The following is a 107,260-nucleotide window of genomic DNA, read 5'->3' as shown; positions in this document are numbered from 1 at the left end:
TGGACGGGTTGAGGACCATAGACCCGAGACCGCTAGCAGCCGGAAGGTCCCCTCTAGCGCCGCCCAGCAGGGAGTCGTAACAAAATGTAACAGCCAAAGAAGCAATTGATAAGAAAGCATACCGAAGTTACAGTGAAAGGAAACTTTAGCTGATAAGGGGCCTAATTACGGATTTCGATTCGATCGAGTATTTGCCCGTGAATGAAAAAATTGAACTATGAAAACTTATTCGCGCCACCAACCGTACATATACTAGAAGGTAGTTTACACTAGCTATCAATGTCATATGAAAAAAAGCATTCCATATCTACCCACGCAGGCAATGTAGAGACGTAATTTCACTGCATTTTTTCTGGTGTGGACGCAAAAAGTAAATTCCGTAAGAAAAATCTCCAATATTGCACACATTAGCGACTGATAGATAGTGTAAACAACCTCTAAGGTAGATGCATTAGCAACCCAGCAAAATTAAATGGAAGTGGTTCCATGTGAGATCATGTAAAAACTGCTATTAAAACAGTATGAATTTCAATATAGAATAGGAATTTTCTATTATTAATGGGTCTATCTTGTATTGCCACTAAACTTGAGTTGCGTTGTCAGTTGTCTGCGCGACTGAGACGAAATGTTGTACCATTAATGTCAACTCAACTGGGTGGTCGATAAACATGTTATCGATCAGTGTTTTTTCAAACTTGTGACCTCTATTCGCCAAAAAAAAAAAACATTTTAAAAATAATTGCGCTTTGGATAACTCTTTTGTGTATTCTGGACAATATTTTAATATTTTGGCTGAGTTTTCGAGCAAGTTTGGAAAACAACCCAAGATTGGAATATAACCTGCCCATTGAATCTTCGGATCGTCAAGTTTTATTTGCTGTCCCAAAAAATGATAAGTTCGGTGGAATTATTTTTTGATGATGAAGAAAATGTAAAGGACATTGCATCAATTAGAAGAAATTTGAGGGACAAGTCGAATCGATTGGAATTGCCATCTGCACTGTAAGCTGATGATCATGTGGAAGGATCTGTATAATCAGTAAATTATTTCAGGTTTAAGGCGTATTTTGGATTGCCAAAGGATGCCGTAGTTTACGTTGTGAAAACGTTAAAGAGTGACTTCAAAGAAAGTTACAGATCAACAAGAATACCCCCACTTTTAAAAGTGTGCGCAGCGTTGCGATTCTTGGAGGACGGAAGTTTCCAAAAGTCCCACGGCAATGATTTCAACAATTGCATGGCTCAATCTACATTGTCGAGAGTATTGAAGGAAGTTGTCCACTTGATAGAGGACAAATTGTGCCAAAATTGGATCGTTTCGAAGTTGACAGAGGAGGAAAAAAAAGGCAAAATAAAAACCATTTTTTTGTTTTGCCTTATTAAGGCCAAGGTCATTTTTAGAGTGATATTTGAAATAATTCTCTTTAGAGTTGAGCTATTTAGACCTAATAGGTACATTGAAAAATTAGGAATCCACCGAAGTCCCACACATTCAACCACTATGCTACGTTTCACGGGTGGTTAGACCGATCATCAGGCATATTGAATGGTGTTTTTTAGTGGGTGGACGAAGGCTAAGCTTGGAGACTAGCATTTATATCACAAATCATTCGAAATTTGTATATTCGAATTATTTATTTATTTTAATGTTAGTCATTTAATTCCAAACCTTTCCTATAGTCCGACTTGGCTGGTAACCCTATTTTTCAATGCTTTATTACAAATACTAAGGCAGCTTTTTTCCACCTTTATTTTATTTGTTCTTCTGTATCAGAAGATTTTTTGATCATCAATATTTGTCATCGGAATCTTTGACAAGTTGATGGTGGCTTAGAACGCTAAGACGCCTGCAACCGTGTTACTTGGTTGTTGGGGTCCCAGGTTCGAATCCCAGCCTGGCTCATGCTGAAATCATTTTTTTTTTGTTTTGCCTTATTAAGGCCAAGGTCATTTTTAGAGTGATATTTGAATTAATTCTCTTTAGAGTTGAGCTATTTAGACCTAATAGGTACATTGAAAAATTAGGAATCCACCGAAGTCCCACACATTCAACCACTATGCTACGTTTCACGGGTGGTTAGACCGATCATCAGGCATATTGAATGGTGTTTTTTAGTGGGTGGACGAAGGCTAAGCTTGGAGACTAGCATTTATATCACAAATCATTCGAAATTTGTATATTCGAATTATTTATTTATTTTAATGTTAGTCATTTAATTCCAAACCTTTCCTATAGTCCGACTTGGCTGGTAACCCTGTTTTTCAATGCTTTATTACAAATACTAAGGCAGCTTTTTTCCACCTTTATTTTATTTGTTCTTCTGTATCAGAAGATTTTTTGATCATCAATATTTGTCATCGGAATCTTTGACAAGTTGATGGTGGCTTAGAACGCTAAGACGCCTGCAACCGTGTTACTTGGTTGTTGGGGTCCCAGGTTCGAATCCCAGCCTGGCTCATGCTGAAATCATTTTTTTTTGTTTTGCCTTATTAAGGCCAAGGTCATTTTTAGAGTGATATTTGAATTAATTCTCTTTAGAGTTGAGCTATTTAGACCTAATAGGTACATTGAAAAATTAGGAATCCACCGAAGTCCCACACATTCAACCACTATGCTACGTTTCACGGGTGGTTAGACCGATCATCAGGCATATTGAATGGTGTTTTTTAGTGGGTGGACGAAGGCTAAGCTTGGAGACTAGCATTTATATCACAAATCATTCGAAATTTGTATATTCGAATTATTTATTTATTTTAATGTTAGTCATTTAATTCCAAACCTTTCCTATAGTCCGACTTGGCTGGTAACCCTGTTTTTCAATGCTTTATTACAAATACTAAGGCAGCTTTTTTCCACCTTTATTTTATTTGTTCTTCTGTATCAGAAGATTTTTTGATCATCAATATTTGTCATCGGAATCTTTGACAAGTTGATGGTGGCTTAGAACGCTAAGACGCCTGCAACCGTGTTACTTGGTTGTTGGGGTCCCAGGTTCGAATCCCAGCCTGGCTCATGCTGAAATCATTTTTTTTTGTTTTGCCTTATTAAGGCCAAGGTCATTTTTAGAGTGATATTTGAATTAATTCTCTTTAGAGTTGAGCTATTTAGACCTAATAGGTACATTGAAAAATTAGGAATCCACCGAAGTCCCACACATTCAACCACTATGCTACGTTTCACGGGTGGTTAGACCGATCATCAGGCATATTGAATGGTGTTTTTTAGTGGGTGGACGAAGGCTAAGCTTGGAGACTAGCATTTATATCACAAATCATTCGAAATTTGTATATTCGAATTATTTATTTATTTTAATGTTAGTCATTTAATTCCAAACCTTTCCTATAGTCCGACTTGGCTGGTAACCCTGTTTTTCAATGCTTTATTACAAATACTAAGGCAGCTTTTTTCCACCTTTATTTTATTTGTTCTTCTGTATCAGAAGATTTTTTGATCATCAATATTTGTCATCGGAATCTTTGACAAGTTGATGGTGGCTTAGAACGCTAAGACGCCTGCAACCGTGTTACTTGGTTGTTGGGGTCCCAGGTTCGAATCCCAGCCTGGCTCATGCTGAAATCATTTTTTAGTTTTGCCTTATTAAGGCCAAGGTCATTTTTAGAGTGATATTTGAATTAATTCTCTTTAGAGTTGAGCTATTTAGACCTAATAGGTACATTGACAAATTAGGAATCCACCGAAGTCCCACACATTCAACCACTATGCTACGTTTCACGGGTGGTTAGACCGATCATCAGGCATATTGAATGGTGTTTTTTAGTGGGTGGACGAAGGCTAAGCTTGGAGACTAGCATTTATATCATTTATATATATATTTTTATTCAAAAACGAAATTCCCTGGTGTAGTTGGCTATATAGATGGAGGATGTTCGTCATTTGTACTTAAACTGAACCAACTGTATTTGTCACCAAATTCATTTGCAAAAGATTTGCTGCTGTCCGCTCCAAAGGCGATAAATTCACTTATTGTGTCGTTGAAGTTTATTTTATTTTGAGGCATTTTCTTTTTCACTCTTCAGGTGTTTGTGTTGGAGGTTCATGGCTGTTTAAACTGTCCGAAATTGACCTCCACGCTTCATCCGCTGTGGCTTTGGTTTCACCAAAACTCCCGAACTCCTCAGGCTAAGTTTGGATTTTCACTCAGTTTATCAATTAATATTTCGAACTGCTGCTTTGTCGTTATTTTCACCATATTCATACACAAAATTAATTAATGATGCAAAGAATCAATAATTGTTAACAAAATGTTTATTTTTCCTTCTATTTTACTTCTTGTTTCTTCGAAAATGTTCACTGCAACTGAAAATTGGTGGTTGCTGAAAAACAGCCGCTTCGTCAACTGAGATTCGCAACTTCAGTTGAGAGTTGCCATACGTGGATCAATTTTGACAACTGGCAACGCCACTCAACGATAATTGTTATCGATGATCGACCCCTAAATTTGTTGTCGACAACGCAACTGGAGTTGGGTTGCCATCCATAATCGACCCCAAAATGAAAATAAGAGTCAGAATAAAGTGACAAAATTTACATATTTTAATAAAAAATACTTTGTAAATTGTTATAAAACAAAAAGAAAAGTATATGCTCTGATCCAGAACCTGCAACTGAAGTTGCGTTGCCAGAAGTGTAAATCGCACAATAAAAATAAGTGAAACGACATATATTTTTGTCAAATTCATTCACTATAAGTGTTTTGAATTTGAGCCTTCTGCTATTAGTTTAATTGTAAAACAGTATGAATTTCAATACAGAAATGGAATTTTCTATTATTAAATTTGTTGTCGGCAACGCAACTGGAGTTGGGTTGCCATCCATAATCGACCCCAAAATGAAAATAAGAGTCAGAATAAAGTGACAAAATTTACATATATTAATAAAAAATACTTTGTAAATTGTTATAAAACAAAAAGAAAAGTATATGCTCTGATCCCAGAACCTACAAGAAGCTTCTAATTTTTACTACGATAACATTTGTTCCTTTATGTTATCGAAAAAAAATAGTAAAAATTAGTAGATTATTGCAGTACTGGAACAGACCAATATTTTGTGTTTGGAAACCTGTTTACTTTTTGTGGAATTAAAAATACATAAGTATAAAAGAGACCCGCTCTATAAACTATGAGCTGTACCTGCCGAGCGACACCGATATAGTAAAACGTATCGAGCTGCAACTATCGTGTTGGCTGGGCCATGTCAAGAGGATGAATATATCCACCGGCATATGAATACGAGCCATTTTACGACAAAACTCCAATGAAAAGACCAAGTTGAATATGATGTCACAAAACATGGCATCCAAAATTGGAGAAGCATAGTAGAAGATCGGTGCGTTGAAAATATATTCTTAGTTCGGCTTATGTAACAATTGGTCTGTACGATAACCCAAAAAATTTGTACAAATTCGTACAAATTTTTACTGAATGCTGTTCGATAACAAAATTATTCAGCAAAAGAGAGAGTTAGGAGAGATTTGTGATTGAGAACTTTGTATGTTCGGCCAGCTGACTTTTAATCAGCTGTTAAACGTAAACAACTTGGAAGTCTCTCACACAATATGCCAGATACTATCTTATATACAATAGGGATCAGACGTATGCCCCTGTAATTGGAGCACACAGTCTTATCTCCCTTCCTGTGGACTGGATTTTCACGTTCCAATCGTCGGGTACGCGTTCTTCCTGCCAGATGGTGCTAACTAGCTGATGCATACACCTTATCAGTGTGTCGCCTCCCGTTTTGAACAGCTCGGCTGGCAAGTATTGTATTCAACAAATTACATATTTGGTCCGCAAATTTTATTTCTGATTGTTGGAAGTCCAGATCTAATGCATTGGTGCAAAATTCCATGACAAAAACTGGTGCAAGATACCATGACAATGAACTGGTGCAAGATGCCATGACAATGAACTGGTGCAAAATGTCATGACAATGAACTGGTGCAAAATTCAATGACAATGATTTCGTGAAAGCTTGTGTCACTCCCTTATAAATTTCATCGGTGATTCACCCGAATTTTCATCGATGCCATGTCACTTGCACCTATGATTCAACTCATGATTTGTCATCGAACATTTTACTGGGAATGTTAAAAAGTTTAACGAAAATAAATCATTTGGTACACTTTTCTAGCACAACTTCATTCCGAAATTATTACACAAAGTATTGTTTAACAAATTCAACAAATATTAACATTTTTTTAATTATTAATTTTTTTTTTAGTTTTTGCTTTTAAATGAACACATTTTTACCATCTACCTTCTTAATGTTCTTTGAAGAACACATAGGTTTTAATAGTTCGATTTTTTCATTCACGAGCATATACTCGATCGAATCGAAATCCGTAATTAGGGCCAAGACCAAACCTCATGTTTGTGGAGAAGTTCGAGAAGAAGAAACATTCTATCTACGACAATTACACTTCAAGTACAGACGGAACTCCCTATCGATCATCTACCCATCATCAGCGTCAAATAGTTCAATTCAATCAATCCAAAATCAAAGAGCCCATGAAACAGCCACCTGCCGCGAAGAAGTTGACACTGTCATAGCAGGTCCATTCTCCTGCGTCATATACCTCGGTGACGAAGAAAGATACTGAGAAGATCAATACTGGAGAGACCAAAATTTCTTCAGTCAGTATTCATCGAAACTTTGTACGTCTGCGAAAGCAAGTCCAGACAACGCGAAGCTCAGCTCTTCGCAGAAACCATACTCGTCCAACTCGAAGTATGTTGATATCTCGTTACGAATTGTCCGAATGGGGAGAGTCAGCGATTGTCATTGGTTGCTGGTGGAAGTCATTTTAGGGACATTCTCATATCAGATGTGGTAGACCAGAGCTCTATACAAGGGAGTCGAGGTAATTAGCTGCGAGAATAACGTATCAGTAGAATTTCATGTGCCGTTTGTTAAGGCTAACTTTGGGAAGACAGCAAACTGATAGCTGTACCTGTCACTGAGATACCTTGTGGGATGATAACTTCAGTATGGGTTCCTCCTCATTCAATATGGAGTTGGAAAGAATATTGATGTCAGTCGAGAAAACACAGAACGTCGACCTGCAGTTGGGAAAGTGGAGAATTGTTAACTGCTTTGAGAAGAACGATCACCATTGATCATTGAAAAAATTCATTGAAGTTTTCTCTTGAAACCTGGATGCAGAACATCCAAAGCAATCTGTCTGTGGTCTCTCAACCTAGAACGACCTTTCTTCTATCACCCGACAAGTTAGGGATGAAAATCATCGTGGGACTTATTACGAGTAACTGTAGGGTTAGATTTCTAACGTGACACTGACGATGACTATTTTAGATTATGTGGAGATGCAGAAGAGATGGAGATTGTCCAACATCTACTTTGTAGGTGCAAACAAGAAGACACCCGACTACTAGGTAGATATGAGATAGATACTCTCCTCCTATCTAATATATGCAGTAGTAACCGATTTGGTCCATACCTCGCACATCGTAATATTTCTACCAGATATATATGAGCTTGTATGTATGGCCTCTATCGGTCCACTCTTTCGGGACTTACCACACAAAATTTCAGAAAAGTGCAGTTTAAGGTCTGCTCTCATCAAGGCGATTAATTCTTTTTGTAACAACTTCTATTCGCTGCCCCCTTAACGAAAGTACAAGTTTCTTCAGGGGCAAGTCCATACATCCCGAAAAAATGGGTGCGATAACTGTCAAAGGCAGTAACCGATTTGGTCCATACTTTGCACATGGTAATATTTCTACCAGAAATATATGAGCTTGCAGTATGGCCTCTATCGGCCCACTCTACCACACAAAATTTCGGAAAAGTGCAGTTTAAGGTTTGCTTTCGAATCGCCTTGCTTCTTTTTGCAACAAATTCTATTCGCTGCCCTCTTAACGAAGTTACAAGTTTCTTCAGAGGCAAGTCCATACTTCTCGAGAAAATGAGCCGAAAGCTGTAAAGAAAGTTCAAGAAAGTACAAGTTTCTTCAGTTCAAGTCCATACTTCCCGGAAAATGGACCGAAAGCTGTAAAAACCCTTATGGCACCATGTGTAGTGGTTGGAACTCACGATAACCCTCAAACGGATCAGCCGATTCTGTCCAAAATTTGGATTCGTAATCTCTTGGAAGATTTATTTGACGTTTACGCTATGGAATTGAAATTTGAAACCGGTCCAAAATTTGGTATTAGTAATATTTAGTTTAAACTTAGTTTAAGTTCGAAGATGGGGTATATCGGTCCACTGCTTCCTGTACCTTCCCCACAAAAGTTCGAAAATGTTCGGAAAATGTGTGTTCGAAGCTTCTTCGGAAATGTATACCGATGCTGTTCGTTGTGGTTCTGTTTACAGCGATATTATGTTTTCCGTGGACAAGCCCATGCTTAATGGCATACTGGTCCAAAGTTATACGATGACCCACTGAAATGACTAGTGGGCGCGATATCGACCGAAAGATATGACTCCTAAAATAAGATCCTGATCCTCCTGGCTTTAACATGGCAAAGCCCAGGATTTATCTTGGTCCCTCTTTCATCTCAATTGGACACTGACCTCCCCATGGTGTCACCTGAGAACTGCCTTTAACACCCGTTAGAGGTAGTGAGCTAACATGTGCCGCGTGTTCACCCATAAGAACGTTAAAAACTTGTTTTGGGTCTTGTTAGTAACCCTCCCCTAGAAAAAACAGCCTACTATGAAAAAACCAAAGACAAGAAAAACAAATCCCCCAAAAGTTGACGACCCCCGCAAACGTTTTAAGGACCATGATCTGCGAATCTGCACCTGGAATGTTCGCACCCTTTATAGAGAAGGTGCAGTTTACGCATTGACAGATGTACTTGAAAAGTACAAGGCCGACATTACTTCCATACAGGAAATACGATGGAACGGGAAAGGCGTCACAACAACACCTAAATGTGACGCACTGTATTATAGCTGCCATGACACAAAGCATGCGTTTGGTTGCGGTTTTGTAGTTGGTCGGAGGTTAAAACATCTTGTCTCCAGCTTCACCCCAGTGAATGAAAGACTTGCTGCAATTCGATTAAAAGCAAAATTCTTCAACATCAGCTTTATCTGCGCTCATGCTCCCACTGAAGACAAGGACGAACAGACCAAAGATATATTTTACGAGCGCTTAGAATAAACTTATGACCGTTGCCCTGCCCATGACATTAAAATTATACTAGGCGATTTTAATGCCAAAATTGGAAAGGAGAATATCTTTGGCCCAAAATTCGGGAAATTCAGTCTACATAGTGAAACATCAGACAATGGAATGAGGCTGATAGACTTTGCAGCTGCAAAAAACATGATAGTTAGCAGTACCAAATTTAAACATCTCGATATTCATAAGGGCACCTGGATGTGTCCAGATCAAAGAACAAGTAATCAAATTGATCATGTTGTGATAGATGGAAGACATTCATCGAGCGTGTTGGATGTACGATCGTTCCGAGGCGAAAACATTGATTCGGACCACTACCATGTTGCAGCAAAGGTACGTACCAGTCTAAACGTTGCAAATAAAGCACGAACAGACACAACGCGGAAGTTGGACATCGATAGGCTGCAAACACAACAGATAGCCACAGCATATTCCACTCAACTAGCCCAATTGCTTAATGAGAGCACTCCTTGTTCCGATAACATAACAACACAATGGCAAAATATTGCCCACTTCATGCAAACAGCCGCAAAATCCATACTTGGATACCAGAGACAACCACCAAGGAATCCATGGTATGACCAGGAGTGTCGTGCTGCTACCGAAGAGAAAAATGCGGCATATAGGGCTACTTTACAATCAGTAGCAACGCGTAGCGCAAGAGAGAGGTATCGGGAGAAAAGGAGAGAAGAGAAACGTCTTTTCGACGAAGATACCACAGATCCAATCCTAGAAGATGGTATTGAATGTATACCACCCGGCGACACGCTGATAAGGTGTAAGCATCAGCTAGTTAGCTCCATCTGGCAGGAAGAACGCGTACCCGACGATTGGAACCTGAGCATCCTGTGTCCCGTCCATAAGAAAGGAGATAAGACTTTATGCTCCAACTATAGGGGCATAAGTCTTCTCCCTATCGCCTACGAGATAGTGTCAGGGATATTGTGCGAACGACTAAGGCCCATGGTCAACGAAATAATTGGACCATACCAATGCGGCTTTAGACCTGGCAAGTCCACCATTGACCAGATATTTACCCTACGGCAAATCCTGGAGAAGACCCAAGAGGTGCAGATCGACACCTACCACCTTTTTGTCGATTATAAAGCAGCCTTCGACAGCCCGCTACGCTCAAAGGTATTCCAAGGCATGTCTGAATTTGGTATCCCCGCAAAGCTCATCCGTCTTTTCAAAATGACTTTAACTGACACGAGGTCCTCAGTTAAAATAGGAAAGAACCTCTCCGAAGAGTTTGGTACCAAAAGAGGTTTCAGGCAAGGAGACAGCCTTTCGTGTGATTTTTCAACATCTTGCTAGAAATGGTTATACGAAGGGCAACGTCAAAAGAAGTGGCACAATCTACACCAATAGCCACATGTTACTTGCTTATGCTGATGATATAGACATCATGGGACGATCAGCAGAAGAAGTAACTGATACCTTTATGAAAGTCGAAGGAGAATCTGCTAAAGTGGGTCTGGTGGTAAACGGCATGAAGACCAAGTTAATGGTGTCGACGCGCAATGCGTCCATTGAGATCGGACCAACTGTTGAAGTTGGTTCCTATAATTTTAAGGTAGTAAAAGACTTCGTATACCTCGGCACCGCCGTAAACACAACAAACGACATCAGTTGTGAAATAAAAAGAATAATTGTATTGGTCAACAGATGCTACTTTGGCTTAAGTAAGCACTTTAAAAACAAAGCCACAACTCGTCAAACAAAAATAACGCTTTACAAAACACTGATACTACCCGTGCTGATGTATGGTTTCGAAGCCTGGGTACTTGCGCAAGCAGATAAGGCAGTGCTTGGCGTGTTTCAGAGAAAATTTCTTCGAAAGATCTACGGACCGATCTGCGTTGACGGTGAATATCGACGTCGTATGAACCACGAGCTGTATCTGCTATACAACGACATCAATATAGTTAAACGTATCGAGATGCAGCGATTGCGTTGGCTAGGCCATATACTAAGAATGAGCGATGATGAACCCGCTAAAGAGGCGTATCGAGCCACATGGCGGTGTACGCAGAATTGGCAGGCCAATGAATAGATGGCGCAAACAAGTGGATGAAGAGATGACAAGGCGCGGTATTCCAAAAAGCGAAGCACAAAACAGAGAGAATTGGAGATCTTTTCTTAGTTCGGTCTATGGAACAAATGTTCTGTAATGGGCCAGCTAAGTAAGTAAGTAACAACTTGTATTCACTGCCTCCCATACGATGGTTTAAGTTTCATCAGGGGCAAGTCCATACTTCTTGAGAAAATAGTCCGAAAGGTTTTAAAAACCACTATGGCACCATGTGTAGTGGTTGGAGGGCACGATAAGTCTCGAACGGATCTGCCGATTCGATCCAAAACTTGACCTTCGTAATATGTTTTCCAAACATAGTTTAAGTTCGAAGATAAGCCATATCGGTCCCCTCCTTCAGGTACTTCCCCCACAAAGGTTCAAAAATTTTTGGAAAAATTGTTCGCACGATAACTCTTGAAGGGAGTAATCGATTTGGTCCATACTTTACACATCCTAATATATCTACCAGATATAGATCAAGTTCAAATATGGACTATATTTGTCCACTTCTTCTATATAAAATACCGGTCCACAACTTCCGGTACTTCCCCCGAATATTTAAAAAAGGTCACTTAAATCTGTGGTTTTCCTACATAACGACATAAGTCTAAAAATCAAAATTTTCAGGAGAGCGAAAACAAAAATTTTTTGTAATATTTTCTACATGCCGATGATTTTGTTTTGGTTTTTTCTTACATACGGATAGAGCATGCCAAAAACAATCGTTATGAATAAAAAAATTTAAATTTTTTTATAAATGTACTTTTTATTAATTTTTTTTAAAAACATATCTTTGCGTGTGCGTCTTATTTTTTCACAAAATGACATATTAATACTTATGTTGTATTCTATGAAAAAGAGCGGAGGAAAATGGATAACACATGTACAATTGTGTTGTTTTTCTCTGAATATTTTTTTACAAATTATTACCCAATCTTAATACAAATAAAACACATTTGTTAAAAATTTGAATTAAAAAATTTTAATTCGAAGTGACGGAAAAAAAAACTAAATAAAACCAGCAAATTCTTCACATTTTAGAAATGGAACGCTATTATAAGTTATTAATTATCGACATATAGTATGCTTTTAGCGTTTTGTGATACTTTAAGACTTTTATAGAAATCATGGAATACATCGGGGATAAGTGGCAGTAAATCCATCAAATCTTTCTTTTTTTCAGTCGAAATAGAAATTTCTTCATAATTTTTCTTCTCTGGATTGTAATCCATTACGGTGTTATATGTGATTTTTACTTTAACATACTTTAACAGGTAAATGAATGACCAGCCTTCTTGCTGTGAGGCTTGCATCTCTGTTTTCATTAAACCTACGTAACGGGACTTATGTTTGAGAGTAAACGACGTAAAAAACAGAAAATGAAGATAAAAGAGCATGCAAACGAGCACATTCAGTTTTACGTGGTTTTCTCTTGAAAGAGAATCAACAAATATTTTAATTATTTTTACATACAAAACGACCTAAGTCACCTTGTGTTCTTTTTTATGAATATGTTTGCGATATACTGCAGCAAATGTCGATATACTACGTTTATTATGACAATTATTTTGTAAAAAGGCCCACTTACGTAGTTTTGCCAAAAAATATATCAGAAACGGTACATTTTTTTCAATTACGTAGTAGTGATATGGAAAGCTCTCAGAAAGTACAACTTCGTGGTGCCAATAACTCAAAATTTACATAACTCGACTTATGTCGTTATGTAGGAAAACCACAGAAATGGTATACACGATATCTCTAGAACAAATTTGGCACACACTTTGGATCTTCTTAGGGTACCTTCCCCACAAAACTTCATCATTTGTGTCTAAGTGCAGTTTAAGATCTGTTCGAAGCTCCTTTGGAAATGTATACCGATGCTGTTCGTTGTGGTTCTGTTTACAGCGATATTATGTTTTCCGTCGACAAGTCCAGGCTTAATGACATACTGGTCCAAAGTTATACGATGACCGAAAGATAAGACACCTAAATAATAAAATAAGTACCTCCTCTGCAACACTTTTGAACGTTAATCCTAATCCACATTTTCGTCGGCAAGTTTATATGTCCAAAAAAGGCCACACAATACTGAAAAAACCCCTAAATACATTCGATCTGACCGTAGATGAAAGTTTTAATTCACATAGGCTGAGGGTATATCTTTGTCGGCAAAGCCGACTGATACTTTTTTACTTGTTCAGTTTTTGTCATGGCACAATTACCAAGGTAGTGGTATCACACCAGCTGTTCTAATATGAAATGTCAAATCCCTTTATAAAAAAATTATTTTTGTTGTAATTTCCCCAACAACATAAAGAAAATTTTGCCATAACATAGGCTCTGTTCCAGAACTAAAAAGTTTTTACAATTTTTACCACTTTTACACATTTTGCGTTCCCGTACACAATATTTATATGAAAATCGTTTACGACTTTTACAACTTTTACGACTTTTACCACTTTATAAAGTACGGGAACAGACCAATATTCAAAATTTTACGATGCCACTACCTGGTAATTTTGTCATGGTTTTTGTTTTAAAATAAACACATGTGGGTTGAAGAACACATAAAGCTGGGTACACATTGTCAGTTTTGAATGTCGATATTTCGCAATTATCGATAACTGTCAAACCGTCCAGCAACCACAAAACATTTTGCGGTTGCATGATGAATGACAAAAATGAACGGCCACACTAGCAAGCAACAACAAAGCTGTCATTCAAAACTGACTCTTTTACTGAACAAGTTTGTTATCGAACAGCGTTTTGTAAAAGTTTGTACAAATTTATCAGTTATCGAACAGACCTATAGTTTTCCATAGTTCGATTATCGGTTGCCATCGATAACATTGCGTGAGCGATTTCGATCGAGTTTTATCATGCCGTTTTTTTGATCAGGTCGAAAACTTATTCTCGATCGAATCGAATCACATAATTAAGCCCCAGCTCGACTGTACTTGCATCATCCTGTGGCAAAAATAAAAAACACTAACAATTTGAATATAAATGCAAATATTTATTGTATTTTATTTAAAACATATTAAATAATAATAATTAACATAAATACATTTGATTCGATTATTTTTACAATAAATAAATGAATTCTATGATATAAACAAAATCGTAAGAAAACAAATATCTTATAATCCGTTTCTGAATGTCAAATGAATCTTTTTGTCGAATCTAAGGCCTCCGTATGTATTATTTCTAAATGGAAAATTGAAGAAGAAAGAAAGTCATTCCAACGAAGAACTATTTTTCGATATTACATATGTGTTGTCACATTGCATATACATTTTGTATATAAAAAGTGACAACCCATATGTAAAAAACATATCGTGTAAAGTACCCATTATTTATAAGAAAGTTACACTGGGTAAAGTGTTTGATTATCGATTCGACATTCAGAAAAAGATATAGACAACAAATCACATTATCACTAGCCTTAAAATTTACAAATGTTTTAAAAAATGTAGATATTGGAAATATACAAGTTAAATGTTAGACATAAATAAATATGAAATATATGGCCTGTTCCAGTACTGCAAGAATCTACTAATTTTTACTATTTTTTTTTTTCGATAACATAAAGGAAAAAATGTTATCGTAGTAAAAAATAGTAGCTTCTTGCAGGTTCTGGAACGGAGCAATAAATATGAAATATGAAATGTTTATCGAAAAAGGTAGAAATGCAAGATTTAATATGGCCTTTTTGTATAATACAGAGCTGTGGAGTCATAACCAATTTACGGTTAAACCAATTGGATTTTGGGTTGGAGTAACGAAACCTGGGATTGTTACTGCATTGTTTGTTTGGATTTCGGAATTGTTTTACTTGTCTCCACAACCCTAATGTAATGCAAATGCGTTGATATGTATGGTGAATATGTGAATAAATAATATTTAAAAAACTAAATCTTTTAAAACTTAAGTTCACTCGCCTGGCCGCTCCCTCGCACAATGTGATGTGTGGGGGGACCTAAGGTAGTCAGAAGTTTAAAAAGTATTTTCAAGGTACAAAACGACGCTCTTTTTCGATTTTTTTTTTGCTGTGAGTGGCAAAAATTTAAAACTTACAACAATTGCGTTTCAACTATATTTACAATAACACAATGTTCGCGTTTTTATTAACAATTAAGACGGTTATTACAAACTTTTAACAGCTAAAAATTACGTTCATTAATTATTTTAATTTTGTGATTGGTGGAATCCCAACATTTTTCGTTATGACCGCATTCGGCAATAGACCTATTACACTTATAAATAAATAAATTAATTTGAGTAAATATACTTTATATAAAACCCTCCCATCACTTTTCAACATTTTCGGTTCCGACTAAAAAATGGAAATAATTTAATTTGCAATATCTTCATAATAAATCAAAGAATTTCATTTAAAATTAAAAAATTACAAATTCGAATTACAAAGGCCGTTTGCACTAAAGGCCTGGGTACATAAGCTGTCTCGCCTGCTCGCCTTGCTTGCTTCAGATAAGAATATGAAAGAAAAGGGCAAGCTATTTCGAAAATTGGCTCGGCCTTCTTTATTCTTTTATCAGAAGCAAGCAAGGCAAACAGGCAAAGCAGCTTATGTACCCAATCAAACATTTTAGTAAAAAACAACAGGAGTTAGTTTGGTAGTAATTCGAACGAAATTGAATTCGAATCGTCTTAGAGAAAAAGGCCATAAATAATTTAAATTTTAAATGGACAAAATCGAAATTCTAAATTATACGAATTACAGATAATTAAATTCGACATTCAATAAATCATCCAACCAAAAATGTTGAAACCCGCCAAGAGAGTTGCACACACAATTTTAACAATTTCCTTTGTTTTTGGACTAGTTTACATAAAAATATTTTAAAAAATCGCATCTAAAAATATAATAATAAAAAAAAAACAAACCATACAAAATGTATAACAACATAAAAAATTAACATCTAACGAGAATCTCAACCCTCCTCTGCTTTTAACCCTCATAAAAATCAAAATCATCCTTTGGTCGATACCAATCTTCGGTGGCATGTTCATAGATGGCATTTTTAACTTGTTCCTCGGCGATTTCTATGGGATGCCGATAATCATCTACACCTCCCTCCGATCGTGGTGATCTTGATGTCGCCCGAAAGTCCAACGGGATATTATAACATTTACATATACAACACGATGGAAATCTAAACCAATCGGAAAATATACCACGACATTCATTGTGAGGATCGTAGGCCAACAGACGATGCAGACGATATTGTTGTTCACAGCGACAACCTTCACGACAATACATTTGTTTGTGTTCATGTGTACATTTCTCCCAATGTACGTACTGTTCGAATGGATAGAGATTGAGCAGAGCCAAGACTTCGCCGCGGGTATTGTTGGCCCAGAAGGGAGCCACAACTTCTTCTTTGACCGGACAGGCATTGCTGAAAAGACAGAAAGGAGAGAAATTATCGGTTAGTGGTGTCTATCGGAATAAATTAGTGTACACCCTAAACATAATAAGTAAAACAAGTAAGAACGGCGTTAAGTTCGGCTGGCCGAACAATTAGTTTCCTTTCGTTTATGAAGAAGACTAAACACCAATACCAAATTCGGTAAAACAATGTGGCTAACCTTCAAAATACCGAAATTCGAGAGGTACCGTTCCATGGGGGCTATATCAAAACGTCGATCTATACCTACATATTTCTGGCGGAAAGTTTTTAGACTCAAACTCCGATGTTTCGGTAAAACCTTCAAAATACCAAAAATTAAGAGGTATATAGGAACCCGCAGACCTATTCTGATAATTCTCTTCTAGAATATTTTATAACCCCATGGAAGGCTAAGTAACAAATTTCAGTCTTTCGGAGGGATATTGACGTCACAACCTTCAGAATTACGAAAATCGAGAGGTCTTTGTTGAAGGCGTGGACCTATACCGACAATTTTCAGCCATTTCGGCGTGATAATGAGGCTAAAACCTTCAAAATACTGAAAATCGGGGAGTACCGTTTCATGGGGGCTTTATGAAGGCGTGGAGCTATAGCGACAAATTTCATATCGAAAGTTTAATACCCCAAATGAAGACCAAATACCAAATTTCGGGAATATTGAGGTCAAAACCTTCAAAATACAGGAAATAGGGAAGTAGCGTTCTATGGGGACTATACTAAGCCGTGGACCAGTACAACCAACGAAGACAAAATACAAAATTTCAGCCATTTCGGAGGAATATTGAGGTCACAACCTTCAAAATATCGAAAATCGGGAGGTACCGTTCTATGGAAGCTATATGAAGGCGTGGACCAATACCGAAAAATTTAGAGGGGAAATAACCCAACGAAGGGTAAATACCAAATTTCTGCAATTTCAATGGAGTATTGTGTGGTTCAAGGAGATACGTTCTATGAGGGCTATATGAAGGCGTGGACTTATACCGAAAAAAATCATATGGAACGTTTAATACCCCAAATGAAGACCATACATCAAATTTCAGCCATTTCGGTGGATTATTGTGGCCACAACCTTCAAAATACCGGGAGGTACCGTTCTATGAGGGCTATATGAAGGCGTGGACCTATACCGACAAATTTCTAAGACTATGTACCAAATTTCAGCCATTTCGGTGTAATATTGAGGCTAAAACGTTCAAAATACGTAAAATCGTGTGGTACCGTTCTATGGGGGCTACATTAAAACGTGGACCGATATAGCCCATTTGCAATACCAAACATCCTAGTGGTTATAGAAACTTCTATTCCAAATTACAAAGCCCTATTTTGAAATATCGAAAATCGGGAGGTACAGTTCTATGGGTGCTATATGAAGGCGTGGACCAATACCGACAAATTTAGAGGGGAAATAACCCAACGAAGGGTAAATACCAAATTTCTGCCATTTCAATGGAGTATTGTGGCCATGACCTTCAAAGTACCGAAAATCGGGAGGTACCGTTCTATGGGGGCTATATAAAGGCGTGGACCTATACCGACAAAATTCATATCGAACATTCAATACCCAAAATGAAGACCAAATACTAAATTTCAGCAATTTCGGTGGAATACTGAGGCCACAACCTTCAAAATACCGGAAATAGGGAGCTAAAGTTCTATGGGGGCTATATGAAGGCGTGAAGGTACCGTTCTATGGGGGCTACATTACAACGTGGACCGATATAGCCCATTTTCAATACCAAACATCCCAGGGGTAATAGAAACTTCTATACCTAGGATGAACACAATGGATCAACGGTCTCCGAATGAAGCAGTCACCTATACTAATAGATGTCTGCGCATCCTTAAACCTAACCTTTCTGACCCCATCGAACCTCAAATGACAAGTCGGTCTGAAAATTTAGCTTAAAACGAGCAAAATACCTGAAATCGGGATGTACCGTTATAAGCGGGCTTTACCAAAACAATGTCCTAGGTCCACTATTTTTATATGAGAAGTTCCCTGACCCCTTAGGACCTTAAATGCCAGTTTATAGCTAAGTTGGTCTGAAAATGTAGCTAAAAACTTCAAAATAAACGAATCGGGAGGTATCGTTAAATGGGGGCCTTTCCATAACGTTGACCTACGCCCACAATTTTTTATTGGAGAAGTCTTTTGACCCCATCGAACCTTGAATGCCAAATTATACTCAAGTCGGTCTGAAAATTTAGCTAAAAACTGCAAAATACCTGAAATCGGGTGGTAACGTTATATGGGGGCTATTCCTTAACATGGACCTGTGTTCGAAATTTTGGATGGAATTTTTTCTGACCTCTGAACCTTAAATGCCAAATTATACCTAAGTCGGTCTGAAAATTTAGTTTAAAACGAACAAATACCTATGTATTTCTTTTTGGGAAGTTTTTTTTGCTCTTTCGAACCTTAAATGTAAAATTATAACTGAGTCGGCCTGATAATGTTGCTAAAAACTTCGAAATACCTGAAATCGGGAGGTACCGTTTTATATGGGACTATTCCAAAACATGGATCTATGTCCGCAAATTTTTGGTGGAGAAGTTTTTTTTTACCTTTTTAAACCTTAAATATCAAATTATAGCTAATTCGGTCTGAAAATGTAGGTGTTTAGTTCAATATACATCGGATGGTTCCAATATATAGGGGGTATTCCAAAACATGGACCTACATATGTCCACAATTTTTGGTGGAGAAGTTTTCGACCCGTTCGAACCTTATATGCCAAACTATGGCTAATTCGGTATGAAAATGTTGCTAAAAACGTCAAAACAAACATACAGTTTATAGCCCTTCTGGAGCTGACGGTGGTTCTGAGTCTCAGCCAGGATGGTGCCTATGTTGGGACAGAGGACAGGTTATCCGATGACTCAGGCAGGGTGGTGCCTATGCTGGGACCGAGGACAGGTAATCCGATGATGAATCGATGCTACAGTCATTCCAGCGAGTTTAGTCGTCGATAAACTGGCCTCAGACACAGTGGAAACGGCAAATCCCTTGAAAACAAGGACCGTCGAACACACGGAACGGCCAATAAACGGCTGAACTCCATACCACAGTCATTCCTGCGACTATTGTCGTCGATAAACTGGCCTCGGCCTCAGTGGAAACGGCAAATCCCTTGAAAACCGTCGAACACACGGAAGGGTTAATAAACGGCTGAACTCCATACCACAGTCATTCCAGCGACTGTAGTCGTCGATAAACTGGCCTCGGTCTCAGTGGAAACAACCAATCCCTTGAAAACAAGGACCGTCCATTGGCTCAACTTGATACCACCATCGTTCCATCGACTTTAGTCCTCGATAAACTGGCCTCGGCCTTTGTGAAAACAGTTAATCCTTTGAAATCAGTACCGTCGGACAAACGGAAGGAATGTCCATTGGCTGAACTCGATATCACAGTCATTCCACCTACTGTAGTCGTCGATAAACTGGTCTCGGCCTCAGTGGAAACAGATAATCCCTTGAAAACAGGACCGTCGAACAGACAGAAGGAAAGGTCCATTGGCTGAAGCCGATAGAACTGGTCCCCCTAGACCGAACGAGGATAAAACCCCAATAACGTTCACATCGCCTCAACTAGCTCTGCAAATCGGTTAGCTGAGGAGAAGAGGGCGTACCATAAGTCGATGTACTTCCTTAGGAAGCACATTGGCAATGAACCCTCATCCATCTCGATAAGAGAGTGCATATTATTCAGGTTAAATCTCAAGGTGGTGGGCAAGATCGAAATAAGTCACCCTAACTTCCCAAGAGAAATCCCGACCTTAATAAGCTCTTTCTTCTACCGCGATGATCAAAGGGACTAAGCAGAGATGTTAACTTCGACTCCCATAGCCCCTTAAAGACCAAACAAGGAGCGATATTGACTTGACCCAACGTCCCATAAATCATTAGCCTCTTTCGACCACAACATACTCTTCAAAGTTGAACGATTCTAATCCAAAGGGGATGTTCCTTTCTCCTCTGTACTCTGCGGATCCCTCGTGGACATAAAATGTATCGCGCTAGTTCCCTTAAAATGTACAACTACGATGGGAAGTAAAACGAAAGGAATAAAGTTGCGGTGCAGGGCCTAAATAACCAAGCGTTAGTGAAACCACAAGCCATGTGTCGTCGAGATCAAGAGATTGTGATGTGGCTGTTTTAGGTGTGGATGCCTTGGTAACTACAGCTGAACTTGCTACAAGTGCACAAAATACCAACGAATGGATTTTTACGAATCGGCGATATTTAAAGACGATGATAATGTCAGGATGTCTGGACCGATTGTGTGGGCGGGGCTGACCTTCACGGACCTCTGAAGACCATTGAAGATAGTTAAGAGAAACAAAATGGAGAACTCCTCGACAAACTAGTTTTGTTCCACAAAAGGAGAACCAAGATATACACCCGCAGGAGATACGATTCCAGAAAATGGTGATTCCAGACAAATCTACTAGACAAGATGAGCGTAACTGGGAGGAAGGGGGTATGGATTCAGATGTTCAACTGACAGTTATCCCAGTTCCAGTTGGTCCTATATCCTATATTCTACAAACGTGCTGTGATGTATATTGGTAAATTCGTAGGACGAGATCTGCATTTTCACATTGAAAAGGAGCTCTTCTTTATCAGAAGCAGGTACTTTGGCAAATTCGAGAGAACTTACCCTCCAGTACCCGGACGCGAACTTCTTCCTTCCAGCCCCTTTAGCTGCTAAGCGAAAGCCTCTCAAGAAGCTGCGGCGACAGACAAAAATTGACAAAAGACCTCAAGCAAAAAGGTCGAGTCAATCTCTCTTCCGAAGTCGAACCCAACCCAGAAGGGAAATGAAGAACGCCAAAGAACATACCCCTAAACCAAACGACATTGGTAAATTCGTAGGACGAGATCTGCATTTTCACATTGAAAAGGAGCTCTTCTTTATCAGAAGCAGGTACTTTGGCAAATTCGAGAGAACTTACCCTCCAGTACCCGGACGCGAACTTCTTCCTTCCAGCCCCTTTAGCTGCTAAGCGAAAGCCTCTCAAGAATCTGCGGCGACAGACAAAAATTGACAAAAGACCTCAAGCAAAAAGGTCCAGTCAATCTCCCTTCCGAAGTCGAACCCAACCCAGAAGGGAAATGAAGAACATCCAAAAAAGATTAATTAACGAAGGAGTCTGCTTCTAAGCCCAACTGCATCCTGAAAGGCAAGGCTGAAGCGGATAGTAAATTGGTTCTAGGAACTTCCACAGACTGCATAGAAGGCGAGCTGCTTGGGCAGTACCGAGAGGTAGTAGTGTCCTCGGGAAAAGCGACCTTCAAGGCACATGGACAAGGTCGCAAAAAAGGCTTACACAAGGCCGGCCCCAATGATGCCTGCTGACTACCTTTGAGCGGCTATCATCGACAGAGCTGACCCCGACGGGAGAATCAGCGAAAGGCACTGACACTCGAAACCAATAAATTGCGAGATTTCTTTGTTCAGACTTGTTATGGCCTTGGTGAACTTTGGGGAGGGCCTAAATTTCCTTCTTCAGGCTATTAATGGTATTGGTGAAAATTGGGAAGGGATTAATCTTGCTGAGGCTTCTGTATCTGAAAAACCACCCAGAATCCAGATCTCCTTAGATCTGGCTGGACCTTATTAATTATTTTAACCCCTTGTAAGGACAGTGGGAGGGTTATTTAAAGAAACGTGAGGGAAATCTGAATTTTGGTTTGGGGTGGATTCGGTTCCCTCTAAATCCAAAATTGGTTCTAGGAACTTCCACAGACTGCATAGAAGGCGAGCTGCTTGGGCAGTACCGAGAGGTAGTAGTGTCCTCGGGAAAAGCGACCTTCAAGGCACATGGACAAGGTCGCAAAAAAGGCTTACACAAGGCCGGCCCCAATGATGCCTGCTGACTACCTTTGAGCGGCTATCATCGACAGAGCTGACCCCGACGGGAGAATCAGCGAAAGGCACTGACACTCGAAACCAATAAATTGCGAGATTTCTTTGTTCAGACTTGTTATGGCCTTGGTGAACTTTGGGGAGGGCCTAAATTTCCTTCTTCAGGCTATTAATGGTATTGGTGAAAATTGGGAAGGGATTAATCTTGCTGAGGCTTCTGTATCTGAAAAACCACCCAGAATCCAGATCTCCTTAGATCTGGCTGGACCTTATTAATTATTTTAACCCCTTGTAAGGACAGTGGGAGGGTTATTTAAAGAAACGTGAGGGAAATCTGAATTTTGGTTTGGGGTGGATTCGGTTCCCTCTAAATCCACCTTAAACAACTCAGGAAGAGAAGGGAAGCGACAACCGCTACGCATCTTGCGGATTAATTTACATTATTGTAAAGATGCTGCCGCTGGTTTGATCTTGTCCCTCACAAATTTAGAAGTACACATTGTCTCAGTTCAGGAGCCTTATACATTTCTCGACTAAGCAATGTCAACTTTGACGACGTCTTTGAGACAAGTTGAGGACTTATCTAGTAGGTAGGAGGAACAACAATTTAACATTTCTATCTAACAACAGTAATGGAGACATGTGGACGGTTAGATTGGAGCATGGTACGGGGGAGGTTAAACTCCTGTCCTCAGTCTAGGTACCTTTTGAAGACACGAACCCACCAAACATGGGTGTCCGCTAGATGTGGAATGAGAAGATCAAAATCGACATCCAGAAAACTGGGCAAGGTACAAAGTGCATTATAACGGGAGCTTTCAGAAATACTTCACATTGAATGCAATTCAGAACCTCTGGCGTTGGAACTAAGGCAGCATGAACTGAATTTTTGTAGCGACAACACCAATGGGCATGGATATCTTCAGGGGGAAAGGATTAGACATTGAAGTGGACCCTCTTGGGAAATTTAGCGACTATTTATCTCTTGATATTTAAAGATGTTGAGGTCGTAATCTCAAATAACAATCGTAGTAACCCTCCTCTAAACGTTCTGGCCTTCTATTCCCACGGCTCCAATATGGATGAAAGTATCGGAGCAAGCGTCTACTGTGAGTCGCTAGGTTTTGAACACTCATACAATTAGACAATCAGGAAGGCAGCAGAATTTATAAAAAGCCTGGATGATGAGATCTTACAACCGGTGACTATCTTTATGGATGAACATTATAGGACTCTATTCTAACCCTTACTTCTTTGGATGATCACAATGGACAGGAAGGTCTCCGAGTGGAGTAGTCGAACAAGTGGCTACACATCTCCTAACCCATGTCTCGTCCACAAGAAAGGGACATTAGTCTGTTCCTTTGGCTATAAGATTCTGTCCGGAATATTATGTGAACGACCAAAACCTAAAGCCAACGAAATAATTGCGGCTGTAAACATAGCATATATTGACCAGATATTAACCTTATTGCAAATCCTGAAAATGATACAAGAGATGCAGATCCACATTTAACATCATTTTGTCGTTTAAAGGTATTCGAAGTCATGTCTGAATTTCCGCAAAGCCCATTCAGGTATTACCAGGTCTTCATTTATAAGACAAGAAGGAGACAGTCATATGATACGTATATGTCCGAAGCATGGGTATTTTCGCAAGCAGATAAGGCAGTACTTTTGTGTATTTTTGGGAGAAACAATTTTGGAAAAATCTACGGGACAATCTATTTTGACGGTAAATATGGACGTCGTCGTGTGAACCACAAGCTATACAACCTATGGAGTTATAACAAGAACTTCGGTTACCTTCGCTGATGTCATTTGTGGAAGGCTGAACTCCTATTTGACTGGAATATGCTCATATCCACCACTAAATCTACGGCCACTCTGATCACCACATGGACTGCAGAAGTGAGCAATGTGTTGAATGTCATGTCATGTCAAAGTTGTCGATTTTCCGCTTTCTAACTGGAGGGCAGGACAAAATATCGCCTCTGGAGGCTTCCCCATATAAACCTCGTTCAAACTGAATACATGGGATTGAAGAAGGAGTCCCAAAGAACATTTCCACATACTAGGAATGTTTGATTTCAGTTTTTTTGTTGAACAAAGTTGCCGATTTTCCGTTTTCCAACTGGAGGTCCGGACAGAATTTCGCCTTTGGAGGATTTTCAATATAAACCTCCGTCCAAACTAAATACATGGAATTCAAGAAGGAGTCCTAAAGAATATTTCCACATACAGTTTTCCAACTGGAGGGCAGAACAGAATATCGAGCAGAATTCCGACCTCTCCCATGATTCTAGGCTTCACATTCGATAGCATGTTCACGTCGTCCGAGCATGCCATAGCTATCTGCTCAAGCTGAGATGTAGGAACAAGGTCCTCAAGTCCTTAGCTGGCAGATCAGTCTATTGTAAGCTATGCAGCGACATTATGGTCTGCGACAGGCTGAGATGTAGGGGTAAGGTATTCAGCGTGATCCGCGAATATAAGTCCAACGTGAAGTATATTAAAATCTCTCAGAATTCCGCTCTGAGTACTCCAACAGTGTGCCGACTCATGTCTAGAGTAGAGAAGGAGAGAGACAAAGATTCTTTCAGTACTGCAACACAATCACATGCTCTCTTGGAGCACTGGCTCGGGTGTTATTAATCACCATATGGTGTAAAGGACAACCCCCCTCCAGGCATTTCAGGAGATATCTTCATTATCTAGAAAGAGAGGTCCAGCGTTACAAGAGAAAATTCCTAGCTGAGCAAACCTATCATAGCATAGCTAGGATCACAAATCCATTAGCTTTGTGGTTACAACCCATAGAAGCAACTACATTCCTAGGACTGGAGATATTATTAAGATCGGCCGGACCGATCTTTTTATGCCATAAACTATTCTGAACTAACATGGAATAGTTTTCATTTCTATGCAGAATTTTAGGTGGAGGCATTTTTTGACCACGGATACCCCATGCCTAAATTAAGTCAAAAAATATATCTAACAAGGAAAAAAATGCGTTAGGTTCGGCGGGGCTGATGGGGCAATACCAAAACATGGATCTATGTTGACAGTTTTTGGTGGAGATGTTTTGTTATCACTAGAAACCTCGACTGTTAAATTACAGGTAGTTCGGTCACAAAATGCAGCAAAAATTCTCAAAATACCGCACATCGGGAGGTACCGTTATTTGGGGACTATACCAAAACATGGACCTATGTTGACAGTTTTTGGTGGAGATGTTTTATGACAACTGGAAACCTCAAATGCCAAATTACAAACTTACTTACTTACTTAGTTGGCCCATTACAGAACATTTGTTCCATAGACCGAACTAAGAAAAGATCTCCATTCCTCTCTGTTTTTCGCTTGACTTTTTGGAATACCGCGCCTTTCCATTTCTTCATCCACTTGTGTGCTCCATCGAAGCTTAGGCCTGCCGATTCTGCGTGCACCGCCATGTGGCATGTATTCATACGCCTTTTTAGCGGGTTCATCATCGCTCATTCTCATGATATGGCCTAGCCAACGCAATCGTTGCATCTCGATACGTTTAACTATATGCATGTCTTTGTATAGCTTATATAGCTCGTGGTTCATACGACGTCGATATTCACCGTCAACGCAAATCGGCCCGTAGATCTTTCGAAGAATTTTCCTCTCAAACACACCAAGCACTGCCTTATCTGCTTGCGCAAGTACCCATGCTTCGGAGCCATACATTAGCACGGGTAGTATCAGCGTTTTGTATAGTGTTATTTTTGTTTGACGAGATGTGGCTTTGTTTTTAAATTGCTTACTTAATCCATAGTAGCATCTGTTGGCCAATACAATTCTTCTTCTTATTTCACAACTGATGTTGTTTGTTGTGTTTATGGCAGTGCCGTAGTAGACGAAGTCTTTAACTACCTCAAAATTGTAGGTACCAACTTCTACGGTTGGTCCGAGCTCTATGGACGCTTTGCGCGTCGACACCATCAATTTGGTCTTTTCGCCGTTTACCGCCAGACCCACTTTCGCAGATTCTGCTTCGACCTTCCTAAAGGTATCAGTTACTTCCTTTACTGATCGTCCCATGATGTCTATGTCATCAGCATAGGCAAGTAACATGTGGCTATTGGTGTAAATTGTGCCATTTCTTTTGACATTTGCATCTCGTATTACCTTTTCCAGCAAAATGTTGAATAGGTCACACGAAAGGCTGTCTCCTTGTCTGAAACCTCTTTTGGTACAAAATTCTTCGGAGAGGTTCTTTCCAATTTTAACTGAGGACCTAGTATCAGTTAGAGTCATCTTACAAAGCCGGATGAGCTTTGCGGGAATACCAAATTCAGACATTGCATGGAATACCTTTGATCGGAGGGGACTGTCGAATGCTGCTTTATAATCGACAAAAAGATGAAATGTGTCGATCTGCATCTCTTGGGTCTTCTCTAGGATTTGCCGCAGGGTAAATATCTGGTCAATGGTGGACTTGCCAGGTCTAAAGCCACATTGGTATGGTCCAATTATCTCGTTGACCATAGGCTTTATTCGTTCGCACAGTATCCCTGACACTATCTTATAGGCAATAGGGAGTAGACTTATGCCCCTATAGTTGGAGCATACAGTCTTATCTCCTTTTTTGTGGACGGGACATAGGATGCTCAGGTTCCAATCGTCGGGTACGCGTTCTTCCTGCCGAATTACAAACAGTTCGGTTAAAAATTGTTACTAAAAGCCTCAAAATACCGAAAATCGGGAGGGAGGAGGGCTATACGAAAACATGGACCTATGTTGACAGTTTTTGGTGGAGTTGTTTTGTTATCACTAGGCACCTCGACTATCAAATAACAGGTAGTTCGGGCAAAAATGTAGCTACAATCCTTAATATACCGGAGATCTGGGGGACCGTTATATGGGGTCGGTACCAAAACGTGGACAAGTAGTTTGGTCAACAAATGTAGCTAAAATCCCCAAAATACCGAAAATCGGGAGGTAAGGGGGTTATACCAAAACGTGGGCCGATTTAGCCCATCTTCGAATTTGAAATGCCTATGGAAAAAAACATTCGGGTGCACAAACCTAGCGCTCTAGCTCAATTATTGCGAACGCTAGAGTGATTACAACAGACGGACATGGTTGGATCGCCTTAGAATTTTATACTGATCAAGAATATACATATATACTTTATATGGTCGCAAATGATTAGTTCGATGTGTTACAAACAGAAAAGGAGGGTATAAAAATGGGGGCCAAAACTTTGACCTATGTTGACAATTTTAGGTGGAGATGTTTTGAGACCACTGGGAACCTCAAGTGTCAAATACTAAACGTGGTCCTTTGTGTAAAAGTTTGTTGACCCCTTCTAACCCCTAATGCCAACTTATAGCTTATTCGGCCTAAAAATGTATCTAAAAACCACAAAATATCTGAAAATAAGCGATACCGTTTTATAGGAGATATTCCGTAACGTGGACCTAATTCCAACCATTATACCAAAACGTGGACCGTGGACGTGGGCTACCCATATTCGAACTTGACCTGCCAGCAGACAAAAGACGCATGTTTCCATAATTTCAGATTCCTATATCAAGAAAATATTCTTTGTGAATCGATGAATCGAATATACCCTCCATAATATGTTGGAGGGTATAAAAATAAAGCAATTTTTTAATTTATCTACTTACACTCCTTTAACATTGAGAATCGGTGCCGGAGGTGCTTCCTGTTTCATGGTATCTTGAAATAGTTGAGCTTCCTTGATGATGGGTTTATTAGAGGCGATCACAGAAGGAGGTGTGATATTTCCAACCGATGGTCTACGTATTTTCTCACCCAATAGAAGTTCCGAATTTGGTTTCATAGGTTGGGCCGGTGGTGTTGCCACTGGCGTTGCAGCTGAGGGTGCCGCATTATATTTGTTATTCTGATGATGTGTTGTTGTATAACGATTATAGTTTTTATTGTAATGACTTTTAAAAGGTGATGTTTTGAGCGATGTGAGAGGAGTTGTTAGAGTTGTAGCATTTAGCGAGGCCTTATCCAAATGTGTAATAGAGGTGGTGCTGGTACCCGCTTTGGTTGGAGTTGCCTGGGTGGGATTTAATTTCAATTTTAATTTGGCAGAAATTGTGGATTCCACTTTTTGTCCCTGTTGTTGCTGCTGCTGCTGTTGAGGTCTTTGATGCAGTCTCGTGGATGAGGGTACAAATGGTTTTCGTTCTTTTTTGGCTGGTGATCGTTCGGCCACTGTTTCGGGTTTTTGTGTTGTGGTTGTGGTAGAAGATGTTGTTGTTGTTGTAGTTTTGCTGCTGGTTGTGGTTCCATCGGTTGTGGAAGTGACTGTGCTTGAGGATATGGGAGCTTGGGTTGTGGTTGTGCTTCCTGCCGTTGTTTTTTCTGTTTTACTGGAACTTGGGGTTGTTGAAGCTTCGTTGGTTATATTTCTCAAGCCTAGCTGAGGTGATGGCACAATTTCAATATTATCCCCAGTCAGCTGGGTGGGAGGGGCATCATCACTGGTCTCTTCGAAAATACTGTTCGCTTCTATATTAACAATGTCCAATTCATCTTCACGATCTGCAGAAGTGGTCAGATCATCACCATCTTCATCATCATCTGGATTGATTTGATTTTCAAATAAATTTGTATCCGATGATTTTGTGGTTTCAATCTCTACATTTGTTATATCATCGCCTTCTTCGCCTCCATTGGTTGTATATATTTCCGAATTTGTAACATCATTTGTCTTCTGGGTTGTTCCTCGAGTAGTGGTTGTTGTTGTGCTGTATGAAGAACTACTGGTCATTGTTGTAGTCTCTTCGTCATTGGCCATTACAGTTGATTCTACATCTTCCGTTGTGCTGGTTGTCGATGTGGTAGCGGGGGGTTCAGTAGTACTTGTCGTTTTCCTGGTAGTACCTCTAGTTGTAGCGGTGGTCGTCGACACCGGCCTAAAATGTGGATCCCTTAAAATATCATTGACACGATCGTTAACTTTGAAATTTTCAAACTCTTCCCTATGATGCATAAGCTTCGAGGCACGACGATTGTAACCATCTCGCGAATATCTTTCGGTGGCTGCTTCAATGTCATCGATGTCGATTTCATTATTCAGGATTTCATCGCGTAACACTGATATGTGGCGAACATCACCATACATCCTCTTCATAAGACCTTGATTTTCATGAACAAAACGCCGCACTGCATGCCAAGGGTAGGCAGAACCTGGTTGAGCACAATAGGCCTGGGTTAGGAGATCACAAGGTATGGCGGCTAACATTTGTGCACGGCCACGACGTGATTGCTTGGTATTCGGACTACATGACGATGATGTCGAATCATAACCGAAGGCCGAACTTTCGTTAATCAGTAGAGCAAATAGCAGGAGGAATATTAAATTTCCCTGAAAGAAGAAATGAAGAAAAGATTAATAGAATTTTAAGAATAAATACTAGTGGCTGTATTCTGAAATATTTAAAGTGTACGACGTCATCTTCTAGTACAGGTTTAAACATAGGTTATTGCACTCTTGACATGGTTAAAACTTATTTTGCTTCCTTTTTTATCTGAAGAAGAATTACAACGACACCTATAGGTAATAGACTATTTTAAAGCTGCGACGAAACTAAGACTAAGTTTAGTTGTGGGTCTGTGGTTATTCGGAAACATTTTCGTCGTCTTCAGAAAACCCCAGGATAAAAATAAATTCTGCGTTCATACAAAACGATCAGACAAAAAAAAATATATTTTAAAATAGCTTGAAGGACAATAAAAATTCTAGCGTGGGTAACAAAGGTCTCCACCGGGAATCCCATGACATAATTAAGAGTGATGTGCTACTTCCACAGAAAAGAAGAACTACCCAGTATAGCAACATGTAGTATAAGGGAGAGATAGTGAGAGGATAAACTTATTTTCCTCTAGAAGAAGAGAGAAGACGAGATGTTTAGGAGTCAGAATGAAGTTTGAAAAGTCTAACAAAGTGTGAAACATGATGAGCTGACGGTTTTGGTGCAGCCACAGTCCCCTGCAACTCGTACACAGAAGATCATGGGTTCGAATCTCCTGCCAAGCAAAATTTTTCAGTGATGGTTATAGCAGTTCCATGTAAAACTTGCCTATATGTGGTTTCGACATATCGTTTAGGTATCCAGTAGTACCGACAAAGATGCAACATTATCAAGATTGTTGTTCCCCGCCTGGGATAACAATTTTGGTGCGATGCGTTGGCTTAAAGCCACAATTTCCTCCACTCAATATTCTGCAAGTGCTGATAGGTGGAAATTGTGACCGACCAAAGCTTATCCCCGTAGCGTTCTTCTATGTATCAGAGATCTTCTAATCGACCACCCTCCGAGGAGGGTGGTCAGAGGTTTCGAACAACCTCCGCCGAACTTCCGATCACCCTCCCCCAAACCTCCGACCACCCTCCACCGACCACGCTCCTCCGAACCAAAGTAACTAAAATACACATTAGTGACAAACATTGCAGTACTATCTTAAATCCGAAATCACCCCGGAGTAGAGCACCTTAAATGTGTCTTCATTCCATCCTTAGTCAGCCTCCTATAGTTTTTGACGGAACTTCCCGCTATTTGGCATATTCACATTTTGAGAAATTGATCTTCATTTCTTTACCGAACTATCCGTAATTTGACAGTTAAGGTTCCCTGCAGCCACAAAATTTCTCCACCAAAAATTGTCAACATAGGTTCATGTTTCGGTATAGACCCTACAAAATGCTACCTTCCGATTTTATATATTTTGAAGGAACCACCCGATTGAAGACATTTTTAGGCCAGCGGAGACTGGTAAGGAGACACCATTTAACACCAAAGTAACTAAGATACACATTAGTGACAAACATTGCGGTACTATCTGAAATCCGAAATCATCCCTGAGTAGAGCACCTTACGTGTGCTTCATTCCATCCTTAGTCACCCTCCTATATTGCATAGTTGTTAAAAAATGCAACTCATACAGACCAAATTCCCTTCTGTAACGGAGACCGAATGCAACCGAAAGTTCCTCGAAGAATGAAACCGAAACTTCTTCGAAGTGGCTCCTGAACTGTTCAAACTCTACCTTTATTAGTCGTCATACACCACACGATCATGGCGTCGAGTTATATCGCTTGTTACATAGATGATATCTGTCTTAGGTACATAAAATACCTGCCGCTAAACCTACCGACGCACTGAACTGCTCAAATAAATCTCCCCCTGAAAATATTGGTCGAAGGTGACATGTTTGTGAGCACCAACTACTCCAAATTATTGGGTGTAATGTTCGACAGCTAATTTAAGTTGTTTCCACAAGTCACTGATATTTGCGAATAAATCTAAAGTAAGAGCAAGGTCCTCAAGTCGCTTGCCGCTCGGGGTGCGGACAAAGAAACCTTGTTCTGCTCTCACAAGCATTGGACGTCCAGTCCATTGTAAACTATAAGGTGTCGGTGTGGTATTCGAATATAATCACAACGTGGTGGCTGAACATTCAAACTTGCCTGAATGTCAAACTGAGGACTGCAACTGGGTGCTAACACCTTTAGAGGGTTTTATGTCTATAGAAGATTTTCAAAAGACTTTCTGTCCATGAAAGACCTTTAAAAAATCTTCTATCTAAAAAATGTTCTGTCTCTCTGACTTTTAGAAGGTCTTCTGTCTATAAAAGACAGTTAGATGTTCTTCTGTCTATAGAGGGTCTTCCGTCTGTATATAAAGATCTTAGACCATTTTTTAGAAAGTCTTCTGTCTAAAATATGTCATAAGAAGGTTTCCTTTCTATAGAATACATTAAAAAGGTATTCTGTTTATAGAAAACCTTTAGAAGTTCTGCTATATATAGAAGACATTTAGAGGGTCTACAAAAGCCCTTTAGGAGGTCTTCTTTCTATAAAAAAGTTTAGAAGGGTCTTCTGTTAATAGAAAACCTTTAGAATTATAGTGTCTATAGAATACTTTTACAGGTTCTTCTGTCTTTTGAAGAACTCTACCTCTACTCTATACCCTCCACCATAGTATGGATGTTATATTAAGTTTGTTTTTGCCTTTGTAACGCATTAAATAATCATTTGCGATAATAATTTTTTTCGGGACCAAGTCCATACTTCCTGAGATAATGGCCTAAAATCTCCAAAAAAAGCTTACCGGCAGGCTTTCTCCAAACATAAAGCCTACCAAATTAACTGGGTAGTACGTAACATAACCCTCGAAGGGAGAAACCGATTTGGTCCAAACGTTGTACATCGTATTATTTTTTACAGCCTCGAATTATGCCTTACTATATCGGACCACTCTTTCTGGTACTTCCCACACAAAGTTTAGAAAGAATGCAGTTTAAGGACTCGTCTGGGATTGTTTTATAAATGTTGGGCAACATGTTTTATATGCGGCCTTGTTAAGACGGTAAAAGTTTTTTTCAGTGGCAAATCCATACTTCCGGGGAAATTGGTCCAAAAACTCAAAAAAAACCTATAGACGTCAGAAGTATTTTGTTTGCTTCTTTTCTTTAGTTTCGAGGCTGGTGTATATCTCTGTCGGCACAGATGACTGATACTTTCTTACTTGTTTTGATATATTTTCTGACATAATTTAAGCAGTTGGTGTATCTATGGTCGAAAAATTTATCCATTTTAGTACAGAATATTTTATGGCCAGGCCGAACTTAACGATTTTTTCTTATTTATGGAATACTTTAACGCTTAGAAGTTATTCTGTCTATAGAATATATTCTCTCTATAAAGCTATACCATTTTTTATCTTGTTTTCTGCCAATGGAAGAAGTTTAGAAGGTAATTTTTTATGGAATACCTTGTTGTTGTTATTGTTGTTGTAGCAGCGTAGATTTGATACTGAATTGGCGTCCGCTGACCGAAGTGCTTTTGGTTTCGGGGCAATTCGGTACAAAGAACCCGCTGTCGTGAGATTGTAATCTTTTGAAGGTTTTCGTTCTATAAAAGGTCTTTAGAGGTCTGTCGTCGGTCTATAGAAGCCCTTTAGAAGACCTTCTGTCTATATAAGACATTCGTAGAGTGTTCTGCCTATATAAGAAATTTAGAAGGTCTTCTTTCTGTAGAAAACTTTTAGTAGGTCTCCTTTTGAGCGTAATGTTGGCGACATTTCCTGAGTATTTCCGTCATGTACAACTTCTATATAAGTGGTGTCTAAAGACACGCTTTTCGGACTCGGATATAAACAGTTGGTGCTCTATCATAGATCTTATTTGAATTTTTATGTCCCTTGTCTCTTTGTTCCTTCGTAGATGTTTATGGGAATGTATTTATGTATGCATACCATTGAGACACAAATACAAATAATGATTAAAATACTAAAATTTTTCGAATAATACTTTTTTTAATTTTCATCTTGGGAAGCAGGTTTTGTACATTTCTTATGCTTCACAATGTTGTGACATTTTCGAATGGAAATCACTTTTATTTTCTTTACAACATTGGACTTTATAGAAGGTGTAATGCGTGAAAGTGAAAATATAAACAAACATGGTATGTAGGTGTTTGTGTCTTAAGTCTTTTGTTTGAAAATTGACACTCCAACAATTGCAAGTAATGGCATTATATTTTCCCAAATGTTGCAGGTCAAGTACACAACAAAAGTATTTAATGTAATCTACTCCCACTTATATCAAATGCAACGCTTACTCTTACCACTTATCTCACACTCCCCACCTCTGGGGATATTTTCAAACTATTACAATAAACGTAAATTACGGAGGTGGGTTCTCTGATCCAATTATAATTGTAATTTAAACAGGAAATTAGAAAACAAAATATGAAATTTCACAAATAACAAAGAGTAAAAGTGAACGGATTAAGTGAGTGAGTCAGACAATTGGGTAATAATGGACACAATGCATGTGGTAAGCCAGCCAGCCTATCTTTCGTAAGCCAATAATCATCATCATCGTCCATTGCCATAGACAATGCAATCGATGTAACCGGTTTTCCCTAAACCCCCAACGAAATGCACATGTCATGCCGTATGCATTTGATTTTGATATGCAGTTTTGTAATCATCGTTTTGGTGCGGTAACAATTTACTTATTTGGAATTTTTGGCTTTACAAGTGTTTGGAAGTTAGTGGAAAATTTGGTGTGCGAATGGTGGCTTTTTTGAATCAATAGCCATGTAAAGCTTGTTAGATTAATTTCTTTTTTTTACCTTTTTTACCCACAATCATAGATTGTTATGGAAACCATTATAAGTTTGTTGTATTGCAAACAAGTAAAAAAGGAATAATATTTTGATTTTGAAAAGGAATAATATATAGATTTCAGCCATATCGTGAAATTTATTTTTGTAGTCAGTTGGAGTGAGTTCAGTGGCGAAATGAAAAATACTAGTATTCTCCCTTTAAATGGGGTTTTATCGGTTTTTTTACATAAATCGGTATAGATTTAGGCAGGCTGGTTGGAGGTTTGGCAGCTGGGGAGTCCGTGGTGAGTCGACGAGTTCTTCTATCGACAATGTAGTTATGTTTGGTCTATCGAAAGAATAAGTGGTTGCTGAACGATTTAAAGATAATCGGGAACTGGATGACGGTTTGTAAATCGAGAACCTGTAGTGCTATTCTCTAATTCTTTTTTTGGGTTACCGACACAAATCGGTAATATTAAGGCGCATACCTAAATATGTCCGTATACCCAAAGCTTGTGTGGTGAAAAAAGTAGAACACATGTATCGTCTGTTCCAGAATTGCAAGAATCTACTAATTTTTACTATTTTTTCCGATAATATAAAGCAAACATTAGTAGATTCTTGCAGGTTCTGGAAGAGAGCAGTATTCTTATGAATACTATTGAAATACGTCGAGCATATTTTATTTCATTTTGAGCAAATTCAACTATGACAGAAGGTGTAATATGTTTTGTATGTATGTGTGTGTTTATATTTTGAAAACAAAAACCCAACAAAACGTAAAATACAGTTTATTGCAAAGGAAAATTATTTATTTTACGAATGAAAACATTTCCATAAGGTTTGGCGGCGGATTTTGTGTCTTAAATGTGATTTTGGACTCAACGTATTTGGGTAATACGGACGCTCAGAGAACGTTGTTGTGGTAGGTAGGTGAATAATTTTTGTACGTCGCGACGTAAATTTGGTATGACTACACAAAATTATGAATGAAAAGTTCAAATAAAAGTTGACAACACTGCTGCTATCGGTAGAACTTTACGACTTTTTCTTGATGGCTAACTTACCAAATAATATCGTATATTATCGAAATTATTATAAGAATTTTGATATTAACAATTTTCGTCGGTAACTCAAAAAATGAGTTAGAAAATCACACTACTGGCGTGTGAATAACGGTTCGTAGATAATCGGAATGATCGTCGATAATTGCAACATGACGATCGGCAGCAAGATCGTGAGGTCATCGTTCGAGGTTACCAGTAGTGAGATTCTCTAACACATTTTTTGAGTTACCGACAAAAGTCGGTAAAATTAAAACGCAAAATTTTGAATGAAAAGTTCAAATAAAAGTTGACAACACTCTGGCTATCGGTAGAACTTTGCGACTCCTTTTTATTCGTCGCTATATTGCCGAAAAACATCGGTAATTACCGAAATTATAAGCATTTGATTTTTACCGACAATTGTCGGTAACTCAAAAAATGAGTTAGAGAATCGCACTACAGGATAGACAAAAACTATGTATTTGGTGTTCGGGTGCAAATAATCGGGCAGGATGTATTCTGTGTTCGGCTGTATATATTCGGGAATACGATGTATTGGGTGTTTGGCTGTATACGATATAAAGCACGATGTATTCGGATTCGGGAATACGGCGTTCGCTACTCATTATACCCTACACAACTATGTGGAGAGGGTATTATAAGTTGGTTTAGGCCAAAAAGTTTGTAACGCATCGAAAGTAAAAAAGGAATAATATTTTGATTTTGAAAAGGAATAATATATAGATTTCAGCCATATCGTGAAATTTATTTTTGTAGTCAGTTGGAGTGAGTTCAGTGGCGAAATGAAAAATACTAGTATTCTCCCTTTAAATGGGGTTTTATCGGTTTTTTTACATAAATCGGTATAGATTTAGGCAGGCTGGTTGGAGGTTTGGCAGCTGGGGAGTCCGTGGTGAGTCGACGAGTTCTTCTATCGACAATGTAGTTATGTTTGGTCTATCGAAAGAATAAGTGGTTGCTGAACGATTTAAAGATAATCGGGAACTGGATGACGGTTTGTAAATCGAGAACCTGTAGTGCTATTCTCTAATTCTTTTTTTGGGTTACCGACACAAATCGGTAATATTAAGGCGCATACCTAAATATGTCCGTATACCCAAAGCTTGTGTGGTGAAAAAAGTAGAACACATGTATCGTCTGTTCCAGAATTGCAAGAATCTACTAATTTTTACTATTTTTTCCGATAATATAAAGCAAACATTAGTAGATTCTTGCAGGTTCTGGAAGAGAGCAGTATTCTTATGAATACTATTGAAATACGTCGAGCATATTTTATTTCATTTTGAGCAAATTCAACTATGACAGAAGGTGTAATATGTTTTGTATGTATGTGTGTGTTTATATTTTGAAAACAAAAACCCAACAAAACGTAAAATACAGTTTATTGCAAAGGAAAATTATTTATTTTACGAATGAAAACATTTCCATAAGGTTTGGCGGCGGATTTTGTGTCTTAAATGTGATTTTGGACTCAACGTATTTGGGTAATACGGACGCTCAGAGAACGTTGTTGTGGTAGGTAGGTGAATAATTTTTGTACGTCGCGACGTAAATTTGGTATGACTACACAAAATTATGAATGAAAAGTTCAAATAAAAGTTGACAACACTGCTGCTATCGGTAGAACTTTACGACTTTTTCTTGATGGCTAACTTACCAAATAATATCGTATATTATCGAAATTATTATAAGAATTTTGATATTAACAATTTTCGTCGGTAACTCAAAAAATGAGTTAGAAAATCACACTACTGGCGTGTGAATAACGGTTCGTAGATAATCGGAATGATCGTCGATAATTGCAACATGACGATCGGCAGCAAGATCGTGAGGTCATCGTTCGAGGTTACCAGTAGTGAGATTCTCTAACACATTTTTTGAGTTACCGACAAAAGTCGGTAAAATTAAAACGCAAAATTTTGAATGAAAAGTTCAAATAAAAGTTGACAACACTCTGGCTATCGGTAGAACTTTGCGACTCCTTTTTATTCGTCGCTATATTGCCGAAAAACATCGGTAATTACCGAAATTATAAGCATTTGATTTTTACCGACAATTGTCGGTAACTCAAAAAATGAGTTAGAGAATCGCACTACAGGATAGACAAAAACTATGTATTTGGTGTTCGGGTGCAAATAATCGGGCAGGATGTATTCTGTGTTCGGCTGTATATATTCGGGAATACGATGTATTGGGTGTTTGGCTGTATACGATATAAAGCACGATGTATTCGGATTCGGGAATACGGCGTTCGCTACTCATTATACCCTACACAACTATGTGGAGAGGGTATTATAAGTTGGTTTAGGCCAAAAAGTTTGTAACGCATCGAAATAATGGTCCTAGACCCATACTTATATATACCAAAATGAATGTCTCGACGAGCTGAGTCGATCTGGCTATGTGTGTCCGTCCGTCAGTCCGTCCGTCTGTCCGTCTGTCCATCTAAACCTTGTAATCACGCTACAGGTCGCAATTTTGATCGGATCGTCACCAAATTTTGGGTGTTGATGGGGGTCCCGGAGGGGAAGAAGGTAATTGATTTTGGTGATGGTCGGATAATATTTAGGGGTCGGAAAGGGCAAAAAACTTAGGTGGATAAAAAGACAACGTTTTTTTCCAAAGCGAATATCTCAGCTTCTATATGGGGTTTACCAAAAGCAAAACCTGACAATGAAAGTACAAAATATAACCTTTTTAATGATGTAAAGTTGGTGCTCGTAGGTGATCAAATAACGAAGATATCACAATACTAGCAAATAGAACCCCAATTTTCATTTTTGCGATTTTAATTATTTTGACAAATATCATAGATTTGGTTGAAAACTTTCCAAAAGCAAAGCATGTCTATGAAAGTAGAAGATCCCGTCTTTACAATGATGCAAACTAGGTCGGCGTAGGTAACCAAATAATGGAGATATCGCAATAGTCGGTAATACATCCCATTTTTCTATTTTTTTGGAAATCACGCTACAGGTCGCAATTTTGATCGGATCGTCACGAAAATTTGAGGGTTGATGGGTGTCTCACAGATGAAGAAGCCTATTGATTTTGGTGATGGTCGGATAATATTTAGGGGTCGGAATGGGCAAACACTTATTTGGAGAAAAGTCAACATTTTATTTCAAAGCCAATATCTCTGTTTCTTTAAGCAAAACCTGGCAATAAAAGTAGAAAATATCACCTTTACAACGATGTAAAGTAGGTTGTCGTAGGTGGTCAAATAGCAGAGATATGGCAATAGACGATAATGCATCGCATTTTCCGATTTTTTTGTAATCACGCTACAGGTCGCAAGCCTATTGATTTTGATGATGGTCGGATAATATTCAGGGGTCGGAATAGGCAAACACTTATTTCGAGAAAGGTCAACGTTTTATTTCAAAGCCAATATCTCTGTTTTTTAAAAGGTATATCTAAAGCAAAACCTGGCAAGGAAAGTAGAAAATATCACCTTTACAACGATGTAAAGTAGGTTGTCGTAGGTGGTCAAATAGCAGATATATGGCAATAGTCGATAATGCATCCAATTTTCCGATTTTTTTGTAACCACGCTACAGGTCGCAATTTTAATCGGATCGTAACGAATTTTTGGGGGTTAATGGGGGTCCCACAGAGGAAGAAGCCTACTGATTTTAATGATTGTCGCATAATATTCAGGTGTCGGAATAGGCAAAAACTTATTTGTAGAAAAGGTCTACGTTTTATTTCAAAGCCAATATCTCTGTTTCTTTAAGAGGTATATCAAAAGCAAAACCTGGCAAGGAAAGTAGAAAATATCACCTTTACAACGATGTAAAGTAGGTTGTCGTAGCTGCTCAAACAACAGAGATATCGCAATAGTCGGTAATCCATCCCATTTTCCGATTTGTTTTTAATCACGCTACAGGTCGGAATTTTGATCGGATCGTCACGAATTTTTTGGGAGTTGATGCGGGTCCCACAGAGGAAGAAGCCTATTTAATTTGGATAATATTCAGGAGTCGGAATAAGCGAAAAGCTTATGTGGAGAAAAGTCGACGTTTTTTCTTATGCGAATATCTCCGCTTCTGGTTGGAGTATTCCAAAAGGAATACCCGTCAATGGAAGAAGAAAATATCTCGTTTATATTGATGCAAAGTATGTTGGCGTAAGTGAGCAAACCGAGATATTGCAAAATTCAGTAATATACACAATTTTCCATTTTTTGTAATCACGATACAGGTTGGAATTTTGATCGGATAGTGACGAACTTTTTGGGGGTAGATGGGGGCGCCACAGAGGAAGAAGCCTATTGATTTTGGTGATAGTCGGATAATATTTAGGGGTCGGAATGGGGAAAAACTCTTTTGGAGACAAATTTAAAGTTTTATTCTTTGTGAATATATCGGTTTCTAGTAGGGGTATTCCAACGGCAAAGCCTGTCAATGGAAGAAGAAAATATTACCTTTACATTGGCGAAGGTGGTCAAAAAAATCGGTAATGCATCCAATTTTTCCATTTTTTGCAATCAAGCTACACGGAATTTGCTTTGCTTATGGGGGTCCCAGAGAGAAAGAGGCATATTATTTTTGGTGGTAGTCGGATTATATTCCCTAAAAGAAATGTTTTCCAGTGAAAAGCATAAGCACAGGGGTAGTGGTGTAGGGTATCACATGGTCGGCTCCGTCCCGGCTATAGCCTTTGCTTACTTGTTACTAAATACACAACAGCTGATCCGCAGGTCCTGACTGCTGACCCGAAGCCCAGTGGTACAGCTGACACGAAGGTCCTGTGGAACTGCTGACCCGAAGCCCCAGGAGAACAGCTGACCCGAAGGCACTGCGGAACAGCTGACACGAAGATCCTCAGTGAAACAACTGACACAAAGATGCTGTGGATCTGCTAACCCGAAAGCCCTGTTTATGTATCAGCCACTATAACTTAATGGGTAACTCGAAAAAATAATTCCCAAATATATGAGACCCGGGTGTAATTGGCGAGTTTAGAACAGCTTTTTGTCCCAACCCGTGTAGTTTACTCCCTGCAGTAGTAAGCCCTCCTTTAGCATCCATTTGTAAAATACTTGATTGACCTGACGTAACTTGATATCTCAATGAGTGCAGGAAGTAATGACGTATGATGTTGTGTTGTTGAAGGAAACTGTTCCTGAGTGTGACTGTAAGGTGTTTCTTGATCGTAGTTGTTGTATTATGTACCTGATCATATTGTTACGTTACATTCGGTGCGATGATGAGGCTGAAAACTTTCAAATACCGAAAATCGGGAGGTTCTGTTCTATGGAGGCTATATAAAAACGTAGACCTGCACTGACAAATTTCTGGTGGAATGTTTTGTAGCTCAAAAAAACTGAATACCAAGTTTCTTATAAATGCCGAAAATCTATTAATTATGTTCTATGTGGGCTATATGAAAACCGATATAGTCAATTTGCAATACCAAATATCCTAGGAGTAATGACAACTTCTGTACCAAATTATCAAGCACTAGGGATTTGGATTACAGCGCAAAAGTGTTGACATTTTGCGGAAGATGTACCTTAAAGAATGAACCAACATACATAGTCCGTTTTGGAAGTGGATTTAATTATTCCCCACACCACAATGTGGAAAGGGTATTATAATTTTGTTTTTCCGATAATTTATGTCACACCGAGAAATTTTCGTCGTAGACAGCAATCATGATTATGTTTGGTTCATATCTTTATCCAAGGGCTTGTAATTTATCTATAAATCGTTTGAATTTGTAAACGTTTAAGGTAACTTTTTGGCGTCAGGGTAAATTTCATTTTGTGATGAATTCCTCTGTATTTCTAATATAACTTACTTATTTTTTTCTTTGAATTTTCCTTATAATTAACTGAATCTTGTACATAATGAATTTTATATGCTACAAATTCTTAAATATAAGTTTATATTATTATTATTCCGAATCTTCTCTAATATTGCACGATTTCAACTGAGTTACAATTGTTTATATATTATTTTGAAAAGAAAGATTTTTTTTAATAAAATAGCGGTATGTTAACCCTGTTGTAATTTGATTTTACGAGTTTGATTCAAAGGGGGTCGGAGTTGTAGTAGGGAGTAACTGAATGTGGGTTTACTGAGGAAAGAGTTGAGAAAACCTCATGGAATTTTACTTGGTAAACTGGATGGGTGGGCTATACATGCGACAACATCATAGCATGGTAATAATGAAGTTGAACTGAATGTTAGGGAAACCTATATTTTTTGTGTTTTTCTTCTGGCTGTAGATTCTCCTACCTGTAGACCTTCCCTTTTCCTACTTTCTTCCAATTATTGCACGCATTTCAAATTAAACTGTTAGTAGCAGAATTGTGGCAGATAGTGGCAAGAACCCACCCTATCGGCGAGTGATAAGGCTGAGGATAGATGCGTGCCAAGTCAAGATACTCTATCTGCAATCAATATTCTTGCATTTCTTATTCACCTAATCGATGCATACTACAACTCCCAACAATTAAATCTGTAGACTCTGTATATATTAGGCTGTAAATCTGTTATCTGACCACGTATGTACATCAACATAATTGGCATCAATGGAAAGGTCAACATAATTGGCATCAATGGAATATAACTTACGTGTGTGGAACATATCTTCCAGTGGAACATATCTTCACACAAAAGTTTTTGTCCATTTAACCATTACCTGATCATCACGTTAAATTGCAAGTTACCTTACATAAAATTTCGCGCCGATCAGACTACCATTGCGACCTACAGAGCCGCTACAAAACTGGAGAAACATTTAGTTTTCGGTCCATTTCACCCCCTAAAAGATCATCGTCAAAAATTAATAGTTTCTATTCTGGTCCGTACCCGACCTCCATACAAAATTTCGTGAAGATTGGCGCATAATTGCGGCCTGTAATTTGATTACATTTTTAATGGACACACATCTCAAAATTGCTTTATCTCGTCGAGATATGAATTTTGGTATACCACATAGGGGGTCTACGATGAATATTTCGCGGTGTTACCGCGAAATGGTATGCACGCGCCTTAAATAACTTTAAATGAAACCCGCTTTCACCTGGGATGTTTTTGCGGATTCTGAAACAGTAATATTCATAGATGAGAAAAATCCAAAAATTCTATGGAAATGGGTCTAAAAAATGTTGTAGCAGTTAAAATTCTCTACAACATTTTCTTTAGTCTTATTTCGATAGGACATGCCTTTCCAAGCAAAATCCTGAAAGCCTAAAAAAAAAACAAAAAATGTGAACTTTGACCGTGATTTATTTAAAACTTTCTCCAGCAATTTTTTTGTTTTTGGATGTTTCTGCAAAACTTCCCAGGTGTAAGCGGTTTTTATTTAAAGTTAGTTAAGGCGCTTGCATGCCATTGTTTTATATTGAGGTGATACGGTCTGTGCATTGTCCCAATTTGAACTTCTATATCTCAAAAAGGTAAAACCTATGAAAATATCATAAACGTCAATCCTTTAGATAATTTTCGCTGCTACAACATTTTCTTCAGTCCCATTTCCATAGAACTCGCGGTTTCCAAAATCGTAAAACCCTAACAAACCTAAACGTGACCGCGATTTTTTGTTTGTTTTTTTAGTTTTTTGTTGTAGATGCAGAATCCGCAAGATCTTCCCAGGTATAAGCACCTTTTATTTAAAGTTAGATCAGGGCCATCGTTGCACGGGGTCCCTGTGCCACGCCTTGCTTACGTCCCTGCATTGAAATCCCAAATATGAGAATAAACTGAATGTGTAAACATTGTTTGAAATATGTTTTGTAGAAGGTATTTGGAAAATTTTGCGAAAGGTTACTTGGTTCAACTTCCAACAGTCTAGCTGCTTATGAGCAAAATTCTAGAAATTATGTAAGCTCTTTTATATTTTAACGATTTTGATGCGCTGTATGACATATTAGATGTATTCAGCCGAATTCCAGGGAATTAGATGTGCTCAATGTTCTAATAACATCATTTAAACTTTTACATAATCACCGATGTATCGGCTTTGCCGATAGAGATTTAGGCTGGCTTCCGTATCGTCAGATGCTTGGAAAATTACTACAAATGCCTGAAGTATTGTGTTTTATAACGTAATACTTAACGCCCCCTCGGGCCTCCCCCCTGGGACGGATATGAACCCACTTCGAAGTTTGACTAAATTTGAACAAAATATTACGAAGTCCAAATTTTGGACCGAATCGGCTGATCCGTTAGAGAGTTATCGTGCGCACCAGCCATTGCTAAATCGACTCCAAATTGTCTGAAACGAATTTCGTCGAAACATACTTGGGGACTAATTGGGGACCATTATTTCGATGAGTCACATTTTTGGTCGTATCGAAGTGCATATACCCCCTTTAGCCTAAAGGCTGAGAGTATAATTATACCCTACACCACTATGTGGGGAGGGTATTATAAGTTGGTTTTGGCCAAAAAGTTTGTAACGCATCGAAATAATGGTCGTAGACCCATACTTATATATATCAAAATGAATGTCTCGACTAGGGATACGCAGTGGAATGTAATAATCGGTTTTTCGATTATACGGTTTTCGTGAAAAACCTAAAACTCGATTTTAGGTTAGTCGATTATTTGAGAGTGTACTAAAAGTCGACTTTCGATTATTCGCTAACCGCCCAAAACCGATTATAATCGAATATAATCGACCATCTTCGTTGATGCGATCCATGATGTGTATATGTATAAAAAAATACCGCCAACTACGCGGTTTTAGCACACTCAATAATCAACTACGACTAATAGTCGTCCACGATTAATAGTCCACTACGAATAATAATAGACTACGACTAATGGTCGAGTACGAATAATAGTTGACTCCGTCTTTCGAAAGTCGATTAACAAAAATCGATTATGCGGTTTTCGTACAGTCAATATTCGACTACGACTTTTAGAAATTTTGCGGCTAATAATCGATTAATCGATTAACCGAAATCGATTTTACGTATCCCTAGTCTCGACGAGTTGAGTCGATCTGGCTATGTGTGTCCATCCGTCAGTCCGTCCGTCTGTCCGTCTGTCCATCTAAACCTTGTAATCACGCTACAGGTCGCAATTTTGATCGGATCGTCACGAAATTTTGTATTTTGATGGGGGCCCCGGAGAGGAAGAAGCCTATTTACATTGGTGATGGTCGGATAATATTTATGGGTCGGAATGGGCAAAAAACTTATGTGGATAAAAAAGACATCGTTTTCTTCCAAAGCAAATATCTCAGCTTCTATACGGGGTATACCAAAAGCAAAACCTGACAATAAAAGTAGAAAATATCACCATTCTAACGATGTAAAGTAGGTTCTCGTAGGTGATCCAACAACGAAGATATCGCAATAGCCGTTAATAGAACCAAACTTTTTATTTTTGCGATTTTAAAATAATGACGAATATCACAGCTTCGTTTGGGGATCTTCCAAAAACAAAGTCTGACTATGAAAGTAAAAAATCCCATCTTTACAGTCATGCAAAGAAGGTTGCCGTAGGTGGTCACATAACGGAGATATCACAATAGTCGGCAATACATCCCATTTTTTCATTTTTTTGTAATCACGCTACAGGTCGCAATTTTGATCGGATCGTCACGAAATTTTGGGGGCTAATGGGGATCCTACCGAGAAAGAAGCCTATTGATCTTGGTGATGGTCGGATAATATTCAGGGGTCGGAATGGGCAAAAAACTCATTTGGAGAAAAAGTCAACGTTTTATTTCATAGCGAATATCTCGCTTCTAAAAGGGGTATATCACTTGCAAAACCTGCTAATGAAAGTAGAAAATATCACCTTTGCAACGATGTGAAGTAGGTTGTCGTAGGTGGTCAAACGACGAAGATATCGCAAAAGCCGCTAATAGAACACAACTTTTAATTTTTGCGATTTTAATAAAAATGGCGAATATCGCAGCTTTGGATCGGGACCTTCCAAAAGCAAAGTCTGACAATGAAAGTAAAAAATCCCATCATTACAATGATGTAAAGCAGGTTGGCGTAGGTATCCAAGTAACGGAGATATCGCAATAGTCGGTAATACATCCCATTTTTCCACTTTTTTGGAAATCACGCTACAGGTCGCAATTTTAATTAGATCGTCACGAAATTTTGGGTGTAATTGGGTTCCCACAGAGGAAAAAACCTTTTGATTTTTGATAATGGTCGGATATTATTCATGGGTCGGAATGTGACAAAAAAAAAAAATATTTGGAAAAAAGACCAACGTTTTATTTCAATGTTAATATCTCCCTTCTGTAGAAGGTATATCGAAAGCAAAGCCTGGCAAGGAAAGTAGAAAATATCACCTTTACAACGATGTGAAGTAGGTTGTCATAGGTGGTCAAACAACATAGATATCGCAATAGTCGGTAATGCATCCCTTTTTCCATTTTTGTGGAATCACACTACGAAATTTTGATCGGATCCTCACAAAATTTTGGGGGTTGATGGTGGTCTTACAGAGAAAGTAGCCTATTGATGGTTGGCATACATCCCACTTTTCCATTTTTTTTATTTGGGTTGTACAGCCGATGCATTTAAATACGTTTCAAAAAATTGACCTGTGTTAATGAAGACATTCAGAGCAAAGGCGATAAGCTATCCCAATTTTAATATTTTGAATTTTATTAGTCAAAAGCTTATGAACAGGGGTAGTGGTGTAGGGTATCACATAGTCGGCCCCGGCCCGACTATAGCCTTGGCTCACTTGTTAATCGTTGAGGAAGATATGTTACTTGCCACTTGCTGTTTTAACGCACAGAGTTCAATACGTTAGAAGACGTGAATTTTGAACTAATTGCGAGAAAACCTTTAAAATCTTCATTAAATAATCGGTATTATATTTTTTGTATGTCATGACAGGTCTGCCGGCAAAACCGGCTGATACTTTTTTACACGTTCCCGAATCTACTGTAATTAATAATTTCATTTTGTAAATTTTTGGATTTATGATAGCTTTATTACTTGAAATTAATCAAAGTTGTGCAATTTAAAACCACCAAAACCACAACAATTTCCATTTAAGGCGCCTAATAACATTGATCGCCTTTATTGTCTTCATTGGTAACTTGTAGGCTTTGTCATGGTATTATCGTATTATCGACATATTTGGGCCGTCTTTCGGACATTTGGTTGAAATGGAAAGTTGTTTTGCTGTCTATGGTAATTTTTTATTGCCTTTGATTTCCTCTTTGCCAATGAAATGAAAAGGGTTTTGCCAGCCAGCCAGCCAGCTGGCTTTCGGTTGATTGCATTTGTTGTGCGGGTTGGATGTCTATAGTAAATCTGCGGTGTGGTGCAGTGCTGTTGTTAAGCCAAGCAAATCCATTGTTGCCCAGTGAATGGATGAATGAATTGGTGGTGGTGGTAGTGGAAAAAGTGAAAGAATGAATAATTTTCTTCATTTTTGTTGTTTGCTTTCAATAAAAAAATTTTGGTCCAAAAATATGACGTTTGATTTGACATATTGAATATTTACGTTTTTCAAAATGCACTTGCATTTGTCGAATTAACTCTAACTTTTACTTTGTCTTTCATGGGTGGTCTGCACACAAAATATGATTGATAGATGACACAATTAATGAGTGATGTTACATTGAGAGTTGTGGGATATATTAAGACGACAATTGACAAAAAAAAATATCAGATCGTTTTGGCACAAGCTTAATTATAGAAAACACAGATTGTTTATGGACGACAACAAAATGTTTCCATGTAGACCTTTTCGAACAACTCCCCCAGATAATAAATATCACAGTTGCCCCACATGTCTTGAAGTTCATGCAAATCACATGCCTTTGATCAATGTGAAAGTAAGCCAAAAACAACAACAACAATCAATAAATTAATATTATTGGCAACGACAAGAAAAGGTGCAGCTCTTGTTTTAGTTCGTGATTTAGAGAATTCACACAATTTTGAAATTTTCACTTTTAATTGCATTGACAAAGTAGCGATGAAGATTATAAAGCTGACGATGACTGCACCGACTTTGCATGGTCAATCTTTAGGCTTAAGAGGGTATATACACTAGGGTTATGACTCTTTTACAACCTCATATCCCTGTATCATAGCGTGATGAGTTTCTACATACGATTACATAAAATCTTAATTATAAAATTTATAACCCTAAGTTTATTAATTCGTGCAACAAGAAATAATTTTAAGGACTTTTTTTCATTTCATATATTTTTTCAAAAAAAAAAAAAAAAAAATATATATATATTTTTTTTTTTTAATCGATTTGTGCGTGAACTTTTTATACATATTTCAATGGAATAAACGTTATTTTAGTGATTAATAGGCAAAACTTCATTCACCCGCTTCTGCAGGAATCATTTTTGAGAAAAAATGTCGAAAAATCGTAACCCTAATATACACTTTGACACGACCAAAAATTTGCCTCATCGAAATAATGGTTTGGGTTTGGTGTCTATGTTTGGGCGATGTCTGTTTCAGACAATTTGGACTCGATTTGGCGATGTCCGTAGTTCTGTTTGTCTGACTGGCTGGCTGGTGCGCACGATAACTTTCGAACGGATCAACATTTCGAATTCAAAACATAGTGTAACATAGTGTAAGTTCAAAGATGGGCCATATCGGTCCACCCTTTCGGGTACCTTCGGATAACTCTCGAAGCAAGTAATCGATTGGGTCTAAACTTTGCACATCGTATTATTCCTTCCAAATATATGTCAGGTTCGAATATGGACAATATCGGTGCACTCCTTCAGGTATCTCCCACACAAACTTCAGAAAAAGTGAAGTATTAACAGTCCTCACGGATCGTTTTGAAAATTTTACGACGTTTTTTTTATTTTTGTTGGGGCTAGTCCATACTTTTCCGGATAATGGTTGGAATATGGATATAGTATATCGGTATCGCCCTTCGGGTACCGCCCACACAAAAATTTGGAAAAGTGGTGTTTGAGGACTCCCCTCAGATCTCGGATTTGCAGAAGGTTGTTTTCACGGTCTTTATTACAACGGTACAATTTTTTCCAGAGTGTGCCTTACTTCATGAGACGGTGCAGCAAAGGCTCAAAAAATAGCTAGTGTGCAAACTTTTTCAAAAATTTCTATTAGGCAATTTTAATTATGGCAATTGTCAGTACAAAGCAGAGAGAGGTGAGGCATATGGTAACCCTTCGCCTCTCAACACCCTCTCTCATCAGCAAACTGACAATTGCCGCAAGGAAAATTGCCTAATGTAAATATAGACTTATCGACGTCGTATAAACCACTACCTGTATCTGCTATACAACGACATCAATATAGTTAAACGTATCGAGATGCAGCGATTGCGTTGGCTAGGCCATATAATAAGAATGAGCGATGATGAACCAGCTAAAAAGGCGTATAAATTCGAGCCATATGGCGGTGCACGCAGAATTGGCTCGGTGTTCTAAAAAGCGAAGCACGAAACAGAGAGAATTTGAGACCTTTTCTAAGTTAGGTCTATAGAACATATGATCTGTAATGGGCCAGCTAAGTAAGTAAATATAGACTTATTATTTTTTTCTATGTCAAATATTTGGTATTGCCCTACAGTACCTGCAGATTTCAACTATTTTGAAGCAAAATCGTGATATATAATCAAGATATTTATATGGTCAGAGGCTGACCAGCACAGCTGACTGATACTTTATTACCTGTTAATTGAATGTTGAATACTGGGCTAGTGATGCAAGTATGTTATGGTAAATTTCAAACTTCTTTGACAATTCTGAACTTTTCAAACCCTCCATGAAATATTCAGCACCAATTTGGAATAATTAGTTTTTATACCCTATACCACATTGTGGTAAGGGGTTTTATGTCTTTGTGCATTTGTGTGTGACATCCACAAGGAAACGAGATAGACCCATAGTTCCTTTTGGGGAGTCAATTTATGCATGTCCGTTGTCCGTCGGTTCGTAACGTACAGGCAGCATTTATTGTCCGATTCAGCTGCAAATGGAGCATGACATTTCTTAGTCATAGAAAGAACGCTATTGCTTTTGGTGAAAATCGGTTCAGATTTGGATATGACTAAAATCGGTCATAACTGTGCCATATTATTTCGAAATCGGTCCAGATTTAGATAGCGCTCCCATATATATTTTTGGCTGATTTGCTGCACCAAACACGCTATATACATATGTTCGATTTCAGTGACATTTGGAATGTGTGGTCTACAAATAACTGTGCCAAACTATATCGAAATCGGTCCAGATTTGGATATAGCTCTCATATATATTTTCGGCCGATTTGAGATATTTGATGCAGCAAACATATTCACAGTGGTGTTGGGTATTATATAGTCAGCCCCGCCCGACTTTGATCGTTTCCCTACATGTTTCTGTTGCGAAAGTACCAAGGCTCACTGGAAACCCAAATAACTTATTATGTAATTCGGTCAGTTAAAACTTTTAAATACCTGAAATCGGGCGGAGCCGTTATATCGAGCCTATACCAAAACTTTGACCTATGTTCACAATTTTTGATGTAGAAGTTTTTTAACGCTAGGAATCATAAATGCCAAATGGCATACAATCTTGTCCGAAAATGTAGATAAAAATGTGCAAAATATCCCTCAATAATGTTGGCGACATTTCCTGAGTATTTCAGCCGCGTAAAACTTCTCTACAAGTGGTGTCTTAAGGCATGCCGTTCGGACTCGGCGATAAACAGTAGGTCCCATATCATTGAGCTAATATGAATCGGGGTGCACTCATTGATGGGGATGGAATGTTTGTGTTATAGGGCCCCAATTGACCAAATATACTGTTGGAGCAATATCAAAATCTTACCCCGATTTTCACAATTTTTGTAGGATTACTTGTTTAGCTACAAAAATGAACCGGTAAATTTTTTTCTTCGATTGGACAATAAATATGGCCTTTGGAGCAATTTCGTCAAAATTCACCTTTGGCCCATACAAATTACTATGGAAACTTTGAGGCCCCAGTTGCACGTGTAAACATATTCCGATTGTGTTCAAACTTTGACAATTATAAAATCTAACAAAACTAAACACCGCATAAAAAATCCGACATCGATTTTTCCCTTGGAATTGAAACCAGGATCGCAAATGATTATTTCAATGCGTTACAAATGGAAAAACAAACATTATATAGGTGAAGGGTATTCAAATATGTAGATAATATAGACAACGTATAGGAAAAAATAAATCCGAAATTATAACTATTGGCATTCTACAGCAACAACAAAAGATTCCAAAGAGAAATTAATTAAAAAGAAAAAAACTTAAGGTTGGAAGTTTTTTAACTATTCCGCATGTAAAACTTCTCTACAACTGGTGTCTTATGACACGGCTTTCGGACTCGGCGATAAACAGTACATTATAGATAGAGTTAATAAAGCGGCTAGGTTTCACAAGATAGTATCCAAGGAACACAAATTAATAGGCAGTATTAAGCGGATCGACGGTGTTTGGACTAACTCTGGTCTACAGACTCTCGATCTGCTATTAAGGGTTCACTTCCCGGTTGGTCGGACGTTGGTGGTGTCCTGCCTACAACAAGTCACAATAAAAACCGAAATGTAGAGGATGAAAAGCTAATATTCAGATTAATTAGCCTCTAGAGACTTCAACGGGCGATTAACAGTTTACAGCCTTATAAATCACGGAGACCGGATGGTATAATAACGGCATTGTTTTAGAACACAGCGGAGTTGGTACTAACGGTCTTAACGGAGATTGTTAAAGCCTACTTGCGTTTCTCGCACATACATTTCCGAAGCGGGAAAGTCGAGTTACACAATATCAAACTTCACCTTGGCGATATAGAGAATAGATTTCAATAATGTGATACTTGAATCTATTCATAACGCTCTCAGCATCACAAGAATTATATTCATCCTAGTGGAATGGATCGATAAGATGCTGAAAAACAGGATTATCGACTTGTGAGGAAAACAGGGGCAACCCAGGATTGGGGGGGGGGGGGGGGGTTGTTCCTCTCACCTCTACTCTGTCTTATGGTCATAAATGAAATTCTTATGGAAGCTTTCAATAATGTGAAGCTTGAATCTATCCATAATGCTCCCAGCAACACTATAATTCCCTCTATCCTAGTGGAATGGATTGTTAATAGAGGTGTGCAGGGAGAGGGTTCTTTCACCTCTGCTCTGGCTTTAGATGTTAAATGAAATTAACGGCTGAAAACCAAGGCCAGATGATGTTGTAGTATTGATAAGTTGCAAATGTTTACCAAGCCTGCCTGGCTTTACGCAAAGAGCTCTGGTATATCAATAGCAATGGTTGGTCTTGGAGTCAACACAGAGAAGACGTAACTTGTACTATTCATAAGCAAATGCAAAATTCCTGATTTCCAGCATCCAGTTTTGGTACTTTCTCCGGAATCAAAATACCTCAATATTATCCCGAACACCGATTGACATGGAAAGGAATAACGAGGAGCGAGCGAAAAAAGGTCTTATTGCACTCTACTCCTTCAAGAACTCTATTAGGATATTTTGGGGACTGATATTACAAGTCACAGGCCGTATGTAACCGGGCTTCTGCCCATCTTTAACTACAGTTGAAACAACAATATATATTTTCAGATTTTTAAAATATACTATTTTGTTCTTAGAATATGATTGTCCCTACAATATCTCATCTCTGCATGAAGGACGGTGATTAAAAACGTCGATAGTCAGACGGTCCTTAAGGCTCTCATGTCATAAATTCTCGAGTTATTCATTATTGCAGAAAGGCTCTGTATGCTGGGTTCCAGATCATAGTAATGTGATGGGAAATGAATTAACGGATGAACTATCTTGAGGTGGCTCTAAGCCTATTGACCTACCAGTTTAAGAATCTGTGCTACTGCATCGGCAAACTTCTTGAGATCTACTTCGAGACAGCACTTCACAGATGGCTCTTGGAATCTGGTGAGGCAGGGTGGTCGAAGGGATGTCGTTCTACGATGAGATACCACAGTCCACATTGCTTTGGATTTCCTGCATCACATCGCAGGTGACTCTTAGAACCTGGTTTTAGGACATCTAAAGCAACCTGGCCGGTTGTCTCTTACCGTAGAACTGCCTCACTCCTCTCACTCGAGGTAGAGAGAAGGGAGTAATTTTAGATATGAGATTTTCTATTTCCCAACTATCAGTATTATCTAATGCTTTATGGTAAGAGAATAAACCTCATCTCTAGATTTACTCCGAGCAAACACACAGTTAGCTTAGTTAGTAAAGTCCAGGTCTCTTCTATCACACTTCCTGCTTAGCAGATTGTATTACTAAATTACAACCACGAGTAGGAAAACTGCATCCGTTCAGTTCAGTGTGCACACTAGACTGGTTTAAATTCAAAGGAAAAAATCGATGTCGGATTTTTTTATGCGTCATCCCCTTAAAGTGTTTATTTTTTTTAGATTTTAAGATTGCCAAAGTTTGAACACAATTAGAATATATTAACACGTTCCACTGGGGCCTCATAGTTTCCATAGTAATTTTTATGGGGCCAAAGGTGAATTTTCACGAAATTGCTCTAAAGATCAAATTAATTGTCCAATCGAAGAGAAAATTTCACCAGTTCTTTGATGTGGCTAAACAAGTAATCCTACAAAGAATTGTTAAAATCGGGTATGATTTTGATATTGCTCCAAAAGTATATTTGGACAATTGGGGCCCTATAATATAGCATTATATTAAAATCCAGCCGATTTTCACAATTTTTTCTGGGATTACTTGTTTAGCCACTTCTCTTCGATTGGACAATAAATGTTGCCTTTAGAGCATTGAAACTTTGAGGACCGATTGTGTATTTCGATATTTTGGTGTTCTTCTTCTTCATTTTCACGCCGGAATGGCTGAAAATTGATATAGTATAGTGTTCGCTGAGGCCACAAAAATTTTCCCCAGAAATTGGTCAGTGCTGATCCTGATTTTGTTTGGTACAGTCCCCATAGAACGGTAGTTCCTGATTTTCGGGTCTTGAATGTTTTAGCTTCATTTTCCCGCAGAAATGGCTGAAAAATTGAATTTAGTATTCTATGAGGCCACACAACTTTACCCCAAAAATTTGTCAGTAGTGATCCTGATTTTGGTATAGCCCCCATAAAACGGTACTTCCTGATTTTCGGTATTTTGAATATTTTATCCACATTATCTAATTTGATATAGTCTTCGACGTGGTAATACAACTTTTCTGCGGAGAATTGTGAGTATAGATACAAGTTTTAATATAGCCCCCATATAAGAGGTACACCCGATCTTCGAATTTTTTTCAGATTTTTTTCTTCTTCTTATAACTTGTTATACGCAGAGTACAATTAAATTTGTCATTCCGTTTATAACGTTTGTTGGAGACCCTATAATGTATATATGGGGATTTCTGAGAGAAATCTGACAGTTTTTTCAAAATGAGAGTTTTGATTTCCTTACGAGCAGCAAATCATCAAAACATTTTAATATATTTCCAGATTTTTTTGACTGACGTTTCCAGAGATGTCGCGCCTTGAAAAAGTCGAATTTTGTAAAAACTGTATGCAAAGAAATACTTATAACTTCTTTATGAAGGAAATCAAAAACCTCATTTTGAAAAAGTGTCCGATTTCACTCAGAAATCCCCATATATTCATGATCAGCATAGATTTCGAAATAGCCATGTCCGTCCGTCTGTTGAACTCAAGATACAGCTTGCAATTTTAAAGATAGAGCTTTGTAATTGGTATAGAAGTTTCTATTACTCCTTGGATGTTTTGATATAGCCCCCATAGAACGGTACCTCCCGATTTTCGGTATTTTCAAGGTTGTGGCAACAATTTCCTACTGACATTACTGAAATTTGGTATTTTGCCTTCATCGGGGGTATAAAGATTTACACCTGGAACTTGTCGGTATAGGCCCATTTTTTTCATATACATACATAGTTCCATAGAACGGTACTTTCCGATTTTCCGTATTTTGAAGGTTGTGGCCTTAACATTCCATCGAAATGGCTAAAATTTGGTACATATGTAGTCTTCGTTGGGGGCATAATACTTTCCACCAGAAATTTGTCGTATAGGAAACATTTTGAAAGTTTTAGCCAGGGGTACAAAACATTATAACAGATACAAAACATTCCTTGAGAAAATTGATTAAGAGGATGATTTTAAGATTTTATTGAAGATTTTAGTCACACTTTCTTACTGAATTGGTAGTTAATTGGAATTTTGTGTTCCCAGAAGACAGAAAACTTACTCGCAAGAAACTATACATATACATGTAGGTTTTAGTCTAACCTCCATGGACCAGTATTGCTCAATTTTATGTGATTCAATGGGTTTTTGAAAATTTTTCGAACCAAGATTGCTGTAATTTGTCATTGTGTTTAGAGGATAGAAAGAACAACGATGAGATCTTTTAAAGATTGTTGCTACATTTCCTTCTGAAGTAGATGTATCTTGGTATTTTGGTATCTCAAGGGTAGAAAACCTCCACACAGAAAATTATCACTATAAAATGATTATCAGCAGTTAAGACATTATTCTCCTTCAAGGAATTACATTTAACGTAGAGAAAGAGCTTAGTAGTTACTAATTTTTCATACATATTTACTTCAATAGGGGTATATACTTGTTTTCAAATGATTTTGTGCGTTTTATCGAATCATCTTATAAATATGATTTTATTGAGGGTATGTATGTATATCACAAAAATTGTCAATTATTTCATATTCCATTTCAAAAAAGGTTACATTTTTTTCGCGCTACATTAAAGATTTTTGGTACATAGGTTAAGAAAAAATTCGCAAGTGCGAATTTGCTCGCGAGCCAATTTTTGGTTGTTGCGGATAAAAGTTATGGCGGTTTTATTTTGGCTTTTAAGAAAAAATAAAATAATACACATCTCAACAAAACTGCCAAAAGTGAATCTAAAAAAAATATTATAAAAATGCTAATTATTTTAATGAGCACACTTGTTACTATAAACATCTCTAGAAGTGACTTCAGCGAGTAGATTGCATAATATATGTAAAATGTTACTCAGAATTCGCGGAATGTACATAAAATGGAGAAATTATTGAATAAAAGTCAACTTTTATAAAGTTAAATGGACCATTATTTAATGGTCATAAAATTACATAAAAATTTGTTGTGGATCAAAACTTCACGGCGAATCAAATGAGACTAAAACTATGCCGATTGTGTATTATAGTGTCGATGTTATAGCCAAAATTTAAACAAATTTTCATCAAAAAAATTATTTTTTGTTTGAAAAAATAATTTTTCACTTGCATTATGTAGTAAAAAATATTGCAAAAAAAATAATTTAAAAAAAAATTAAGTTTCAGTGTTTTATTTATAAATGCACTTAAAACTAAAAAATAATTTGTCGCTTAGCCTCAATATATATATATTCTTTCTCAGGATAGAATCTCTCAAATAAAACGCTTGCATTTAAATTATGAATGGTGGCAAAATTAAACGGCAAGCGTTTTATTTGAGAGATTCTATCATGAGAAAGAATATATATATTGAGGCTAAGCGACAAATTATTTTTTAGTTTTAAGTGCATTTATAAATAAAACACTGAAACTTAATTTTTTTTTAAATTATTTTTTATTTTTAACTTTTTAGTAAATACATTTTTTGACCACTGAGATCGCCAAATGCCGAATTACAGTCCACTTGAGCAGAAAATGTAGATTAAAATGCTTGAAATTGGGTGGTACAGTTATATGGATGCTATATTAAACCTTGACCTACGTCCACAATTTTTAGTGGGGAAGTTCCTGGACTATTGAGAACTCCAAATGCCAAGTTACAGCAAATTCGGGCTAAAAATGAAGACAAAATCCTCAAAATACCAGAAGTCGGGTGGTACCGTTATATGGAGGCTATAGGAAAAAATGGACCCATATTGGTTTTGGTTTCATATTCATGTATTGTCATCTAAATCTGAAAAATGTGCAAAGTGTTAGTTCGATTGGTCAACTGCAACCGTGCTAAAAATCAGTTACCAGATTTCAAAAGGGGGTCAAGTTAGACACCGTAAAAACACTGTAAGAATAGACCAATATTAGTTTTGATTTCATATTCATGTATTGTCATCCAAATCTGAAAAGTGTGCAAAGTTTAAGTACGATTGGTCTCCTGCAACTGCGTGAAAAACGAGTTACCAGATTTGAAAAGCAAAATACCGGAAATCGGGTGGTACCGTTATATGGGGGCTATAGGAAACAATGGACCCATATTTGTTTTGGTTTCATATTCATGTATTGTCATCTTAATCCGAAAAGTGTGCAAAGTTTTAGTTCGATTGGTCAACTGCAACCGTGTTAAAGATCAGTTACCAGATTTGTAAGAATGGACCAATATTAGTTTTGATTTCATATTCATGTATTGTCATCCAAATCTAAAAAGTGTGCAAATTTTAAGTTCGATTGGTAAACTGCAACTATGTGAAAAATGAGTTACCAGATTTGAAAAGCAAATTAGATAAAACACTGTAAAACAGTGTAAAAATGGACCAATATTGGTTTTGATTTCATATTCGTGTATTGTCATCCAAATCTGAGAAGTGTGCAAAGTTTTAGTTCGATTGGTCAACTGCAACCGTGTTAAAAATGAGTTACCAGATTTGAACTAAACACACACCAAGGCAAGTTAAATAAAACACTGTAAAATCTATAGGAATTCTTCCTTCATTTTGCTTAAATCTCCCAAAAAAATAGACCGATTTTGCTTTATAGACATTCATATTAAAGCTTTCCCATTGAAGAAGATTATTGGGTTTGCTGAGGATATATCTTAAGGCTTCTGAAATGGAAATAGAAGTCAAATAACCCATTTTAATTTATATGCATATTAAAATACGTGTAAATCGCGTAATTATCAAAATCATTTTGTCCGCATGTGATTTTCATGTACAGCAAGGCCATATCTTTTAATTTGTATATATTTTTCGAAATTTAATTTGGAGGCTGAGATGTAGAATCGGCTGCATCTTAGCATTAAAAAGCCTATAAAATATCGCTAATGTGCGCAAAGTGCATACAATTTTTGTCCGCATCCGATTTCAATATCCACCATGAAAATCTACATCGATATATATCTATTTCAAGGCGATCCATCAGGGACCGTGGATGTAGCATCGCACACTATGTTTTCTGATAAAATGAATGTAGCTCCCTTATCAGTGAAGTTTTCAAATCTCTGTTTAAGCTAAAACGAAGATGCTGTACTAGTTGTTTCGTTGCAGTGGAAATAAACCGCAGAAAACGCCATAAAATACGCGATATTTTCAAAAACAATTTTAGTTGATTTTTCTACGTTGGAATTTCTTGTAACTCTCGTTTTAGTAGATGGATTTTCACGGGGAATGATTTATTGGATCCGGAACGTAAAAAACTAAAATGTGCAATCAAGTACGAGGACATCGAATGGCAATTATAAAAATTAGGCCTGAAAAATACGATTTTTAGAAAAATTATCGCACAAAATTTCCGCATTTGGATGCAGATTTCTATGAGACTGTGTAGACTACATTCATAGTAGTCGTATAAAATAAATCCGAATAGCAAGTACTACAATACTATATATGATCTTTTGAAAAAAATTTTTTTTTTCTAAAACGCTGTAAATCTGTTTTCAAAATGTCAGCATCATTTAATGTTAGAAGCAGATAAAATTTTTAAAAGTAATACATTAGTGAGATGATCCTTATTTAGTTTGCTTCTACTCTTACTTTGACAAAAAACTCGTGGAAAAGTGGTTTAGTCACAAGTCAAGAGAAAACAAAAAAAAGACAAGTTGGCTTCAACCCATTTTTACCCATTTCTTAACATATGTAAATATAGCCACAGTTTCCACGCAAATTATATTTTAAGGCTAATATTTTTTGCCACGACCAAAAACATTTAATTTTTTCCAAAAGCATTTAACTTGTATAATATACAATCACAAGTCGCCTGTTCTACAATGGTAAACCTTGGCTTCAACTATATTAAATTTTCAAAAATATTGGGCAAAATGTGCCTCATCGAAATAATGGTTTTAGACCCCAAGTAATCCGAAATCCACTCCTTCGGGTAACTCCCACACAAAATTTTGGATAAGTTCACTTTAAGACCAGCTCTCGGATCACTCTGATTTTAATTGAAGCAACTTGCATTCGCTGCTTCAAATACGACGGTAAAGGTTTTTTGAGGGACAAGTCCATACTTCTTGAGAAAACAGCCCGAGAGGTATAGAAACCCCCATGTCCCCATATGTAGTGGCTGGCGAGCAAGAAAACTCTCGAACTGATCAACCGATTAGGTCCAAAATTTGGCCTTTGTCATATGTTGTCGAAACTTAGTTTCAGTTCCGGTTCCCAACTTCCGGTAATTCCCACAATATTTTGAAAAAGTCACTAAAATGGTATGCACGATATCTCTTGAACGGGGCAACCATTTTGGACCAAACTTTGGATCTCCTAACAATTTGTTCTAATTTATTTTAACTTCTAAAATGGCCCATATCGGTCCTCTCCTTAGGGAACTCCACCACAAAAGTTCAACATTTGTTTTTAAGCGCAGGTTAGTGTCTGTTCGAAGATCCTTTTGAAATGTATACCGATGCTGTTCGTTGTGGTCCTGTTTACAGCGATATTAAATGACTAGTGGACTCTATATCTATAGAAAAGATATGACTCCCAAAATAAGATCCACTTCCATAATGGACTATGTCGGTCCATTTCTTTAAGTACCTCCTTCGCAACACTTTTGAATTTTAATCCTAATCCACATTTTTGTCGGTTAGTATGCCCATAATTTTGAAAACCCCTAAATACATACGTTTTTGTTTTGGGAAAAAAGTGTTTCAATTTGCACAGGCTCCATCAAAATATGATACAGGGATAGTTGGTTGTAAACAAGTCGTAACACTAATGAGCATACGTTTGTTCTACACCAGGTGTTGGCATTAATGTCATAAAAATTGTTTGTTTTTTAAAACAAACTCCAATCGTAATAATAATAAGGTACATAATTATAAATAAGGAAAAACACAAAAGACTTAGGAAACAAACTTGATGATTTATTTTACAGTAGCTCACCACCTACTTACGACACATACTGAAAGTTATCAAAATGTTTTATATGTTACGGTTGAAATATCTTCTAATTATAATTAAAAAGATAAAGAGAAAATCCCGTATCCATTTGCATTCTACCATTCTAATGATATTGTGGGTAGTAATTAACTGCTATAATAAATGAAAGTGGAAGAAATTCGTTTCGCCATAATTAAGATATTTCCAAAAATTCAAAATTTTAAAGAAATTTTTGTTCTTAATGGCAAATAACTACTCAATTTCTCTTTGCATGGGTGTAAGAAATTGAGAATGCTGATGTTTGAAGTAAATTCTTTTTAACACTTTCATGGATAATTATAGCATGAAGTTTTCTATTACAGAAATGGGGTCTCTGAAGATATGGAAATTGAATCAAATATGTGGAGAGGGAGAAAGAAAGAGAGTGAGAAAATGTGGTATATAAGGACGACTTGGTAGGTCTGACAGAAATATATACTCATCACACTTCTCCACTTAAAATTGTCAACGTAGGGCCATGTTTTGGTATAGCTCCTATATAACGGCACCTCCCGATTTTCGGTGTTTTGAGGGTTTTAGCTAGTTATTTTGACATAACTATCTGCTATTTAACATTTCACAAAACTTTCCTATCAAAAATTGTCAGCATAGGTTCATGTTTTGTTATACCCCCATATAACGCTACCCCCGATTTTAGTTTTTTTTAGGGTTTTAGCATCATTTTATTACAGAACTATCCGTAATTTCACATTTGATGTTCCCTGCGGTCACAAAATTTTTCAATTAAAAGTTTTCAGCATAGGTTCATGTTTTGAAGTAGCTCAGCATAACGGTACCCCCGATTTTAGGTATTTTGAGGATTTTAATTAAATTGAGATTGTCAAATTCAAAATCACAAAACTTCTTAACAAAAATTGACAATATACGTCTATGTTTTGGTATAGCCCCCATACCAAGATGCCTAGCGATTTTAGCTAAATTTTTCGTTTGCATTTCTTTACATTTGAGGTTCTTAGTGGCCATAAAACTTCCCCAAATTGTCAAAATAGTTCATGCTTTAGTATAACGCTACCTCCCGATTTTCTGTGTTTGGAGGAATTTAGCTGCATTTGTAGACCGAACTATCTATAATTTGGCATTTGAGGTTCCCAGTGGTTACAAAACTTCTCCACCAAAACTTGTCCACATAAATCCCCATTTTGATATAGCCTCCATATAAAGTGGCCGACCGAACGAAAACATTTTTAGATAAATTTTCTGACCTAATTTAGGCATTTGGGGTATCCGTGGTCGAAAAATTGTAGGCAGGAAACGAAACCAACTATTCTATTTTAGTTTAGAATAGTATAAAAAGTTCGATGAATATCTACATACGCCAACTACTCTATTTTAGTATAGAATAGTATAAAAAGTTCGATGATTATCCACATACGCAAACAATAGAGTAGAAGAACAAGAAGCGAACAATTACTTCAAAGCGAGCGGAATTATAAAAGTCACTATCGTTAACCGATCATCATAAATTTTTGTAAAAATGTTTTTTCATTGATTGGTTGCAGGGGTAAGGTTAACCTACGGGAGTAGGCGTTTCAAAAAAATGTGTTCTCATTTTTGCTAGTGGCCATATATTCGTATCGACAGCTGAGAGAAAACAAGGAAGCAATTGCATTAAGCAAAGTTGTGGGAGCGATCCACAAAGAGATAAAAAACAAATGAAAAATAAGCACTCCCAACAGAAAGCTTGATAGCTCCAAACTGCCTCAATTTTAACGGGGAAGGCAATTGTAAACGAAAAGGTACGTATATCTGAGGCAGAAACCAATCAAGCGTCTGTGGAAAATAACGTTCAATAGGAAGAAACAATTAAAAAATTGTTAAGTTCGACCGAACCGAACATTTTATAACCTCCACCCAAAATATTCCTAAATAAAGTGGAATAATTAGTTATCTTTCCTGTCCACAATTTTAGGTTAAGAAGTTTTTTGACCTAGGATACCCAAATTGCATAAATTAGGGCAACTTTTGTGGGGAAGGTACCCTAAGGAGAGGACGAAATATTAGCAGATCCAAAGTTTGGACCAAATTGGTGCATACCATTTTAATGACATTTTTAAATATTAGGGGAAGTACCGGAAGTTAGAATTCTAAATTTTTGACCAAATCGGTTTATTAGTCCGACAGTTATCGGGCTCTCCAGCCACTACTTATGGTTTTTTTTTTACACCTTTCGGGCTGTTTTCTCAAGAAGTATGGACTTGCCCCTGAAAATGCATTTACCGTTGTAATTGAGGCAGCGAATGCAAGTTGCTTCAACAAAAATCAAAGTGATTCGAGAGCAGGCCTTAAAGTAAACTTATCCGAAATTTTGTGGGGGAGGTACCCGAAGGAGTGGACAAATAAAGTCCATATTCGAACCTGATCTATATCTGGTAGATATATTTGGATGTGTAAAGTATGGACCAAATTCAAGAGTTATCGTGCGTACAACTTTTCCGAACATTTTTGAACTTTTGTGGGGGAGGTACCGATATGGCTTATCTTTGAGCTTAAACAAAGTGTGAACAAAATATTACGAAGGCCAAATTTTGGACCGAATCTGCAGATCCTTTTGAGAGTTATCTTGAGCTCCAACCTCTACACACGGTGCCATTGGCTATTTTTTCAGTAAGTATGGACTTGCCCCTGATGAAAATATTACCGTCGTATTGGGGGCAGTGAGTACAAGTTGTTACAACAAAAATAAAAGCGATTCGAGAGCTGGTCCTAAACTAAACTTTTCCGAAATGTTGTATGGGAGGTACCCGAAGGAGTTGACCGATTGAGTACATATTTGAACCTCATCTATGTCTGATAGAAACTTCACGATGTGTAAAGTATGGACCTTTCAAGAGTTATCGTGCGCACACATTTTTTCAAACATTTTCGAACTTTTGTGGGGGAGTTATTGGAAGGAGTGGACCGATATAACCCATCTTCGAACTTAAACTAAGTTTAGACAAAGTATTACGAAAGCCAAATTTTGGACAGAATTGGTTGATCCGTTCGAAAGTATTCGTGCGCTCCAGCCCGCCAGACAGATAGATGGTTGGACATGTCTAAACCAACTCCAAATTGTCTTAAACGGATTTTGCCCAAACATACTTGGGGTTTAAAACCATCATTTCGATGATGCACATTTTGCCCGTATGAAAGTGTATATATGTACCTTCGTTAGCGTAAATGCTGAGGGTATAAAAATGTATCTAAAAGTAACTTCAATCGGGCGGTACCTTTATATGTTGGCTATATCAAAGTGTGAACCTATGTTCTTAATTTTTGGTGGAGAAGTTTTGTGACCACTGGGAACCTCAAATGTCAAATTACAGATAGTTCGGTCAGCAAATGTTGATAAAATCCTCAAAACACCGAAATTAAGGAGGTACAGTTACATGGGGACTATAGCATGGATCTATGTTGACAATTTTTAAAGGAGAAGTTTCGAAGGGCAGTGAGTATCAAATGCCTAAATACGGGTAGTTCATCCCAGAAATGTGGAGCCACCGTTACATGCGAGTATACAGAAATCTGGGATGATATTGCCCATATACGGATTTGATCTGCCTATGGACACTCGGTTCCAAAAATATATTGTGATTACAACTGGCGGACAGACGGACATGGCTGTATCGACGCAGATTTTTTCCTGATCAAGAATATATATACTTTAAAGGGTCGTAAATGATTATTTTAACGCGATACAAACTGAAAAACACATTTTATATACCCTCCAGAAATAGGGTGGAGTGTATAAAAAGAAAACCATTATTAACACAAACATCGGATGAGGGTCTTTTTGGTGTAGGCAAGGACTGATAAATTTTTAATTGTTTGTAAACAATACGATACGATTTTATTCCTATAGTTAAAATTTGGACTTGAATTCTGTTTAACACCACTTCTTACATGTTTTTGAAACAGTCAGCTGGTCGATATAGAATTTTATTCGCTTAGCCGTTGTTGGATCTGTCATTGAAATACTTTTTTAGACCACTTTCCTTTGAGGTTGTGATTGCGATGGAAAAATCCCAAATTTTCCGCTATAAAATTTCGGGACCATTCTCAACCAACCTGCAGCCACATATCACACTTTTCCTAAAAAGATTTGGCGATTTTCGATTCATATCGTCACCATAAATGCCCGTAGTCGTATCTCCAAAAAAGTCAAAATTAGTTTTTTGATTGAATCTTGGATATAAGACTAAAATTATGGCTCTTGCAAAATTTCAAGCTTCTACCTGAAAAAATAACGATCCTATTCAAGAAAAGACATTTCGGAAAAAAGGGACATTTTGCAGATTTTGTTGTAATTGCGGATCCCAAAACCAAGCGTTACCGATAATATCGTTGATTGATAATATCCCATATACTCCCTTTCATAAGATTAATATTCCATAAAACAGTTTTTCATTTTATAACATTTTTTGCTTTTCCTGTAAAATCATTATTTTGTTAGTTACGACTTTTGACACTTATGGTGGCATATCGTCACCACTGTCCAACTAAACAAACCACTAAGCGAATATGAATCGGATGTTCCCATCGATAGGGGAGATATCTCCCTAATCCCTTGTGGTATGTCCGTGGGAAACATATGTATACACATAAAACTGTAAATCAAAACTCTTGGCAATTGGTAAAAAATGTTTGAAAAATGGTAAAATTTTATACTTTTGCAACTTGTATACAACACGTACATACATACATATGGACATATTCCATTTTCACTAATTACATAAAGTTGTTTATATTTGACAATAATACAAAAATATACAAACACACACGAATGTGCGTACATACATACGTCTGACTTGAACATCACAAACGTTTATTCTTCTTGTTTGTATTGCTCTTTCATTTCAATTTTTTTTTTTTGGATTTCATAATCGACCCAGATTTTGTGTTAAAACTTGTCTTAACTAACATCAATGATTAGCATCACTCAGTGTGTGTGTGCAGAAGAAGTAAGAGCAGCAGCACCAGCCGCAAAAAAGAGGACAGAGAAAATAAAAACTGCGTCAAAACACATAATTTTTTTTTAGATTACAACAACAACAGAAGAAAAACCCAAACAAATAATCAAATAACCCAAAGTGGCAATCCGGCAGACAATCAGATAGACAAGTGCGTCTGTGACAAGTTAATGCCAATTAAATTTACAAATACAAAACAAGACTTAGATACTGCAGACATAAGATATCGCACAGCCGACCGAGCGACCGATCAGCCGACCAACCAGTTCCAGTTCTTTCAAAAGAGTTACAACACATATTTATGCATACATATGCATGTAGAGTCTACATTGTAGATAGACACCATTACTCGAAGCCCGTTTGCTGACAATTTTGAACTGTCTGAAAGTGTTATTTATTTCTTTCAAATGTCTTTTCGTCGTTTGGTAGCGTTTGAAAGGCCACCACCACCACCAGTGTGCCAGCCAACTTCAAAGCATAAATAATTTTTGTCAGCAATAACTAATAACATTGCATTTAAGTCAAATCTCATCATCATAAGCATTTGTCAAGCACTTAACAATATTCCATAGAATACGAATTTGTTCGGAACTTATTTTCATTTCGTTGTGGTGATTTTGAATTGTCTTTTCTTTCCTTTCGGAGCGTTGAAAAGAGAAATGTTAACAAGTCAAAACAATGTTACCATTGGATGGAGCGAACTGGTTATACGCTACACTATTGTAGGAAGTTGTGTCAATATTAAAATAATTACAGAAACGTTGTTTAACCCCTGCGCCAAAATTATTTTTTAATTAGGGTCATTGGTTGACATCATACCTTGCACGCTGAATGACAGTGTTCGATTCTCAGATTAGACAACATGAACAATTTTCAACGGAGACAAAAACCCCTCAGAGTTATGTTGACTCGTATTCCCAGCCATGTAAAATGACCTTAACATGGCAAAGCCCAAGACTTTCACTTCTCAAGTGAACACACCTCAACGTGGTGTCATCTGGGGCCTAACCCATAAGAACGGTAAAAACTTGAGTTAGGCGTTGGGCTAGTATCCCACTTCTTTCTCTTTAAAGGGAAGGTGAAGTTTACGCACTGGCAGATGTACCGGCAAAGTACAAGACCGTTATTACTGCAATACAGGAACAACGATGGATTGGGAAAGGCATCACAACAACACCTAAAGGTAACGAGCTTGGTTGCAGAATTGTAGTTAGCTGGATGCTAATACATCTGGTCTCCAGTGTCATTTCAGTAGATTAAATACTTGATACATTTCAAATTTTCAACATCAGGCATATCTGCGTCCATGCCCCCACCGAAGACAAGGACTAACAGACAACAATCCTACAGAGGCGGGTACAAATTCAATGATATTTGTTTGTAAAAAACAAAAAACAAAATTGCATTTGAAAGAAGAAAAGTTCGAGGACATCGAAGCCGCTCCACATCCGATATGTCTGAGGAGACTTTACCAAAGTCGAAACATGCATGTCACATAGTGGTGGGTGTGTGGGTTCGAATCGTCGTCGGCTTCCTTTTTCACTTGCATTATTCATTGATCATCAAGCTCGATTCCAATGAGAAATTCATTAAAAATTGATATTTGAGCTTACTTCCTCCGTTCTCGATTTAATCCAAGCGCATTTGATTTTCTTTCATTATCCTAATGTTTTTTTATGTTGCCTTCACATCACTAGTTCAGCTTTCGACATCGACTCCAACTCCACATTAAAAATTTCCGTCTCGTGAATTACCGCAAAAATGTTCGCAACTTAAGTTGTTATTTCTTTATAATTATAATAAATTCTTCGAAATGTATACACTCTTGTTTATCTTTTGAAGAAATGTGTAGGGATCAACCAACTGCTTTTTTCTATAGGGATCTCTACAGCAACTGCTTATAAAATGTATCGAACGGAGTACATTTGTCATAACTCTGTTGGACTACATCGAAAGATGTTGTGAAATCATAACTCCAATTGCACAACTTCCAAAAATGTTTGCTGGGTAGTTAGTTGGAGGTTAATACATCTGGTCTCCAGTGTCATTCCAATGGATTAAGGACTGGCTAAAATTCGGATAAAAACTAAATTTGTCAACAAGGACGAACAGACCAACAATCCCACAGAGGTGGCTACTTCGATACCGGTTTAGCCCGGAACCACACAACACCTGTATTCCAGCCAGCGGTTGCCTACCTCAGTGTACATATCTGTGTTGGGAGCAGCTTGTCTCGGAATGTCTGCTCTGGATTCAATTAGTCCGTGCCGGGACGGAGGAGAGCCCAGGACCAGTTTGGCACAACATCAGCATCCACACACCCAAACTTCGGTGAGATGCAATAGATGCCTGGAGGGGTTGCTCTGAACACGACCATGTGACGGACTATGGCAGGGACTATGTTGCTGATGACGTCGTCGTCATCAGAATACAAGGCTCCCCTCATCGAATCCCTGAAGATGCATCCTTTTTGCAACTTAATTTTAATGGACTCCAAGGTAAGATCCAGGAAATAGTGGATTTTATGAGTCGGAAGTATATCATTACAACAACAACTGCTGCTTATATCTTTGTGATGGTTACAATGAGCTGAGGAAGGATAGCACCAAAAGTGGAGGTGGGGGATTAGCATTCCCATTGCACCAGTCTATTCAACATAGTCCTATCTCGCTTGAGCTTGACCCGACACGTAATATGTGGGAGTAGCAGTCAGAAAATGAACTGCCGAGGTAGAGTTGCTTAATGTACACATCCCATCGATATATAGATGTACTCCAAGGTATAGGAAAAACATTAGCCCGCTATTGGAAGGTCATAATCGTCTGGTCTTGGGGGACTTTAAAGCTCGTCATAAGTTGTGACATTCTATCCTCGGAAAAGACTAAAATGTTATAGTACTGACTGAGCAGATTGATAGCCCTAAATTTTGTTCGTTCAATGAGGACGCCCCTACCAGAATTAGCGGCCTACCAGTTCGCCAAACATAACCATCGTATCACCTGGTCTGACAAATGACGTCACCTGACAACCCATAGTTTCTATTGGTTCAATATCATCTCCTCATAATTGTCTCCATCAGCAGACGGCCCGATTTCATCACCTTTAAACACCGTAATCATGGAAAAGCTAATTAGCCTAGTTTCATTAGTTTCACTAATCACCACTTCAGAGATCTGCCCAACCCTTCTGATGATCGGGTAAAAAAAAAGGGCGATCCGATACATCATCACTTCTGCAGCAGCTCGTCATATACCTCATAGAGGCTACGGGATTAGCAAATCAGCGTTATGAGCTTCATCGTGCTAACCCCTGTGACCTGAAGAGTTCCAACATTGCAACCGGAATAGTGAATTGTGGGTAACAATTAAGTCACTTTCGAACCCTTCGAAGAAGGAAGATAGGACCTCAGTCGCGTTTGGCGATGTTACGCTGACTGACCAGAAGAGGTGCACATGTTATTTTAATCGACAATTTGTCGAGCACGCCGGAAGTCACAGGGCGAAGAGAAGAGTTGAATTAGATCTCTTCCTGCCGAGGTGGAACAACTACAATTTAAGATGGATGATATTGCTAATGTCATCACGAACGCACAATCGTCCAAAGCGTTTGGTCCTGACGATAACTCCATGCTAAAACAGCTGGATGATGTGGGAGTCGAGAATCTGACTAAAGTTCCCAATCTGTCACTAGCCACCCACATAGTTCCCGAAGTCTTGATAATGGTCCCACCATTGAATACAGGTAAAAATGCCAGCAAAGGTGAATTGTTTACACCGATTTCGCTTTTGTCGCCTGTAACAAAGACTCTTGAGGCCTTTCTCCTCACCAGTATCAGAAATAGCTATCAAGTTGCCGACCGACTTATCAAAAACTTTTGATACTGTCAAACACTACACGCTGTTTGAGGACATAGAGCAGACTACCCTTCGGCCAAGTCTGAAACGTTGGATAATAAATTATTTGGGTGGACGCCAATCGTACGTGGAATTTAGGAACATGTGAAACAGAAAATTCCCCAAGGTGGACCTCCAGACGGCACTGAGATCTTAACGAATGCGGATGATTGTACGATCTTGGGGTCAGGTACCTTGCGTGATGGCATTTGTGAAATATTGAACTCATATTTGACTGATATTACCACCTTTTTCACCTGACAACCCATAGTTTCTATTGGTTCAAGATCATCTCCTCATAATTGTCTCCATCAGCAGACGGCCCGATTTCATCACCTTTAAACTCCGTAATCATGGAAAAGCTAATTAGCCTAGTTTCATTAGTTTCACTAATCACCACTTCAGAGATCTGCCCAACCCTTCTGATGATCGGGTAAAAGAAAGGGCGTTCCGATACATCATCACATCTGCAGCAGCTCGTCATATACCTCATGGTCGAATACCCGAAGTGAGACCAAATTTCAAAGCAGAGGGTACGAGATTAGCAAATCAGCGTTATGAGCTTCATCGTGCCAACCCCTGTGACCTGAAGAGTTCCAACATTGCAACCGGAATAGTGAATTGTGGGTAACAATTAAGTTACTTTCGAACCCTTCGAAGATGGAAGATAGGACCTCAGTCGCGTTTGGCGATGTTACGCTGACTGACCAGAAGAGGTGCACATGTTATTTTAATCGACAATTTGTCGAGCACGCCGGAAGTGACAGGGCGAAGAGAAGAGTTGAATTAGATCTCTTCCTGCCGAGGTGGAACAACTACAATTTAAGATGGATGATATTGCTAATGTCATCACGAACGCACAATCGTCCAAAGCGTTTGGTCCTGACGATAACTCCATGCTAAAACAGCTGGATGATGTGGGAGTCGAGAATCTGACTAAAGTTCCCAATCTGTCACTAGCCACCCACATAGTTCCCGAAGTCTTGATAATGGTCCCACCATTGAATACAGGTAAGAATGCCAGCAAAGGTGAATTGTTTACACCGATTTCGCTTTTGTCGCCTGTAGCAAAGACTCTTGAAGCCTTTCTCCTCCCCAGTATCAGAAATAGCTATCAAGTTGCCGATCGACTTATCAAAAACTTTTGATACTGTCAAACACTACACGCTGTGTGAGGACATAGAATTATTTGTGTGGAGCCAATCGTACGTGGAATTTAGGAACAAGTGAAACAGAAAATTCCGCAAGGTGGACCTCCAGACGGCACTGAGATCTTAACGAATGCGGATGATTGTACGATCTTGGGGTCAGTTAACTTGTCTGATGGCATTTGTGAAAGATTGAACTCATATTTAACTGATATTAGGTGTGTTCGTTTACTCAACAATTTGTACGAATTTGTACAAGTCCAGTAACTTCTTGTAATCGACTAAAGTCTTTTGTATTGTACTGTTGAGTAAACGAACAACATCCAGTAACAATTCGTACAAATTTTGAGTAAACGAACACACATATTACCACCTTTTTCCACACTAGGAATATATAAATAACTGCAACTACATGTATGGTCACTCTTTTCAAAATTGAGTTGAAAGTCTTGGTCGATGGTAGCGGAATTCCGACCACCAACTATCGTAAAATTCGAGGGATAACATTCGACAGCATGCTCATGTCGTTCGTACATGTCATAGTTATCGCCGACAAGCTGAGATGTAGGAACAAAGTCCTCAAGTCCCTAGTCGGCAGCACTTGGGGTGCAGGTAAAGAAACATTGTTGATCACATGTAACGCGATAGGTCGGTATGTGGTAAGCTGTGCGGCGTTAGTGTGATCCGCGAATATAAGTGCAATGCGATGAACAAATATTAAAACCTATCAGAATGCCGTCCTGAGAACTGCAACAGGGTGCCTCCTGATGTCTTCAATGGACCATCTAGATGAGGAGACAAAGATTCTTCCAGTACTGAAACACAATGGCATGGTTCCGTTGTAGTACATCATCATCAGGCAAGTCTGGAGGTATCTTCAAGATCTACGGAGAGAGAATTCCAACGCTACAAGAGAGAACCCCTAGTTCAGTAAGCCTTATTGATTTGAATAACATTCACACAGATGCTGTCGCAGATCCCATAAGCAACTATTGTCGGAGTACATCCCCATCTATCTCACTGAGGATCATCAGTTGCCACGACAAACCAGAATAGTTTTGGCTACGCTCAGCATGGTGCAACCATCGAAATTCTTATAGGGGAAGGGTTGATGACACCGTAAAAAAACAACCCATCGAAGCATCCACTTTTCTATATAAGTTGACAATTTTGTCAACTTTTATTGGTACTTTTCATTCATGATTTTGTGTTCTGATCTTCTAAGTAAAAAATACATTTTTATCTCCCATGAGAAGACCTTCTGCCCTTCTATAAAAGAACTTCTGGTCGACTACGAGTATAAGACATCATTCTGGTTTTCAACCCAAATACCTCCTGATCTTCTATGAAGGACTTTCCGGGTTTCCACAGAATTAACATTTGATATTCTAACTGAAAACCTATAGGTCCTTTCGAGACATTCTGGTCCTCTATGCGAAGATATTCTGATCGCCCTCAATAGACCTTAGGTCTTCTATAAGAAGGCCTTCTGGTCTCCTATGGGAAGACTTCTAGTCTTCTATGAGAAGACATTGGGAAATCTTCTACTCTATGACAGGTTCTACTGGTCTTCTACGAATTACCTTCTGAACTCCTAGAGAAAACCTATAGAGGTCCTATGTGAATGACTTCTGAACTTCTATGAAAAGGCCTTCAGATTTTATACGAATAGACCTTATGGTCTTCTAAAATAAGAATATCTTCTGCTTTCTTGTAAGAAGACCTTTTCTTCACATATCAGAAAATGTTCTGCTCTGCTTTGAGGAGATTTTCTTAATTGCTATGGGAAGTTCTTGTGATCTCCTATGAGAAGACTATCAGGTTTTCTATGAAAAGATATTTTGCCCTTCTATGAAAGCCTTTCCGAAAGCAAACGAGTTCAGGCAACGCTATGAAATGCGCCCAATAAAGATATACATATATAACACCAAACCGATGTTTCCCTGTGGCAAAAGTGGATCTTCTAACCCGGTACAGATTAAGCATTTCAACATTTCCCGAGACAGAGAAAATTATGTAATACGAACATATGCAAGTACGCTAGGTTGGCAGCGGCTTGTTTGTCCCGAAAAGCCCGCAGTGGGAATGAGTGCATATATAAATTTATATACATTCAAGCTCCAATTAGTGAGAACGGTATTTGTACAAGCTTTGATTTTCTATGTATTTTAAAATATGGTTCAATTCGCTTATATTCGTTTCCAGGTAAGACAACATCACATTTTTCTGCGATGGCTAAAAACCTCAGTAAAATGCTATCCCCATTTTTAGAGGATTTCGCATATGAAAATCTTGTCTAAAAGCCAATTGAACTAGATGGAACTACCTAGTTCACTAAGTCGTTCTAATCGTCCACATCGTTCGTATGAAAAACACAGGACAGTGAACTAGGAAATAGATTACCCAAATCTACAAAACACCTCCCGTATGTTAGTTAATTCGAAGGTCCCATTACCTTGAGCTAAAAATAGAGTTGGTATACACTTATTGATATGAGTTGCAGATCTCTTTTTATCTCTTAGGAGAAGTCCGTGTGAAATAGTTGTCTTTGTATTTAGTGTCAAATAAAAATTGGATGGGGAAAGTTTTTTCCAAAGAAAAAGTAACAATAGCCAACTTGACATGTAGCGCCCTTGTTTAATTTGATGTGTTTTACCTCATGAAAAATGTCATCTAATGTCACCATCGTCGCCGCAGTTGTCCCATAATGACAACAAGGAGGAGAGAGCTCACATGAAATAGAAATGTGGCGCAACACATGAGTATGTGCTGTTTTTGCTTGTTTGTTTGTTGATCAGTCATGCATCATTTATGATGCTCCTCCAGCATCATACAATGTATGATGCTACAATAACATCTTACCCATCAACTTGTCTACCTCCTACCCACTACAATTCCGCCATTAAGTCAGCAAGACATCCATCCGTTCATCTACACGTTTTTGTTTTTTTTTCAGACAAAACTTTCTATGAAAAATGCAATAACGGCTGCAAACTTTTTTCTTTTCTTGTTTTGTTTCAGAGAAGAAAACAATAATAACATTAAAAGTAAACAAACCTGCAAAGATGGTGGTGGTGACATATGACGGAAGATCAAGAGAAGAGCATTGGGAAAATAGAAAACAACCAAAACAAATGTCTATACAACGGGTATTCTTTTTGGTTTTTCTTCTTTATTTCCCTCACTACGTGATAGAAAATTTGCCAAGGAAAATGTTTTTCTTATAGGAATATGAGTGATTTCATATGAAAATAACTGCAAATGTTATGGGGTTCTTGGAAATCATACATGCATACATATTTCCGATTAATTCAATGAGGCCACAAACTATTAAGGAGGTAAAAAAGCATGCCCCTAAGTGTCATTGTGATTAATAATATATCTGAGAGTTTTATACATACAAGCTTCTAATAACAGTGCAGTGAACTATTAGCATCTTATTTGTTACTATCAGTTCTCACGATTATCGAGCAAGGCCCTGAGGATTTAAATATCCATAAATTAATTCATCTCAAAAGCAGCAGCAATCATCCGCGCCTATTTCATATCAAATATTAAAAATGAAAGTGATAACACAATAGTTAAAATGTTTGGATGGTGGAAGGAGACATATGGAAAGATATATGTATGTATAGTATACCCAGCAGCAGTGTTTATTACTCATTCGCCCATTATTGTAAGTTTTCTGTTGCCATTGCTTGAATGTTTTGAAGAGTTTTATAGTCTGCTGGTTTATCATAAAGTTAAAAGTGATCATTAAATTAATAGCAGGAACTTCCTACCATAAACTTTTAATGTGTAGTTTAAGTTTTTAAAGTCTCCAAATTTGTTTATTATGACTTTTAAAATCCCATAAAGAACAAATAATAAGTTATAATAATGACTCTCAGTTTGACAAAGTTATAGGTAGCAAGCTGACATGTGGCGCACAAAACTTTCACCTAATCAAACCCTAATAAAAAAGAAGGAGATTTACAAGTTCCCCTAATGTTGAAAACCTCCTCATACATTTTAAGACACATTATATGCACCTGCAATGCAGTACCGGCAAAATGAACACAAACGATTTCCCTTTTATTTATCAATAACAATGCCCTTGAAGCTTTACTCCTCCCCAACATCCCAGCTATTTCAGTTAGTTGAACAATGTTGGATGATCAATTAAATGTGATTACATCACTGAAAACCATGGTAGAACAAAACAGGTAAAGTAAATACTACAACAATGTAATGTAAACAAAATAAGGAAATGTCTATAAATTATTGGAATTTGAAAACACTAATATTTTTTCACATTTTCAATTTTAATGTTTCCATATCATTCCACTAAATGCATAATTTCTCACAGAAAGTAGAATTCTTGCAAAAATGTTTGAGTTTGCTGGTTATTCATAGAAAAAGGAGAAGCTGCTTCAATCTTTCGTTTTTGAAATAAAAACAGCACACGCCTATTAGGGCTTTATTCTTTTCAAGTTTAACAAAATATCACACATATTAACAAATATTGTACCGCCTCTATAAGCGGTATTTTAGTGTGCGGCACGTCGTTCGGAGGAGGTTACATGTCAATGATGTGAATAAGTCTTTATGGGAAATAATTTTTTTCTGATAAATAAATTTGTTCTTCAAAAAATATATATCCCTAATATACATCGAACATAGAAATAAATATATAAAATGTCGTATGGAATTTGACATTAACATTACATCCCAGTTCAGTCAGCTGGGTATTGCTGTTACCTTATCTGATAGAAATCAGAAAAAAAGCTTCGTACAGTACAGGATTTCCCCAGTATTCTACACATAAAAGAAGTCATAAATGGTTACACACCATCATGTTTTCGATTCCTACGTTTCACAGTGGATCCAGCCATAGGCCAAAATAAAAAACTGAATGTAAAATTTTTGGTACAACATCTGGCAACCCTGATAGTTATGATATGGACCTTTTTAAAAATATATTTGTTTTTGTTTCATTCGAACGCGTTCTTATCCATTATTTCATTAAAAATTTGAAACAAAATATTTCGAATTACAAATGAAATGTTTCGAATTACAAATGGAATAATTTGAATTATAAATGGAATAATTCGATTTACAAAGAAAACAATTCGAATTGCAAATAAAATAATTCGAATTACAAATGGAATAATTCGAATTACAAATAGAATAATTCTAATTACAAATGGAATAATTCGAATTACAAATGGAATAATTCGAACTACAAATGGATAAATTCGAATTAAAAATGGAATAATTCGAATTACAATTGAAATGTTACGAATTCTCGAATTACAACTAAAAGAAGTAAAAAGGTGTCAGTCGGCTTTGCCGACTGAGATATACCCTCAGCTAATGTGAATTGAAACTTTCATCTACGGACAGGTTGAATGTGTTTAGGGTATCTTCAGAATTTTGTGGCCCTTTTTAAACATTTGAACTTGCCGACAAAAATGTGGATTAGGAATTAACGCAAATGTTGAACTTTCGTGGGGGAGGTACCCTTAGGGAGGACCGATATGGGCCATTTTAGAAGTTAAACTAAATTTTGACAAAATATAAAGAGATCCAAAGTTTGTTGCACCATTCACCATATCGTTCACCATATCGTTCTAACATTTTAGTGAAATTTTTTAAATATTAGGGAGAAGTACCGGAAGTTGGGGATCGGTATTGCCCCATGAAACTAATTTTGGATAATATATGACGAAGACCAAATGTTGCACCAAATCAGTAGAACAGTTCGAGAGCCACATATGGTGACATAGGGTTTTTTGCACCTTTCGGGAAATATGGACCATGAAATATGGACTTGCCCCTGAAAAAACTTTTACCGTCGTAAAGGAGGTAGCGAATGCAAATCGCTTCAACAAAAATCAAAGTGATTCGAGAGCAGGTCTTAAAGTGAACTTATCCGAAATTTTGTGTGGGAGGTACCCGAAGGAGTAGACAAATATAGTCCATATTCGAACCTGATCTATATCTGGTAGATATATTAGGAGTGCAGAGTATGGATTACATAGGTCACTCCCTTCAAGAGTTACCGTACGAACAATTTTTCCGAGCATTTTTGAACTTTTGTGGGGGAGGTACCTGAAGGAGTGGACCGATATGGCTTATCTTCAAATTTAAACTATGTTTGGACAAAATATTACTAAGGCCATATTTTGGACCGAATCGGCAGATCCGTTCGAGAGTTATCTTGCGCTCCAACCACCTCACACGGTGTCATAGGGTTTTTTTGCAACTTTCCTGCTATTTTCTCAGGAAGTATGGACTTGCCCCTGATGAAACTTGTACCGTCGTATGGAGGGCAGTGAATACAAGTTGCTAAAACAAAAATCAAAGCGATTCGAGAGATGACCCTAAACTGAACTTTTCTCAAATTTTGTGTGGGAGGTACCCGAAGGAGTGGACCTATTAAGACCATATTGAAACCTCATATTACTCTGGTAGAAAGTTTAAGCTATACAATGTATGAACCAAATCGGTTACTACCTTCAAGAGTTATCGTGCGCACAAACTTTTCGAACATTTTCGAACTTTTGTGGGGGAGGTACCGGAAGGAGTGGACCGATGTAGCTCACCTTCGAACTTAAACTAAGTTTGGGCAAAATATTACGAAAGCCAAAATTTGAACCGAATCGGTTCATCCGTTCGAGAGTTATCGTGCGCTCCAGCCAGCAGGACAGACAGACAGACGGACGGACATGGCTAGATCGACTCCAAATTGTCTGAAACACATTTCGTACAAACATACTTGGGGTCTAAAACCATTATTTCGATGAGGCACATTTTCATCGTATCAAAGTGTATATGGTAAATTTTAAATTTCTTTTGCAATTCCATTGGAAGAAATGTTAAAAAATTTTTTGCGAGCACATCCAAAATTTTTGGAACATAGATCAAGAAAAAAGTCGTGGTTTCAAATCTGTTCGCGTTCACAAAATTGGATGCTGCGCTCCAAAGTTATGGAGGGTTTTACTCCCTTATAAAGGACAAATATTTAGAAATTAAATTTTTTCTGTAATAAGAAAATGTATATATAAAGCGTTAACAGCATTTAATATCTATCCGTAGATGCCTAAATATTTACTAAATGTATTTCTATTTTCGCGGAAAATCAAGAAATACTTAAAAAATCTTGGAGTAAATTTAATTTATTCTAATTTAGAGTCCAAATAAAACTCGAAAAAATAAATTAAAAATACGTACAGATTCTAGACAACGCGTAGAAAAATATAAGACCAAAATTTTAACGATAGGATTTATAACTGCCATATTACAGCAACAACAAAAGGCGAAAACTTATTGATGGAAATTATTTCAAAAATATATTTTTTTGTTTAATACGAAAAATAGAAAAAAATTTTTTGGGAGTTATTCTACTATTTCGCTAAATTTCGATGCAAGGACTGACGGACTTCGCTGAAACTTCTTCAGGGAAAATGCGATGACAAACCCGAAAGTGTATTTGGTTACTTTGATAAACAATAGAATTAAGAAATAGAAAGTAATATTGAAATTACAACCAAAGGAAAAACATAAAAGTTAAAAAACGTATAATTCGCGAATTCGTTAAAATCAGTAAAGGCGCATGCGCTTTTCAGATATAGCGAGTGCATTTCTATCAATATGTAGCGATTTTTCCACTTTTCATTCAGCGGCCAAAGTGTGCCGTCAGCTGCATCTTACTGTTCAAAAAACCTTTATGTGGGTAAAAATTGCGCGATGTACATAAGATTATAAGGCGCATCCGATTTCAGTGACCGCCTATAAAAAATACGTCATTATAACAAATTTTAAACAAATTCTTCAAGAACCGCGGATGTGCTACCTAATTCTATTTTATACGAAATACGAATATTACTCCAGAATCTCGGTAATTTATGCCACACGGTTTTGGAAAATAATATAATCGCGTATGAAGGATTTCATTTATGTAAAAATAACCAAAGAAAATCGCGGTTCAATGCGCGGAATCATCAAAATATAATTTTGCAGAATTTCCTACTTTCAAGGTATCTATAACCGCCGTTTAAGTGGATGGATTTGAAAGCGGAAGGGTTCATTAGATCCGGCGCGTAAAAAAACTAAAATCACGCGGGGTTCAAGGGTACCTGAGTCACAGTTGCAAATTTTGAAGCCAAAAAATAGGTTTTTAAAGAAAATTTACGCACCAAAATTTCGACTTTGGACTCCTATTACTAGGGAGCTGTATGAAGCACACTCATGAGATATATATCAAACGACGTGGAATCACAAGTTCTACAATCAAATAAATAGTTTGGGTAATTATCTGGTTGCGCCCTCCAATTATAAGAAAAATTCAAAAATCCCAGATTTCAAAACTTCAAAATGTCAGCATCGATTTTAGGGGGATGCAGTGTATATATCAAAAAGTCATACATTAGAACCATGTTGCCCAAAGGGTATTCTTTAATTCTTTCTTTGAGCTCAGGTCTGAATTTTCCGTGGTTTGACCAGAAATCAAGAAAGAACACAAAAAAACTTGTAAACTTCAACACATTTTTACCAATTTTTTAATATTACCACCAGCACAGCTTCCACATAAATTATTTGTTATGGTTCATTTTATGCGTCCCCGGCTAAAACACTTCAATTAATATAAATATATTCATATTGTATAAAATGTACTGACACTTCGCGACTTATTAAATGGTGAACCTCAACTTCAACGATTGTAAAACATTTTTGAATATTACCATATACCCTCCTTAGCCTAAAGGCTGAGGGTATAAAAAATGGGTAAAAATGTGTTGAAGTTTACAAGTTTTTTTGTGTTCTTTCTTGATTTCTGGTCAAACCACGGAAAATTCAGACCTGAGCCCAAATAAAGAATTGAAGAATACCCCTTGGGCAACATGGTTCTAATGTATGACTTTTCGATATATACACAGCATCACCCTAAAATCGATGCTGACATTTTGAAGTTTTGAAATCTGGGTTTTTTGAATTTTTCTTATAATTGGAGGGCGCAACCAGATAATTTCCCAAACTATTTATTGGATTGTAGAACTCGTGATTCCACGTTGTTTGATGTATATCTCATGAGTGTGCTTCATACAGCTCCCTAGAAATAGGAGTCCAAAGTCGAAATTTTGGTACGTAGATTTTCTTCAAAAACCTATTTTTTGGCTTCAAAATTTACAACTGTGACTCAGGTACCCTTGAACCCCGCGTGATTTTAGTTTCTTTACGCGCCGGATCTATGGAACCCTTCCGAGTTCAAATCCATCCACTAAAACGGCGGTTATAGATACCTTGAAAGTAGGAAATTCTGCAAAATTATATTTTGATGATTCCGCGCATTGAACCGCGATTTTCTTTGGTTATTTTTACATAAATGAAATCCTTCATACGCGATTATATTATTTTCCAAAACCGTGTGGCATAAATTACCGAGATTCTGGAGTAATATTCGTATTTCGTATAAAATAGAATTAGGTAGCACATCCGCGGTTCTTGAAGAATTTGTTTAAAATTTGTTATAATGACGTATTTTTTATAGGCGGTCACTGAAATCGGATGCGCCTTATAATCTTATGTACATCGCGCAATTTTTACCCACATAAAGGTTTTTTGAACAGTAAGATGCAGCTGACGGCACACTTTGGCCGCTGAATGAAAAGTGGAAAAATCGATACATATTGATAGAGATGCACTCGCTATATCTGAAAAGCGCATGCGCCTTAACTGATTTTAACGAATTCGCGAATTATACGTTTTTTAACTTTTATGTTTTTTCTTTGGTTGTAATTTCAATATTACTTTCATATTTCATAATCCTATTGTTTATCAAAGGAAGCAAATACACTTTCGGGTTTGTCATCGCATTTTCCTTGAAGAAGTTTCAGCGAAGTCCGTCAGTCCTTGCATCGAAATAGTAGAATAGTAGAATTGGGAACAATACCCCCCATAACTTTGGAGCCCAGGATCCAATTTTGTGAACGCGGACAGATTTGAAACCACGACTTTTTTCTTAATCCAAGTTCAAAAATTGCGGATGTGCTCAAAAAAAAAATTTTTAACATTTCTTCCAATGGAATTGCAAAAGAAATTTGAAATTTACCATATACCCTCGTTAGTATAAATGCTGAGGGTATAATTATGATCTGAAAAGGTTGTATTGAAATTACATAGGTAAAAATGTGTGCTTTTTCCATACCGTTTCCCATATGAATTAGAGCTTTTTTACACAAATGGACATTTTTGAAGTATATGAGTTTTTATATGAGTTTTATGAAAACACGAGGAGTATTTTGTCTTAATTTTTGAAAAAGTTCTAAATTTTTTGAAAAAAAAAAAATATTTAAAAATTTTTTTCAAGAATTTTGTTTTTGTGTTTTTATACCCTACGCCACATTGTGGTAAGGGGTATTATGTCTTTGTCCATTTGTATGTAACATGGAAAAGGAAACGAGATAGACTTATAGTTCCTTTTGGGAATATACATAGAATCACTTTCTGAGTCGATTTATGCATGTCCGTCCGCCTGTTCATGTATTTTGGTTCGCAACGTACAGGTCGCATTTACAATCCGATTCAGCTGAAAATTGGGAAACATAATTTTGTTAGTCATAGTAAGAACGCTATTGCCTTTGGTGAAAATCGGTTCAGATTTGGATATAGCTCCCATATATATTTTCGGCCGATTTCACGTATTTGCTGCACAAAACATGCTATGTATGTCCGATTTCAATGAAATTTGGTATGTGAGCCGGAATTTGGTCTAGAAATAAGTGTGACTAATTATATCGAATCGGTCAAGATTTGGATATAACTCCCAAATTATTTTACATATATATATATGTATATATATATATATATATATATATATATATATATATATATATATATATATATGTATATACATTGGTGTAGGGTATCATCAAGTCGGCCACGCCCGACTTTACTGGTTATAGTTTATTTATTGGGGTTGTCCATTTTTATACCCTCCACCATTGCATGGAAGGTATAATTAAATTTGTCATTGCAACACATCGAAGTATTCATCAAAGTAAAGTATACATACATACATATATACATATTCTTGACCAGTAGTGGGATTCTCTAACTTATTTTTTGAGTTACCGACAAAAATCGATAAAATTAAAATGCTTATAATTTCGTAATTGTTTTTCAAATTTGTCGGTAACTTAAGAACCAAATGAAAGTCGTCGCTAAGTCCTAACGATAGCAACAGTGATGTCAACTTTTATTGGTAATTTTCATTCATAATTTTGCGTTTTAATTTTAACGATTTTCGTCGGTAACTCAAAAAATGGGTTACAGAATTCTACTACAGGATAAAATTCTAAGTCAATATAACCTTGTCCGTTTGTCCGTCCGTCTGTAGAAATCAAGATCGAGCTCGCAATTTTTAAGATAGAGCTTTGTAATTTGGTATGGAAGTTTCTATTACTCCTAGGTTGTTTAGTACTGCAAATGGGCTATATCGGTCCACGTGGATATAGCCCCCATAGAATGGTACCACCCGATTTTCGGCATTTTGAAGGTTTTAGCTTCATTATCACACCGAAATGGCTGAAATTTGGTACGTAAACTTTCCCCCAGAAGTTTGTCGGTATAGGTCCACGCCTTCATATAGCCCCCATAGAAAGGCATTTAGTCTTCATTTGGAGTATAATACTTTCCATAAGAAATTTGATGGTATAGGTCCACGCCTTCATATAGCCCCCATAGAACGGTACCGATTTTCGTATTTTGAAGGTTGTGGCCACAATATTTCTTTGAAATGACTGAAATTTTGTATTTAGTCTTCATTTGGGGGTATAAAACTTCCCCCAGAGATTTGCCTGTGCAGGTCCACGCCTTAATATAGCCCCCATAGAACGGTACCTCCCGATTTTCGGTATTTCGAAGGAACACTTTATCTGAATTTAACTAATAACTTTGTGGTTAGACAACTTATATCCAAATATGTTCAATATAGTTTCATGTTTTCGTATAGCCCCCATTGAACTGTACCGGCCGATATGACATATTTTAATGGTTCCAGGCGCATTTCCAAACATATTTGGTTTTATTTTGGCATTTCATGTTCTAAAAATATATCTTTCCCGTATACATCCTGAAAAATGAAAACCCGCTAAATGGATATTTTGAGTTTGGTAGTTGGGTTAAATTTTGATGAAATATAATGGCGAATAGCTTATAAATATCCCTAGATAGATATACCCTTAGCCTGTGTATATTGAAACAATTTTTTTCCCAAAATACGTTTGAACCGACAAAATTTTGTTTAGGATTAAAGATCAAAAGTTTTGCGGAGGAATGGATCGACATTGACCGTTATTACTAAGTCCAAATTTTGGACCGAATCGGCAGATTCGTTCGAGAGTTATCTTGCGCTCCAACCACATCACACGGTGTCACACGGTGTCATAGGTTTTTTTGCAACTTTCAGGCTATTTTCTCAGGAAGTATGGACTTGCACCTGATGAAAGTTGTACCGTCGTATGGAGGGCAGTGAATACAAGTTGCTAAAACACAAATCAAAGCGATTCGAGAGATGGCCCTAAACTGTACTTTTCCGAAATTTTGTGAGGGAGGTACCCGAAGGAGTGGACCGATTGAGTCCATATTAAAACCTTATTTAAGTCTGGTTTTCCGAACATTTTCGACATTTTGTGGGGGAGGTAGCGGAAGCAGTGGACCGATATAGCCCATCTTCGAACTTAAACTAAGTTTGGGTAAAATATTACGAAAGCCAAATTTTTAACCGAATCGGTTGATCCGTTCTAGAGTTATCGTGCGCTCCAGCCAGCCATACAGACAGACAGACAGACGGACGGACATTGCTCAATCGACTCCAAATTGTCGGAAACACATTTCGTGTAAACATACTTGGGGTCTAAAACCATTATTTCGATGAGGCACATTTTGCCCGTATGAAAGTGTATATACCCTCGTTAGCATAAATGCTGAGGGTATAACAATCATAGAATTAGGGGAGAACTTTTTGTACATTTTAAAGGCATTACAAATAGAAGATTTGGATTTGCTTCTTTTTTATGTCACATGTTGAGCTTATATCTTTGTTGGCACAGCTTAGCTGAGTAAAGTTTTTTTACTGCTTTTTCGGTTTCCCGTAATAATAGGCTTGGCAGTGCTATTAATTTTGCCTATAGTTAAAGATGGGAAATGGGTAAATACACAAATGGTAACTACCCATTAAAATGGGTAAATTGGGTAAAAATGGGTAAATACCCAGAAATTTACGAAAATGTAAATAGAAACTATTCAACCAACAATGCTTAAATTACGTTAGAATACACGTCATTTTAGCAAATTTTAGACTCAATAAAATTAAGATTATCTAATTTGCATATGAAAACAGTTTAAATATGACCTATTTTGATCCATATTTTGATAAAACTCCCAAAAATAGTAACAGTAACATTTCTGGTAGATTACATTATTTAGATCGGTTGGTTGCAAACACTAATGTTGAATAACGCTTCATCATATTCCATATTTTAAATGGTTTATCCTCTTGAGATTTGGTCATCTTCGGTAAATTTTGCAGCCGACATGTTTTTCCCCTCACATACATACATACATGTTCAACGCCCTATATGAAACAAGAAAAAGGATTTTTCTATATGACCGAAAAACAAAATGTACATTTAAATACATACATATACATTTTTAAATACCCAAAAAGGTAAATAGCGGGTAAATACCTTTTTTTCTGTGTTTAATCCCATGGATGTCCAATCCCATCTACACCTACAGGTGAATTGTTATGGAATGACTCACATCAATCGTGTTTAGTAGCTGACAACTGTCCCATACATAAGAAAATAATTTAAGATTTCGACGTCTTTAAAGACAAATTTGGAGTTGTTCTTGTCGTAAATTCCCATAACAGCAATCATATTATCTATACTTAAAATAATAGCAATAATAACAACTACAACAACAATATACAGAGAAGAGTTTAATTTCACTGTAATTGAGAAAAAATCGCTTTCCCGACTTACTGTGTATAAAAATAAAGTTGTTTGTTACATTTATCCGTTTATAGACATTTCAGTAGTTAACCAGCCAGTTGTCATCGATGTCTGCTTGTGTTGTTTGTTGTCGTTTTATATTGTTATTATTATGATTATTATAGTCATTATTGTTGTTTTTATGTCCAGTTAAAGATCAGAAGCTAAACACCTGATTATATTTGAAAATTTCTTCTAAACACCTTGGCGTTACTAAATTTGGTGTGAAATTAAACATTAAATGGTTTGAAAAGAAAACAGAAAAACGATGTATTTCTCCTAACCGAATATGGCACATTAAAACATGTTTAATTTTTAATAGAGAAATGTTTAAAGGGAAATTTTCGTTTATCTTTAATATAATAAATATTTTGTCATTTGGTTAAATGAACACAAACATCCTACATACTTATGTATTTTTCCGATGAAAAATAGTGGCTTAAATTACATCTGTTGACATAGACGATATTTTGATGTGACCTCATTAGTGAAAATTACCAATCGAATCAGCTATAATTCGACTATTCTGGTTCTCTGTGGCCAGAAAAAATCCTCTTAAAATTTTGTTGTTGGTCGATGTTGGAGTATTACAGACTATATAACCGTAACTGTTGACTTAGTTATCAATAGATTTAAGGCAGTTTTCTGAACCGAATTACATTGGCATTTCAAGTTATTCGGAACGTTTAAACACTCCCTAAAAATGAGTATTAAAATTCTGAAAACCTCCTAATTAAATATTTTTTTGGTTAGGAAGCTGGTATTAGCTAAATACCCTGAACCTATAACTGTAGCGGTGAACTTAAGGAAAAAACAAATTGTAATATTGTAGTCAATGATAACAATGACTACTTGTTATTAAAATGTCAACCCGGCCGGAGATGAGCTTAAACTGCACATTAAGAGATGGGATTGACATAGTCTATCTTGGAACTGGATCCGACTTTTGAAGTGATTTTTTCGTTAGTTATCGTGCCAACTTTCCGCTTTCGTTGGCCCTCATAGGATTTTTTAGAGCTTTTGTGTCATTATGTCATGGACTCTACTACGGCAAAATGTTATCGTTGTAATCGGACTGCCTGAAGTTAATGTCCAATAGAAACATTTTAAGAACTTCTTGTGCGCTTGGATGAGATTTTACGGTATACAAAGTTTCGATCAAATCGGATAATCCATTCGTAAGAAATCTTGTTCATCAGTCATTTTACATGGCAACGGCAGGGATTTTCAGAGCCATTATTTAAGGAAGTACGGGCTTGGCCCCGAGGACAAATTTCTGAAGGATCCGATAAATGTACAGAATCTGCACTTTTGCAAACAAAAACAAAAAATGAAATTTATATAGTCGATATTCGAACCTAATCAATGTCGGGAAGATATATTACGATGAGCAAAGTTTGGACCAAATCGGTTACCCCGTTCGTTAGTTATGGTGCGCAACATGTGAACAAAAAATGAATTTTTATTGGAAGTGTTCCCGAAGAACTTGAAATAAGTTTGGACAAAATCTTTTGCTACGTTCGAGAGTTATTCTGACATGCGGACGGATATGGCTAAAGTGACTCTGAGTCATCAGCATCGGATTTAGTCCAAACATACTGGCGATCCAAAGTCATTATTTCGATGAGACCACTGATACCTAAATAAGGTAAAAAAACTGATACATAAATAAGGTAAAAAAACATAAAAAATGTATTCAATCAGTTAAGAACTTTATATGGGGATATATCAAAGTGTGGACCTATGCTTTTGGTGGATAAACTTTTTGACAACTGGGAAACTCAAATGTCGAATTCAAGATACTTGGATCAGAAACTGTAGGTAAAATCCAAAAAACCGAAAATCGGGAGGCACCGATGGTATTACAGATAGTTCGGTAAAAAATACATAAAATGGGGAGGCACCGTTTTATGGGGGCTATACAAAAACATGGACCTATGTTTAAAATTTAAATAGGGGTCTATACAAAAACATGAACATATGTTGACAGTTTTTGGTGAAGATGTTGTGTGACCACTACTGGGAACCTCAAATGTAGACTTACAAATAGTTCTGTCGAAAATTGTAGCTAAAAATACGGAAAATCGAGAGGTGCCGTTATATGGGGGCTATACCAAAAAATGGACCTATGTTGACGGTTTTTCGTGGAGATGTTCTGTGACCCCTAGGAACCTCAAATGTTCAATTGCAGGTAGTTTGGTCAAAAATGTAGTTAAAATCCACAAAATACCGCAAATCGGGAGGTACCGTTATATGTTGGCTATACCAAAACATGGACCTATGTTGGCAGTGTTTGGTGGATATGGTTTGTGATTACTAGGAACCTCAGCTGTCAAATTACAGCTAGTTCGGTAAAAAATGTTACCTAAAATCCTCAAAATACCGAAAATCGGGAGGTACCATTATATATACCAAAAAGTGGTCTGATATAGCCCATCTTCTAAAATATAGCGCTCTAGCTCAATTATTATGAACGCTAGAGTGATTACAACAGATAGATCGTCTTAGATTTTTATCCTGATCAAGAATATATATCAAGCTTTTTGTAGAAAATTAACTTATGTTGAAACTGAGGTATGGGGTATTGTAACTCGCGATCAGTTTTACTATACCATAACTTTTGACCGCATTTCGGCAAAATAAACTGTTTTAGCCCGATTCACCGAGGGGTTTCTTAAAATAATAATTTGAGCGGAAGCTGTGGTCGTACTAATGTAAAAAAATTGGAAAAAATCGTTGAAATAAACGAGTTTCATTATATTATTTTACAATTAGTGGTTTTTCAACACAATGTAGAGCTTAATGCACAAAGGAGAAGTTAAAGAGCACACTTCAGAGTTGAAGTTTCTAATGTATGATTTTTTAATATATCCACTGTATCTACCTCAAACGGATGCTGACATTTTGAAACCTGAAAAATGGGGTTTTTTGAATTTTTGCTCTAATCGGGACGCGCAGCTGGATTTCCCTAGAAGCTTATTATTTGATTGTAATACTCGCGATTTCGCATTTTTTAATGTATAACACGAGGGTGTAGCCCTAACAGGATCACAGTAATCTGCGCCTAAACACGAAATTTTTGTGCGTAAATTTTTCTCAAAAACCAATTTTTTTGGTTTAAAATTTACAAACGTCATTCGATTTCCGTGGAAACCCGGGTAAATTTAGTTTTTTTTTATGTTCTGAATCTATCAAGCCACGACGTGTAAAAATCCACCCACTACATCGGCGGATATGATACCCCTCAAATTTCGAAAAATTGCAAAAAATTATTTTGAAAATATCGCATATTAAAACGCGTTTTGGATGTGTCAGTTCTACTTAAATAAATAGATCGATACGCGTGTTTAAACTGCGCGAAAACAGATATTTCAAAACTATCGCTAATCCAGAGATATAATAGATTTTTTCTAAAAATTAAGTGCGATGCTACATCCACGGTTCTTGATGGATCGCATTGAAACGGCATAGAAGGATGTATTTTTTAATGGTGATTATTGAAATCGGATGCGCATAAAATGTAAATGAACTTCGCGGAAATTATGACCATTTTACTGTATTTTTCACCCTTAAATGCAGCAGATGCTACATCGTGGACGCCAAATAGAATTTGACAAACTGTACATCAAATAAAAGGGATTGATTCGCTGTGTTGGAAAATCGGATGCGCATCATGTCATTTTCATAATTACGCGGTTTATATGCGTCTCCAATGTTGTAATATGCAATATAACATTATTTTAACGTTATGCCACAATTGGAATTCCTTGTGATTTAATATAAGGTTCTAATAATATTATCCAATAGGAAAACTATAAGCGAAAAATTTGTTTCAACGGAATATCATCATTATTGCGTGAAATTTTGACGAAACTGCCGAAGAACTCAAACATTTTTTTCTCCAACTTTTCCTATAAAACCATAAAAAAATAAAATTAGAATAATATGATTTTAATTTTTTCGTAATATTTTCTTCGTATTTTTGCAAATAACATGAATACTTTAGCTCCAACCTTCACAACTTAGGTTTCATTTTATTCCTCAAAATGTCTGGATGCTGTTATATATTTTTTTTATATATTTTTCGTAACTATGAGCGCTATTGTTTCAAAAATATGTTTGTAAATACGAGAAATTATTTAACAAATTTGGGCAGACACTTTCTCTGGTCAATACAGACACTTCGATTGTTTACGTTCATTTGAGGCGTGTACAACCTTAAACTAATATAAGAATTTAGTCTATCTGGTGTTTATAAGGTACGGTGGTGCAGTGGTAAGCATGTTGGCTTTGCATTCTTAAGGCCATGGGTTTGATTCCCAGGCCAGGCAACATAACATTTTTAAAAGTACAAAAATTAATGAAGATGGCAATTTCATCTAAGGATAGTTCTTTAAATACGTATGTAATTTGGAACATTAATTAGAATAGTAAAAAATAAAAACTAAAAGAATGACAACAGATAAAATGAAAAACGAAAAAAAATGTTTTTTTTTCGTCACAACCAATTTTATCGCTAAAAGTACTTCTAGGAAGTCTCGAAAGCGGCATTCACAAGTAGTGTCGTGGACGTGGTTCATTTCTTCCCGAACGGTGTGCCTACTTCAATTAGAATGCGAGATCGCGGATGTGTATTTCTATCGCCTGGGAGTGACTGCTTCGGGTAATGGGCGATAAAAAATGCTTGAAGGGACTTTTTGTATGTTGCATAATTTAACATTGACAGAACGTTATTGCTTGTATGTGTGTGTTTTGTATTTTAAAAACAAAAGCCCAACAAAACATGAATACAATTCATTGAAAAGGAAAATTATTTGTTTTACGAATGAAAACATTTATGTAGGTTTCGGTCCCGGATTTTGTGTTTTAAATATGATTTTGGACTCAACGTATTTGGGTAATACGGACGCTCAGAGAGCGTTGTTTTGGTAGGTTGGTGAAATATTTGTGTACGTCCCGTCGTTATTTAGGTTTAGCAGTAAAATGCTTATAAGTTCGGTAATTAACGAAATTTGCCGATAAGATAGCAACCAAAATCAGTTCTACCGATAGCAACAGTGTTGTCAACTTTATTCATACTTTTCATTCATAATTTTGAGTTTTTATTTTACCGATTTTTGTCGGTAGCTCAAAAAATGAGTTAGAGAATCGCACTACAGTAGTGGAATGTTGAAAGTCATTTTTTGAGTTATCGACAAACATTCCACCACAGTATAATTAAACGCATCAAGATACATGGATTGCGTTGACTAAGCCATGTCATAAGAATGAGCGATAGTGAACTCGCAAAAAAGACGTACAGATGCGGGTCGCATTGCGGTACAAGCAGAACTGGACGGAAAGGTTTCGAGGAAAGGTTCGATGAAATCCAAAAACACCATATTCCAAATAGAAAAATAAGGGAACTAGTAGAGAGGAATGGAAATCTTATTTTTATGGATTTTAATGGGGTAGACTTTATATAGTATCAATTTGGTATACCATCATTAGGATAATGGCAAAATGGGCAGAATGTCAAGAAAATATCGACACCTCCAAATAATAGTATGCTAAGTGTAAAAAGTGAGTTTTGCAGGAGAAGCTCTCAAAGTTTGGATTTTTTTTTTGAACTTCAGTACTATGCTTAGTCAATATTTGTTTATAACTTCTGTTCGGATTGACCGATCATTACCAAAATTAGACAGAATTTAAGTTAAAGGACGTTCGACACCTCCAAATAATAGTTTGCTAATTCTGAAAAGCGAGTTTTGCAGGACAAGCTCTTAAAGTTTGGAAATTTCTTTGACCTTCAGTACTATGCTAAGGAAATATTTGTTTATAACTTCTGTTCGGATTGTTCGATCATTACCAAAATTTGACAGAATTTAAGTAAAAGCCTTAATTCATGAATTTATTTTTAAAGAAATCCCAAAATCAGATATTGCTTATTTACCTAAATCTCAATCAAAAAACTAAATATTATACCTTTTGTCAATGATATTAGTATAGCATATCAAAATGTTAGAGGACTCAACACGAAATTATCATCCCTTTTTATCGAAAGTTTTGAATTTAATTTTGATATAATTGCATTTACTGAGACTTGGCTTCACAACAGTGTACTCGATACCGAAATTCTTTGTCATAAATTTCAGATCTTTAGACATGACCGCGTTGATACTATTAAAAGCAGAGGCGGTGGAGTCCTTATCACAGTTTCTTCCCAGTTTTCATCTGAACAAATTCCTTTGCCTTTAGCGTGTGATATAGAAATTGTTGCTGTTAAAGTGAGTTTAAAAAACGTATCAATTTATATAACTTGTTCGTATGTACCTCCATGTTCTGATAGTGAAATATATATGAAACACATCTCATCTATCCTTTATACTTTTCAATCAGCAAAAACCAACGACATTTTAATATCACTTGGCGATTTCAATTTACCCAATATTATATGGTCTCAGACTAGTGACAATATTGATATTTTACCTATTCAAATTAATGAACGTACCAACCAATTCCTTAGTCCTTTGTTTAGCTTTGGTCTCTCGCAAATTAATAATGTTTATAACTGTTTAGATAAACTCCTTGACTTGGTGTTTGCCAGTCATCCGCGTGATATGCTACTACATAGATGTGATCCTCTAGTCACACCTGAGGATAAATACCATCCTACTTTAATAATAGAAGTCACCTCAGCTCTTTTTGTAAATAAATCTGCCAAAAAATGTTTAGATTTACCTAAATATAGTTTTACCAGAACTAATTATCCCCAATTAAATTCTTTGTTAAATGCCACAGATTGGTCATTTTTTCAATCGGTATCCTCCCTTGATGAGATGATTAACATATTTTACAAAACTTTAAATAATTTGATGTCTAAATCTGTTCCGAAAACATCAATCATTGGTAAATCTGGCCCACCATGGAACTCTCCTACATTATCGAAAGTAAAAAATAAGAAAAATAAACTATACAAAATGTTTAAAAAAACTGGCAATCCTATCGATTTCACTAACTATTCGGTTATGAGATCGAAATATACTTTACTAAACAAACAACTCTATGGAAAATATATAACAAAAATAAAAAACGATTTAATACACAATCCTAAATCCTTTTATGGATTTATAAATAGTAAGCGTCGTTCTAACGTTATCCCCAAAACACTTAAATTCAAATCAATGGTTGCAACTGATGATGAAGGAATGTCTAATATATTTGCATCTTTCTTCCAAACGACATATAGTGATAAGTCACACGTTGACTCCTTTCATTATCCCTACTGTATTCCTGAATATCCCCCTATACAATTACCAACAGTTGACGTGTCTGCAGTTTTAAGTAATTTAAAAAACTTAAAATACTCTACTACTCCTGGCCCTGACGGAATACCTTCATGTATTTTAAACAATTGTGCAGAAAATCTTGCTCTGCCTCTTTCTATCATGTTCAATAAATCTATAAATACTGGTTACTTTCCTTCAATTTGGAAACAGTCTTTCATTATTCCGTTATTTAAGTCGGGGAGTAGAACGGATGCATCCAATTACCGAGGAATAGCTAAGTTAAATGCAATTCCAAAACTATTTGAAAAAATGATAACCGACGTTTTATCATTTCGAGTTTCATCGATTTTATCCAATTTCCAACATGGCTTCCGGAAAAATAGATCCACTATCACAAATCTTTTAGAATTAACAACGATTGTAAATGATGGATTCAGAAATCGGTTTCAGACGGACTGTATTTACACTGATTTTAGTAAAGCGTTCGATAAGGTGAATCATAAACTACTATTGTTGAAGCTATATCTTATGGGCTTCTCCACATCGTCGTTAAATTGGATAGAATCATACTTATCAAACAGAATTCAAGCTGTGAAATTGGGTAGTGCCATTTCTAACAAAATTTATGTGAAATCTGGAGTTCCCCAAGGCAGCCACCTTGGCCCAGTCTTATTTACATTGTTTATCAATGACTTGCCAAATGTAGTGAGAAACTGTAAAGTATTAATGTACGCGGATGACGTTAAAATTTGCCACTCTTTTAATCATGAATTAGGCCAGTTAGTACTTCAATCTGATTTAGACAATTTTTATAACTGGTGTGACATAAATTTACTGGAACTGAACACCTTAAAATGCAAACATATGTCATTTTTCCGTCTTAGAAAGATACAAAGTAACTATTTTTTGAATTTCTCTAAAGTTGAACAAATAGATTCCATTCAGGACCTTGGTATTCTTTTAGGATCACATCTCTTTGATCACATCTAAAGCATATAAAAACCTGGGATTTGTTAAGCGTTGGAGTAAGGAATTCTTAGATCCCTTAGTCACAAAGCAATTGTATGTATCCTTTGTTCGCTCCAATCTGGAGTATGGATCTATTATTTGGAACCCTGCATATCCTATTCATGCTAAGGTCATTGAATCTGTCCAAAAGCAGTTTCTTTTGTTTTGCCTGAGAGGTCGTGGTTGGAATTCACAAACTTTACCCTCATATGAACATAGATTAAACTTAATAAAGTTGCCCACATTAAAAAGTCGTCGGACAATGCTAAATGTAACTTTTATTTTAAACGTAATTCATGGCAAAATAATTTCAGATTTTCTATTAAACAGAATCCGTTTTTATGCCCCTATTAGACCCACACGTAATTACTCACTTCTTCATATTAATTATTTTACATCCGATTATGAAAAGAACGATCCACTTCGCCGTCTCCTTCTTGAATTTAACAAATTATATAATCTTATAGATCTTTCTGAAAATCGTGAGTCATTAAAAAGAAAATTAATCATATACCTTAACACATAGTTTCTACATCAACGGTTGAAATTAATTCAGTTTTTGTATATAATTAGTTAGTAGTCTAGTCTGTAAGGATTTTGTATCTATAGACTTAAGTAATAAAAAAAAGGACGTTAAATATAAAAATGTAAAGAACTTGAAAACATGCTAACTCGACTTAGCATACTATTGTTTGGAGGCGTCGATATATTCTACGGTCAGTTAGTGGAACAAATAAAATAATAAACTGTTCATAGAGTATTTGCAAATACAAGCGGACTTTCCAATAACCAACGTTTTTATAACGAATTTTTTCTATAACGCAGTGATCCTTCATGCCCAGTGGCGACGTTATAGAGTAGTTAGAATGTAATTATAACCCTTTTATATTTCCCATAGAATTTGGATTTTATATTAAAAATCAAAAGGAATAGATGTCCAAAAATAAATTTGTTTATTTTTTATATTTTTACCTAAAATAGATTGCGAAAATACCGAGAAACTAAACAAACACCCAACCCAAACAAAAAACTTAAGACACAAACTCTCTGTTTGGTCAGTTGACCAAAACGAAAAAAAATAACAAACATAAAAAATCAAACTTATAATTTCACAACCATATGTGATAATAATCAGCTGTTTTGTTTTCATTTCGCTTTTTTTAATCAAAATATAACGCAACTACATTGACAGTTTAAGGTGTAACAACAACACACCCATATAAACCCTTGCACACAAGGCGACAACATAGCCATTTAGGTGAGTTGGTTTAAAAAAAATAACTTGACTTTTTAAGTTTTTTTTTTACTTTTTGCCTTTGCTTATAATATTTGAAACTAAAGAAAGTGAAACTTATGTTGTTGTTGTCTTTTATATACCCATTAAACATTTGCATAAAAAACAAACACAAACACACTCACCAAACTCAATGGTTATAATAATTTTCACATTCATATAAAAATGGATGTAATAATCGTAAATGGTAATAGCTTGTGTGTGTGTTTGAGAGACTTTAGGAAAAGTTCAAGTTTACTTTAATGTTTTTAAAGAAAAATATTAATATTTCAAACCACTTTATTAGTATTATGATGTTAATGATGTGGATGATTTTGATGGCGATGACGATTACGTTTTGGGTGGCTTTTGCTTTGGCTCAATGTTTAACGGTGTTTGTCATCGTTTTTGTTTTTTGTGTCATCTGCTTCTTCTTCTTTTCAATTTTTTCGTCACATGGTTGAGCCATCGTAGATAGATATTCTATTGCCTATACGGCTGATTTTAATATGCATGATATGCAGTTTTTTATAGTGTGAGTTTTTAGATGACTAGTGATAGTGCCGATAATAGCTTGGCAAACGATGGCTGCTCAAACACAGGCTCTTAATTGTTGTGGTTTAATTTAGACCAATTTGTTGGCTATTTGCTTGATTGAAAAGAAAATTGTCGGAAAGAAGACAACGAAAAATAATGGAAATCGCATGGTGATCGACTGATTGGTTTGTCTTGAGTATTTTTGTTGTATAGTTTTTGTGTTTTCTTTTTTATTTTAATTTTTTGCCATTTTGTGTTAATTGAATTTCAGGCGTTAATTTTTTACTTTCAGTTTTATTAGCAAGCAAATAAAATTAAATGTGTGTAATTTTCTGTGGAAATTTTACTTAGTGGAAATTTTTTGTAAAATTTGAACGGTTATGTATATATTTAATTATATACAATCTGGTTGAAGAATTCTAAACCATTATGATAAATAAAATTATTTATGACATTAACAACTATTTTACACATTATGGCACAACTTTTAAGCACATTTTCACAAATATGTTTATTGGCTTTTTATTTACTTCTTATTTTTATTTGGATTTATTAAAAAAACAAGTAAGAACAGACTATAGTCGGACGGGGCCGACCATGTGATACCCTATACCACTATCCCTGTGCACTAGCTTTCCGGGCTAGCTGTTATAAGATGTGCATTAGAAATTTTACCAATTTTCACACAAAAGTTTTGATCAATTTAACCCGCTAAATATTATCCGATCATACCGTTGACTTGCACGCTACTTCTTCATCTCAAACCAAAACTACGTTTAAAATTTCGCGCCGATCGGACTATTATTGCGACCTACAGAGCGGCTACAAAATCGAGCAAAAATTTTGTTTTTGGTCCATTTAATCCCTTTAACATTTCACGATCATCGCCAAAAACTAATCAGTTCTATTCTGGTCCAAACCCGACCTCCATACTAAATTTCGTGACAATCGGTCCATAATTGCGGCCTCTAGCTTGATTACAATTTTTAATGGACGGACAGACGGACGGACGGACACACATCGCTAAATCGCTTTATCTCGTCGAGATATGAAGTTTGGTATACCACATGAGGGGTCTACGACGAATATTTCGCGGCGTTACATGAATTTTTGGGAAAACAAACTTATTATACCCTTTTCCACATTGTGGTATAGGGTATAAAAAACAACATTTTCACAATCTTTCGTCCGCTTTGAACAAAGAACCGCGAGCAGCTAACACGTTATTTTGAGTTTTGTTGTTGTTCTGCTTGAAAAAAGCACATTTTTTGTTGTGCGAAAATTGATTTACTACTATTTGTGTTTAATTTCAAGCACATTATGTTGCAATTGCAGTTTTTGCAACACTTTATGTTTGAAATTAAGTAATATTCTGTTGAAACCGCTGTTTTTGCAATAATTTGTGTTTGAAATTACGCATTTCCATAAATTGCAATATAATTTGTTAATTTTTACACACCGCCAAAAAAAATCAACAAAAAATCTCAATGATTTTCATTGCAATTTTCAACAAATAATTTACAGTGTACAGAGAAAATCCTTTATCACTCCCTACTTATAGAAAACTGATAAGCGAAACGCATTCTTATAAGTTGGTTTTGGCCAACAAGTTTGTAACGCATCGAAATAATGGTCGTAGACCCATACATATACATATATACCAAATGAATGTCTCGACGAGCTGAGTCGATCTGGCTATGCGTGTCCGGCCGTCTGTCCATCTAAACCTTGTGATGAAGGTCCCAGAGGGGAAGAAGCCTATTGATTTTGGTGATGGTCGGATAATATTCAGGGGTCGGAATGGGCAAAAAACTTATTTGGAGAAAAAGTCAACATTTTATTTCAAATCGAATATCTCCGCTTTTATATGGCGTATATCAAAACCAAAAGCTGCTAATGAAAGTAGAAAATATCACCTTTGCAACGATGTAACGGACATAGGTTCGTAGGTGGTCAAACAACGAAGATATCGCAATAGCCGCTAATAGAACACAACTTTTCATTTTTGCGAAAGTAGAAAATCCCATCTTTACAATGATGTAAAACAGGTTGGCGTAGGTTGCCAAATAACGGAGATATCGCAATAGTCGGTAATACATACCATTTTTTAATTTTTTTGTAATCACGCCAAGCGCCGCAATTTTGATTGGATCGTCAAATTTTGGGTGTTAATGGGGGTCCCACAGAGGAAAAAACCTATTGATTTTGGTAATGTTCCAATATTATTCAGGGATCGGAATGTGAAAAATACTTATTTGGAGAAAAGGCCAACGTTTTATTTCAAAGCGAATACCTCTCTTCTGTAAGAGGTATATCGAAAGCAAAACCTGGCAAGGGAAGTAGAAAATATCACCTTTACAATGATGTGAATTAGGTTGTCATAGGTGGTCAAACGACAGAGATATCGCAATAGTCGGTAATACATTCCTTTTTTCCATTTTTTTCGTGCAATCACACTACAGGGCGGAATTTTGATCGGATCCTCACGAAATTTTGGGGGTTGATGGGGGTCTCACAGAGAAAGAAGCCTATTGATGGTTGACTGAAAGTACTTAGTTTTCAATATGGAGTGAATATCATCGATATTCTAATATAAGGTCTGTTCCAGTACTACAAGAATCTACTAATTTCTACTATTTTTTTTCGATAACATAAAGGAAAAATGTTATCGTAGTAAAAAGTAGTAGCTTCTTGCAGGTTCGGGAACAGAGCAATAATTTTTCTGTATACCCTAGTTTTAAAGGGGAGTGGGGGGGTCAATTTTTTTACTTGAATTTGTTACTTTATTTTACTTTCGTTGTATAATTCTTATATAAATCGGATTTGAATACAAGTGAATGACTAAGTTTACTCCAAACACATGAAATAAAATATAAACAAAACTTTAACAAATCATATCATGTACATATAAGTCGGAAAAATGGAGGTTAAAAAATAAAATTTTTGGTAGCGGGTTCTATTCAAGTGGGCAGCAGTGTATATTCTTGACAGCTTGTTTAAGTTTGAGAAAAATGTAACAAAAAGTAGAGTAAAATATTTCTTCTTCATATGTTTCGTCGTTATAACCGATAGCAAAGTCCAAATATTTGCCACAAACACGACGTTACAACCGATATATACAATCCCATGGCATGGGTTCACTGTACCGGTTCTCTGTACCGGATTGACCCGGCACCACACAACATCAGCGTTCCGGCCAGCGGCTGCCACCTCGGTGTACATGTGTTTGTATTTGTTTCGTTTTTCTGTGCTGGGAGCGGCATATCCCGGAATGTCTGCTTTTGGTTCGTGCCGGGAAGGAGGAAACACAGCCCCCAGTGAGTCATCGTCGTCAGATTACGCAACTCCTTCGTCGTCGGCCCCCGCAGTCCCCCCAACAGCAGCCGCACGCGCAGCATTTAACACCAGCCGTTGTTGTCCCAATCCCAGAAAATGCATCCTTTTTGCAATTTAATTGCAATGGGCTCCGAGGTAGGATCGATGAAATAGTGGACTTTATGAATCGGAAGAAGATCAAGGTCGCGGAGGTGCAGGAAACCATGCTGAACTACCACAGTTCAGTACGTTGTGATGGTTACAACGTAATAATGAATGATCGCACCAGATGTGGAGGCGGGGGATTAGCTTTCCTTTTGCACCAGCCTGTTCAATACGGACCTATCTCGCTTGAGCCTGCCTCTAACGACCCGTACATGGAATATATGGGGGTAGCAGTCAGGTGTGGAACTACCGAGATAGAGTTGCTGAACGTACATATCCCGCCTAGTAATAGCTGTATCTCAGATTATAAGCCTGAAATTAGCCCGCTTTTGGAAGGTCATAATCGTCTGGTCCTGGGGGACTTTAATGCGCATCATAAGATGTGGCATTCGGCCCTCGGAAACGACCAGAGGGGTATAGCGCTGGCTGAGCAGATTGATAGCTGTACGTTTTGCTCGGTCAATGAGAACGCCCCTACATAACCATCGCCAGACATAACCATCGCGTCACCTGGTCTGACAAATGACGTCACCTGGCAACCCGTAATTTCCCTTGGATCAGACCATCTCCCCATAATTATCTCCATCTGCAGACCACCCGATTTCATCACCTCTGAACGCCGCACATTCGTCAATCATGGGAAAGCTGATTGGCCGAGTTTCAGAGAGTTCACCAATCACCGCTTCAGAGAATTGCCCAATCCTTCTGATGTTCGGGTAGCGGAAAGGACGTTCCGAGACATCATCAATGCTGCAACCGCTCGCCATATACCTGCTGGTCGAATACCCGAAGTAAGACCAAATTTCCCAGCATAGGCGTCGAACCAACCCCGACGACCCCAGAGTCAGGGAGCTGACACTGGAAGTTAACGGGCTGGTCGGCGAACATAAGCGGAACAAGTTATTAAATAAACTGAAGAGTTGCAACATTGGAGTCGGTATAAGTAAATTGAGGACAACGGTTAAGTCACTCTCGAACCCCGGAAGGAGGGATGACAGGACCTCAGTCACGTTTGGCGACGTTACGGGTGACAGGGCGAAGAAACGAGTGTTACGTCGCATTAGATTTCTTCCTGCGGAAAATAAACCACCACAGTTTACAATGGATGATGTTGCGAATTACATCAGGAACGCTAAATCATCCTAAGCGTTGGGCCCTGACGGAATTTCCATGGTAATGTTGAAACAACTGGATAAGCCGGTAGTGGAGTATCTCACTAAAGTTCTCAACCTGTCGCTAGCCATCCTTATTGTTTCCGAAGTCTGGAAAATGGGCAGGGTGGTTCCGCTACTGAATCCAGGCAAGGATGCCAGCAAAGGTGAATCGTGCAGGCCGATTTCGCTTTTGTTACCTGTAGCGAAGACCCTTGAGGCCTTAGTCCTCCCCAGCATTAGAAATAGCTATCAAGTTGCCGATCATCAGCATGGATTCCGTAAGCACCACAGCACAACAATAGCGCTGCATGCCATCTCCACACATATTTGTCGAGGACTCAACCAGGAGCGGCCGTGTGATAGAACAGTGATGGTGGCGGTTGACTTATCAAAAGTCTTAGATACTGTCAAGCTCTCAGGCTCGATGGTAGCAGAATTCCGATCACAAACTGCCCCAAAATTCTAGGGGTCACATTTGACACCACTTTCACGTCGTCCGCGCATGCCAGCTATCTGCGATAAACTGAAATGTAGGAACAAGGTCCTTAAGTCCCTAGCCGGAACAACTTGGGGTGCAGATAAAGAAACCTTGTCGGTCTGTGGTAAGCTATGCGGCGCCAGTTGGGTCCCCGAATTTATGTGACACGCATTGGGATAAGATTCAAATTTGTCAGAACGCCGCCCTGAGAACAGCAATAGGGTGCCTCCTCAAATCTACAGTGGACCATCTACATGAGGAGGCAAAGATTCTTCCAGTACGACAACATAATGAGATGCTATCGTTGCAGTACTTGCTCGTGAGAGCCATCCCAATCACTATCTGCTGGCCACCGATACACCAAGCATATGAATAAGGATATTCATGCTCTAGAGACGGAGGTCCAACAATATAGGAGAGAACCTCTAGATCAACAGGCAAATCAGGCAGGTTTGAACAGCATTCACACGGACACAGTTGCTAAGACCATAAGCAATTATTGTGTGAATGCAGTCATCGGAGTACATCCCCCATCTATCGCAGCTGAAGAGCGTCAGCTGCCACGACAAACCAGAGTAGTTTTGGCTCTATTACGCTCGGGATATTGCAGTCGCCTAAATTCCTATTGGGCGGGAGTCGATCGCACCGTGCAAGACATCTGCCCAGTATGCGGCATGGGCCCTCACGATACTAAGCACCTACTCAACTGGCCCGCCAAGCCTACTCATCTGACTCCAGTGGATCTGTGGTTACATCCTATCGAAGTAGCCACCTTCCTGGAACTGGAGATAGACCCAGAGACAGATTGAACAGGAGAACGAACATACAAACATAATAATAAAACACTGTTACAACAACAACCGATATATCGTTATAAACGATGTCATTACAAGCGATATTTATTTGTCTGAGCTATAAAGGTCAGAAATTCGGGACTTTCGGATTTCGTCGTTATAAGCGATTTCGACTGTAAAACTTTTTTGTAATATTGTCTAAAACAACTTTAGTATGTTGGGTTGTCCTTAGCCATAGAGAGAATTTGTATTTCGAAAATTTAAAAAAAAAAAAACAATTGTTCTCTTTTTATACCCTACACCTCTATGTGTTGAGGGTATTAAAAAGTCTGTAACGCAAATGTTGGACGTAGACTCATACTTATATATACCAAAATGAATGTCTCGACGAGCTGAGTCGATTTTGGATTTGGGTCGGAATGGGCAAACAACTTATTTGGAGAAAAAGTCAACGTTTTTTCCAATACGAATATCGCAGCTTCTACCAGGTATACCACTAACCAAAAGCAAAACCTGACAATGAAAGTTGAAAATATCCTGACAATGAAAGTTGTCGTAGTTGGCCAAATAACGGAGATATCGCAATAGTCAGTAATACATCCCATTTTTCCATTTTTTGTTTAAATCACTCTACAGTTCGCAATTTTGATCGGATCGTTACGAAATTTTGGTGGTTAATGGGGGTCCCGGAGGAGAGGAAGACTACTGATTTTGGTGATGGCCTGATAATATTCAGGGATCGGAATGGGCAAAAAACTTATTTGGAGAAAAAGTCAACGTTTTATTCCAAAGCAATTATCTCACCATCTATAAGGGGTATATCAAAAGTATATCAAACAACGAAATTATCACAATAGTCGCTAATGAAACTCAAATTTTCTTTTTGGCGATTTTAATTTTAATGATAAATATCACAGCTTTGGTTGGGGACCTTCCAAAAGCAAAGCGTGACTATGAAAGTAGAAAATCCCATCTTTACAATGATGCAAAGTAGGTTGGCGTAGGTGGCCAAATAACGGAGATATCGCAATAGTAGGTAATACATTCCATTTTTCCGTGTTTTTGTAATCACGCTACAGGGGTCCCACAGAGGACAAAAACCTATTGATTTTGGTAATGGATATTGTCTATATTCCAATCTGATACATGACTGGATGAAATAATACGATGTGCAAAGTCTGCACCAATCAAAAACTACCTGCGGGTATTATCTTGCGGGTTTGCCATTTTAGTTGGTGTTGTTGGAAGGAGTGGACCGATAAACTCCATATTCGAACCTGATCTATATCTGGAAGAACCGGAAGGACTGATATGGTCCATCTTCGAACTTAAACTAAGTTTGGACAAAATATTACGATACCCAAAACTTGGTTCGAATCGGTTGATCCGTTCGAGAGTTATCGTGCGCACCATCCAGCCAGACAGACAGACGGACGGACATGGCTCAATCGACTCCAAATTGTCTGAAACGAGTTTCGTTCAAACATACTTGAGGTCTAAAACCGTTATTTCTATGAGGCACATTTTTAGTCGTATCAAAGTGTATATACCCTTTCTAGCCGAAAGGCTGAGGGTATAAAAATTCAAATGATCTAGAATTTTGTAACAATTCACAATCACATTTGCATTACTATGAAATTGATCTCAGTTTTGGTGTTCCACTCCAACACACTATTGCAATATTATATGACAAAAACAAAAGACTTAAGACCGAAACTTATCAAACATTTATTTGAATTTATTTAAGGGCCCCCAACTTGACAATATTTCCTAACAAGTAGAAATCATTAGCTATGTGTAAACAAATCTTTTCAAATAAAACATGTCATATTGATCATTCTTAGAAATGAAACTTATTTATAATACCTCCCCACGCAACATGGTGTCTACGGTTGCAACAAGAAACTAACCCGAACTAACTAGTTAACTAATGATGTAATAGGTTTAAAGGCCATAAACATTACATAAAACAAAAGACTTAAGACACGAACATCACTACACGATAATCAGCCAATGATTAAGTCGGATACATAAATTACAACATTTTGTTTTTTTCTTTTTTTTTTTCAAAAATTACTTACAATTAATATTTTGGAGATTTTGAAACGTTTATCCATGTTTATATATTCCATATCGTTGATGATGTTGAAATTAGAAGTTATTGTTGTTTTCGGTTGTTCACAGTGATGTTATTGATATCGGTAATGGAGCTGAGGTTGTTGTTGGTGGTGTTGAAAAAAATTGTCTAGAGTTTAAAAGTGTAGAACACCAAACAACGTTGTCAAATGGTGTTGAAAGCTATTAATTTGTTATTGTTGTTGTCATGCCACAGGGCAAGCTTAGAAGTAATTTTGTTGTAGGTATTGCTTGCTTTCTGCTTCTTTTCTTTGTGATTTGATTAATGAAAACGAAGGTGTTTTCTGGTTCACCGTTTTATTAGGGGGTTTGGTTGACTTTTTGTTGTTGTTGGCTGCCCGCTTGCTTGTTTCGTTATGTTTTAATTATTCTGTAATTCACGACAACTTAATTAACGCACAGAATTTGATATGAATGCCGGGCCAATGAAAGCCCCTAAAACACTTGGTATTTCGCTTTTATTTTTATTTTTCAAATCACAACACAGCACTAATTTTTTCTTTTCTATTTTTTTTAGCTGTCGCTTGAAAGCGTGTTTATTAATTTTCACTGCACGTTTAGACCCAATGTGAAGCGAAGTGAAGTGAACACCTCAACGAAAAAAAAAAAACTTTTACAAAACTTCACAATTTTTATTTCACTAAATTTTTTTTTCTTTCAATATTTTGTCACTCAAATAAAAAACTTTCACAAAAAAAAAACACAAAAGCTTGGTAGTGGCAAAATTTCAATATTTCATATTTTTCCTCCCTTTACATTTGCCGGGGGAGGAGGTGGGTGGAGAAGGTCTGGGAAAATCGTTGTATTAGATATTTCCTTTTTGTGACAAAAGAAAATCACACAAATCTTTGTTTTCCGCAATTCAAAAATAGCTACGGTTTTACTTGTTGTAATTTCTTTCTTCTTCGTTGCTTTTTTTGTTTCTTTCACAAATCGTATTTCAATCCGAAAATTTACGTTCACACGCTTTGCACTCACGATTGCAACTGTTTTGTTTGGCTGTTTTTTGTTGGCTGTTTGGTCTGTTGGTCTCGTCTGTGACACACAGACACAGAGTTCCAGTCACAGTTACCATCATTGAGCTATCGTTCGTTTGTAAGTTCGTTCGTTTGTTCGTTATAAACAAACACCCAACACCACACCGAACCAGCACAGACCATCCATACCGTCGTAACTATTGAGCCATCGAGACTGACTTACTACTCTTTATGTTGTTTTTTTTTTTTCTTGTTCTTCACAATTACACTACAAACAAATCCCACGACAACAATAACAGAGAAGATTTTGTTAGTAGGGTTACCAGAGTAAAAGTGGTCGAAAATTGGTTTTGGTCGGTTAGGTGAAACATTTACGAGAAACATTTTACAGACTTGTTATTTTAATTTATGGTTTGAAATTTGTTGCGCACATTGTCCGCGAGGTCCTATTACTATGGTATAATTTTATCCCGCCGAAGACGGTCCCAAGCCCGCTTGAGAAAGGAGGAGGGATCTTGTCGGGAGCTAAGGTGGTTAATTGACTATTCCACAGTTCTCCTTTAGAAAGAGCGATATACATATATTTCAGGAAGTAATCCCCTACCGTATAAAATCGCCTGGATGTTAAGCGACCATGTGCCAACGATAAATCTTAAAGGTAGTAACCGATCTGGTCCATACTTCACACATCGTGAAATTCTACCAGACATAGATGAGGTGCCAATATGGACTCAATCGGTCCACTCCTTCGGGTACCTCCCACACCAAATTTCGGAAAAGTTCAGTTTAGGATCTGCTCTCGAATCACTTTGATTTTTGTTGTAACAACTTGTATTTGCTGCCCCATCACGACGGTACATGTTTTTTTTCAGGGGCAAGTCCATACTTCCTGAGTAAATGGCACAAAAGCTGTAAAAAAACCCCGCTAAGGCACCATGTGTAGTGGATAATACAGCGCACAATAACTCTCCAACGAATAAACCAATTCGATAGAAAATGTGGCACTCGTAATATTTTGTGCAGACTTAAATCATGCTCTATAATGAGCCACATCGGTGATGTGGATACCTCGCCCATAACAGTTCAAAATTTTCGCCAAAGTGATGTGCACGATAACTCTCGAAGGCAGTAACCAATTTGGTTCATTCTTTGCACACCGTAATATTGTTTATGAGTCATAGATCAGGTTGTAATATGGACTATATATATCAACTCGTTCGGGTACCTCCCACACAAAATTTGGGAAAAGTGCAGCTTAGGACCTCCTCTCGAATCGTACTGATTTTTCTTGCGATAGGTTGCACTCAAGGTCCCTATTACGATGGTACAAGTTTTTTGAGTGGCAATTCGACACTTCTAGACAAAATGACCCGAATACTGTAAAAAACCCCTCAACCCAAAACTCCGCAAAAGGTTGAGTTAGTTGATGAAAAAACGAAACCATCCGACTTAGGTGCAAATGCGAGTAGACGGAGCAATAGGATGAGGCCGTTCGAGGAATTGCCTCCTGCGATTGACGCTATCGCAGCCGGTCAATTCGAAGAAGATAACTACTTGCAAGACCAAAATTTCTTCAGTCATCGCATCTTCGTCGAAACCTTGTAATTCTGAGAAGGCAAGCAAGGATAACGCGAAGCACAGCTCTTTGCAAAATCCATGTTTGTGTAAGCCAAAGCTTCCGACTTAGCATCAAACAGATGGAGCAATTATGGGTCTGTGACAGCGTCAACTAGTCCTCAGGCGACCAAACCAAAATCAAAACTAGTGGTTGTGAAGAGGATAAGGTCGTCCGAGAAACTGCCGCCTACAGCGAAAAAGTTAGCACTTTCACAGCCGGTCCATTCGATGAAGGTTAGTTATGACAAAATCTCTTCAGTGAATGCATCTTCTTCGAAATCTTGTACATCTGAGAAGGCGAGCAAGGATAACGCGAAACACAACTCTTCCAGAAACCATGTTTGTTCAAGCCGAAGCAAATGATCTCCGGCTAACAATCATCTGTTTAGCAATCATCAATCCCAATAGGCGCATCAACGATTGTCATTGGTTACTACTTGAAGGTCATCATAGAGACATTCTTATATCGACGTTGTGGACCAAATTAACGTACGGCTCGGCAAGGCAGTCCTTTAAAATGGAGTCAAAGTCGATGATAATGACATTGACTTGGAAGTCAGTAACCTATCGGTTGCGCCTGCTGCTAAAATTAAAAAAAAAACACTTCAGACGGGTTCGTCATTATGTTTGCACCCGCAAGTCTAAAAAATATTACTTAAGAAGTCGAGAAGGGTGTTAATCTTCGAGTTCGGAAGTATATGTTTCCGAATCCCAAGCACTAATAGGACGGAAACAGCAAGAGGTTGGCTTTGAGCAGATAAATCTGAATCATTGCAAAACGGCTGCTGCCGAACTCCTGCAAACTCCCTCAAGCTAGATATCGACATCCCATAGTCCAGGAAACTTCTTTGTTTAAAAATAAGGTGAAAAGTTATACAGAGTCCCTAAAGAAATCACAGGAGAATGGACAGACGTCTTCAAAATTCTGCGAAAACAATAATTTTTCACACAGATGTGGAAGTCGAGGGAGCTGCGGATTTACCTATCCGGGGAAGAAATCAGATATGGAATATTCAGTTAGCTAATCTTCGTAAGGCAGCTAGAAGATCCTACTTACAATAAAGGTCAGTATTTGTCAGTCTATACAAAGAGTTAATGAAGCGGCTAGGTCCCTCATTCTACTAACTTAAGTAGTATTAATCCATAGGTATTGTTAAGAGGAACGACGGTTTCGTGGACGATTAACAGCTTTCAGCCATAATCACCTCGACAGGATGGTGTAATACCAGCAATTCTTCAGAATGTAGGGGACCCGGTAGAGATTTTTAAGGGCTGCCTGTGTTTCTCAAACTTACCCGGTCTACGAAAAGATGGTAGACATTCCCAAAGCGGGGAAGCCAATTAACACACTACCCAAAGTCTATAGACCAATTAGTATTTCCTCCTTTCTATTAAAGACGATAAAATGTTACTGGATCTGGAAATTAGGGCACATTTAGATTCCAATAAAAATCAGTATATTTCAGCATACTAACATCAAGGGCAAATCAGTAGAACCCGCCTTACATGCGGTGATTAGACACGTTGAGAAAAATATGGAGAATTCAAACTTCATCTTGGCGACCTATCTCGATCTAGAGGGGGCCTTCGATTGAATACATCCAGAACGCTCTCAGTTACAAAAGGAATTTCCTCTACCTTAGTGGAATAGACGCTGAAAAGCAGGATTGTCAATTCGCGCATAGGAGAGAGTTCCGTGAGGACAACTGTTTTTCTAAGCATTTTTTTTTTTTTTTTTTTGAAAATTGTCGGAGGGAGTTACTTTAGTTTATGTGAAGATGCAGAAGAAACAGATACTGTCGAACATCTATTTGGTAGGTGCTCCTTGTTGCAGATAAGACATATCTCTCCTTCTTATCAGACATAGATCCTTGACTGCTACTTTTCTCATGTCAGCTTGGGGATACTACCTCTCAATTCGTCCACTATCTTGTGGACATCCTCATTAGTGGGGATTTTTGTAACGGTTGCGTTTATTTTGCTGTTGCTGTCGGATTCGGAATCAGCGTCACTCCCAGTCGCTCTGATGGTTGCCTCAAGTTTAGGCGCATTTTGCAGTGCAATGACAAAGAAAATATAAAGTTGTGGTCATTTACGACCTTCGTTTTATCTTTCGTCCAAAGTGACGTTATTAAAATGATCACGACAACTCTGTCCATTAACTCCAGCTGCTTATACGCTGAAGACTTACTACTCCGTCAGTAAGTCAGTCACTTAATCAACGAGTCATTCATTGTTATGTTACCCATCCTCTACAACTCTTCTTGGCCGGCTGACTGAATGGCTGGCTAGCTGGCTGGCTGGTTGGTTTATTTACTCTAGTAAGTTTTTTTAGTTTGTAAGCTCCAAAGTAAAATGTTAACGGGGAGAGACAATTGAAATTGAGCGAAATTTCAAATAAAAGTCTTTCTCGTCGTTTGCCTAAGTCTGAATAATCAACATCAAGCTAAGCAGGCTGGCAGTCAGTCAGTAAGCTAGCCAGCGAACCAACAAAATAGCCGGTCATCAACGAAAGCAATCCCTACCCATTGCCCCATCATCAACAACGTTGCGTTTGGATCATGTCGCTCATACATACGTACAAACATATGTGTGAATGAATAAACGCTTGGGGGGCCAATCGTGGCCGGTTGGTGATATTCTCATTGTGGCATTTTTTTATACATTCACTATTGATGG

General features: G+C 37.4%; 1 protein-coding gene across 1 annotated transcript; it reads right to left on the bottom strand.

Moving 5' to 3' along the window:
* Positions 1-14,329: 14,329 nt before the first annotated feature.
* On the bottom strand, positions 14,330-102,975 carry spz4 (Spaetzle domain-containing protein 4). Its single transcript, XM_073969447.1, has 3 exons — positions 101,933-102,975; positions 28,224-29,941; positions 14,330-16,673 (listed from the first exon to the last, which is right to left on the bottom strand). Exons 1-3 carry the CDS (start codon positions 101,981-101,983, stop codon positions 16,223-16,225), a joined length of 2,220 nt encoding a protein of 739 aa, XP_073825548.1. The 5' UTR covers positions 101,984-102,975; the 3' UTR covers positions 14,330-16,222.
* Between the last annotated feature and the right edge of the window lie 4,285 nt (positions 102,976-107,260).

Source organism: Musca autumnalis, unplaced genomic scaffold (genome assembly GCF_047663935.1).
Source record: "Musca autumnalis isolate F117 unplaced genomic scaffold, ASM4766393v1 scaffold_2, whole genome shotgun sequence".
Lineage (NCBI taxonomy): Eukaryota > Metazoa > Arthropoda > Insecta > Diptera > Muscidae > Musca > Musca autumnalis.
Note: the sequence above shows the minus strand (reverse complement) of the source record. Positions and strands in the feature narration are given on the sequence as shown.

Coding starts and splice junctions, on each gene's coding strand:
- spz4 (XM_073969447.1), bottom strand. CDS start 101,983: ATGGAATATATAAACATGGATAAACGTTTCAAAATCTCCAAAATATTA. Junction 29,942..101,932: donor AAATCTCCAAAATATTAATT/GTAAGTAATTTT, acceptor TTCTTCTTTCAG/GGAAATTTAATATTCCTCCT. Junction 16,674..28,223: donor ATTCTCAATGTTAAAGGAGT/GTAAGTAGATAA, acceptor CTGTCTTTTCAG/CAATGCCTGTCCGGTCAAAG.